Here is a 144,179-nt window from a genome sequence, read left to right as displayed (position 1 = left end):
GTTACGTTGCCTTTCATACCGCTCAGGCTCAACAAGTATTGCCGCGCGAATGCCGTAACCTATTCACGTGTTCACGTGCTGTGCTGTCTTGTGTCTCGTGTGTGCTGCTATAAAACAGTGAAAAATGGATAATGAAAAGAAACCGGTAAGTGCACGATTTTTTTCCCAAGGAAAAATTGATTGTGCTTTATCTTGTGATTTAATATCTTTGTGTACTTTAAAGTAAAATATTACGCTTTTAGGTTAGTTCGCATTTGCAAAAGTTTGCGTTGCATCGCATTGCATGGGCGCCGACTTTCCAAAATTTCAATGGGTGCACGAACGAAAATTTGATTATATAGATACTGTGGTAGAAATCCAAAATTATCATTTTTAGTTTTTTAAAATAAATTTTTATTAAAATTTGCATATAGGTAACCTTTAATAAAAATAAAATTTGAAACAGGTATGTTATTAAAATTCGCATATAGGTAACCTTTAATAAAAATAAAACTTTAAACTTAAAAATAAAAAAAAACTATTGACTTAACTAAAATAAACATAGATATAGGTACGAGTTTTTAGTTTATTAGCGGTTAGCGACGCGATGGAACGTATTCCGTCTCACAGCCGAACAGTCTATAAACTCATTTGCTATATTTTCTACATTTATAGCGCATGTTTCTTCTTGGTGGACATGTAGCATTGCTAAATCATTCAATCTCTGTTGCCTCATAGTTTGACGAATATAGGTTTTAAGTCTTCGTAGGCAGGAGAATGATCGCTCTGCTGTACATGTTGACGTAGGGACTGTCACCAAACAAGTTATGAATCGTTTGAATTCACTTAGCATTTCACCGGTTATATGGCCATTTTTGTGATTTCGGAAAAAAATCAGTACATCATTTAAATTTTCAACTTTAGAACCTTCCTGCTTAGCAATGTCAAGGAACATACCACAATGTAATTTCAGGCGTTCTTCATCAAAATCGGATCCATAAAAGTTGGTGACAGTCTTCACATCTTCTGAACCCGTCGCAAACCGCTCCATTTTTGTTAAATGGTCCACTGTGTCAGACTGAAATCTGGCATTAAGACTACTCAATGTTTGATCAACTACTTCGAAAAATGTCTGTCGGTATTTATTTATCTTTGGGAGTCTTAAAATAGTGAGTAGTTGATGATGAGTCATCCAGACGACGGGGAAGTTTTCTTTTGCGAAGCAGGACTGGCTGCTCGATTTCTAATTCTGCGCACTTCTTCAAAATGCCGTCCCACAGACATTCAAAATTATTTTCTCGTTGTTGTTGTAATGTTTTTTTCAAAATGTCGACGCTATTAATAACATCCTGTAAATGAAGGGACTTTTTTTGAAGTTGAGAATTTAATGTTTCTATCCTAGCAAAAACGCTGATCATTAATTGAAGGAGAAAAACGTTCTCAAACTTTAACATTTGTTTTAAAAAACCACTTGCTTTGGCACCAGGTTCCCCTCGTTCTTTGCTTAATTTGTTAAAAAACGTCAATAAAACCTTATAATTGGATTCAATTATTTGCAAGGAAATAATCCGTAGGCACCATCTCGTTGGACAAAATAGACGCAGTAGATTTATATCTGTCGTTATTAAGTGATTCCGCTTCACCATCTTTTTGCAGCTTGTTGAAACATGCAACTCGTTTAGGCGAATTTCTGACGAACGCTATTAACTCTTTCATTAATGTTAGAAAATCTCTAATGATGGGAATACCCTGCATTGAATCCTGTACAACTAAGTTGAGTGTATGAGCTGAACAATGGACAAATAGTGCTCGTGGTTCGTCGCTTTTAATTCTAGTTTGTAGCCCAGATATGTTTCCGCTTACAGCACTTGCGCCATCGTAACATTGTCCTCTGCATTTGTGAATGTTCAATGAGAATCTTGATAAAATATCTTTGACAATTATATGTAATGTTTCGGCATTGGTTTCCGCGGTTTCGTAAAATCCCATAAAATATTCATTTACAGACAAATTTTCATCGACTGTTCTGAAACAAATGGATATCTGTTCTTTCACAGATATGTCAGCGGTTTCATCTATCATGATGGAATAAAATTCAGACGATTTGATGTTGTTTAGAAGGGATCTTTGAACACTTTTTGACATGATGGATATAACTTCATTTAAAATATCGTGCGATAGCCACTTATACTTGGTTCTACTGAACCAAGACTTCAGAGCAGAATTGTCTTCTGTTCTCAAAAGAAGCAATTGTCGGATATTTGACCTTTCATCAGTGTGCCCTCTAATCGCGAGCCCTTGTTGTACCAAGAAACGCAGTGAAGTTATAATCGCAAGCAATGCATTTCTGGCCGTTTTCATTTCTATTAATTTGGCGTCACTTAAGCATTGTGCGACATTTGCACCTGTTTCTACGGATTGAACAGTTAAAGAGCAAGCCCGATGTACCGAACTTCTCTCATGTACGCGAAATCGTTCAAGAGCCTTTGACCAACTATTGAATCCATTATTCACAAATGCGTCAAGTGATTTTTGTTCTGAACCAGATAACTTAGGCAACGGTGATTTTATTTCCTTGGCAGCTTTGACGCATATCTTACAGAAGATTTTTTCATTCTCGTATGTAATCCAAGGAAATTCTTTCATCCACTGACTTCGAAAACGTCTGCCAGAAAAATTCACTATTTCGGGTGTTGCCGTTGTTGCGGCATGACTTAATGTTGATGAAACAGCCTCACTAGGTTTTTTAATTATTTTAATTATATACTTATCCATGACTCTCTTGATATTACATAGCTGTAGCATTCATCTGAAACATTAATGTAGATAGGTTTCTAGGTATTCTTAATGTAATCTAATAACGGGTCATGAATCGTCGTGAGAAGAGTGAGGTAAGAAAAGGCCACGAAACTCGGGCCGACAGAGAGCTGCGGAAACACGGTGCGTGAGAGACGGTCTCTTGCGCACCGCGTCGGCCCGAGTTTCGTGGCCCTTTCTCACACCTTTAACCACAACGATTCATGACGGCTACCGATGATCCGAAAATAACACACTTTTTCCAGCATTCAACTCTTTGAAGAAATTTTACATTGAAGATATAGGGCATCCACTATTTAGTTCTAATAGAGATCAGATAACATCCGGTTCAATCGAGCCGGTTGGGTACTTAGGCGTACGTTTATTTAAAACTTTAATAGAAACCTAACCTAGTAATAGTGATGCAAATTCGAGCCGGTCAGCACCCGAGCATCACGGTAGAGGAGACACACACACAAGCGAGAATCGTGACGTAACACGTACGTGTGCACCTCGCCGTTCGGTCTATAGAAGTGAGGAGACATTACTATTAAGGCCATCACACACAAAATGACATAACTGAACATCTAGCATAAAGGCACCATATTGATTTACATAGCATGCTCATTGGTCGAGACGGTCTTATGCTATGCATATGCAGTTATGTCATTTTGTGTGTTATGGCCTTTATAGCGAGGCGTCCCGATTCTCACTTGTATGCGTGCCTTCCTTACCGTGATGCTCGGGTGCTGGCCGGCTTGAGTTTGCATCACTGCCTAGTAATATTATGCATAATTTCAATGGGTGCTCCGCACCAATTGAAAAGTTTCAAGGGGTGCACGCGCTCCGATGCACCCACGTAGTCGGCGCCCGTGTCGCATTGTACACTCTTTAGTTCTTTTTTCTCTCCAACGCCTGAATATAACGTTCTTCTCATTTTTTAAGTGCGAATTGTATACAAGTGTACAAAAAATAGCAACGCAACAATAACAAACCTTTTGTTTGTTTTACTTCTAATAATGTATAAACTCAATTTTTAGATTATACTTCTTTGAAGATTTTGTCAACTTTGTCTTATTAAAATTTTAGATCTAGAAAATATTAGATTATTTTTTATCTTAGAGTATTAGTAAAATTGAACTTAACAAATTTTATAATAAATATAATTAAATATTGTGTATGTATTCGCAAAGAAATTTGAATAATGTAGAAATGTATCGTATAATATATTCTACTGTAGTAATATAAGTACCTACTTTAGAAATCTTATAAATATTATTATATTATATATATTACAATTATATATATTACAATTGTACTGTGTTAAATGTATATTATGCAGTATTGTTTTAAGGCTCAGTGAAACATATACTAAGAAAAAATACAGCATTGTAGTGTATGCGTCAAATGATATTAAAGATATAAATGCGCAAGCATCCTACAATGCTGTATTTTTTCTCAGTATATGTTTCAGTGATCCTTAAAACAATATTGCATATTATAATAAAACAATGTACTTATGTACTACATATAAATAAATCTGACATTACATTACACGAGGCTATAATTTTGACAGTTCATTAATATATATTAACAATCCGTTGGGTTAAGCCCATATCAGACTACGTATTAAAGATTGAAGATTGGAATTTAATTAATCAGGACAGAAGACTAAAATTTCTTTGTTCTTTGTTTAGTCAAATTTCTTTGTTTAGTCAAATTTCAATTTTAATTGTTAATGCATGGTTTGATACGAGCTTTATATAAGCTTTATATAAGGCGTCTAATCAACATTTATAAGACATCTACAAGACGTCTAATAGATGTGTCTAATAGAAACCATTTCGACGTCTACCGAGATGCAAAAATCAACTTATTTTAGATCTATCGAATAGACGTCAACTAGACATCTATTCGACTTTACGTTTCTCCCTGGGTGTGTGCAATAACGAACATTTTTCTAAACCAACGCGCACTGATTTTCAAAGACACATAAGAGAAGCTCTTCGAACAGCAAAAGAGAGACAACGACACAGAGAACGTGGTCGGAAGCAAACTGTCAATAGACCTCGGGAGCAGAATTTTTGGAATGATGAACTTGAGGAAACAGAGGAACGGCTAAACGAAATGTGTTAAGGTATATTAGGATACAAAGATTTTCATGTTTTGCAAGGGACATTTGCTCTTCAATGTTTCGTCAAAAATAATTTAATTAACACTAATTGCAATTTCAGCAGAACCAACTGCAACTCCGACGTCACATCTTCACCAACAAGGATTACTATAAATACGGCAATCATTACGGAAGGTTTTTCCTCTCATATTTGTTTGTAATTTCTAATATTTTTTTTCTCCGTTGTTTTTATGTAATAGAGAGTTAGCTTTCTAAAAGTTAGCTAAAATTATTACATTTCTACATATTGCAACTAATATTTGCAATAAATACAATACATCGTAGTATTGTTTTAAAATTAAGATTAAAAATTCTCAGCGTCAAAAAAGAAGTTTTTCTTCCTATTTAGAGTTATTTGATTTAATTTGCGTTCAATTTTGACAAATCTGCAGCTTCTGAAGTATCGTTTCGCGTATTTTCTTCAATGTTTGAATCTAAATAAAGATATTTAGTGCTCTATTCCTGGTATCTCGTTTTATGTCTAATAAAATAAAAAAAAAGTACATGAGTGACACATGGAGATATTTACACTTGTACACGGGATGGTCATCGCGATACCGATAGTAAGAACTGAGAGGTCGCATAGCAAGGTCTCGCAATCGATAGGCGGTATCAAACTATACCATAAATGTGCGTACATCCATTATGCCGCCCACAGCTTCTTGTAATAATTCTAGCTAGCTTTTTATAGCATATAAAAACTTGTAAAACATGTAAAACTTCTTTATTTATAATAAAATTATAAATAAATAACATTTTATACAAATAAAAAGTAATTTTTATTTTAATATTATTTGAAAACCGCAAATCAACGACCTGACCATTTTAATAATTAAGAAACGACAGATTTTGCACGGTTTTTGGCTTCAATTTGCGGTCAAATTGCATACGCAGACCTTGTTCAGTTTTTGGTATTAATTTGCTGTTAGATAATGTTACGCAGACTTTGTTCAATTTTTGGCTTCAATTTGCAGTCAGGTTATGTCCCCAAGTTTTGGTGACAAAACACCAGCTTAATGCGGACACAGATGTTATGAAATTTGGCAACAAGGTTTGAATAAATTTGATACCAATTTGGCGACAATTTGCTGACAAATTGTTTACTGGGTAAATATCAGATAATGTCAGAGAACTTTATGAGGGAATTTAAAAAATATATCAGTTGGGATTTAGTATCTAGATACCAAACGTTGTCAAACGACTTCATTTTTGAATTTAGAAATGAACTAAATTGGGATAATCTATGTCAATATCAGACAAAAAACATATCAGAAGATTTTATATGTAAAGTTCATGATAAAATATCATGGAAACAACTAATTAGAAATATAAACTTATCCGATAGAATAATTTTAGAATTTTACGATAAAATGGATTGGGAATACATGTGTAGATATGTGAAATTATCTCCAAATATAATTGAAAGCTTTTCTGATAAATTCTCGTGGAATATAATATCTAGATACCGCATATTATCCGAAAATTTCATAAGAAGATTTAAAGATTACGTTGAGTGGAAATATATATCTAAGTATCAAAGGTTATCAGAGACTTTCATGAAAGAATTTAAAGATAAAATTGATTGGTATATTGTATCTAAAAATCAAATACTATCAGAAAAGTTTATTAACGAATATAGGTTTAAAATAAATTGGACATTAATATCTGAACACCAAAATCTTTCGGAAAATTTCATTATACCTAATCGTACCTATATAAAGGTCATACCTAATGTACCAATATATAAAGTAGATAATAGGACAGTCTTATATTTATCAAAAATAATCTATAATATGATATTAAATTTTCGTCTGTTTTTAATTTTCTCACGAGTATATGTATAAAGTCATTTATAATAGTTTCTATATTAATCTCTTTATATTCAAATTCTACGTTATCTATAATTATTGTAAAATTACTAAAACTAATATTATCATATATAAATATATTAAACTTTAATTCTTTATCAAATGGTACAATATAATTTAACTTTAAAAACTTGCTTGATAGTGATGTTCCAACTATTCTACTTAAGTTACCAAAGTTCACTAACGTATTTGTATTAATAAAATATTCCTTATTCTTGTTAAACAATCTGATAATTTCTGAGTACGATACATATTTTATGACAAACGGATCATCTGACTTAAATAATTTGCTTAATTCTATATCCTTTTCCCTTTCGATATTCCATAAAAAAACCATCTTTTTCGGCTTTACAATTATCCTACCATATTTCAATATTAAGTTGAAAAAGTTCAATTCCGAAAAATCTACATAATTGCTTTCATCCGTGCTTGATAAAATTTCTTTTTCAACTTTAATTCTAGAATTATTAAAATAATCTATTGTTAATTCTCTGTTGATATTCTTTGAAACTAAACTATACAAGAATCTGACATCTTCTTCGTTTACAAAGAAATCTTCACTGAAATTAATGCTGAATATTCCTCTATTTTTACTTATAAAATCATCAAAATTATGTTTATCATCTTCTAATGTAGTTTTCATGTATTCTTCTATACTAGCTATAAGTCCACCAATGTTATTTTCCATAGTAGTATTTATCTAATTTATTTTTTGAAAAATTATAAGAAATTAATAAAAGTATTTATAAAAATTATATTCAAATAAAACTCAAAAATGAGCAAAGCTAGAAAGAATCAGAAATCTGATAATTCTTCTTTGTCATCTGATGATGATGAAATTATCGAATCGTTAGAGACTAAAACTAAAATTAAAACTAAAACTAAGAAAAATAGTGATGTTTCAACTGAAAGATACGATAAATCATCAAGCCTTGAATCTAGTGATGAAGAAATTAAAAGTGACGAAGAAACTAAAAGTGTGGAAGAGAATCAAAGCGACGAAGACATTAAAATATCTGATAAAGGAGCAAAAAAGAAGACTAAAATAAATAAGCAAGATATAAATAATAAAGAAAAAGTTAATAAAAAAGAAGTTAATTTATATAATAAAATAGAGTATGACGCTAACGTATTTGATGAAATAAGCGATGAATTCATTACAAAACGAGTGGCAATTAAATTTAGAACTTTTCTAGAAAAAGATACATATAAAGAAACAGAGTTGAAAAAAATGTACAATATTATATGGAATCATAGCATAGGTCTTATTTATTTTGGATTTATCCATAATACTAAAGATCTTTCATCTATATTAGATAAGATAGATAATATGATAACTCTCAATAAAAGATTATTTGATAATAATATTAAACTTAAATCATCTGACAAAAGTGGAAATTCTAAATCATATACAAAAAATAAAGACCTTAATATTTACACATTACAATCGTTCAAAGAAGAAAAAAGAGTTCAAAAGGAAATTATACACGCGTGGAATTTACTCTTTATAGCACTTAGTATATTAGAAATGATTGATATTAACGTTTATAATGGAATAGTAAAAACATTCAAAGTATCTGAAATATTTACATATACATACAACAACTTCCTCGAATGGTATTACGACACAGAAGGAGGATGCAATTTTACATCTATATTACGAATACTTAAAAAACAAAGAGTTCAGAAACAAGATATTGGACAGAAACTAATTAGAGAAAAAAAGAGAAGTAATAAATGAATTTAATTTTTATTTTATTGTTAATCTATTAAATTATTTTTATTTTGTATTGAAATGAAATACAAAATTTTTTATTTATACAAAGATGGAAAATTATACGATAATGATAAACTTGTTGGAGAGAAAGACGATTGCTATAAAATAATAAAAAAATATAAAATACCCAAACATATTACTGACGTAAAAGTAGTAAAACAAAAATTCAAATGTGCAGACTACAACTTATTATTTATCGGTAAAGACAAAATTGGAAAAACACAATATTTTTATGGAGATATATATGTAAACTACAGAAGAAATAATAAACTTAAATCATTTTTAAGAATAGATAGTAAAAAAGATATAATAAATAAGTACATTAATGATAATAAAGTGTCAGATTTTAATAAATTAACTAAAGAATCTTTAATGTCGTTATTAATAATATTAGAATTTAAATTTTATATAAGAACTGGTAGAAAAAAATACAGTGATGAAAATAATACTGTTGGCATTCTAACGTTAAAAAAAAAAAATATAACAGTAGACAAGAATAATATATTTATATAATCTTTACAGGAAAAAAAAAAATAATCCATAAATTTGTAATTAGTAAAATTCTTGATGAATATGTATATAAATTTATAACTGTTCTGTACGATAACTGTAAAGACGATAATGATTATTTATTTTCAATCAACGGAGTTTTTATAGGAGAATCGAAATTTTACAATGTATTAAAAAGTTTAGGCATTACATTAAAAGATATAAGAACATATGGATCAAATCTTATATTATTACGAGAGATGTGGAAATTCATAAATTCTATTGGTGACAATAATATAAATAAGGTAGATATTAAAAAAATGTTACAAGTTGTACTTTGTAACACAGCCGATACGATAGGACATTCAAAATCTATTTCAAAAAGATCATATGTAATTGATATATTAATTGATAAAGAAAACATTAGTGACATTGTAAAAAACTTCGATCCAGACTTTACGAAATTTTATAATTACGTTATAAATAAATTAAAGAATGGATAAATTAAATAATGTTAATACATCCATAATTACTGGATTAAATTTAATTTCAAACGACATAAAAGATGTTATTGTAGTAAGAATAATAAACAATATACTGCATCTTAACATAGGATATAATATGTTCATAGATGATAATAATAATATTATTAAATTATATTATTATAAAGATTTAAATAACGAAGAGAAATATCCATATTTGATAAAATTAAGCAAAAATTTTAAGAAATTACCTAAACAAGATTTCAAAATTAACGAAATATACAATATAAATTATGACATTTTTTACACAAATATACTGGATAAATACTATTTAAATAATAAATATATAGACAAATCGTATGTAAAATTCGAAGAATTATTAAAAAAGAAAAATAAAGTAGAAACAATCGACTATGATTATATTCCTCAGTGTAACTTGAAATATTTTAAATAATATATTAATCCTTGACTTTATTAAGTCCCCTAGCTAAAGCTAGTAGATTTATATATGTAGAGTTTTTTTTTGCTAACTCTATTTCTATCTTATCCTTCGATTTAACTATGAACATACCTTTATATAAATACAACACATACGCTATTATAAGAGGTATTCCTATTCCAAGACATATCCAAATTATGGTATTGACATTGAACGATTTCTGAGACGAAGCGATTTCCGTAGACGCAGTTGCTACTATGTCCATTACAGTTTTTATTTCACAAGATGCTTTAGCCTGTCCAGAGTTCAAAAATTCGAACACCAAAACTTGTCCATCGGGGGCAACACATTTGTCGACAATAAAATCCTGAACTGTTATACCGTTCTCTACTCTGGTACTTGCACTACAAGTATTTTCTATATATGTTTTAAAATCGTTTCTTATTTTATTTACCGTAGTTTGTATGTTAGTCTTAATTGTAAATAATTTAGCTCCTTCTTCTTTTTGTTCGTTCGTTAAATTGTTGTAAATTTTAAACGATGCATCTACAACTGAATCAATAGACGCTTTTGCTTCAGCACTACAGAAATTTTGTAATCTTAACGTACATCCCTTTGATTTTGAAAATTTTACATGTCCAAACTGAATAGAACATTTTGCGCTTGCATCTGCCTTAGCTGTATTCTTTAATTCAATTTTCATCTCATTTACTATATCATTGACGATAGTCTGAATAGAAGCACTAGCACCCATTTCTATTTATTGCAAGTTATTTTCAATATCAATTAAACTAATAAAGATTTTTTCTTATAAATGGATTTAGGTATATTAAATGGTTTCTACGGTGGAGTTAAGAAACAAAATCATGATGAATCTATCAAACAACAATATAGAAAAGAGATTAAAAGCGACGATGATCATCAAACTCAATTTAACATGTTGACATTTATAATTATAATTGCAATTGTTATAATTTTAATAGGAATAATCATATATTTTTCAATGAAAAGAGGAAAATTATCAAATAAACAACAAAATATAAGAGATAGTTATGAAGACGATTAGACTATAATATTTTAAACAAGCTTCTCTGACTAGGTTCTATATAATTTATTTTTAAATGCTTGAAGATATCTTTCTCATTTTTTAATTTAATTTTTTTATTGTCGAAACATAGTTCATACTCACTAAGTTTAAATCCATTCAATTTTGCTATTTTTCTAATCCACACGTTAAATTCTTTTGGTCCTGTAAAATATAATATACTCTCAAACTTTGAGGTGAAAGGCTTTATAATTATATCAATTTGCAAATACTTATTTTTGAAAACTTTTATAAATACAGTACTTTTTACAGCTCCGTCAATAACATATATTAAGTCGTATAATCTACTAAGACTCTTCAAAAATAAGGTTTTATCATCATTATTGTCAGAGATTATTAATATATCAATATCCGATATAAATTCATCATTTCTAGCATATGATCCTAAGAAATAATATTCGATATCTTTAATATTGTTATCTATTCTTTCTATAATATTTTTTACTTCTTTTCTACCAATATTTTTAACTATTTTATCGCTTATTTCTATTACTTTTTTCTGAGAATTATTTAAGACCTTATTATTTCCTTTAATATACACTTTTAGATCATCAAAATTTTTAATTCCTAGACTTAGCAACTTTTTAGCAGTTACTGATCCTATCATGGGTATTGATTTTAAACTCAAAATACTTTTATATCCAGCAGATGATTCTAGTTTACTTATAGAACCAAGAGTTTTGTTTTCAATTATTTCTATAATCTTCTTAATTGTCTTATCACCAAATCCTTTAATTTTTATCAAATCGTCATATATAACATTCGAAGCTTTTACTATTAGTTTTCCGTCACAATATTTTACATGACACCAATTATAATCTTTAAAACTATATAATAAATTTATTATATTTTGACAATTGTTTTCTCTCTTGTCTCCTAAAGTATCATATATATCTTTAAGACGTTTAAACTCACTCAATATAATCTTGTAATATATATAATTGATTATTTTATCGAAATTGTAATACTTATAATTTAAACTATTATATACGTACAATTGTGAAAACACATAATTTTCCTTTTCTGAATTTTTAACAACAACACCATCTTCTATTATTATAGGAATATTCATATAGTTTGAAATCGCTTTTATAATATTAAGATTTGTTTTTTTCTGTAATTTTAACTTCGATAATATCTCGTTTTCTGTAAGACTTTTATCATACAAGAACTGAAAATCTTTAAAAATATTATACCCTATACCGGCGTGAGAAATATTCTTTGAAAAAATTTCATATTTAGAATCATTAACATGGAAGAGAACTATTTTATCCAATCCTATGAGTTTTTCGAACTTATAAAAATAATTAATAATTCCTTCTACACTGCTGATTGAATATCCTGTAATAAACATGTTTCGTCATCTTTTATATACTTATAATAATCTAATCCATCTGACACTGTTATTTCTAGATATTTACATAAAACTGGAAGTATTTTGATTCCTAAACCATGAATACCTATAGTTTTTGAGTTTATTTTAAATTTAGTAGACGAAAAGGTTTTCTCTATAATATATTTTGGTCTACAACAATTTTCTATTATTTTCCCTTTACACTTTACATCTCCAAATACTTTTAATACAGAAAAATTTGCAACAGTTATTAAATCGTCACTTATATTTACATATATTTTTTTAGAATCTATATTTGATGATAATACGTGATCTAGTGAATTATCAACAATTTCAGAGTATATCTTTACTAACGCTCCGTTGAAATTAAAACTTTTAAAATTTTCTCCTTCAAAGTCGTAATATATTTCTGTTTTATTACTTATATCTCCTGCATACATAGATATATTTCTCTCTATATGTTCTTTAGATGACAATACTTCAATAGATGCGTTCATGTTGATTTTTAATGTAATATTCGTATTTTTTCAATATATATTTTCTTATAATTTACTACTTTTCGTTGTTTTTTTCATATCTTTTGGAAGATCTGATAATTTAATAAATTTACTCTTACATTTTCCGCATTCTACGCACATTGCATTAATTGAATACTTAGAAGCTCCTGTATCTGTAAAACTTTGATAATACTTGACAGGTTGTTTGTTCATTGTTTCTTTCTTACATGATAAACACATAATTTTTTCACTATAATTCTTTGAACCTATTTCCTTTGTTTTTGCCTTTGTAGTTTTCAATTTTTTACCTGCCTTTTCATTTTCTTTTGCCAATTGTTTATCAAATTCAACACAAAATTGTATCAAACTTTTCATACATTTACCTGGAGTCTCAATATAAATTTTCTTAGGATCTATTGATTGTATAGATTCCATTTATTATTGTATAAAATTCAATATAAACATTTTCATATTTTATTAATATACTATACTTCTAAATTTGATAAATTTTTTTCGTTTATCTTATCAGAATGATGATCATTATATATGTCTATATAAAATTTTCTTAAACTATTAGCTCCTGAAAATGATTTGAATCCAATATCATTTTTCTTTTTCGATAAGTTTTCCCTACATACTCTATAAGGAATATAGAAATGTTCCAAATAATACATTAACTGATCAAAATCTTTATAATAATGATAAATTGTCGTGAATATAATAGCCCAAGCTCCTCTTCCCCAATATACTGGTGATATATCCATTTATATTATTAAATTATTGATAAAAAATAATTTATTAAATAATGGATACAGATTTCTTTAGCTTATTTAACGTAGATAAAAATGAATATTCTATGTACAGAGAAATTATAGAAAACTTGAAATGTATACAATTTTTTTTATTTCCAAATTTAGAAACTATTCATCAAGTAGGTTATATTGATGAAGATTTTATATTTAGAAATAAAGAGTATTTCAAATTATGTATAGTACCTGTATATAAACATTTTTGGAAATATTCTTACTTAAAAAAAGTGATAGTGTCTCAAAGAAATTATATTTATCTAAATTATGAAATAACAGAAGGAACGTTCTTTAGTATTCCTCAGAATGATATCAATATAATATACCATAACATTCCAGATAATCAACTTTCGATTAGAATAGGAGATGATAGATATATATTTTCATACGAAGCATATTCTTACTTATCAATAAAAAGAAAAGTAGTATTCGATGATCTTACTTTTTATCAAGTTTTTGGAACAGTTAAAGCTGCAATAAGATTTAGTTTTCTATCAACTGGAATAGAGAAAAAAGGTGATATAACATTTAGACAAAAGTTAGTAAATCCTCTTGATTCCGATATTAAGTATTTCCAAAAAATAAGTCTTAAATCTTTGGAACCTATAAACCAGATTAGATTTTTTGATATATGGGTTAATAGAAAAGATTGTGTAATTACCGGAAGTACAGGAGTTGGAAAAACGTCTCAAGTTCCAAAAGTATTTTTTTGGTACAATTTTTTATTCGGAGGTTACGATTTTAATCTATCAAGTGTCGATCTTGATAATTTTAACAAAAAAGACAAAACTATGATAATATTTCCCAGAAAGGCTTTAATTGTGTCAAATGGAGAAAATTTCTTAAGAAGTTTAGGTTATAGAACCGAGAGTAACATAATAATAGAAAATAGTCCTGTCACTATGAACTTTAAGAATGTTTCAAACACTATATATTATAATAAAAACCCTCAAAGCGTCGAATTAAATTTCTGTATCAATAGAATAGCTGCGTCAATTAAATTGAATGACGATAGATTGGCATCAGTGTTCGTTGACGAGATACACGAACACGAAACTTTTTCTGATATATGTATAACAATCCTCAGGAATCAAAGAAAAAGATATAATAATATAATACTTATGAGTGCTACTATAGACGAAGATAAAGACAGAATATATAAATATTTTAATAAAAATATTGAATTTATTCATATAGAGGGAGATAAATTACATCCTGTAAAAGAGATAATAATAGGAGATAGATATGTGATCGAGGATGTAATAACTAAACATAGACCCGATAAAGGAAAAGCTGGAATATTTTTCTTTTCTAGGATATCTGATATTTCAAGTGCGTTTAAACATTTATCATCTGTATTTGAAAATGATAAAAATTTGATATTTATACCTATTCATAGTAAAGTGTACCCATCTGCATCTGATATAATTAAGAAAATAGAATCAAGTCATAATAAAAGCGTTATAGCATTATCAACTAATATATTGGAATCGTCGCTTACTTTGTGCAATGCTCAATATGTTTACGATACAGGAACATTTTTTTCTAAAAGATTTTTTGGAGGAAAAGTTGATAATATCACTTATGGAATGGCTGAACAGAGAAAAGGTAGAGTTGGTAGAAAACTTCCGGGTAATTACATAGTATTATATGATAAAAATAAATTAAAAAAAGATTTTAAGAAAATTAACTATGAATTTTTATATCCGTATGTAATATTTCTTAAAATGTATAAAATAAAATTTGATGATATATTTATAATTCCAGACGATGCTACAAGATTCGAAAGGACTATTGAGTATTTAAGGCAAAATGATATATTTGTAGACAACAGAAAATTTATGAAGCATATATATAGAATATATAACACATATCCTTGTGATATGATAGAGTATATATCTATTTATCTAAAAAATAGTATTAACAAAATGCTAGAAAATTTTGAAAATATAGATAGTAATGAAAAAAAATAGAATATGTTATGAGTAATAATGTATTATATAAAAATCTTACAAGTATTAATTTTGTATGTAAATTAAAAAAAATTAAACAACCAAATAAAAATGATAAATTGATTAGCATATCAGTTGAAGTTTTAAATCAATTAGTAGATGGATGTGATATTATTTATGGGCAAACCATGACTTCTAAAACGTTTAAAAATTATTATATGATATCTCCGAATATTTTTCTTCCACTAATATCTCTCAAATAAAAAAAATACTACTAAAATCTAAATTTTTAGATTTGTAAGAAACTATATAAAGCACGTCTATATCTTCGTACGACGGTATATATCTGTCTAATTCATATACGCATCTATCTGGATCAGTAGTTAAATTAAAGAACATTGCATAATCATCTGATTCGTATATGTTCATTGAATATATCAATCCTTTATCTTTTAAGTAGTTTAACATATATCCATATAATATTTTGTTTTCTGTCCATGTCAATGTTATAAGAAAATTATATTCTGTTTTTATATTATATATCTTACTGTTCAAGATAAGCTCACGTTTTCTCTCTTCGTTTTGAATTTTCTTTATAATATATCTTAATTCATTTTCTCTTTTGAATAACTTTACTATACTATTGATATCTGGACATTCCCTGTCGAACAAATAAAATTGAAACAGAGCTTCGTAAAAATAAGGACAAAAATCTCTATAGAAGTATTCGTTATTAATATTTTCTCCTTTGATTCTTTTTAGTATATATTTTATTTCGTACTTATCTCCTATTATCTTTACTTATTATCTTTACTTTATTATTACTTATTTTTATATTATAAACCGAATTGTGAACATAAAACAATATTAAGTAGCAATAGTTGTTTAAAGTCTTGTTGAAATCCAATTCGTAATTTTCAACATTTTTAATTATTTGTGGAAATTCTACGTAATTTTTTGTTTTTCTTTCTTCCTTATTATTAAATTTTTTTCTTTTTATATTAATCTTTTCTTCTTTTTTGTAATCTATATCTAATAAAACTTCTGTGACGAAAACCTTGTCGTTATTCAAGTCAATCATATTTACTAATATATTGTCAGGAGGAGTATTAATTATTAAATTCCCGTATGTTAAAACATTCTCTTTAATATTTTCAATGACCGGATAAATATATTCAGAATATTTATCTACATAATCGTCACTGTACAAGTAGTCTTCTAGTAGAGAAGTTATATCAAAATATTTGTAAAAATGAAAAACGTCCTCTATATATATTCTTCTATCGTTGTTACTTAATATATTATTAACAATTGACTCTATATTTTCATTTAGAATATAATTAACTATATTCAATGGATTTCTATCAAAACTAATTGATATATAAAAATAATTATTTATGCAATTTACTTTTATACCAAATGTAGTTAACAGGAATAGTCCTTTGAACAATTTTTTATCGTTGTCCACCCTAATGTTTATATTAAAATCATTTTAACACTTAGTTAGTATACACGAATATTCCTTTAACGTTTTTTGAATTTCGTTTGTAGAATTTTTGTACGTAGATTTTTTTTTTATTCTTTTTTTTTTAACCAAATGTATGATTAATAATATCTATTATTTCATCATTATTATACTTTAATATTATCAAGATATCAGACGGATCTATATTTTCCCATAATTTTATTAATTTTTTTTTTATAACTTCTTCGTTTGACAGATCTATAGACGTGCCTCCTAAATATTTCTTTCCATAGTTTATAAAAAATAGAGAAATTCCGTCAATATCGTAACTTTTTCTAAAATAATATTCATTTTCTAATTCATCTACTATTTTACTTAATTTATCATCGAAATCAAAATTGTATATAAAAGGGATATTACTAAATTTGTCATAGAATTTATAAATTAGATTCTTACATACATCATTATATGTAATACTATTGTTTCTTCTCTTACTAAAGAAGGTCATAAAGTTGAAACATGTTGAACCGTTATATATTATATTATCGTTCTCTCCTCTGTGTCTGAAAATGGAATGTTCGAATAAATGTGATAGTCTTGTTTTTGTATTGTTTTTATAATCATAATCGAATCCTTTATCTGTTATTCCTATAAAAATATCATATGGACTAAAATTATCTACAATAATTTTTGTATCGTTATTCAAACAAATTTTTTTAAAATTCATTTATTAAAAATATTAATAGTACAATATAAAAATACTACAACTACAACAACTTGATATACTATAGTAAAATATAAAAAATACTACATCTATAATAACTGATATACCTTTCTACTTTTTGTCATTTCTAATAGTTTATTAATAGTTTCTATATTTGATTTATTTGGTCGCGGATATCCATTTAGAACATATCTTCTGAGTACAACACAAAGATGTTTAACGTCTTGGGATTTCAGTTCGAAATCTTCTCCTATATATTTTAACATGTATAAAAGTGTATTCATATTTTCATATAACACGTCTTGATCTACATTTTCTCCAAAGCTTCCGTTGTTATTAATAAAATGATAAATCTCGTCGTGTAAAAGTTTTATATTGTGTTGTATATTATAATCATGCAGTAGATATATAGTTTTGTGTAAATATGTAATATTTTCTAAAGTAATATATTTGTTAAAATTTTCAGTATAATTTTGTTGTAATTCTATAGTATTATTATTTTCTTCAGATTTGTTCATATTCGCAATACACACATCATTATGTTTATATTTATCTATAATTAACACGCAAATAAACGAAATATCAATAATGTATAGTATAATTATATTAAATAATAAACTTGATAAAATATCAAAGATTTTCATTTTTACGATTTATAATGTAAGTAAATATTGTTACATTAGAATACTTAGACTGTATTAAATTTCAGTTTTATTATATATTATATATATACTTACAATTTTCCTTGTTAATCAATGAAATATTTAAATAATCGTGACATTCGTTATTCCAGTCATTCAACTCTCCATTATGTGTTTTACAAGTCCTTAGATGACATTCTTTATGATTACAAGTTTTTAATATCACAATGCTGGCATTATCAGGATACTGTATGTTAAAATAATTGTCAGTATAATATGGTGTATAATTACAGTAAGGTATAAATTGATTACTGTTTAACACTGTATTTATTAATTTGTTACTATTTTTTATAAAAATAATTCGTTTTGATTATTTTTAGAAACGTAATCTCTAATTAGATAAAATTTAGATCTATATCTTTCATTATACATTATCATTTTATTAAAATCTATGTAATATACAGACCCGAAAGTTTTTTCATCGTAATTTCTATACAAAAGAGAGCATGTTTCGTGATTCACACAAAAATCTAAAAAATTAGATGCTTCTTTATTCAATAATACAATAGTTCCAAAATTGTCATATGACCATTGCATTTAAAATAAAAATATTAATGAAGTTAAATCTTTTTGAATATAAGTGATACATACATTGAACACAAAACTTCCAAATCAGAACACTTTTTTATACTTGAATTAGATAAATTCTTAAAAAAGTAATGTCTTCTCTTTCGTTTCTTACTACTGTTAGCGTATCGAATATATCCTGATAAGAAGTTATTAAATCAAAATGATAGCAGTCTAGAAGAACAAACTTGTTCGATTCGAATACATCTATCATTTCATTTATATCTATTGCGTATTCGTCTTGTGATTCCGATGTCATTGTTGGTATGTATACTTTAAATATACTATTTCCTTCATAATCCTGAGATAGTACAATTTTTATATTTACATCGTCTATCATAAAATTTAATTCTTCCGTTGATCTTTTCTTCATCTCGTCTTTAACTTTTTCTCCGTCTATTGTTGTGATTACAATTTTCCCGTTGTCGTGCAATAATTCTCTAATTTTTTTTACTATTTCATTTTTTTTGTTTTTCTTCCAACTGTAATGTATTGCCATGTTCCAATCTATACCTATATATTTTCCAATCCCCGAAGAGTTAACTGTAAATATATAATCTTTGTCATTGAAGTATGTTTTAAACAAATATAATCTAAATAATGATGATTTTGACTTCTTGACGTGTTTATTGTATCTCGATCTACATTCGTCAAGCGATAATTCACTTGGATCTGTTCCAGTCACAGAGTTAGCGTTTATGTAAAAATACCTTTGCATATCTCCTCCTCTTCCTATATCTATGGATAAATAATTATTATTTTTCCTATCATACTTGACACTTTTAACTTGAGGGGAAAACGAATTTAAAATAGCTTGTGTTTTAATAAAATTTGTTATAAAATTTAATGATATTTTTTTGCTATTATTTTCTATAAAATATTTAGTTTTATCTATATTTAAATATTCATTTGAGGTAACAGCCAAGTTATAAATTTTATTTAAATCGAAATTCTTTCCGAGTTCTTTAAATGTTTCTATTGGAGGTACTTTATTTAAAGTATGGATGTCTTCAGATTTAGTTATAACTTCATAACTATTTCCATAATAACTGTGATAAAAGAAGTTATTGGTTTTTATGCATCTAGGTATTACAAGTTTGTTGTACGCAAGTGAATATTCATAAATTAAACAGTAAGGAGTTACATAAAATTTAGGATTTAACGATTTTGTATTTTGTATTACAACGAATGATAATATTTCATCAAAATAGAAACTTTCGTTGTTTTTTATATTTATCCTCTTAAATACTTCATCTCCTGTAGACGAAAACTTTATCAAGTCTATTTCTATATATATATACCATCTGACATAAGTATTAAGTTTGGTTTTATGCATGCTAATACATCTATTGTATTGTCGAGTTTGAATTTCTCATCTACAGGTTCGTTGTTGTTGTCCTTGTCTATAATTATAATTCCGTCTGTAACAAATTATACTAGAATTCCTAATAATACTTCATGGTACATAGAATTAGAGTATATTGGAAATGTAAAACATTTTGATAAAGACTTATTTAGGAAAAATCTAATAGATTGTTTTTCTCTAATTTATGGGGTTTCTAATATTTTTAACATTTCAATTTTAAAAAATAGAATGCCTAATATTTTGAAGACTAATTTCATTACGTTTAAAGATCTGCTTCAGAAAAATGAAACTAATATTTTGATAACAACAAAAGTAGACGGAGAGAAAGTAGAATTTAAAGTTAAAAACGGTATATGTTACATGATACTAAATAATATAATATATACATTGAAGACTAACATTAACAAAGACATAAAATTAGTTGGTGTCGGAGAATATGTAAAAGTAGAAAACAAAAAGGTGATATACCCGTTTTACATACACTCTATTAATAATAAAATTATGAGGAATAGACGGAAATCGTTACTATTATTTAAAGAGTTGATAAAAGATAATAGCTATAAAATTTCAAGTACAAAAGATAATAACGAATTAAAAGTAAGCAGAGATTCTTACGAATATAAACAATCTGATTTGCTTGATATCGATATAATACACAAGGACGTGTATGGACCTTAATGTACCAATTATACAATGTACCTAAGGACAAAGTTAATTGGGAATCAATATCTATGTTTAAATTATCAGAAGATTTTATCAGAGAGTTCGAGGACAGAGTGGATTGGAACCTTATATCTAAACGTCATACCTAATGTACCAATGATGATACGTAAAGTATATATGTACCTAATCGTATTTTCATTTATCACTACACTCTTACTTTCTAAATTACATACAAAGTTATAATAATTCTCTTTTTCATCAGTATTTGACTTAACATTAATGTGAAATGTCTTGTGTAATGTGTTTCCTCCAATATTATTTGCAGATACTTCAGTATAAGATGTCTTTATAATTTTAAGATTGTTAGAGAATAATTCTTCTATTCTTTCTATTAAAAAAGACTTGCCAGTACCAGCCATTCCGTGTATAAATAAAAGCAAAGTTTCATCTTTATCTAGTTTATATTTAATATAATCAACAACTTTTTGTTGATCTTTGTTATACTCCATTATAGATTTTTATTTTTGTTATATATTTTCATTTATTCAATCACTTCGATACAATCTTTAGTATATCTTAGTTTTTTCACTTTCTTAATAAAAACATTAAGAGATTTTTTAACCAATTTCAATGGATGATTTTCGTCGAAATCTTTCCATTTTACCTCAACAGAACAATTGAGTATATTTTTTTCCTTATTAAAGTCTAACGACGAAGGTTGATTCAGAAGAATATTTGCTATATTAAAGTTAGCGTTTCCAATACACGGATACTTATATTTTTCTAAAAAGTAATAGTTTCTGAAATGATTATAACCAAAATAAGGTAAATAGAAATTATATTTATTGTTTTCTATTATTCTTTCTGAAGGTCCAGCCTTTACTGTTGTATCTTTTTCAAAACCTATGTTCTTCGATACAAAATCTAATCCAAATATATATGGCTCGTATATTAAAACATCGTATTTTTTTGATTTGTAACTTCTTAGATCTTTATCTGCTGTATTATACGTGTGATCCCATAAATCTACTGGAATACTAACATCTTCTATATTTAATTCATCGATTATCTCTAGAGGAATTATTCTATTTTCTTCCTTAATATAATCACCTAATATATATTTAAATTTCTTTGAAATGTTATAATTGTCCGATCTTCCTCCTTTATTAAATTCAAGTACATTAGTATGAAACCATATTTTATTATTTTTTGGGACATTTCTTATAATTATTTTACAGTAATTTAGGTTATCAAATTTATAACTAGTGTTGTTTTTAATATTAACAAAAACGGAATATTCATCTCCCGGATATTCATCTTTGAAATTTTCAAAACTCTCAGATATTCTAATTAAGTCCGGAAAAATTCTATTCCTAAAAGAAATTATATAATCTTTTTCTGTAGCATTATAGCCTGGATGAGATATAAAATACATATTATTGAATTGTGATGTCTTACAAAACCATCCTATTTCAGTAATTTTTTTGAATGTATTTGTAAAGAATTCTTCTTTAGGATTCACAGAATAATATTCGTCTCTTATATGGGAAAAGTTGTTTTCCTCTATATACTTATCTTCAATTTGATATGAAGATTGAATATTGTAGACTCTGACTAACAGTTTAACTTCTGGAATAATTTTTTCAATCAGAGAAAGTGACTCGCTAGCAAATTCTCTATCATAACTTATTATATCTGTCAATTGACCATATTCAACTACAAACTCTACTCTGTTGTTCTTTGGAATTCTTAGTATCGAATGAGGAGGAGATTTATCGAATTGCGTGAATATAGGTATAAATAAGTCTAATTGGTTAAATATTGTATAATCTAAATGTTTACCTTTTTTGTAATTGCAGTAATCCTCTCTGTGTCCTACTATAGTATCGTCCTTATATACATTTGGAGAAAAATAAGAACTAAATATATCGAATCCACTCAATTTTAATATAGATTTTCCATTGATATTGATTTCAAAAGACTTTATAAGTTTTAACCCAGGATAATCCGTATATCTTATTGATCCCTTGCCTTTTATCTCTGGTATCTTTATACCTACACAAGGAAAGTCTATACCATTCAATCTCGAATCTATTATATTGAAATGGTATCTACATCCTCTTATATAAGATTGTGATAGATTTACTATTTGAGGACAATTAATTGGTAAATCTTTTATAGGAATTCTGTATATATCATTATTCTTATTATCAACTACAATGTTTTTAATAAGTATATCTTTCATTTTATCTTTTTTATTAAGAGATAAAATTTTGAAATAATATAATTAACTATCAAATAAGAATAATGGAGCTTAGTCATATATGTTTGAGTGCAATTATAAATTCATACATAAAATATTATGATTGCAATGATAATAATAAAGTGTTCTTACAAAAACTATTTTCACATTCCAAAAATATAAAAAATGCTCATGTGTCGCTCTATGTATACGCATATAAATATGAGTATTTAAGAGACTTAGTAGATGTTAATAATATACACACGACTCTAACGAGAATTATGATTAAAACAAACTATAAATATTTATGTGATTTCATAGAGTTTTATATCGATTATATTGATTTTAACTTATTGTCAATTTTCGATATAAGCGAATGTATTTTAAGAAAGTATTCAAGTAAATTTGATATGACTTTACTATCTAGAATAAAAAAACTACCTGAAAGTATTATAATTGACGAAATAGATAGAGTAAGTATTAAAGATGTGTGTAAATTTCAAAATCTGTCAGAAAATTTTATACGACGGTTTTACGATATAGTTGAATGGAATTATATATCTAAATATCAAGTTTTATCAGAAGATTTTATAGAAAGTTTTAAAGATAAAGTTAATTGGAAATATATATCAAAATATCAAAATTTATCAGAAAACTTTATAAGAAAATTTAAAAGAAAAGTTAATTGGAATTATATATCTTCGTCTGATAATAGTTTAAGTCACGATTTTATATACGAATTTAGACATAAAATAAACTGGAAAAACCTGTCAAAATGTTATAAAAATATTGATAAATCGTTCCTATTAAGATTTAATAAATATATATATTTTGACTACTTATATTTTAATTTAGATTGTCATATATATAATAATTTTACTAGTCAATTAGATTATACAGTGCCATATGAGAATATTATAAAAAGTATTGACTATCTAGATATAGATATGCTTATCAAAAGAAATAACATAACTAAAGAAATTTTAAACGACAATTCTGTGCGTAAGTATCATCACACTATATTTAAGTTATTGTTCCTAAATAAGAAATTAGAATTATGTGATATAGAAAACAGTGATTATGCTATAGATTATATGTTCCTCAGTAGAGAATACTCTTTAAGCGAAGACTTTATAGAAAATAATATTGATAAGTTGTATATTTACGAAATTATACGTAATCAAAAACTTTCTGTTAATTTTTTAAGGAAACATTCCAATGTATTTATACTTAATGATATTTTACAATATCATAAAATGCCTGAAGACTTTATTGTAGATAATATAGATTATGTAGACTGGAGAATAGTATTAAAATACCAAAACATATCAAACTCGTTCATATATAATTTTAAGGACATAATTCCTTGGAAGTATGTTTCGTTATACTATAGAATAGATAAAGATTTTATATATAGGTACACCCAGAGAAAAATTATGTTAAATTTGACAAAATCGTTTCTTTAACTTGCGTTTTTTAAGTTAAAGTAAAAAAATCTTTGAGGAAAATAAAAATTTATTTGATTTCAAGAAATGACATTATTAGTCTTTTTCAAAGTAAATAAAATATTTGTTTAAATTATTTTTTTAATTTTAATAAATAATTTTTTAATTAAAAGAAATAAATTACAGAAATGTAAGAAATAATTTAATTCAACTAGATATTTTGAATCAAAAAGTTATTTCTGTAAATCAAATAAAAGGTTTCTTAAACCATGTATGCAAAAGACACGCGACTGCGTAAAAGTGTATATACACCCGAAAAAAAAGCGGTACACTGAAAATGTGGGAAAAATTCATCAAATTTCAACTGACGATAACTTCGTAAATAATAAAGATAGAAAGTTCTATAAAATATGGAAATGAAGCTAAAAATCTCTACTTTAAGAATCAATTTATTTCAATGTTGCAAAATAAATTTATTGAAAATGGCGGATGACAAAGCGCGAGCATGCAAAATTGAAAAATAATGGTTCGAGTTTGCGACGGTGCACGGTATAAACAAAAAATTGTAGCTTATTGGGATCAAAAGCGTACGAAAGTACAGAGTCTCCTCTTTAAAATGCTTTTTTATGCATCTCGATACGATGATTTTTCGCCGAGAGATTCGCATTTGAAGAAAAAGGCAGATTCTTACTTCAAATGCGAATCTCTCGGCGAAAAATCATCGTATCAAGATGCATAAAAAAGCATTTTAAAGAGGAGACTCTGTACTTTCGTACGCTTTTGATCCCAATAAGCTACAATTTTTTGTTTATACCGTGCACCGTCGCAAACTCGAACCATTATTTTTCAATTTTGCATGCTCGCGCTTTGTCATCCGCCATTTTCAATAAATTTATTTTGCAACATTGAAATAAATTGATTCTTAAAGCAGAGATTTTTAGCTTCATTTCCATATTTTATAGAACTTTCTATCTTTATTATTTACGAAGTTATCGTCAGTTGAAATTTGATGAATTTTTCCCACATTTTCAGTGTACCGCTTTTTTTTCGGGTGAGTGTATATGTTTTTGTGCGATCACACACTTTTGTCTAAACAGAAGAACAATGCTGCCTTGACCGTGACAGAGGAAGCGAGAAACGGTTAGCATTCCTGTGTATTCGGTAACGCGGCGTACATCGTACATTGGGCTTGTTCGTTTTAGCTTTACTGGAGCAGCTCTGGGTCTGTTCTAAACAGGATAATACCGGACAAACTAGTTATCTGTCTTGTATTATTCTGTTCTGTTTCTTGTGCAACGTGAATATTAGCCGTGTGTTTTTACGTACAAAAAAATTTTGAAATCCCATAAAAGTGAGTAGTTCGCAAGGTTCGATAAAAAAGTGTGCGATCTACTTGCATCGTGGGGATTTGCAGATACAATACCTCATTTTTATCGTAAGTATTAATTTTATAATATATACATATATTGTGGCTGTCGACTTTAGTCAACGATCGTTCTAAAGAGGTTAAATCAGGAAAACACATGGCGTCAGTTATTCGTGAAGCAGGTCGTTATGCTACATCGATGATACACAATGTTTTTATTACATCATATTTTTATTAAAGTGCTAAATTTAATATAAAAAATATGAAGCGCAAAGAAATGTTTTCGTGCATAACACGCGATCCGCTGGGTGGGAAAAGATGTCGAACACGTTCGTGTAAACGTATGAACGTTGCGTTTAATATTTTTGCTACTAAAAGTATCTTTTTGTTAAAAAAAGTATATTATAATAAAAGTATCTTATAAAAATGCTACATGTAATAGCATTTTTATAAGATACTTTTGTAATCCTCCTTTATTATTATTCCTGTTTTTTGTCCTTAAATTATAAATGACTTACTTTTATTTAAAAAGAAATATTCCAAAAAATTTTTTTTTTTTCTTTTAGGTTTGTGTATCGATCACGATGTTCTTTTGCAACTACCTTTAGATCCTCCAGATCCATTGATAGAAGAACTATTTTCGCTACAAGAGAGACGTGAAGATTTTGTAAATAAATTACATCTTTATCAAGGGATAACTCTAGACAAAATTCCAATCGTGATTCAAAAAGAACAGGAATCAACGGTAATATCCATTTTTTTAAATTACATATTTTTGAAATGTTAAATTATACACTATCAATTTTCAAATTAAAATATATATTCATATTATTGGTTAAAGAAAAAAACAATTTTATTTTAATTTGATAAAAATAATTTGAAGAAGGCTGAGGCAATAACTATGAAAAGGCACACCACATCGCAAGAGGCAAGCGAAGTTTCTAAAAAACTACGATCGAAGAATGCTGATTGTGATTTATTAATTACTGAAAACACTCAGCTTGAAATATTTTACGAAAACGTTTTTTCTAATTTCCATTCACTCGTAAGATATTTTTTTTTTATTACATGAATTTCCTATTGTAATCTTATTCTTATTATAGCAAAAGTAATCGCACATTTTTATAGAATTTGATTCACCTCTTGAATCAAACATTCACTGGCCAGAAGATTTTGGCGAAATATCGAGATAAAATTCTACCACGAAATATTCGGAAAATTTTAGTCGATTTAATTATTAGATCGTTGCTGGAAATTCCATCATTGTTGACTCACGATGAACTACAGGTGTAAGTACCTAAAAATACTTACATGCCTCATTTTACTTTCAAATATAGGATTTGTTCGTAATCTTTATTTTTATTATCTTAATAAATTTATTAATATTTTACCAGATTATTGATTTAACTTTAACTTTTAAAAGATTAACTGTGTTCGAAGTAAAAAGTAGGTTTTTGCTTTGGTCAAAGACTATTTGCTTTTGGTTTTATTTATCGAAATTAAGATCAATATACTAGTAAAAAAGTAATAAAGTTTTTATTAAATTGATTCTTTTTTTATTTGAATAATAATATAATCACTTAACTGACACTAATTTGACACTTTCATTGATACTGCTAAATTTCCACTCATTCAGATTTAAACAGATAGTTCCTATTATTTTTAAATAATTTAAAATAAATGTAATGAAATTTATTCACATGTTTATTTAGTATTTACATATTTATATTTTAAAATGACTTAAACTTTTTGAAATTTTACGAAAATACATAAATTATTTTTTTTAGGCCAGAATTAATAAATTATCACTTTGAAATTTTAACTAATAAATTGTGTGACGTCTTCACGAAAGAAACTCCAGAAACATATTTCATTCCTCCGAAAACAGAAAATAAAAATCAGACTATTTCACGTGGGAAGCTTGTTGACAAATATAGAAACTGGCGAACTGCTCAAAAAGAATTAGGTTTAATCGAATCGAAAAATTCTGAGGTTGAAAGTGAAGAGAAAAATTGTACTTGTAAGAAAATTTTTATTTCTCTAAAATTAAAAGTCTACATAAATTTAAAAAAAAATTTTTTGTCTATGTCTATTTTTTTTCAATGTCTTTTGACTTTCGTTTTTATAGATTTCTTTAAAATGCGATTAAATTTTTTTGTTAAAAATATTTAATTTCTTAAAATTTTATTAGCTGCTGACAATTCTCCCAATGAACACATTGTTTGGTTGTTAAATAATAATGCCCCGTGGAGAAACGTTATCAATCACTGGCAATTGAGTGTTGAAGTTAGATTGCGAGAATTTCAATATAACGTAGGAAGTGTTAAAGAGATATTTGATAAATATTCAGTTTTAAAACAACCTTGTGGATATGAGTTGGTAAGAACAAATGCACTCTTTTATCTGCATGAAATACTGAAAATAAAATTTTGTTGTGATTAAGTAATACAAGAAATGTTTTTTTATAGATTGAAAGCGATTTTATGTACGAAAAAGGAAGAGAAGGTATGTTATATGCTACGTGGCCAGAATTGTCAAATAAACTTCATGATTTAATGAAAATTGAAATAAAAGATAATGCTGCTAAGGAGTTACTTGAGACTCTCTCTTTTCCTACAGTGTCTGAGGGTAAATTATAGGATTAATATTTTAATTGAATAAATATTTTGGAATAAAATAATTGGTATTTGTGTTAAATAACAAAATCATGCTTTACAGAAGAAAGAAACTTGAAGTTGTTACTTCTTTTACCAGCTCTGTGTCCACCAGTATGTAAAATCAAAAAATCAAAGACCATTTGGAAACCAACTATTGAAGAAGCACAGGCGTCTTTTATTTTGCATGTGAAGGTAAATAAATAATTTAAAAACATATATGTATATTCTAAATTAATGTCGAAGATTATTGATCTTTAATTAAATATTTTTATAAATCGTAATTAAAAAATTTGGAATAGCATATCTTACTTTCAAATACTTTATTATTGTATCATTATTTTTTGAAAAATTATAAAGTTAATGTGTCTTTTTATTGTCAATAAAGTAATTATCTTCAAAAATAAATCATGGAAATGTAGCAATATTGAAATTTCAGACTCCAGGCGACATCGATAAAGCACTAACCGGAATGCGAGATAAGTATGCCAATTTTGGTGTTCAACTTCAACCTCTCATCATCGCAGTAGGACCAACATTGTCAGAAGTCACTGGATATTACGTAAACATAGATGACACAAGGTATCGCTTTCCAAGTATTCTAGCTGCTGTAGACCTATGCTTCAAAAGCTTTCATGTTTTGCACGCGAAGTATCCAAAACCAAGTGAACCAATTTGGCTTTTTATTCAAAAAATTGTATATTCTTTTACGACCCCGTGGGACAAAAAGCTGCCTTGCGTTGCAACTCTCGTTAGTACTGTACAAAACATGTAACATATTTAGATTATCTTCTTACGTAACTATAATATATAATTTTAGGGTCTTATTACAGTTAGACGAACTTGAATGCTCAGATATTGCCTCATACACCACCTCACAGTAGAGTCTCCTACTCATTAACAATTATCTTTCTAAATTATAATATGAAAATGTTTATTTGCTATATTTGTCATTTTTCAGCACCTACTTCATCTCTTTTATTGCGTCATTTAAAATTTTTTCATTTTATCATTTCTCGCAATAAATATATATGTAAACAACAAAATTGCATTAGTGAGTTTCAAGACGCATGGGCTTTTAAAAAACATTTAGATAGAAAGCATAGCCATGAAAAAGAAAAATATATACATAAGACAAGTAATTCTTCAAATATTAAACTAGAATCTGTTTCTTTTCCAATATTGTTAACAGAACCTATCTTATCTTCCCCATCTAAGAAATCTTTCACAAATTTTTAGAATGGTACACTCAGAGATTTAAACAATGTAATAAAAGATTCAGCAGGACTTTTTGTAGCTAAATTACATAATCAAACAACAGTTCCTCGAAATGTTGTACAAAATTGTATTAATTTTACTGAAGAATTTTGGCAATGTGGTATGTTCGATATTTTAAAAGAAAAAGTTTTTAATATCCTTGAAAAAGAAAGTTTTACTGCAATGGACAAGAACGAATTGGAAATTATGTTTAGCACTGCAAGCAATCCCCTACAAGGTCTCAACACAGAATATAAAAGACTACAATATTTTAAGAGTACAGGATTTTTTATTGAACCAAAATCATATATAATTGGTGAAGCTAAAACCTATAAATTAATTAACGGTATAAAGACGGAGGAAACTGAAAATATCAAAGGGCAATTTATTTCAGTAAAAAAAGTTCTCAGCATTTTTCTTAGCTTACCCGATTTTTTACAGATTATTTTAGATTACATGGACTATTTATACAATAAAATAGAGCCACAATACATGTGCAATATTGTACATGGAAAATTATGGACTCAAATAAGAAATAAATTTGATGATAATATTGTAATTCCACTCATAGTTTATTTCGACGAATACGAAACAAATAATGTTTTAGGTTCTCATACTGGGGTTGATAAGATAGGAGCAACGTACTTTATGTTACCCACTTTACCTCCACAGTTTCAATCTGCATTAAAGCATATTTTTTTAACTTTATTATTTCGTGATACGGACAGAAAGACATTTGGGAATAAAGCAACTTTCAAGCCTCTCTTAGAAGAATTACATGATTTAGAAAGAAATGGATTGCTGATTAATAACGTTACAGTTTACTTTTCTTGCATTCTCGTTACTGGCGATAATTTGGGAATACATCAAATTTGTGGATTTGTTACAAGTTTTTCAGCTAATCGAATCTGTCGTTTGTGTAAGATTGAGAAAAAACAATATCAAAGTCAAACTATGGAGGATCCTAATTTATTGCGTCAAAGCAGAGATTATGAAGAAGATCTTAAATCTGATGTTTTCGAAACAGGTTTAACTGAATATTGCGTATGGAATGATTTACCTTCTTTTCATGTAATTGAAAACGTGTTTTTCGACTCAATGCATGATTTTTGGGAGGGTGTCTGTGTGTATGACTTAAGCGCATTATTATTGCATTATATACAAATAAAACGTTTTACATTACAAAATATTAATGATAGAATCATGGCATTTAATTATGGCCCTGCAGACAAAGGAAATGCTGTACCGTGTTTAAAAAAAGAGAAACTAATGCAGAAGAAATTAAATTTTTCGGCTTCTGAAACTTTAACTTTTGTCAAATATCTTGGAATTATAATTGGCGATTGTATTCCAGTGAACGATGAATACTGGAATTTGTATTTATATCTTAGAAATATTGGTGACATTATCAATTTGAGATATTTTAATAAAGATTGCATTACTCTTTTGAAGACATTAATTACTGAACACCATGAACTTTATATACAATTGTTTGGAGAAACGTTAAAGCCGAAACATCATTTTCTTTTGCATTATCCGAGAACAATAGAACTTATTGGTCCACTTAGGAATGTCTGGTGTATGAGGCCGGAAGCTAAACATAAACCTTCAAAAGTAACGGCTCACGTATCAAATTCACGAGTAAACTTACCATATACACTTGCCATAAAGAATCAGTTACAGCAATGCTACAGTTTTATGTGCAAAGATTCCCTTATTGATAGGATAGAATATGGCAATGCTGAAGTAATTACAGATGAAACATTACGAGATATAAATCATATATTGCCCGAAAATTTCTATGTAAATTCTACAGTACATTCAGTGCCATGGATTACTATTGAAAATGTTACTTATAAACCATCTATGGTAATAACCACAGGATACAAAGATCATGTACCACTTTTTGCTGAAATCGTTAATATTTTAGTCAATGTCGAAAAAAAGTGTCTTTTTTTAATAAAAAAAATATTTACTTATGGTTGGTCATCGCATGTCTGTGCATTCCAAGTTAAAATAACTAATAACTTATCTTCCGTCACTTACGACAAATTGTTCAACAAATTTCCAACCTGTGTTCAAAGTTCAGGAGACGGAAAATACTTTATAGTATATAATGAATCGTAATTTTAAACAAAGTATTTGCAATAAAATAGGGAAAAAAAGTACAAAAATAACTCGTGATATTAACATTTTAAAGAAGCTTTTACAGTTACGTTTCATTATTTAGATTATAAAAAAGCGTACAAAAATGTTCCTTTCATTCTTTAAATATTAAGTAAACCGTTAAAAAAACTTTTTGTATTTTTTTTCTTAACAAGGAAAATTTATTTGATATACGTTTCATTTAAAATACAAAATCTGCAAAATGGATTTCAGCAGATATGAAATTCGTTTTGCAGATTTTGTGTTTTAAATATAGATTTAAGTACTTAACACATTTAGGATGTATAAAAGAAAGGTGCAAACAAAACCTTTGTGATAATATGATATAATAAAATAAGATATATTTATAATAAATAAGTTACTTAAAATTTACATAGCAAAGTATTGCAGTAAAAGTTTAATGTAAGGACCTTCGTTTCTTCAATGTATTTTTAATGTAATTATATTTTATGTAACTTTTATGAATTAGTTTAAAAAAGAGGCTTTTTGTTGAGTTAAATTTTTTATTGTTTTTTAATTTGGAAAAATTTTTTTATTTATAACAATGGCATGAAATTAAAAAAATGTTCATCTTTAGTATCTTTTCCTTCATTGTATCTTAGATAATAATTATTACGTGTGATGTTCAAATAAAAAGAATAATAGAAAAAAATGCATTTGTGTTTTTATGTTATTTAACATAATATTTATAAGCTAACAATAAGATGTATGTGTAATTAAAAACAATATAAATAATAAATTAATTTCTTGCATTTAAAAAAAGCCAGCAAAAATATTTGTATGTATACAATGATTTATTTTTCTACGTCAAATGTGTATTACTTTAAAACTTATTTACAATCGTTTCCATCATAAGAAAATAAATTAATATTTTTAGTTTCTTGTTTTCACAAGTGATTGTAAATTATATCTCAGCATAGGAAAAAGACGCTAAAAATATTAATTTTATTTTTCATAAAGAAAATAACTGCAATCAAACATTTAACATTAGATATTTAATTTAGAGAAATAAATCATTTTGACATTTGAAGAAACTGATTCATTTATTTAAATAAAGAAATTATATCATTTAAATAAATTCTGTTATTAAAATGAAGAAAAATATATTTATTTTGAAAATTAATCCTTTTACAATGAAAATATATCTTTTATTGAAATTACAAAAATTTTTGGTAAAATGAAAAAAGAATATTTCTTCAATATAGAACTTTTTTAAGTAAATACAAGAAGAACATTTCTTGAACGTAAAGATTTATTTTATTAAATATAAACAAAATATTTCTTGTTTGCAAGGAAATGTTTTATTACGTACAAAAAAAAATTATTATGTGCAAAGAAATTTTTTCTTACATATACAAAATATACTTCTTTCATTTAAAAAAAATTTACGTCGCATAACCAAAATTATTTCTTTATTTCTAATAAAAAGAATTAACCAAAAAATTTCTTCAAATTAAAAAAACTTTTCTTTGACCGTATAGCAATGCATAAATTTCTTTGATTGAAAGAAATTTTCTTTGAATCGAAGAAACTTTTTTCTGGGTGTATAGATACTATATAAATATGTATGAGGTTAATTTTAACGAATATTTTAGAGACAAATCAAAATATTTGGAATATATTACAGATATAACTTCTCAATAAGTTCATTAAATTGTCCTGAAAGTTCTATGTAATAATTTTTGCTATTATATTCTTAATTTATGTATTTTAAAAATATATATCTATCTTTTTTATTCTTTTCGTCCTTTAATTGATAAAATTTATTATTTATTAAATTCCTTTTTTTTGAAAGTTCAATACACTTATTCTTTAATGAAATAAAGTCACTTATATTGCTCGTTTTAGTATCTAGTAGTATTTTATAAATTTTATTATGTAATTCTATCATTTCCTTTTTTATATTGTACATACTATTTTTATATAAATAATATTCATTTTTGTACAAAAAGTAATTTTTTAAAAGTTTGAAATCCTTTCTATAAGGAAAGTAGAAGTTAATATCTGTAATTTTTTCTATATAATCAGAATATTCAGAAATATCTAAAGTTGTCATATTTACAAAATCTATCTCATTTTCGTTTGATGGAAGTTCTTCGTTAAAAACATAAATGGAGTATGATCCTCCTATTATATTAGAAATATTATTTGTTATTGTTTTCTCTTTACTCTTTAGGAATATAAAGTTAAAATACTTATTCTTGTCAGTGATTACACAGTCATTGTCTACTTTAATAAATTTTAGGCAATAGTTGTATACATTGAAAAAAAAAAAAACTCTTGTCCTTAAGATTACTTGAAGATATTATTTTACTGGATAAGTTAATGATTTCTTTATACATCTTATATAATGTACGATTTTTTTTTTTTTCTATCATTTGAACAAACTATTATTTCATCGATATCATCAGATTTATATAAAATAAGTAATTTACACTTCAATTGTTTAATATATTCAATATGTTCATTCAATCTTATCAAAAATTCATTATATATTTTGACCAGCAAAGTTTCTCTGATGAAAGTTCTCTTCCTAGTTATTGTATCAATATATTTGTAAGATAATTCTATATCTAAAGGTTTTATATTTTCTGAGTGTACTATATTCACGATATCAAACTCTTCATCATCGAATGGTAATTCTAAACAATATTTATAAAAACTATAATTTCCATATTTTATAGTATTTATTTTTATTCCGTAAATTGACATTTTCTTTATACCATCATTATCTACTATTTCATCATAATGGTCGAGAATTTCACAATCTGATATTTTGTCAAAAAATCTTTTCCTCTTTTCCTCTTCTATTTCGTTATTTATATTTTTAATATATGAATACTTCTTTACGTTCAGATCATTTTCAAAGTTACAGTTATTAAAATACTTGGTGTTAAATAAATTCTTTCTATTGTTGTATTCATTGATAAAATAATATTTATCTATTACATCAGTTATTAGTTTATCTTTACCATAAAACTTTTCATACTTCTTCTTATAATCAATATGTTTCGTTCCTCCTTTACAATCACTTTCATCACTGCACTCTCCAAATCTGACTCTGATAAAATTTTCTATTAGTTTCAGTCTTTCATCTATTCTTTTATGATGATCTGAAGTCTCTTCTATAAATTTTTCTAGAGATTTGTTAGTTTTACAACATTCTTCCAATATTTTTTTCCAATATTTTTATTTTTTTACTATTATCTTTGTTTTTATCAATTATCCGTTGTATTTCCTTCGCAGCTGTATTTATATCCTTTAATAAATTAAAATTTTTTTCACTAACGTTTGAAATGTTATTTTTCATAATAGATAACTCGTTTTCAGATTTATTTACTCTGTCTTTTAACTCTTCTATAATTTTGTATATTTTATCAAAATAAGAATTATTTCTTGTATTTATTTCACTTACAATATCAATGATGTATTGTTCCAATCTTGGTTTCTCACTATCATATTTACTTTCTAATTCATTTAACTTTTTCTCTATGTTTATAAATTGAATATCAACTTTATCTGATAATTTTTTTTCATCTTCATTAATCTTTTTAATATGATCAGATATATGTTTTATATCTTCTATCGAACTAATTGATGATAAGAAACTATTGTATTTTGACTTTTCTGATTCGAAATATATTTCGATGTCATTCTTGAGTTTCTTTATTTCTTCTGAATATAAATCATATTTGGTAATCATTTCCTTTAGTTTTTCATTTGTTTCATATAAATCTACAAGCATATTATCTTTATATATCGAAGAGTACTCGTAATTTTTATCCTTCAAGTTCGATATTATACTGTTATCAATTAATTTCTCATATTCTTTTATATCTTTTTCAATATTATCTATATGGTTGGAATTTTCATTCAAACTAAAATAGATTTTTAAAATATAATAATATCGTAAATTAAAGTTATCAAAATTATCTAATATAAAACTGTTATATACTGACTTAAATGAATTGTTTATTGTCATATTATTCTTTCTGCAATAATCACCGAGTACAAAGAAATAACTAATAGTACTTATCGTTTCAAAATAATAGATTTTTTTCTCGTATTTTAACAATTTATTCATAATATTGGTATTGTCTATATTCCTTATACTATTTAATATTACATTACTTGAAATAATAGGCTTTTGCAATTCTTTCGTAAAATCATCCAGTGTTATTTCGTTATTAATATATTTTTTAATATACTTAAAATGTTTTTTAAAATAATCTTCTAAAAAATTAGATATGTCTTCTAATTTTTTATTAATACCTTTTTTCCTTATTTCTGTTATGAAATTATAATATTCATTTTCCAGTTTTGATATATCTTGCATTTCTTTTTTTGTAAATATATCTTGTATAATATTATTTATTTTTTTATAAAACTCTAAGTATTGTATATATATTTCTTTATATATACTATTATCTTCTTCATCTAAAGCATTTAAAATTAAATGTTTTACATTATTAATAGAAATAATATTTTTAAGGTTATAAGTATCTAATTCACTCTTTTTTTTTATAATATTATTTAAATTAGGAAAACTGACATTAAAAATTCCCGGAAAATAAAACAAACTCATTTAAGATGAATAAAAATATATTCAGAACAGACTTTACTACAAACGAAATAAAAGAAGCTGTGTTTAGTTATATTAATATTAAAAAAAAAAGTGAATTTGATGAAGTATATAATTCTCAGTTAAATTTTAACTACAATAAAGATATATGCTGGTACTGTAACAGGAAAATAGAGAAATATATTTGGGATAGAAAAAGGTATGGATTTTTTTGCTCTATAAAGTGCAGTGAAGTGTTTTTTGGAAATATATGGACTATGTTTAATTATGTAGATAAAGTAGATATAAATTTGGTTCCCATAAATATTATAGAAAATAAAGATGATATCTTCAGACTTATAGATGACACAAAAGATTTTTCTAAATTCAAAGGATATTTCTATGAAAATAATAATAATTATTATTTTCACTTAAAAGCATTTAAAGATTTTAATATTTTATATGATAAATTAATTAAAATAGTATTGATATATAATAATAAAAGGTGTTTATCATGCAATAGTGAAATAGAAAACAATCATAATATTCTAAAATGTGATAATCTATTTATAAGTTTTTGTTCGGTGATTTGTAAAGGCTCGTATTTAAAATTGTCAGAACGATATATATATATAGATGAACAAATTAATATTTACATACCACTAATAACATTTTTTGAAGACAGCAGTGAAATTATCAACATAATAAAAAATGTTTCTGACACGTATATATATGGAGGGTTGGATTGTATAACGTCAGATAATAAAATAAAAATAACAATATTGACAAAAAGGTAAAAATTACTGATAGTCTATGCTATTTTCAATTTTATATAAAGAGTTGGTTATCATTTTTGGTTTATAATTGGTATATTTTATTTTGTCTACCTCAATTACGTTATTAAAATAATTATTAGTTATAGTATAAATAAACATTGTGGCGGCTCACCGCCACACCGCTGCACTGACGCGATATAATACGCCGCGGCGCCGCTACGTGCCGCAGGCCGTCTACGATTATGAGCTTGCGGAGACACCGCCAGGTTGCGCAGGCGGTGAAGAGCTTTCTTGCGATCAAGCTTCGATCGAAGGGATATAAAAGAGCTGCTCCGCAGATCTTTCCTCACTCACTCGCTTCAAGGCGAGCTCTCTCCAGGGCCCTTGAACTGAGTCGTACTCTGCCTCGGCAGAATCTAACCAGAGACACATAGTCTCGCAGTTTTCCTCACGCTGCCTCGCAAGGCGCGTAAAAAGAAAACAGAGTCCCAGCATCGGCCGCACATTTCAACCAAGCGGCCCGCGGATACTCCACTTTCGCCGTCACCTCCTCAGTCTCTAGTTTGGAAATTAATTCCACTAGAGTTCTGCGTCCGGTTGACTCGACCACCAAGGGACACTCTTACACAAGGCGACATCCGAATTCGGAGACCTCTCTCTCCTCGGTACACGGAGCAATCCGCAATTCCGAGAGCCGAGACGGTTGCTACCACCAGCACATCAGAGACTCGTTCCGTAGCAGTACAGACTTCACCGCTCAGAGCCTGCTCAGAGAGCAGTTGTCAGACGGAAGACCATTTCCCGAACGGAGTTCCACCGACACCGGGAAAGGGGCTGCAACGAGCTAACTCAATTGAACCGTCCTTTTTAGGACCCGTTCAACACACTAAAACGCGGCCGGTAATTTCTTACCGCGCCCGTCAATTTTTCTTTTGACTCTCGGCCTTACACTTTTGCCGAGAAAGCGCCTCTGGCGCAATCAATTAAATCAAACAAAACTTGTACATTTACTCTACTTCTCTGACGAGGAAAAATAAATTATATTTTTCTAAGAAATTGGTTTCATAATTTCAACCAAGTCGAACACAATCCATTAGGCAATACGCCTATAAACATATTCCACAAATCTTCTTTTTCGTCTTTTACAGTTGGCTTTAAAGTATTATTTAACCCATAAAGCTTAAATATATTACTTAATATTAGGTTATAGCTTATCGAATCAAGCTTATTTTTTGAATATAGGAAATTAATAAAAGACAAAAATAATATCTCTATATTGTTTTTCATATCAGTTGGTATGTATATTTTCTTCTCGTTATTTTCTAACTTATTTAAAATATTATATACCATCTTGTAATCTTTTAACTTGTTGGAATTTTTCTTTAATATACTACATATCAATGATTGATTTATAAATTTTTTTTCTATATTGTTTTCTTCTATAGAATCATATATTATCTCCATAATATCTTCAATATTATATTGTTTTGAAATATCTTTCATAACATTGTTAAAATGGATTTTTTTATTGTTGAAAGTTTTACTTTTGCTAGATTTTTTAGTTGTACTTGAAAACAGAACATTACATTCTTTACAGAGATAACCATTATTGACATTAATACACGAGTATGATAAACATTTATGGCACTGATATGTTTCCATTTATTAATCAATTCTAATTTTAAACAAATATTATAAATAAATGGAGGGTATTTTTTTAAATAATATAAACAAGGAAATATTAGAAATATATAGTAATATTATTAATAACAAAAAAGATATAAAAAATAGCTCGTTAAAAAGTATACTTGGAAGCTTTTCAAAAAAATATCATAAAAAATCAGATGACAACAAGAAATTAAGTAACTTTATAGTTAATGAAATAAATTATAATGGAAAGTTTAATCTTATCGAAATATCTAAAAGAATAAAAATACTATTGTATCATAATATTATTCCACAAGAAATAAAAAATAAAAACATAAGAGATGTATTATTATCTGAGAAAATTTTAAGTTTTAGTGATATATCAGATATTAAATTGGATTGTGTTAAGGTTTTACTATCTAATATTATTCAAAATATATTAAGATTTTTCATAATAAAAACTATAGAAGGAGAAATTGAAATTAATAAATTATTTGTAAAATTTGATTCAAGAAAGATAAATGACTCTTTAGGATGTTACATAGATATGTATTACGGGATAGAATATCTTATAATTACAGAAGTATTAACAAAATTATTAAGTTTGTATTTTATGTCTAAAACACTTGAAAAAGGAGGAAGTAGAATGATAGTTGAGAGAACGACTGTAGATAATTTAAATAAGTTATACGAGCTTATATCAAGAAATGATGTAAGATACAGAAACGATTTCAAAAATATCTTCATACGCATATCAAATAGTATAACTGACGAATTTCAAGGAGGAAGTAAAAGTATTCACGATATTATTAATAAGATAAAGAATAAAACAATTTCAAAAGAAGAATTACTTCAAGACCCAGAATTATGCGGTGCTATCAATGTTTCTTTAGGAGAGATAAAAATTTCTAAATTAGAACCTTATAATGTTGATAAAGAAAAATTTGTAACTAAAAGTGGAAACGATATTCTAAACGTGGTATTTGGAAACAAAGCGTCTGAAAATATACAGAAGATATTTAATGATAAATATAATATGTCTGCTAACGATATTGTTAACAATCTTGAAAATTATAAAGATAATATAAATAATTTATCGCCTGTAAAAAACAACTCAAATAATAATCAAAATTTCGAGAATTCATTTAATTTTACTGAGAAAGACATAGATATATTATATACATTGAATTTAATAGATGCTTTAAAAAGTATAGGTACTGGAATCACTCCTTTATCAGAATTGTATGAGTTAGATAAAAATCAATCAGATAAAAATATAACAGTAAACTTTTATACTCCAGTTTCGAAAGCAACAATAGATGGAACTCCTATAGAAAAAGAATAATTATGGTTGTCTTAACTCGTCGTTAGATTCGTCTTTTGTCTTATTATCATCTTTATTTTTTTTTCATCTTCATTTTTAGAATCTTGATTAGCTTTACATGTTTCGTCTTGAGTGAGAAAGTAGAATGCAGACATATATATACACCATATACACAACGGAAGGAATAAAATCATTATAATCCAATGTATTTTAATCATATATATTGAAAATAATAGGAATAGAATTGTTGATATTATAGAAAGAGATCCTGGTATTGTTAATGAATTAAATTGTAACATTAGAGGTTGGGATATCCATATCAATAAAAATCCTACTGGAAGTAAGCTTAATATTATACTGTCCCAAAATTTACTAATATTGAAAAGAGGATCGTTAATTCTTGTAAAATGTTTTCCTTGAGGAAGTTTTAAGTTATCGTTTTCTAGGTAATGATTGGCTATATATATGATTCCCATTCCAGCGAATAAATATATGAATAATGTAAAAAATAATCCATAACTACTATTGGATAAATCCAAAAGAACAAACTTATTACTTTTGTACCATTTTCTCCCAGACTCTGGGCTGTATATGATAGAAGATATGTATCCTAAAAATGGAAGTATAAAAATAGTGAATAAATATAAAGTATCGTATATACTAGTTTGTCCATTTAGTAGTGTATCAAAATCTGCCATTTATAAGTAATAAAAATAAACCGATATTTTTTAATATAAAACTAATTTATGTAGAAAATTCTGTAATAAATTCCTCTATTGTAAGAATACGTTTATTTTTTTTTCAGCTTCTATTATTTTTGATGATTTCTTAGGAGTTCTTACTTTACTAATTAAGACATCAGATTTATTGACTGTCGTTATTATAATATTATAGTTTTTTATTTTATCTTGTATATATGTCATATCTCTAAAACCAGATAGAGACACATACAATACTATATTATCATTATCACTGATTTTATAATAGATGTTAAAGTTCTTATTATATTTGTCTCTATCGTTGATGAACTTTCCTATTCCGACAATAAACTCATTTGTTATTTTCTCCTTAAATCCTTTTAAAGATATTAGTTTATCGTATATAGTATGTTTGTTATATGTATGTATATCAGGAAAATTTTTATAAATCTCAAATAACCTTCTGCGCGATATATTATCAAATATACTGATAGCCGATAGTAAGTCGACTATAAACAACTTCTTGTCTTTCAAGTCATCAATAATATTATATATATTCAATGACGTTTTCTTTCCTAAGAAAGATAAATCTTTTTCTTTCAATCTTAAAAAACTAAAAACATCTGTCAATTTATGCTCAGAATTTATTTTTTCCAAAGTTTTTATTTCTATATCTTCGTACTTAAAATATTTTAAGAAATATAGTATTTTTTTGACATTTATAGTATCGTCAGAATCCTTTATGTATATGTGAACTCCTTTCGAGTAATAATCATATTCAGGTAATTTCAAATCTCCTTCTTTGATTATACTTTTTATATTTGGAATTATATCTCCAGATTTTGTTATTTTTATAATAGATCCATTACCAATTTTGTTGTCAATCACATATTTAGCGTTGTTACATGTTACTCTTTTCACAATAGTATTATCTATTTCAACGTGATATAATATGGCAACAGGTATCAATCTACCACTTTTAAATATTTGCCACGATATATGATCTACATTAGCTTTGTACGTATTAAAATTATGTTTAAATGAGATAGACCACAAATATTTGTTTGACGATGAAATATTATGTACTTTATTGTCTCTTATAACTATACCATCAATATAATAGTCAAGATTATATTTCCAATCACTTAATATTTTTTTTAAATAATCGTAATTAAGATGTTTAGCCTTCACAACCACATATTTTACGGTACCAATTTTATATACATTTTTTAATATACCGAACTTTTCTAGTTGTGTAATATTATCATCTATTACATCATAACCCAAGAAAAATAGATTTTTTCCTATATCTTCGTCTATAGTCTTCCGATTTATTTGTCCACAAACCAAATTTCTAACATTTTTAAAGTTGTATTTTTTATTAATTTCATCAAGATCTGATTTTTTGATAATAAGTTCTCCTCTAACTTTTATTTCCTTCGTAACTTCAAAATTCAAAAAATCTTTTATTTCGTTCTTTAATCTGCCATAATTGCCATCTCCTCTTGTATATATATTAGAATTGTATATTAATATACATATCCCATCTGCTTTTGCAGACAGTACATCATCTTCTTCTGAAATGTTATTGTTTTTTAGCCATTTACTTAGTTTATTGTCGTGTTCATATGTTTTATCTTCACTCCCAAGATATATTGGAAGTTTTTTGAATTCCTTTCCTCTTTTTTCTCCAATATTTTTCAATACAGAACTATGACTTTTACAATTATTTAAGTATTCAACTATCATATCGTATAACTCATCATCTATTGGACTTTTTCCCTTTTTATGATATAACTCGTTCAACTTATCAACATATTTCTCTATTTCATGTATGCTTATTTCCTTAATTTTATCAAAATTTTTTTTCGTAATCTTGTTCATGTCTAATTGTAGTGTTTATATAATTTTCTTTATATTTTTTCAAAAAAAAATTTATATATTATAAAAATATAGTTAAATATAGTTATATGTTATAAAAATAGTATATATATATAATGGTTATATATTATAAAAAATAGTCATATATTATAAAAATATAGTTATATATTATAAAAATAGTCATATATTATAAAAATATAGTTATATATTATAAAAATGTAAATTAGAACATTTGCAAGAATAAGTATATCTATCTATACCAATACACGTAAGTTTGAACATAATAATATCACATAATGTATTTATTTGTTTTTTATTAATTTTTTCATTACACACTATATATATATATAAGTATATCTTAATCCTTTTAGTCTTATAAATATCAGCCAAATAAAATAATCTATTATTAACAATTTCCTTGTATTTAAAACACTCTCTGTAATTATTAAAAGATAATAGTGTATTGTAGCGATTTATACTATATTCGTAATCATCTAAATTTCTTTTTATATATTCCAAATTATATAATGATATATATTGAATTATATATATATTATTACAATTAATGATATTTGATAATTTTGATTTATTGTTTGTAAATATGTATTTCTGTAATTTTTTTTTCTTTGATGTATCTAGATTATCATAATTTAATTTAATTTTAAGTATTAAATCCTTATCAAAATTTATTCTATCATATATATATCTGTGATAATTCATTGTGTTAATAGTTGCACTTACAATAGTATTTATATTTTGAGAGATGTATACAAAATATATTACATATAACATTTACCTTTATTTTTTCACATATACTATTACATGAAATACAAAATAAATGGTAATATGATTCTTCCAGTTTTAATGTATAGAACAATCTATTATTTTTAAATTTCATATATAGTATAATACATTTAACATATTCTTTATCATTGTAGTATTTATTATATAAATCTATAATAGTTTTAAAACTGTTTATGTTTTTTATTATACTTTCATATTTTATATTAGATATATAGTTTACAACATAAAGATTTTTACAATTTAATAATTCATTTACTTTATATTTCAATTTTTTTTTCAAACATTTTTGTATAATTTCTTTGTCATTTTTACTTAACTTATCATATTTTTCCTTCAAATTATACAGTATGTTTCGTCGAAATAAAGTTCGCAGTATAAGATTTTTAATTTATTATTTGACGAATCCATCTTTCAATTTAAATGTATTATTTCTGTTTTTAAAATAATTTTTGGAAAACAAAAGTTACAAAGAAGATAATGAATGAAATTAAACAAAAATTAAATATGTAACCTAATATACGTCACAAATAATATTCTCAAATCCAGCATTGTTGTATACCAATAATGTTGCGTATCTAGAAAAATATCGTCTTTAACATGACCACCATTATATAGAAAATCTTTTATTGAAAATTTGTCATTAGAAATATTTTTAATTTTCTCTTTTATAGCATAAGGAGTATCATTATCTATTACGAAATTTTCTATTTCTACATTTTGTTCTCTAAACAATTTTCTCAAAGAATCTTCTATGATCTTATTTTTCATATACGGAAGTGACATTGCAAACGGGTCATACTTTATCCACGTATCGTTATCAATTTTGTTATATGAATATCGTCCGATATATTCTTTCGATGAACACATTTCGTATATTCCTGAATTTTCTAGTGTTTTACAACATACAGCTCCTATTAGAGAGAATACTTCGCCTCCGATTGTTGGATCATCAGGTATATCTATAGGATCGTCTAGTACAATGTTTTTTGCACCAGAATTATAAAATCTTGATAAAGATTTCTTGTGAATTCTAGGAATACTAATAAAGAAGACACCATTTGCAAATAGAACAGAATTATTATTTATATTTCTAAACATATCAAATGACAGTTTATTACCTAAAAATGGACCTAAATTACCAATTTCTCCAAGATACGCACAATTTTTTTCCTCCTTTACAATAAATTTTCTAACTATACACAATCTTTTAGTAAGAGAGTCGTAACTTATATTATTAAATACAGAACTATCTAACTTCAAAGATTCTTTAATACTACCTAATCTATTTCTCATGATATCAAACTCTACAAATTCAACGGATTCAGGTACAGACGATATAGGGTCTGTTGTTTTTGTTACAAGTATAGGCTTAAATGGAACACACGATAGGACTGTTGATAATATTTTTTCTTCTTCGGTTTTGTAAGATCTGAATCCTATTTTGTTTGTTATCTTTGATAACTCTCCTGACAGTTGACTGTACCACTTACCTTGTCTCAAGTTTAAAACAATCATCTTTAACATATTGTGATATATTAATCTATATAATTCGTGTTTTAATCTTACTTCTCCGTTAATTATCTTAGTATCTCCTGTTATAAAATCTGTAGGATCAGACGCTTTCAAAAACATTCTAAATTTATTCTCTTCAGTTATTTTCTTATTAACTATCATGTCTGTCAGTACAGTAAGAGGATCAACGTTGTTTATTAAATCGTCCAAAAATGTTAATTTATTTGCAAATAAACAAAATATAACAGGCTCTATAAAATCGTTATTATTTCCGAACGAAACTACATCTCTTATAAATCCACTATCTAAACTAGATAGATTTTTATACTGTTTTGAGACTATTCTGCTGTTAAAATTACATGTTTGATACGAATGTGATTTATATATCACTTCCAAGAGTTCCATTTGTTTATCCAAAACAATTTTGTTAAGATTCGAAAGAGAAAAATATGGATGTGTTTTTAATATCTGTTGTTTCAAGACATAAGGAGTGTTGTCCTCTATATATTTTACCAACGCGTCATATTCAAAATTATTTATATCAGTACTGTAATTTCTTAAAATAGTTTCTATGATATCTTTAGATAAGGTGTTTGCGGATAATAAAATATTCTGATTGATTAAATCATATATAGCCTTCTTCCCCAATCGTTCTATCTTGGAAGTGTCTATATTTTGAATGTTAAAATAACTTGGTTTTTCTAAGAAGTCAATTTCTTTTTCAGGCTTTCTTTTTTGTTTTTTCTTACCTCCCTTTTCATAATCTTCATTAGAAACCTCCATATTATTGACGAGCATATAGATCTTTCTGCATACATCACATCTGTTTTGACATTGATCGTACATGTGGTAATGATTCAATGAATTATCTATATATATATTATTTTCTTCATTCTCTTTTATTTTTGATATAAAATTATCCAATGTATTTTCATCTTTACAGTTACAAATGTCATCTCAAGAAATTCTAAATATATATTTTTCATTATTCATTTATTTATAATAAAAGAGCGATTTAAAATCCTCCATTATTTCCATATGTAGCTATAAAGACTGATTTATCTAAATAATTTGATGTTATTTGATTTTTATCTGTGGTAAAGTCGTTAAAAGTATTGTTTTCTATGTTCAATTTTATATGCTTTTGATTGCCATCTGTTCTGTATCTTGATAATTCTTGATAGTCGCTGAAGTTGTCTTCAATTTTAAATTTAAGCAATGATATAAGATAATTGAATATTCTCCATCCGTATTCATTTTTATCTTTTAGAAAAGAGTATAATTGTATGGCTAGTGTAGCCAACATAGATTGTATGTTTTTTATTGATATTTTATTCTTGTCTATATCTATATAAAATGTATTTGTTAGGTTAGACATTATCAGATATTGTTTGTTGTTATCTATTATATTCGAGAAACTATACTTACCAAAGTTTCTCCTGTTGATTTTTGATTTCTTAATATTTTCTGATTTTTTTCCACCTTTCTCAGTCCTACTTTCGAAAAAGATTTCATTTAGAAACGCGTTATATTTTATTGAATATATTCCATTGACGCTATTTAATTCATCTATTATAACTTCGGGTTCAGATAATATTACAATTAATTTATCGAATCTATCATTTATATCTTCAATATCTATAAAATTGTCAATATTAAGCATGCATATATTATTTCCATATAGTTTATAACTAATATTATTTAAGTCAATAGAATTTCTATATTCTTTAACTTTTTTAAGATCAAACTTCTTATATTTATCTTTGATATAAAGTAAAAAAGAGTATAAAACAGATTCATATTTCTCACTATTTTCATATATTTTATGACATCTAAATAATTCGTTATTCATTCTTATTTGATTTAACAGTTGAAATAACGGATCTATAAATTTAATTCCGTTTATATCTGTTGTTCTTATTTTCTCGAGTGTGTAATTACTAAGATATATGCAATCTATCAATTTTCTATTATTATAAAACAAAGACAAGTGTCCTTTAATAAATGGATAACCAAGAATATGAAGATTGTAACCAGTTATCATCTTAACAGCAAACATCAGTAAAATCATATAGAAGAATGATTCTGGAAAATATACATCTATATCTTCATACTTTACGTTATGTATTATGTGATTTGTATACGATCCATAACATATTAAATACGAATGTATATATAATGATTTTCTCATAATGTTGATGATAATAGATTCCAACGATTTGACTTCTTCGTCGTCCGTATTACCATTTTTTACATTACCATTAGTATTTCCTTTTATTTTTACATTATTTATGTATTCAGTAGATATTTTCTTTATGTATTCTTTCGATTTACTGGTTTTATAAATACTTGATACATCTATGTGAGTCCTTGATATATCTTGATTATCTTCTTTAGTTAAAACTCCCAGTAGTCATGTATGTTTTGTAACAACTATAAAAATTGATATTTTGTAATATTTATAATTCCCCTATAATCATACTTGCAATTCTTTTGTCTATTAAAATATTCATTAACTCTATCATTGATTCTGTTATAAGTAATAATATTTTTGTCTATAGACATTTCATTCTGAAAAAACGTTTCCGAAAATTTATTAAGTAGACTTTTTAATTTTTGCTTATCAAACTTGCATATGGTTGAAATCTTATTTGAATATCCCTGGAGTATTGTACACTCGTTATCTGACAATTTTCTGTCTCCAAGATAGTGATTTAAAGTTTGATTGTCACTCATAATTTACTTATTTATATTAATTTTTCAAGTATGAATAATAATTTATTGTTCCCCTTAGGGTTACAAGCTTTTCTTCTCGCCATACATTTCCTTACATCTATACTTAGTCTATACTTAGTCTATCCTTAATCCTATCTTAACCTAACCGCCTTTTGGAGCAGGAGCGTGAGCCATATGTGCCCACCCTCCTCCTCCCCTACCTATACACACACACATCTCGCCTCTGGGACTTCCGTTTCCATTGCTTTGTACATCTTTTATGTCCAACTACTTCGCCCCTTTTCCCTCCCTCTCTCTCTCTCTCTTTCTCTCTCTCACTCTCTCACTCTCTCTCTCTCTCTTTCTCTCTCTCTCTCTCTCTCTCTCTCTCTCTCCCTTTTTCTCTCTCTCTTTCCTTTTTCCTCTCTCTCTCTTTCCTTTTTTCTTTCATGCATCTCTCTCTCCTTCACACATTCTCTCTTCCTCCTCCATATTTCCTTCCCTTTCCTCCTTCCCCTTTCTTTCTCTCTCTATCTCTTTCATCCACCGTTCCCCTTCTCCCTCCTCTCCTAATACCCAGCCTACCGCCTCCTGCCAGCTTCCTCCTCCTTCCTTCCACTCTCTACACTCCTCCCATACGTGTTCCCATGTTTCCCTCTCTCCTCCACATAATCTGCATCTCCTTTTTTCCTCCTCCTCCCAGTACCTTCCCTCCCTTACTTCATTCCCCAACCTGAATCTTGCCACTCTCTTCCATCTGCTTTCACCCCATCCTTTTTTTAGATAATCCGGTATCCCTTCCCCTTTTACTTCCTTGTACCATCTACTAAACCTCGATTCACTTATCTTTTCCCTTCTTTCCTTTCTCTGTTTCTCCTTGTCCCTTCCTCTCTAATTCCTCATACCTCGCCTCTCCCTTCTCTTTCTTCTTCTCCACCTCCTCAATTGATATCTCCCTTTCCTCTAAGAACTTCCTCCTTTCTTCCTCCCATTCCGATCTCACTCTTCCCTCTTTGAATCTCTCTTTCATCTCCTCCCTACATTCCCTCGCTATCTCACTTCCCCTCCCCTCATCTAATCTTTTTTCAAATCCCCACGCCCTCCTTCCCGCTCTTCCCCTTAGTTTCTCCCTTTGTAGTTCCTCTCTCACCAAGTATCCTGGCGTCCTTGCCTCTACTCCCAGTACCCATCTTAAATATCTCTCCTCTGCCCTTTCCATTTCCTCTCTCTCCTTCCACCCCCATATCTCTACCCCATACCCCATCACTGTCCATACCAATTTATCAAATAACCATAACCTTCTCCCCCAATCCTTCCCGAATCTTCTTTTCCCTATCCCCCATACCTGCCCCATCACCGTTGTCGCTTTTCTCACCCTCTCCCTGATCTGTGCCCCCTGCCCTCCGTTTCTCTGTATTATGTATCCCAGATATCTAAACTCCTTCACCTCCTCAATTATCTTCCCTTTCCATCTCCATACCTTTTTCCTCCATCTCCCTCCCCCCTTTCTAAACCTCATGATCTTCGTCTTTTCGGTGTTCAGCTCTAAATTCTTTCTGTCCAAATATCTTTCTAACCTTTCCATCATGCCCTTCATCTCCTCCTCCTCCTCTGCTATCAAAACCATGTCGTCTGCATATGCTAAGGAGTATATCTTGCGCCCTCTTAACTTTACTCCTCCCCATTTCACTTTCCCCATTTCCTCCTCTATATCTGCTAACATTACATTAAAGATTAGTGGGCTCAATGGGCACCCCTGCCTCACTCCTCTCGCCGTCCAAAAGTTCCCCCCCTCCTCCCCTCCTACCCTTACTTTACTTTTCGTCTCCTTCAACACCTCCTCCACTCTTTCCACCAACCCTTCCCTTACCCCTCTCTCTCTCATTGCCCCCACTAATATTCCCCTATCCACCGAGTCGAATGCTGCCTTTAAATCTACACTCACCCGAAAAAAAAGCGGTACACTGAAAATGTGGGAAAAATTCATCAAATTTCAACTGACGATAACTTCGTAAATAATAAAGATAGAAAGTTCTATAAAATATGGAAATGAAGCTAAAAATCTCTACTTTAAGAATCAATTTATTTCAATGTTGCAAAATAAATTTATTGAAAATGGCGGATGACAAAGCGCGAGCATGCAAAATTGAAAAATAATGGTTCGAGTTTGCGACGGTGCACGGTATAAACAAAAAATTGTAGCTTATTGGGATCAAAAGCGTACGAAAGTACAGAGTCTCCTCTTTAAAATGCTTTTTTATGCATCTCGATACGATGATTTTTCGCTGAGAGATTCGCATTTGAAGTAAGAATCTGCCTTTTTCTTCAAATGCGAATCTCTCGGCGAAAAATCATCGTATCGAGATGCATAAAAAAGCATTTTAAAGAGGAGACTCTGTACTTTCGTACGCTTTTGATCCCAATAAGCTACAATTTTTTGTTTATACCGTGCACCGTCGCAAACTCGAACCATTATTTTTCAATTTTGCATGCTCGCGCTTTGTCATCCGCCATTTTCAATAAATTTATTTTGCAACATTGAAATAAATTGATTCTTAAAGTAGAGATTTTTAGCTTCATTTCCATATTTTATAGAACTTTCTATCTTTATTATTTACGAAGTTATCGTCAGTTGAAATTTGATGAATTTTTCCCACATTTTCAGTGTACCGCTTTTTTTTCGGGTGAGTGTATAAACAGCGCCGTCATTTTTCCTTTCTTTTTTCCCAGCTGTCTGTTCACTAAATAATTTAAAACATATATATTGTCTAATGTCCCCATCCCTTCTCTGAAACCTGTCTGACTCTGTGGTACTATTCCCTTTTCTTCCACTTCCCTCCTTAGCCTCTCTGCCAACGTTATTGTATATATCTTGTAACATGAACTCATTAATGTCACCCCTCTGTAATCTTCCACTTTCTCTCCCTCTCCTTTCTTTCTGATCGGCACCACTACTCCCTCCTTCCATTTCTCCGGCCATCCCTCCCCCCTCCATACCCTGTTACACCAGCTCCAGACCCACTCTTCCACTTCTTCCCCTCCATATTTCCATGCTTCTCCTGGTATCCCGTCCACTCCCATTGCCTTCCCATTTCTTAGTTTTTTTATCGCCTCCTTTATTTCCTTTCTGCTGATCTCTTCTTCCTCCTCTCCCTCCCCTCCTTTCTTCCTTTCTCCCCCCTTTACTACTTTTCCTTCTGTCCCCCCCAGTAGCCTCATGAAGTACTCTTTCCACTCCTCCATTCCTATCCCATCATTTATCCTAGTTCTTCTTTTCCTTTCTCTATTTACTATTTCCCATACCTCATTCTCCCTTTTTACTTCCCTTGCTCTTTTTTCCCATCTTTCATTTTCCTCTTTCTTTTTCCTTTCACACGTTTCCTTATATTCCTTCTTCTTCTCTTTATACTCTTTCCCTTCTCCTCCTTTTCTTCTCCATCCTCTTAACTCCCTTCTTGCCTCCTTCTTCTTTTCCTCACATTCTCTGTCCCACCATCCCCTCCTCTTCCCCTCCTCTTTCCCCACGTCCCGCTCCACTTCCTTTATCGCCTCTTTCATCTTCCTCTCCATCCCTTCCCATTCTACCCTCATTTCTTCTTCCCCCGATTTTAACCCTTCCATCCTTTGTTTGAACTTTTTACACCCCTCCTCATTCCATACTCCTCTCCATATTTTTCCTTTTTCCCTACTCTCGTTCCTCTTCCTTTTTTGTCTTTGTCCCTCTCCCTTAACCCATACCTCCACTGGCTGGTGGTCTGACTCTATGTTGTCTCCTATCCTTAGCCTTTTTATCTTCCCCCTCGTATCCTCATCTGCTATTACGTAGTCTATTACCGTATTCCCTTTTCCTCCTGTGAACGTGTACTCCCCCTCCTCCTCACCCTCTATGCATCCATTCAGTATTCCCCATCCTCTTTCCTCCAAGAACTCCACCATCACCTTCCCCTCCCTATTCATCTTCCTATCCTTCGATTTCCTTCTCCTTCCCTCCCCCTCCCCTCCTCCTTCCTCTCCCTCTTTCCCTATCTCTATACCTCCTCCCTCCTCCCCTGTTCTCGCATTAAAGTCCCCCCCAATTATTGTACTCACTTCTACCTCCTTCTCCCCTACCCACTGTTCCATGCTCTGTAACATCTCCTCCATATTCCCATTAACGTATACCCCCACCACCCTCCATTTATGTTTTCCTTTTTTTATCCTTCCCACTATTATCCCTTCTCTCTCCGTTACTATTTTCCTCCCTTTGTCCAACATCTCTTTTCTTATCCCCATTACCATCCCTCCCATCGCCCTTCCTTTTTTATTTTTTCTTTCCGCCATTTGTACTCCCCACTCGTATCCTCTTGGTAACTTTTCTTTCACCCTTTCCCACCCTTTTTTATCCATCCATGTTTCTATCAGTACTATTACATCCCATTTCTTTAGTCTCTCCCAGAATTCTTTATCCTTATTTCCCACCCCTGCCACATTCCAGAAGGCTATTCTCCACTCCCTTTCCCTCCCGTCCTCTCGCCTCACCTTTCCGTCCCTTTCCCTTCTCTCTTCTATCCCATGCTTCCCTCCCTCCCCAATCTCCCTTCCCCCTGCCCCCCTACTTTTGTGCACCCTTTCCCGTCTCTTAGCACCTCCTCCTCCTCATCCCACTTCCACCATTGCCCATTTATTCTTACTCTCCCATATCCTATCCATACACTTTTCCCTTTCCTTTCCTCTTCCCTGGCTATCTCCTCCAATTTCCATCTCATCCTCCTTTCTTTCCATGTCCAGTCCTCTACTATTCTTTCCTTTCTACCCTTAAGCATTTTCTTTCTCTCCCATATCTCCTTCCTTTTCTCATCATTCTCCAGCCTTATCCCCACTATCTCTCTTCCTTTTTCTCTATCCTCCGCTATCCTCCATATCTCTTCTATCTTTACCTTCGCTTCTATAACCTTCATTAATTCTTCTACCGCTTCTTTCCTTTTCCCTTCCCTTACCTCTATTCCTTTTATTACCAAATTCCTTCTCCTCTCTTCCCTCTCTTTCCTTTCCATCCTCCTTTCTATCTCTTTTATTCTTATTTCTATTTTTCCTCCTTCTCCCTTCCCTTCTTTCCTTCCTCCTTCCCTCTCATTCTCTCCGTCTCTCTCTATCTCTTTTATTCTCCTTTCCAATCCCTTTATATGCCTTTTCATTTCCTCTCTCTCCTCCCTCCACCCCTCCTCCTTATCTCTAATCTCTTTCATTTCCTTCCTTATGTCTATTATTCCCTCCTTCACTTCTTCCTTCATCTGTCTCATTTCTTCCTTCCACTCCTCCAACCCCATCCTCATCACCTCCTTCATTACCCCCTCCATCTCCCTTTTCCATTTCCTCATCTCCTCCTCTCCCTTCTCTATCCCCTTCTGCTCTCCTTCTTTCTTTCCCTCTTCTTTCCCCGGTGACCTCGTTATCTTCTTACTTTTACTAAATATGCCTTTCTCCTCCTCTTCCCCCTTTTCCCATGCCTCTTCCCTCTTCCTCTTCCACATCTCCTCTATACACCCATAACTTCCGCGTCTAACTCTCCCCCCTCTCGCTTCTCTTAATCTCTCTTCCATTTCCAATTCCAATTTCCTTTCCATCCCGCTATGTCGCCACCTATCACCCTCACCTATTACCTTCTATCTTCTATGTGCTCCTCGCTCTTTCTCTTAATCCCGATCGTGTCCGTCTCTATATCCTATGTTCTATGCCTATCTATATAACTTCTTTTCCCTTGCCCTTTCCCTTTCTCTCTTTCACACCCTGCGCTCCCCCCACTCACACCCACTCTCTCTCACCTCCACTCTCTCCTCCACTCGCTCTCACTCCTCCTTTCGCTCTCCTCTCGCTTCCCACGTCACTCCAAAAATTTCTCTCCACGCCACGTGTCGCACTCTATCGCACCGGAAACAGAAGTCCTAATTTTTTTTTTTTTTTTTTTTTTTTCAAGTAATTACCAAAATTAATATTTTTATTTAATTACAAAGCCGAGAATTTAATGTTTAATAACTTTTGTAATTTTTCAATAAATTAGTACTTCAAAATTTCAAGGCTATAAATGAATGATAAAGATAAACTTTCAAATTTAATGAAAAAGTATCATGATAATAAGTATTTATCACAAAACGATGAAAGTAAATTACAATATTTTTATTGTTGTAGGATATGCAAAAAATGCGGAAAATTAAAAAAGAAAAATATCATTTATACATATAATGATTATATATATAAATACAATTTATAAGAAATTAATATTATTAAAGTCTTTGTACTTCTTTCAAAAAACAAGTACTTTACAATCCTTGAGATTATTAGATGCCACTGTAATTACGTTATATATATATTGTCGTGTACTTCACATGTCATATTATAATTGTAGAAGTAATAGTATAATTCACTTTCCAACTTTATGAAATATTTCATTAATTTTTCATCTTCTTTAATATTGAACTGTAGAATATCACACACGTTATTAATGTTTAAATGATATATTACTTTATTTATAAACGTGAAATGATCTATGTAAAAAATTGATGCAAAACACCTCCTGATATCCTTAATAGTATTAAAAGATAAATAAATAAAGTTATATTGATTATCAAATAATAATATACAATCTTTAAATTCAAAGTCTAGATCTTCAAAACTTTCAAATTTTAAATATAAATTTTTGTTCTTACATTTTTTTTTATAATTTTTTATGATATTTTCTTTATGAATATCATCTAAACAATTCCTATCATATAAATTTATACTATATTTTTTTGAAATTATCTTATTTAATAATTTATAATTAAATTTTTTATCTTTTTGTGATAAACAAATTGTTTTACTATTTAATTTAATCTTGTTTATTACGAATATATAATTCGATTTTATAGAAAAAAACTTTAAATTAAATATTTGATTTTCACACGAAAATATTGAATGATAAATTTTTTTTTCAAATATAATTCGTGATATTTTGCTTATTAATATAGTACAGAGATCCATGTTCCTGTATTCTTTCTTAATACATAAATGATTAATTATATATGATTTACCGATATTAAGATTACACAATTTACCAGTTATAATTCCAATTATATTATTATTATGTTTTAATTTTAGTACTAAGTTATGTTCTGACTTAAGAAAATTTATAAAATATATCTCGTCATACAATATAGGATAGTTGTATTTCATAAATAAATAAATACATACATAATCATTAATAGATGCTAATTCAACTATAAAAATTTTATTATCTGTTTTAATTAAAGGATCATTTGTATCTATAATACCATCAACATTTTCGAACTTATATTTATTCCAAAAATGTGATTTCTTCATTATTTATAAGTTATCAACATTATAAATCAATTCTCCATTTCTAACAAACAAATCCAAAATACCATTAGTTTCTTTAGCCTTACAAACTAAATTCATATCTTTGTCATATATATACTTTGATTCAGAATCAAAATATCCGTCTTCAATAATATCTGAAATAACGTACTTTATTTTGATAACTTTTTTGATCTTATATGTTTTAGATTCATTTACATATTCTATTTTATTATTTTTTATAGTATCGAAAATATATTCTTCGTTTATAGGTTCTAATGTATTGTACTTGTTATAAATAAATTCAATTGACGACTCTTTGAGAAGAGAGTACAATTGAGTTATTCTATTTAATTTTCTTTTTATAAGTTGAAACATTTCGTTATCAGAAGATTTTCCATTTTTTGTAAATGCTAATATTATATGAACATTTACATACTTTCTATCTATATTATAATGAGATCCATATCTCAATGATCTTCCTATAATTTGTCTTAATTGAGATTCTGACCACGGTATATCCAAAACAACAAGATCATTAACACATGTAAAAGACACTCCTTCACTACCAGCATTAGTAAAAAAACAACATTTTACGTATTTTCCACTGTCGTTATTAATGTGATTAAACTCTGATAAGTTTCTTTCCCTAATATTTGATAATTTGGAATATTCTATAAAACTAATTTTAAATAATTTTAAATATTCCTTAAGTGTGGATATTCCTTCGTAACTTACGAATGGTTCATATATTAAACATTTACCTTTTGACTTTAATATAAGTCTACATGCTTCTATGTATTTACATGAATATTGTTTTAGTTTATGAAAATTTTCATCGTTTATATTGTCATCATCATTATTTATAAATTTCTGGATAATTTTATCATCAAAACTCATATTTTCTATACTGCGTCTAAAAGATGAAAGTTTTGATTTTATAAAGTTATTAAATTCCTCTTCTGTCATTTTCTCTCTGATCTTCAAACCGTCGTATACAAATGTTGAAACCATTCTCCTTATAGGTTTCAATTTACACAAATCTTTGTTCAAGGACTCATATTTTTCTGCCTCGTTGTAAAATGATTCTTGATAATCTGTCTTAGTATTTTGTATATGTGAATGCGTTTAGATGCAAAATTATCATTTTCAATTGTATTTGTTAACGAATCGTTTTCAACATTTTGGTACGAAACTATTGAAAGTAGTCCGTTCTTCAACCTATTTCTGTTAACTAACTTTTCGTCATCAAAATATCTTTCGTCAAAATTTACACACACACAATATTTTTTCTAAGCAAATTTACAAGAATATTAAACTCTTTTATATCGTTTACAACCGGAGTTGCAGACATTAGAAGTAGTTTATTGTATTTTTCATTACAAACATTACTTATAAGTCTGTATAATCTGTTTATTTTTCTCTCTTTGTTGTCGTAATCCTTTTCTTTATTTCGTAGTATGAAATTGTGCGCTTCGTCAATTATAATTAATACTCTGTCTCTTTTGTTCTTACAATTTTCTAATTTTTCTTTAAATTTTAAAAAAACGTTATTATCATCATAATGTAGTATCTCAACTTTCTTATTACAATAATCAGATACTCCTTCCTCTTAAATTTTGTGTAAATTAGCTTTTACAAATATAAATATTCTCCACGAAGGATATATGTATGTGATATTCTTAATTATATATAATCCTAATAAAGTTTTTCCAAATCCAGTGTCCCAAAATACAAGTAAACTAGATAGTGTCTTCAATCCTATGAAAACTCTAGACGTAAAAGATTGATATTCTGTCAGTATTTTATCTTTCATATTAATGTCTAGACTTTTTGTGTTTTCTATTGCATAATTAATGTGTTGAGCAACTATCTTTTCCAATTCACCCATTTAATGATATTAATATTTGATATAAATGCTATTTCTAAATATTTTCAATATTATTTTTACATGTATATCTATAATATTCATTATACTTAGTGTATATCCACTAAGTATTTATGAACTTGTAGTAAGATCTGTTGTTATGAATATGGATAATAAGATAAAAAAAAAATATAATCTACCCATTGTCAAAAAATTTACAGTTTTTAGTAGTAATGATAATATACATAGTTCTGATGGTATAATGGATATTGTAGGTGATAATGTTATATTTACAATAAACGGGACTAGAATAGAGTTAGATATTGTTAAAGAATATGATAAAATTGTACCTATGATATACAGTAAATGAATGACATCAATCTAATTTGTTATCATATAAATGGATAAGTACTCTAGTGCTATATCTGATAATGTAAAAAAATCATCAAATTTTTTACGCGAAAACACAAGATGGATTACATTAGGAATTATTATTTTAGCTATATTTATAACACTCATAATGGCAATATGCGATAAATATGTTGAAAATGGAGATAATTATCTCTTAGGAGCCACATACTTTGATATATTATCAGTAATATTATGTATGTTCTTGTTCGTTAATTTATGCATAGGATACGGATCTGTAAAAATGTAGAAGTTTATTATTTATATAAATAATATGAATAAAAATTTTTTTATTCCAATAACTTCTGTAGTAATCATAGTCATAATTATTATAATATTTCTTTTTAATTATAATGAACATCTTATTATAAAAGAAACTAGAAAGGAAATAGATAAATTTAACGACGAATATTTTAAGGATTTAAGACAAAAAGAGACACAAATATTTGACTTTAAAGTTGAAAATATAGAAGAATTGGAAGATTTGGTTAAAGATTTAAATGAATTATCTCTAGATTTAACATCTCAAATAACACAAGTGTCAATAAAATAAATGATGTAGAAAAAAAAGTTAATGATATAGAAATTAAAATAAATGAAAAGAATGACGATATTAATGTGCTTAAAAGAAAAATTTTAGAGGAAAAATAAGCTTTTGTAATTATTCATTTATATAAATGAGCATTTTACTAATTGTATCTATTGTTGTGCTAATAACAGTGATTTTATTCTTGTATATCAAGATTACATCAAGGAATATTATAAATGTTCAAGATAATTTTGTTCATACAAAAGAATTTTTCAAAGAAAATCCCAAACTTTACGAAAAGTACATTAGTGACTGCAGCAAGGAGTCAGATATGGATGATAAACTAGACCCTGCTTAAAATAATAGATAGGAGATGAATGGATTTCATTACTATAACATAGAATCTTTATGTTGATTGATACGACGAGTTTTTAACCAATGTCACAATACATACACTTCCAATATAGTTTAATGATATTTTATAATATTATTTCTTTTAATACTATTGAATATGAAAATTTGTATATCAGTTAATATTCTTTTATATGTAAAGAAGTTTTGTCATTTATTTATGATTATTCTATAATAAACTGCTTATGATATTTTTTCATAAAAAACTTGAGCTAAAGCTATTTCATAATAATCTATAGAAAGTTTAATCATAATCTATATTTTAAAATCTTTAGAAAATTTTAATTCTCAATAAATCAAATTTAATGTAAAGTTACTTTTCCATTTTGATGCCTCTGTTTCATGTAATATTGTTAATAATATTTAGTCATAAAAATATACTGTGCGATATACACTTTGTATCATAATGTATATTTTTAAAATTGTATTCTGATTATAAGTTACATGATGCATTATTTATTTTAATACTTCCGATTTTAATATTTTCTTATAATAAACAATTTATAATATTCTATAATAAAAAAAACTTGTTTAAATCTCATCATATTGAATTAATATATTTAATTATATAGAAATCATCTATATGTAACATTCTGATATCATGTAAGTATTAAAAAAGCATATTTAACATGTAAATAATTTTATGTTACTTTACATACTAATATGGGACTCTATGTTACTTTATATACATGTGTATATGTGATTCTATGTTACTTTATATATGTGCGTGTATGTGATTCTATGTGACTTTACTTATGTTTATATGTAATTCTATGTTATTTTACATACGTGTGTATATGTGATTTTGTGTTACTTTATATATGTGCGTGTATGTGATTCTATATTACTTTATATATGTGTGTGTATGTGAGTCTATATTACTTTATAAACGTGTTTGTATGTGATTCTATATATGTGTGTATGTGATTCTATATTACTTTATAAACGCGTTTATATGTAATTCTATATATGTGTGTATGTGATATTATGTTACTTTACATATCTGTGTATGTAACTCTATGTTACTTTATATATGTATATATGTAATTTTATATTACTTTATACATGTGTGTGTATGTGATTCTATATTACTTTATATATATGTGTATATATATATATATATATATATATATATATATATTTAAAACTGTCTTAATATATAAACCAATCATAAAGTCGAATTAGCATCTAAAGACATTACTTATAAGATAATAGTAGTCATCAAATAAGAACGGCCTATATCTAGAAACTATGTATATATAGAAGGCACAATAATACATGATATAAAGCAAGAACAACTAATATGATATGGTCTGATATGGAGAATAGAGAATGATAAACTACTTGAGCAAGTAATGGAGTGGACCAATAGAATAAGACAAGAGAAAAAAACCTAAGTAAACAGATAAAGAAAATAAAAAAAAATTAATATATAAAAGGAAGAGACAATTGGAATAAATAAAGATTAGGTATTGTATAACATTGTAAGACAAATTATTGCATAAACCAAAAAATATATATTTATAATTATAAAGTTTTTAAACAAAATGAGATTTATGACATATTAAATTATATATATATATATATATATATATGTACAAAGAATTTATCGAAGACATTTTTTCGAGCGTGCGTATACTTTGAAGACATTTTGATACTTTGGGGACTGGTCTCAAAAAATTAATTGGACCATCGCATACTTTGGGGATATTTTTATACATTTGTGCAACATATATTTTGAGGGCTCTAATTTATATGATTTTCACTGGATAGTGGCGCCACCCAGTGTTATCTTTTAGCACATTTGTCCTCAAACTATACATTGACTGTCATACAATCATTTAACGAATATATTAAATGATTTCTGCTCAACATGAGAATGCAAAATATGAATATTTTGAAATACATCCATAAAATAACTGTCCTCAATAAAAAAATGTATTAATAATAAACAAATATCTTAATTTATATATCTATACTTTAAATGCATTATAACGTCAGTTAATTAAATTTATTTTATTTTTTAATATAAATTACGTGTGATTAAAATGTAGGATTAATGGTAAAATAAAATTGTGCAATAAAAATTATATAAATTTGAGATTTCAAAATATGCGTAAAAGAATAAAAATATCCTCATTGTATCGAAATGTCCTCAAAGTATACAGTGCCTCGAAAAATGTCCCCAATAAATGCTTTAAGTATATTATAAATATTTATATAATAAGAAATATATATGTATTGTATGTAATTTGATATAAATTAATATAATATTAGTAGTATAATATTTAAATTAGAAAAATATCAATTAAGAAATTTGTTTTAGGGAGGGCCCCAACTGCTTACAATTCGATAGCCTACAGTGTCGATAGCCAATGTACGTTTATCCACAATTTTTTCATACACAAGAATTTTTGCCTACAGTTCGATAGCCTACAAGCTCTATTGCGCACGAATATTAAATTGAGAAACGAATGTACGTTAGCACACATAACATTATTGCGCACAAGTCACATAGCACACAAAAATTTTTGCCTGCAGTTCGATAGCCTACAAGCTCTATTGCGCACGAATATTAAATTGGGAAACGAATGTACGTTAGCACACATGACATTATTACGCACAAGTCACATATGTGACTTGTGCTGTTGCTAATAATAATGACTTGGGACTGTTGCTAATCCCAAAGCTTTCCACCGTCTTAATGCGGCCTACACAAAAAATAATATTGAATATAATCTAGTAAGCGAGTTGAAAAAAGCCTCCAAGATTACTAAATACTTCGTTTTCGCTATTATAAAAATTCTATATGCACCTGGTTGAAATGAAACCAGCAGCCAGTTAGTCGCGATTCCGGGAAAATCTGTCTTGCAATTGTGATCGCCGCGCGTTTATAGTCACCCATTACTAACTGCTCTTGTTGCAACGCATTAGGTCGCAGCTCTTTTATTTTTCGATAAAATTGCGCTATACATCTCCGTTGTGCGTTTCTCGCACAACACAAAGAGAACAGCTATACCCTGAAATAAATCGATGTCATTTTATTGATAAGTAAGGAAATTGACAGCTAGTAAGTTAGATTTCCACGATGGAATATTTTCATAAAAATTTTATTTTATAAGAGCCGGTTATTCCAACTTCTTGATGGGTTAACCCGTCAGTTATTTATTAATAAATATCAGTAATTCTTACTTAATGGTTGGCGTATCGAGTAAAATTACCGCTATTATTATTATCAAGAGGTAATTTTATTTCGGTATTCATATCACCGAGTAAGGATTACTGATATTTATTAAAATGTAACTGACTGATAACCTACCAAGAAATTGGAAAAATCAGCTTTAACTCAGAAATAAGAAATATCAGAAACAGTAACTTATGTGAAATCATTGGTAAAATACATAATGATGTATATATATATATATTTTTTAGTGTGTGCGCGTGTGCGCGTGTGCGTGTGTAAGCGCGCGCACGCGCAGGTACGTGCTTGCACGTATACGCGGGCGCGCGCACACACGCGCGCACACACGCACACGCACGCACAAACGCGCACACACACACTAAAAAATATATATATACATCATTATGTATTTTACGAATAATTTCACATAAATTACTGTTTCTGATATTTCTTATTTCTGTGTTAGAGCTGATTTTTCCAATTTCTTGGTAGGTTATCAGTCAGTTACATTTTAAGTAATATCAGTAATCCTTACTCGGTGATATGAATACCGAATAAAATTACCTCTTGGTAATAATAATAGCGGTAATTTTACTCGATACTCCAACCATCAAGTAAGAATTACTAATATTTATTAATAAATAACTGACGGGTTAACCTACCAAGAAGTTGGAATAACCGGCTCTTATTAAATAAAATTTTTATGAAAATATTCCATCGTGGAAATCTAACTTAACAGCTGTCAATTTCCTTACTTATTAATAAAATGACATATCGATTTATTTCAGGGTATAGCTGTTCTCTTTGTGTTGTGCGAGAAACGCACAACGGGGGTGTATAGCGCAATTTGGCGAAAAATAAAGGAGCTGCGACCTAATGCGTTGCAACAAGTGCAGTTAGTAATGGGTGACTATGAACGCGCGGCGATCACAATTGCAAGACAGATTTTCCCGGAATCGCGACTAACTGGCTGCCGATTTCATTTCAACCAAATGCATATAAAACTTTTATAATAGCGAAAACGAAGTATTTAGTAACCTTGGAGGCTTTTTCCAACTCGCTTACTAGATTATATTCAATATTATTTTTTGTGTAGGCCGCATTAAGACGGTGGAAAGCTTTGGGATTAGCAACAGTCCCAAGTCATTATTATTAGCAACAGCACAAGTCACATATGTGACTTGTGCGTAATAATGTCATGTGTGCTAACGAACATTCGTTTCCCAATTTAATATTCGTGCGCAATAGAGCTTGTAGGCTATCAAACTGCAGGCAAAAATTTTTGTGTGCTATGTGACTTGTGCGCAATAATGTCATGTGTGCTAACGTACATTCGTTTCTCAATTTAATATTCGTGCGCAATAGAGCTTGTAGGCTATCGAACTGTAGGCAAAAATTCTTGTGTATGAAAAAATTGTGGATAAACGTACATTGTCTATCGACACTGTAGGCTATCGATTTGTAGGCAGTTGGGGCCCTCCCTTTTTTTATTATCAATATTTTTATTATGAATATTTTTATTGAGGACAGTGATTTTAAGGATATATTTTAAAAAGTTTATATTACTGACTATATTATTGTTTTTATTTTCGCAGACAATTAAAATTTTTTTGCAGAAAATATGACTTTGTTTACTGTGGCAAGTAAACATTCAATAAATAAATAATAGAAAAATATCAAATAATAAATATTTTTTAAATATATATATATATATATATATATATATATATATATATATATATATATATATATATTAGTAATTATACATCAAATGTACTACATTATACATATTTCAAAAAGTCTTAAAATACAGTATAAATAAAATTTTATATTGTACTATAAGGTGATATTAATATACACAAAATATTTATTAAAAACATTTTTTTCTTTGTGCATATATTTTGAGAATATTTTGATACTTTTGTCCAACATGTATTTTGAAGAGTGCAATTTATAATATTGACTAAATATAGGCGCAAACTAGTATTATTTTATAGTATTTGTATGTCCTCAAACTATACATTAATTATCATATAATTATTTAATGAATTTATTAAATGATTTCTGCTTAACATAAAAGTTAAAAATTATTATGTAATTAATAATAAATGGTTTTATTATTATTATAAATTTAATAATCAGCATGAACAAAAAACTTTTGATATATATATATGTATTTTTTAACTACTTAAAATATATATAATTTAATATATTTAATATATAAATAATAAAAATTTTTAAGTTTTTATTATTTATTCACTAAATCTAAATTTAGCTACAGGAATAAACAAAATAATTTTCTCTGCGATTAAATTCTAATTGTATGTATATGAAAATAATAAGAATGTTAAAATTGATCATATGAATCTTTTGAAATAGTCCATAAAATAATTGTCATCAATAAAAAGTGTATTAATAATAAATAAATATCTTAATTTACATCTAGTACTTTAATTGCGTTATAAAGATATCTCAAAATATGCATAAAGGAATAAAAATATTCTCAATGTATCGAATTGTTCTCAAAATATACAGCCTCGAAGAATGTCTCCAATAAGTGCTTTAAGTATTTTATAAATATGTATATTATAAAAAATATATATGTATTATATATAATTTGAAATAAATTTAACTAACTTGCATATAATATATTTAAATTAATAGATATAAATTAAGATAAGTTTTATTATCAATAAATATTTTTATTGAAGATAGTAATTTTAAAGACATATTTCAAATAGTTTAAATATGTCAAAAATCTTAAAGTATAAATAAAATTTTATATTGTACTATAAGGTGATATAGTCTCTATAAAATCAATAAAAAAAGGCACAAAACATGCGTTGTACATATAGTATATGTATATATAAATATACAAAGTACTATTTGGAGACATTTCTTCGAGCATGCGTATACTTTGAGGATATTTTGATACTATTGCCCAACATATGTGTACTTTAAGGACTGCAATTTATGATACTGACTGGACATAGACGCCAACCAGTATTATTTTATAGCATTTGTCTTCAAACTATACATTGACTATCATTCAATTATTTAATGAATTCATTAAATGATTTCTGTTTAACATAAAAATGAAAAAAATTATATGTTTAATAATAAATAATTTTAATATTATTACATATTTAGTAATCGGTATAAAAAGAAAACTGTGGATATATTTGTCTTTAAAATCTATTAATTAGATAATTTAAGAAATGTCTTATATTAAGTTAGAGAGAGGTAAATTTTAAAATATTCTAATTTGGTGAAAAAATGTGTTTTTTATATTATTCAATTAAAAATCGTACTTATGCCCAACTTCAATAATGCATTTTAAGATGTTCTAAAATAATAAATTTTAGCTTTTGAAAACATTTTATGTTCACACTCATACATTTGATACATAAATATTTATATTTAAAAAAATTTTTTATTATTTCATATTTTTTATTATTTATTTACTGAATGTAGGTTTAGCTACAACAATAAACAAAATCATTTTTTCTATGATTAAATTTAAATTATATATGAAAATAATAAAAATATTAAGGTTCCTGAGTAGTCGCTGCGGCCATACTAGATTTGTGACGTCATAAGCATTCTTGCTTATGACGTCACAATCATTTCTATGATACGTAAAGGTTCTTGCATGCTATTTGTAAATAAAGACAATTTGGATAAGACAAAATAATAAGAACTATTCTTCCTGTCGCTTATCATCAGTAAATAGTCGTGAAAAAGTGAAGCCTAGGAGGAAAGGATAGTTTTGGCCCATTTTTATAAGTATTTTAAAGTAATCACATTATTTTGTTTTATTCAAATTGTCTTTATTTACAAATGTCATTTCTTGCTTCTGACGTCACGATTTCAACATGGTTGCGGCGAGTACTAAAGAGCCTTAAAGTCAGTAATATGAATTTGGAATATATCCATAAAATCACTGTCCTCAATAAAAATATTCATTGATAATAAATAAATATCTTAATTTATCTCTACTAATTTAAATGTTATATATATACAGGGTGTTTCATAATGTCCGTGCCAACGCTCGTGTGCGAATAGAGTGCGGTAAACTGAATAGAAAAGTCCTTTACCGTTTTGCAATTTTCGCAATAGTAATTGAGATATTAATTAAAAGGGATTGACGAATAATCGCGCGTTGCGCGTAGCTAGATTGTGGACTGTACACTCTAAACGTGACAACAACGAGGATCGCATGGCAACGAAAAATAACACGTAGCGAGAGCAGGAGTGATATGCGTTGTTATTTTCGTTGCCATGCAATTCTCATTGCTGTCACGCCTAGAGCGTACAGCCTACGATCTAGCCGCGATCAACGCGCGATTATTCGTCAATCCCTTTTAATTAATATCTCAATTACTATTGCAAAAATTGCAAAACGGTAAAGGACTTTTCTATTCAGTTTACCGCACTCTATCCGTACACGAGCGTTGGCACGGACATTATAAAACACCCTGTATATGTATATGTATATATGTATAAAAGAAAATTAATTAATAATATATACATATACAAAATAATCATTTTGATATTTAAAAATGCGTAAACATACGCATAATACGGGAGCGCGCTCGGGGCACGCGCCTCAGTCACGCGATTCAACCGCCCGGCTGTCCAGCCGACCGTATTGCTCTCTCACTCACTCTACCCTACTCGAGTGTCGAGTGAGTTAGACAGCTATTTGACGGCATTAACGCATAGCACGTCGCATATCGCTTTCTCTCTCCATCGTCCGTCTTGCGCGAGGGATGCAAGATAGAAGCGCGCCCCACTACTATTCCCCCACTACCCTACTACTGTCCCCCTGCCCCACTACTCGGCCCCTCGTGTCTCGCGTGATTGCGTCAAGCGTTGGTCCGTCCTAGGTAGTCCTAGGGATCCCCCGAAATTTAATTACGGACGGCATTAACGCGATATTGGCGGTATTAACCGATTCGTGTACACAATTGCAATAGTGTGCCGCGACCCCAAAGAAACGATTCTAAAAAGTGAATCAGTTTAATTGTTAAACTTTTTTTCAGAAAGTGTCTGTACAAGATAACCACAATCTTAATCAAAGAAAGTCGATAATATATACTTGCCAAACATTTCTTGCAGTCATGTATTCATTAATAAAATTTGATAACCAAGAATGCCTTGTAACTCTTTCAAAAAAAGTAAAAATTATTGAAGGAAAAGATTGTCTTGTTAAAGTAAAGGGATCGTCATATGAATGCTGTTTATTAAACACTGATGGTACGTTAATTCTAATAATCTATAAATATAACCTATTAGATAAGTTTTATAGTAAGTATAGTTTAGGGACGGATGACTGTTTATTTTGTATTTGGATTATATTTATTATTATTATTACTATTAGCAAATATTTTACATACATTTTGATATCAAATTTTAATTATTAATTTTTAGATTCATATACAGTTTTACAAAGAAAGCTAGACGATATTAACAACGGTATGAGTAATAGAAAAGATGAATCGAGATCACTGCTATCACCTAATCAAACACGATATTCTAACTTTATAAAAGACACTAATTGTTCGACACCTATTAAAATACCACCAACGACAGAGAATCAATTTGATATGCATTTATCTGCAATTCATCAAAATTCAACCGACATATTTATTGAAAGTAGTTCGCCTAGCGGTGTGTCAGAAATTATGAAAGTTGTCGGAGATGATTGGCTAAAAAATTTGAGTATGGAATCAAATGTCACGGAAAAAAATATTTCCTCCATTACTGAAGAACAAGTTATCGAAAATTCTGATAATATAATCAAAAACGGGGAAAAATCTTGCGATCACATTGTGAATTTTTCATATCAAAATAACATGGAATCTAACATTATTGGAAAGTCTAATTCAAAAGAAGACAATGATACAACGGCAGATAACAAATGTGAAGATAGTTCGAATTATGTACCAAGCAGTAGTATCACTACAATAAATGAAACAAATTCTAACGTAAATGATAAATTAAATTTTTCCATTAATAATAATGCACCTTCAGTTGATATTCGTGACATTTATGTACCTGTTTCTCAAAGCAAAGATCATTTACTTAAACAATATTTTTGCCCTTATTGCAAAAAGCTCCAAACAAAATTTGCTCGGCATTTGGAATTAAAACACAAAAAAGAACTAGATGTTAAAAAATTTATGCATTTTCCAAAAGGCAATCCAGAACGACGCAAAATTATTGAAAAAATTCGGAAATATGGAAATTATCTTCATAACACCGATGCCAATTTAAATACAGGAGTTCTCATAACTTATCGACGTACTCAAACAAAATTTAAAAATACGGTTGAAAGCTACGTATGTTGCAGTCATTGCAAAGGATTTTTTTCTAAGAAAACTTTAAGAATACATTTCAAGAAATGTAACCCAGCTTATGAGAAAGGTCAAAAAAATCAACTTGTGAAAGGGAAACAGTTAATGGGATATATACATTGTGATGCTAACGATGTAATGCGTCGAAAAATTTTTCCATCATTTCAAGATGATGATGTTTCAAAATCGATTAAATACGATAAGCTTCTGATTTTGTTCGGAAATAAATTATGCAATACATACACACTTTCTCATCAGTACGATATGATCAGAAATTATCTACGTCTTCTTGGTCGTTTTAAATTGGCAATCAAAAGAATTAACAAGGAAATAACTGATTTTGCATCCATTTTTCATCCTCGATACTATGATGACGTTATAAAGGCGGTTAAAGTATGTGCAAATTATGATTCAGAATTACAGATTTTTCAAACACCTTATAATGCCACTACTTTGGGAACAATGTTAAAAAAATGTGCTCGCATACAAGCTGCTGAATATATTAAATAAGAAGATTTTGATGGAAAAAAAGCTGTTGATCATTTCATGGTATTGTTTGATGATGATTATTCAGTAACAATTAATAAAAAAGTTATAGAGGATCGGACAAATAAACGTCGAGAAAAACAAATTGTCCTTCCATCAAAATCAGATATTCAAAAATTGTATAATTATACGAAAAATATGTGTGAGGAGGCTATGAAAATTCTTGAAAAAGAGTTTAATCTTAGTGCATGGAAAATGTTAACAGAAGGCAGTCTTATTCTCGTCCAAATGTTTAATCGACGAAGAGCCGGTGAAATTGAAAGACTCTCCATTGAAAGCTATAAAAATCAAGAGACGATTGACAAAATTTTCAATCTTGACGTATTTGACAACATATCAGAAGAGTCTCAAAGACAAGCCAAACAATTTGTTCGATTAACTATACGAGGCAAGTTAGGAAGAACTGTTCCCGTATTATTGCATACATTTTTAATTTCGTACATCGATGTTTTACTCAAATATCGTTTCGAAGCTGGAGTAAATTCAAAAAATAAATATGTCTTTGCTGTACCTCGAGCAGATTCTCCAAAAAAAGGTTATGTCAGAGCTTGTGCTGTAATGCGAAAGTTTGCTGATGATTGTGGTGCATCAATACCTACCAGTTTGCGAGGAACTATGCTTCGAAAGCATATTGCTACTTACACTGCTATGTTGCGAGTAGAGGAAAATCAAGTTTCCGATTTAGCAAATTTTATGGGACATGACAAACAAATCCACAAGGATGTGTATCGTATCCCTAATGGACTGATTGATATGACTGAAATATCTCGCTTACTGCAAGCTGCAATAGGTGATAATGATGAAAAAGAAGATAGCAATGAAGAAAATGATAAAACTGATTCCAAAGACGATAATGTACAAACAAAAGGTTCGTTGATTATCGATGATCTTTGTAGGAATAATAATGTTAGTATTAATAAAATACAATCAGGATCTTCAAGAAAACGTATTTGCACACGTCAATTAAATTATGATGACGACAGTGACGATGAAATCTTAAATTCCAGTACTCATCTCTCAAGCTGTAAGTTTGTAAAAAAATTTTTTAATATTATTGATTTATTACTTTTTAAATTTATACCTTTACTTTTTATCTAATATAATATTAATTTTTAAAAATTAATAATTTATAATAAAAATTTATAATTTATAATTTAAAATCTTTTATTAATATATAATAAATTATATTTTAATTACAGCTTTAAAGCAAAGATCAGTAACACGTATTAGATGGATGGAAAAAGAAAAAGAAGTAATTAAAAAAAAATTTGGTGATATTCATAAGCTGCTTAAATTACCATCATTAAAGGAATGTAGAGCTTTAATTTATCAAAATAATTGCTTGAAAAAGAGGACTCCTGAACAATTAAAATCCTGGATTGACAATCAGCGCAAAGAAAAAGCTAGAAAAAAGAAATACTTAAATAAGAAAAACGCTGAATTTACTACAAAAATATAAAATATTATAAGTTTATTATCATTTCAAAAAGTTTTCTCAATGTTTTCAATTTCATTTTTGTGTCTACAATTAAAATTTTATTTTCTTATTCTTAATAAGTTTAACTATTTAAGAAAAAATAAAACTATCGTTAAAAATTTGTAGGTTATAGTGTTTAAATTATAATATTAGATCTGTGTGTGTTTAAATTATAATATTAGATTAGATCTGGATTTGATTACAATGTTTTTGTTTAATTTTTGCTTAACTACAATGTTTTTGTTTAATTAGATATTGATTGTGTTGAGATCTAAAGCATTTAATCACATGTTTCAGATTTTTAAAAAGTTTATATTTGAGTTTAAAAGTTTACATATATATATTATGTAATACATAATAAAAAATAAGAAAAAACACATTTAAAACCCTTGCGACTAATTTTTTTCTTCTTATTATTTAGTCACCACATGCTACTAAAACAATCTTTCTCATTCCAATTCCTTGCTGCTTCATCAGCTATTATACTCGTTAATGTTCCTTTCATTAGATTTACTTTGTCCGCTCGAACATGGGCCTACTAATCTTTTTAATACTATACGGGATGGAACCTTACACAGAATTTTATCGCGGAAAAAGTAATTTGGTTTATTATTGCAGCTAAACTTACATTCAGTAAATAAACAATAAAAAATTTGTTTAAATATATATTATATATTATAGTAATATTTATATATCAAATGTATTAAATTATACATATTTCAAATTGTTTAAGTATGTCGAAAGCCTTAAAGTAAAAATAAAATTTCACATTGCACCATAAAGTGATATAATCTCTACAAAATCAATAAAAAAGGAACAAAACATGCGTTGTGACACAAAATACTTATACTGAAACATTTTTTCGAGCGTGCGTATACTTTGGAACATTTTAATATTTTTGTTTAACATGTACTTTGAGGACTGCAATTTATGATATTGACTAAATGTAGGCGCCAATTAGTATTATTTTATAGCATTTGTACTTAAACTATACACTGACTATCATACAATTATTTAATGAATTTATTAAGTGATTTCTGCTTAACATGAAAGTTAAAAATCATTAGGTAATTATAGTTTTAATGTTATTATAAATTCAGTAATCCGTATAAACGAAAATTTCTTGATAATATAAACAAATATCTTAATTTCTAGTACTTTAAATGGGTAATAATATAAATTAATTAAATTTATTTTGTTTTTTATATAAATTACGTGTAATTGAAAAGCAGAGTTAATGGTAAAATAACGTGCAATGAAAATCATATAAAGAGATCTCAAAATATGCATAAAAAAATAAAAATGTCTCCAAGGTATCGAAAAGTCCTCAAAGTATACGCACGCTCGAAAAAATGTCTCCAATAAATACTCTATATATTGTATATATATATACAATATACAAATATATATGTACAACGCATATTTTGGGATATTTCCGTGGGATATTTATTGGTTTTATGAGGACTACATCACCTTATAATGCAATATAAAATTTTATTTATACTTTAAGATTTTTTAAACAAAGGTTTTGATTGGATACTATCCTCACATTATGCGATCAACGTACCTCAAATTATGTACGATCGACTGTCCTCAAATTATATGATCGGCATATGACGGAAATGTCCTTAAATTAAACGTTCTATCTCAACATATTTTATACAATTAAAGTACGAATTTCTTTTGTTGAATATTTTTTTTGTGTCTGTATTTCTTAAAAAAAAAAAATGTGTGAATATAAGAGGGTAATAGAAAATGAGCAAAATCAATAAATATGTGACAAAATTAAATTTTTGAATACATCACGCTGTCGCTCTGACATTTGCTAAATTATTTTCATTAATTTCTATTCTTTTATATTAATAATTTTGTGTGAAAATTTTAAATTTAAAAAATTTGAACACATATATGTGCCTATTAGTGTCCCTTATTTATAATAATAAAAAAAATTTTATATTTTTTTCGGTCTCACCCTTTAAAAAGTTTGCAATTGGTTTGCAATCTAGAATCTAGAGAGTTGAAATTTTATGTAATACCAATTGCAAACTTTTTAAAGGGTGAGACCGAAAAAAATATAAAATTTTTTTTATTATTATAAATAAGGGACACTAATAGGCACATATATGTGTTCAAATTTTTTAAATTTAAAATTTTCACACAAAATTATTAATATAAAAGAATAGAAATTAATAAAAATAATTTAGCAAATGTCAGAGCAACAGCGTGATGTATTCAAAAATTTAATTTTGTCACATATTTATTGATTTTGCTCATTTTCTATTACCCTCTTATATTCATACATTTTTTTTTTAAGAAATGCAGACACAAAAAAAATATTCAACAAAAGAAATTCGTATTTTAATTGTATAAAATATGCTTGAAACCCATTGGAATAAAACATTTATTTTAACAATAAAATATACCCTAAAAGTTGAGATAGAACGTTTAATTTAAGGACATTTCCGTCATATGCCGATTATATAATTTGAGGACAGTCGATCGTACATAATTTGAGGTACGTTGATCGCATAATGTGAGGATAGTATCCAATCAAAGCCTTTGTTCAAAAAATCTTAAAGTATAAATAAAATTTTATATTGCATTATCAAGTGATGTAGTCTTCATAAAACCAATAAAACGGAAATATCCCAAATTATGCGTTGTACATATAGATATGTATATTGTATATATAGGTATATAGAGTATTTATTGGAGACATTTTTCGAGCGTACGTATACTTTGAGGACATTTTGATACTTTTGTCCAACATGTACTTTAAAGACTGCAATTTTCACGGACTTGAAATTCTTGTGATTATTTTTTTTTTTTATTATTATTTGTCACTGGTACTAAAGCATATAAAGCAGTCTTTCACAACTTATTTCTCGCCAGATTTGTCTATCTCGTTTCTCAATGCTCTTTTCGCTAGATTCGCTTTATTTGCTGGAATATGGATCTACCAATGTTTTAAGTACTATAGGTACATATAGATATTTGGTGAAAATTATAAGCATAGACTATATGGGCACATATATATCCAACAATTTTTTTTAATTTATATTTTTACACAAATTATCAGTATCAAAAAATAAAAGTTAAAAAAATTAAAATTAATAAAAATTATTTCTAGCAATAATTAGAACGACATCAGATTGCATGTTGTATTCAAAGGATTATTTTTATTATATATTTATTAATTCAGTCCCATTCCTTTTACTTTCTTATTCTTTTAAGAAACATAGACTAAAAACAGATTTAAAAAATACGTTCAACAAAAGAAATTAGTACTTAATATATTATATTTATAAAATATGCTTAAAAAACATTGGAAAACAATTATTTTGAGGAAAAAATATAATATTCTAAAAAGCAAAACGGTTGAGGCAAAACGTTTAATTTGAGGACATTTCCGTCAGGTATGTCGACCGTATAATTTGAGGACAGTCTCCAAATAATACCTTTGTTAAAAAAATCTCAAAGTATACGATGATTATAAAATTGCCAATATTTTTTTTGTTATTGCTCTATAAACAAAATTTCAAATTGCCTGTTGTTTGTAAAAATATGTAGTCCCCATAAAACTAATAAAAAGAAGATGTCTCAAAACATGCGTTGTACATATATATATATATATATATATATATATATATATATATATATATATATTGCATATATATGACACACATTAATAACATTTATACATAGATGTTAATTTGTAGTTTATCTTTCAGAACATAAAAATTATATTTTTGATGTGTAACAAAAATAAAAAAATACAAATTAGAAAATTGGAAGTAATAAAATACAAAAAAAAATATGTTTTATCGGAAAATACTTGGCAGCAAACACTATAAAAAATGAGAATTACTAAATTGGTAATTCATCGAAGAAAAGTTTTATAATATTTAATCTGAATCAGTATCATGTATATATATATTTTTAAACTACTTTTCTTGGAAGAAAATAGTTTGGAAATATTGTTAATGTAAGATGATAGAGGACATAAAGCATTTAATAAAGCGGTTTACAATATTTATGGAATTATTGAGTTTCGTAAGTGTTCGGCATTCGGCAAAAATATCCATTTTCAACGTTTATATATACAATTTGTTTTTTAATATTTTGAAAAGTAAACAAATTTAAACTAGAAGATTTAGATGTTACTTCGAATATTGAATTAATTATCACGTTGCCAATACTTAGACACTTTACATTATATTTATATCCTAAAATATAAGGTTTAGTATTATATAAAACAATTTTAAATATTTCAATTATGTCACCAGTTTCATCTTCAAAAAATCTGTCATCGGTTTTTTTTCTCGTTTATAACAAGTAGTAGTGTATAAAACATTTTTGTAAATCGCTTTATTAAACGCTTTTACGTCCTCTAATCTTATATCAACAATAGCATTCTTTAAAACTTGTGTGATATTTTGATTTATATTATTATCGTTCGCTAAGAGAGTCACACTTGAATTGACTTCCAAACTATTTCCTTCCAAGAAAAAATGATTACGCAAAATACTTTTACAAAAGCGTGAAGAATTATTGTCGGACGTATTTAACAATTCGGTTTCTAACATTGTTTTTTGCACTAAACGTTTAGAAAGCTGTATTAAAGCTCCTTTCGGACCTGACAATTTCTGCTTTAGTACAAAAATTCCATTTTCGTAAGGAAAAGCTGAAGTCAATGGAAGTGGACCACTTTTATATACGTGATTAACAACATGAAGTAATGCATGAGTATTGAAATTCATACTACTTTTTCCATATAATTCTTCACATTGTGCAGTGAAATATATAAAATCAATTTCGCACTTTTTTAAATCTTCCTTTGTTATAATTTTTTATAAAAGCTTATGAGTACAACGAACTAAAAGTCCAAAAGAGCTTAAATATTTTGTGTTTAGTATTCCCAAAAGACATGGAATACTTAGATATAATACCCAAGATCTCCACTCACTAGCTTTCCATTTTCCACTATTAAAGGATCTCGGTGATCTATGAATTTTACTTGGCATTTGAATATTTAATAATCGCTTTTCAATATTTATTTTATCAATTTTGGATAGATTATACTCTTTTGTACCGATACTTGCCCAAAACTTCGTCCACAAAGTACAAACAACACCACACACACACACACACACACACACACACACACACACACACACACACACACACACACACACACACACACACACACACACACACACACACACCACACACACACACACAAGTAAGAGGCCATGCATATAATCATACGAAAATCCCCAAACACAATCAAAATTTTCTAAATTCGTAATTTCTGCAAAATTTTTAACACCTTTAGATGGTCTATGTATTTTTTCAGCGTACTTCATGTCTTTAATGTATGATTCATGGTCTCTTAAAGGCGGATCGTCATCCATAAATGGATATCGCATGGCACCGTTAACATATTCTCCATAATGATAGCACCAACTACAGCCAAAATAACCGTTAAATTGGAAGCGATTCTGTATTATAGGTCGAGCAACAGAGTCTACTGATGAACAAAGTGGTTGCAATATAAAATTACATTTTTTACCATTTTCTAGACTTATAACTATACCATTTTTCATCAAATCACGAATCTGCTCAATAAACACATTCATATATAGATTCATAAATTGTAAGTTAGGTTCAGATTTTGTGATACATATTCCTGCGAGCAATATATATCTAAAGCGTATATTTTTTGGTAATTCGTTAATTATTAACTGGATAGGCCACATTGAACTCTTGCTACTTTTAGAAATAGGTGCACCATCTACATTAAAATTAAAAGTTAATAATATTGTGTTTTTGCGTTTACTATTATACAGTGTCTTGTATATTTCTCCATCATAAACATCAACAATGGTATTCAAATTTCTATTTGTTAGTTTGCTCTCAATATTCTTAATGTTTCGAAGCAATAATTTGCATACATTTGAATTTCGTAAAACAGTCTGTAATTGAAATTTTATATCCGTACTTACAAAATATTTAGATGAATTAGTACTTATTTTATATTTTTGCTGACATCCATTACAATGGCGGTAACTACGCGATAACAAATCTTTTCTATAAAATTTTTCTAATACACTATTACACTCGGTACAATAAAATACATATTGTTTTAATTCTTCTGGAGGATCCAAACGCTTGCTTATCATATATTTAGAATTCATGAATGTTGAAAAATTTGAACCTGCCCAAATAGTTGCCATATTAAATAAAGCTAATCTTGCTTCATCGGAACAATTAAAGCGAACACAATAAGTGTGTATCATTTGTACAACTTCATCAACTGTTGTTTTTGAGCTTTGAAACATTATAATATTATTGCGTTTTATATTCGCATCATTAGTAATCCTTACATCATCAGTATCAAATATTTCGCAAGTAGAATTATCAGTATTAATTTCTTCTTCCTCGCTTTTGTTCTGATATAAATCTTCTTTCACAGAATCAATTTTGACGTCTTTGTTGTTATTGTGTCCATAACAATTCAAACTACTATCACCAGTTTCTTGAGGTACAAGGATTTGTTTGTTAATTTTGTGAATAGTATGTAAAGTAGTTTTGTTTATATTTGATGTATCAATATAATTTGTTTTAAAAGGTGAAAATACATATTTTGATATATTTTTGCTTTAATTGTCTGTAAAAAAATTATTAAACATATAAAAAATTAAAATATTTATAACGATACAAAAATCAATATAGATATTTATTATAATAATGTTTACTATAGTAAACATAAAATTATTAACTTAAATAAATAACATATATTACATTTGTATTTATCACAATTTTTAAGTTCTTTTTCAATCAGTTTAAATGTATAATATGTAATATATATATATATAATATAATTAAAATTTTATTTTGGAAATATAAAAAAATTAAAGCATAAACATTAATGTAGTATTCTAATATTACTTTTAGTTTAATTTTTCAATATAAAAAGGGTAGACCGAGACAAATTGATCAATATAAGTTTTGAGATAGTTGATATTAGTTTTTTATTTCAAACGGCAATTGTCTCCCTTACAGAAATTTATTAGTTATATTTATTTGTTTAAATATATATTTTGTATTTAAAGTATTAAAATTGAGTATTTAAAATATTCAATTTTAGTATTTTAAATACATAAAATAAGTATTTAACTAAATAAATACAAATACTTTTCTGTAAGGGCTCAAAATTTATATTGATTCAATTCACCTCGGTCTATAACCTAATATGTCTATAGGCGGAAATTATTTAATACTACGTCACTTTTATGTATAATAGATATCTCAATTACACTTTAATTATTTTTTTATTTATTTTTATATATAATAGATATCTCTCAATTACATTTTTCTACCACAGATTTTATATATGTTTATAAAATTACGTACAATTTTAAATTACTCACTTTTGTCTTTACTGTAAATCTGCCATCGTTTCCAAGTTTGTTTGGATACCAAAGAAATTCCATTTTTTTCATTCAAAAAAAGTTTGTTATATCTTTTTCTTTTTAAAATTGGAATATTATCTTCGTTTGTTTTGTTTAATTTTGTACAAGTTATCTATAAATTAAAAAGAACCATTTTTATAAACATACTTTGATATTGTTCACTGAGAATGTCTTAAATGTGTTGATATTTATTATGGACAAAAATTAAAAAAAAAACAATCGTGTTAAAAAAGAATTATAACACATAATAATATTTGACATCACATATCCGTATGTGTCCGATATGTTGATCAGACTGGGATGCTGGAACATCCTTATCAAAAGAATCAGAGTCAAGGAGGAGGTGTTATAAAACTGAAGTTTTTGATTCAAAAACAAGTGGTCGCGTCTATAGTTGTAAAACAGAACTATAGACCTGGAGACCTGGACTGCATCATCCGTATTAAAATGTGCATTAAAAGTAGTTGGAAAAAAAGAGAAAAAATGCAAAGACGGCCATCCCTATCACTTTCTATTCAACGCTGTATGACAAGATAGAAAGAGAAAGAGATTGACTGTCTTTGCGTTCCCTCTCTCCCTTTCTTTCTATTTTTCCAACCACTTTTACATATATGGATAGCGCAATCCAGAGGTCTCTAGGTCTATGAGTTGAACGCGTTTATTGTTGCTGCTCGGATTCTAAGACCGAACAATGCAAATTAATTTTGGTCGCAATCGAGATCGTATCGTGGCGGTATCGCTATTTGCTTGAATCCCAAGAGGGCAGTCATCATCAGAAAAAAGAGTAACTTGATATTAAATTGCTCTTAGACAAATATTCTCTTAATTGAAGATTAATTTTCACGAAAAATTGAAAACAAATAGACAAGAAACAATAGCCTTCCCCTGGAAGAAATCAATATTAATCCACACTTTAAGACACGTATTAATAATTGTTGCCAGAAATTCATATGTTAAGTGAAATTTGAATTTAAAATTAAATGTTTTGATTTTTTTATTCAGTTGTGTAAATCGTGATTGACATTATATTGATAATCGTAATTCAACTGCAAATTTACATCTAACTTTCAATTTTAATCTGAGCGTCTCGTTTGCAATGAGTTTCAACCAACAACTATTAAAACGAATTAAAAAAATTAAGTTCAACGGTTACTGATAAAAAAGACTTACGTCATCTCTACGGTCAAGGTCAGATTCAGTATTAACTTCGGTTGCTGAAATACATAAACTAAGAGGCAAAAACTCTACTCTTCTGGATTGTATTTTTTCATCCACTGCTTCTTTACTTTCTGTCGTACGATAAGAAAATATATTATTAATACAATATAATTTTTTGCTTTTTGTTAAGACATAAAGATTACTTTTATAAAAAAAATGCAAACTTCTAAAGAACATCGTAGGAACATTCTTAACATTTTCTGGGCAGCAATCATATATGCTTTTTCCCCCTTACTATTAATTTGTAAAATGTTTCATCGATAAATAATGTTGAATTTGTCAATGAAACTTAATTTTTCACGAGTTTATGTTAGAAAAAAAGATACATGATGATAGCTGCTTTGAACGTCTTTACATTATTACACTGAGAAAAATGGTTTTATTATATTAACAAAATTCTTCTGGTTGACCGTATTTTAGTCGAACAAAACAGAATTTCTGGTTATTGTCACAAAATTTTACACCTTATATCAACACCGTTTGGTTAACTTTACTATAAAGATTTGAATAAGTGTTTTCTTGTTGGATATACAAAACTTCTTGTTATATTTACATAAATCGCAGCGCTCTGCAACAGTTTTGTCATCACTCACTAAACGGTTGATCAACTGTTCGCCGCATTCATTTGTTACACTGCTACTGCGCCCTCGCTACTCGCGGCGTGTATCGCGCGCATTAGATCTTTCTCGAAGCAATGGCGTTAAGCAGTCGGAACAGTCTCAACTGAGCTCGCTAAAGTTTTACGTCGCGTCGTGGAATCCATTACGGAATATTAGTTAGGCCGATGGCAGAGAACGAGAAGTAAGCACTTATGTCTGTCGTAGACGTCTGTCGTGGACGTATGGTAAGGCAGAGAAAAACGTAAGTCGTGAAAGGTTATTGGATACGTGTGGAAACGACTACGACATATATAAGTTTTTACGTCTCGGTCTCTGCCATCAGCCTTACATCCGAAAAGTTTTATGATCACGTGGTGTTTTTTTTTTTTAATGAAATATATGTATACCAGTGATGTGATGTTTCCTACCGGGCTCCCGGCTCCCGAGTCAAGTAAAAAGCGTTGTACGTATTATACCCTAAGGATATTGCAATATGGCAATGTAACCGATCACCGAGAGCTAGTGCACATACAAACATGTTTACTTACATCAAATTTGAAGATGGTGTAAAAGCTATTGTTAATACGGACGATATAGTGGATTTTGACATTCAAAACATACTATTTGATAAAAAATATCAAGTGAAGTGGGACGACGGACACTTTTATTATGGCATATTAGGAAAAATGCAACAAAAAGTAATTTTAGAAGGTAAGAGATTAAAAAGTAATATTAATGAGCCATTTATTTATATTGCTATCAGATAACATAAATCTCAAAGACATGTCCAACCCTAATAATGTAAAGACGTTCAAAGCAGCTATCATCATGTATCTTTTTTTCTAACATAAACTCGTGAAAAATTAAGTTTCATTGACAAATTCAACATTATTTATCGATGAAACATTTTACAAATTAATAGTAAGGGGGAAAAAACATATATAATTGCTGCCCAGAAAATGTTAAGAATGTTCCTACGATGTTCTTTAGAAGTTTGCATTTTTTTCATAAAAGTAAGCTTTATGTCTTAACAAAAAGCAAAAAATTATATTGTATTAATAATATATTTTCTTATCGTACGACAGAAAGTAAAGAAGCAGTGGATGAAAAAATACAATCCAGAAGAGTAGAGTTTTTGCCTTTTAGTTTATGTATTTCAGCAACCGAAGTTGATACTGAATCTGACCTTGACCGTGGAGATGACGTAAGTCTTTTTTATCAGTAACCGTTGAACTTAATTTTTTTAATTTGTTTTAATAGTTGTTGATTGAAATAACTCATTGCAAACGAGACGCTCAGATTAAAATTGAAAGTTAGATGTAAATTTGCAGTTAAATTACGATTATCAATATAATGTCAATCACGATTCACACAACTGAATAAAAAAATCAAAACATTTAATTTTAAATTCAAATTTCACTTAACATATGAATTTCTGGCAACAATTATTAATACATGTCTTAAAGTGTGGATTAATATTGATTTCTTCCAGGGGAAAGCTATTGTTTCTTGTCAATTTGTTTCTAATTTTTTATGAAAATTGTTCTTTATTTATAACGGAATATCTATCTAAAAGCAATTTAGTATTAGGTTGATTTTCTTTTTTTGATGAAGTTATCTAATGTATGTGGAATATTGGAAACAAATCAACAAGAAATACTGCTCCAACCTTGATAAGTCGGAAATGACACATAGGATTGACTTAACAATGACAACTTTCCATCGGCATATTTTGAGCTATCTTTTGCCAGAGTTTCAGCCAATTTGTATGAAACTCATTTTTCCCTAAGAAAAGTGCGTGGTCCTTTACTTTTCAAAGCAACAAAAATTAAATACGAACTTTTATTAAAATTTAAAGGGAGAGGATATGAAGAATAAAGTTACTGCAAAAATTAGGAAGCTAAATGTACAATTAGTAAAAAAAGATAATACCAATAATTTTACATCAAGTATTGAAAATGGAAACAATAATATGAAAACAGCCAAGTTAAAGAACCAAAAATTGAACACTTTTGTGAATGTTTTGGAAAAAAAAGGAATGCCATCTAAAGAAGATATTAAGAATCAAAAACAGAATGAGATAAATGTAAGCATATATCTTTTAGTTTATATTAAAAGAAACAAAAATATTTTAATCCATTATTGATATTATTTACAGGAACCGTTATTTATAGAAAAAAATTTAACTAGTAACTCTTTGAAGCAATCAGTATCAAAATTAATAAAAACGACAAGCGATATAAATTGAAGTCAAGCAAAACGGGAAATTGTGTGCAAAATGATAAAAGCGACACCGATTTGGTTTCCTCATGTATAGAAGAATTAGTTGATTCTAATAATAAAGTAAATTATGTTTAATATAAAAATTGAATTCTCTTCTTAGATACACGATTTAAAAATAGTAACAAACTACAACATATATGGTTTTTAATGATATATTATTTTTATTTATTTTTCAGGAAATAATATCACCAGCTACGATTACCAAGAGTGTTTCTAAATTGTGTTCTAAACAAAACTTAACAGATTACTCAATTGCTCATGATAATACAAAAGCATTACATTCATCTATAACTAAGGGTCAAAGCTGTACAAATAAAAATACAGCTAGAAGTAAATCTTCGCATAAAACTCTACATGAAAATAATAATTTTATTGCTACTGGATTTAAACAGAAAACTAAAAAAACATTGTCGACAAAGGTAAGAAGCATTAAAAATCTGTTTTAAAAAATACTCATTTTTACATATTTTACGTCTAAAAATTTTGTTTTATATCTATAAATTATGAATAGTATAAAAGTTAAATTCAAAGTAATTAATGAAAAATAGCATGAATGTGATATGTGTAGCTTTGCAATGAAATAACGTATAAACTAATAAACAACATAATTGAAAAGTAAAATTATTTATTTGATATTGCAGAACAATCATGCTCACTTACAACCTAAAACTAATCAAGACGATATCTTGAAGAAAAAGGTAAATTTTAATATTGAGATAATATATAAAAACACAAAGCAATTAATTATACTACACATTATTCTTTAGATGGAGAAACTGCAGAAAACAAACGAAGATTTAGAAACAAAATATTTGAAATTAAAGAATCAAATGAAAGATAAAGAAAGGATCATTAATGATTTAATGAATTTTAATATGGAGCTTCAAAGTAAAGTGATAGATGAATATCCCAAACTTTATCAGATTAATGAGGAAATTCAGATCAAGGTCTTAAGTAATTTCAATGAACTCATGCGTAAGTACATCCAAATAGAAGGATGTTACAAGTAATATGTCCATGTTCTCAACTTATTTTTATTAATAAAAATGCCTCTGAAACTGGCTTAGAAACTATCTGATTGGCTGAGAAACCACATTTAAGACATTTTTATTGATAAAAGTGAGTTGAAAATATAAGCCTTTATGTACACTTTGTGATTTTATTATAATACAATGTGTTTAAAATATGTTGGTTTTCAAAAATGCTTATTAATTGCACTAAATTTTAATTATAATGTTTACTTTATTACTATTAGAATTCCGGGTTAATTTCGTTTTCTATCCAGCAAAATAAGTAGCAAATTTCCTAACATTATATGACTTTTTTATATACTAATAAAATTCTAAATGTTGTATTAAAACATATAGCTTAATATTTATATATCTTTACATATTTTTGCTAGTCATAAATAGCGCACTGTATTTATTATGTGTTTTGTGACTAGTACACAAATGTAAAGGTGTCCTTTACACAACACTTAGAATTTTATCAATATACAGGGTGTCTGGCAATAATCGCCCCACCGGTCATATACAGGTAGAGGAGGTCAAATCGAGTAGAAAAGTCCTTTACCATTTTTTAATTTTCATAATAAGTACTGAGTAATTAACGAAAAAAGATCGGCGAATCCGCGCAATACCAGTAAAGCGCGCGCGGTGAGAAGGACGTCCCACTGCTACGCGATCACTAGGACACAAGGATCTAGCGTTACGCGCCGCTCGTATGTTGCCATTGTCATTTGTAGAGCGCTCCTCCCAACGCTTCATCGCGCGCCTAGTGATTGCATAGCAGTGGGATGTCCTTCTCGCTGCGCGCGCTTTACTTGCACGGATTCACCAATCTTTTTTCGTTAATTACTTAGTACTTATTACAAAAATAAAAAAATGGTAAAGGACTTTTCTACTCGATTTGATCTTCTCTACCTGTACATGACCGGTGGGGCGATTATTGCCAGACACCCTGTATATTTAGTATCGGAATTAGTTTTGTCCTCGTAGTACGAAAAATATTTGTCTGTACCTTTAACATGTCCCCATTTTATTTCTTTTCCAAATCCTTTGTTTCCTCCTTTTGTGAAGTTCATTTTTTCACGAAAAGCAGGCATCTCTGCTATAACGTTCAATTTCTTAATGGCCAATGATTGTTTGTCTATTTTTTCTTCCATTTATATATATTAAATAAGTTAATATTTAACTAGTCTCTCTTAAAATAATTTCTTCTTTCACAATCTTATTTACAGATGATAGAATTTCTTCTTTCATACTATTGATTTTTTCATTAATATCTTTTATCTCTTTTACAATATTTATATTAATCTCTTTCTTTAAACTATTCGGTAAATATATGTAACACATTCATCGTCGTCTTAATTTAATATTATTATTTCAAAATAATATTATTAATCATATATAAAAATTAAACACACTTTATTGTACACAATTTTTATTAGGAATTCCAAGTGACATTTTGTTTTTTAGTGCAGTAGAACTATAAGGGATGTGCTTATGAAGCATTGTGTTTTAGCATTTTGACATTACTATTCTATGCAGCAATTAAATTTTTTTATTTTTTTAGATGTTAATTCATTGCTTGTCTGGTTCAGCTGTTGTTGTTGTTGTTGTTGTTGTTGTTATCCTATTCAAGTTTCCTACCAAATATATGTATACCATGTTCCTTTGCACAGGATAATATATCGTTATTATCGAAGAATTTACGAATAAGCAATCAAATTTAAGTTAAAACTTACAGACTCCTGAACCAAGGCGGCAACCACGATTAGCACAATCAGACACAACAATGTTAACTTCATGTTGCAATCTTGCACGTACAATGATTGCTTTACAGTGCAGCAGTAGTATTTATACCGCATTAAATGACGATTTATCTATTTGATAAGTATTGACATTGAGTGACATTGACATATCGCATATATTTTTGGCATTTAAGTAGCACACGTCATACGTATACTGCTTAATGAGAGTCATTGTTGATTTCGCAAAGTGTGCAGATATCGAACAAGTGTATCAAATAATTGGTCTTACAAGAAAAACAACTTTGCGAAAAAATGTATGGCCTTCATATAATATAAAATTGTACATATAATTGCTGTACAGTGCAGCAGTAGCAATAGCAGTTATATCGTATAGTTAAATGACGATCTATTTGATAAGTATTGATGATGAGTGGTATCGCGTCTATTTTGCCATTTTAGTAGCGTCATACGCATACTGCTTGTAATGAGAGTCATTATTGATTTCGCAGAGTGTGCAGATATCAAACAAGTGTATCAAATAATTGGTCTTACAAGAAAAACAACTCCGGAAAAACCGTATAGTCTTTGTATAATATAAAATTGTACATAAATTACGTTACTTTTTCTATTCTAAATGTTTTAACAATTAATTAATAATTTTGGTAGCAATTTTGGTCTTAATATTACATTGTGGACACAAATATTTATTTATTGCTATTATTGGCTGCGCCGAATAAATCAGATAATAAGAAATTTTTCTCGCGCGCTCTATTCTGCAATAAATCTCGCGACTTGTCAGAAAAATCGCTTTATCTTCCTCTGCGCGGGCTCTCGCGTCGAATTAAGTGAATGCAGTTTGTTTGCTCGTGTCGTCAGTATTTTAGGGACGGTGCAAGGTACAGGGGGGTTGAAAGGCCAGCCGACGGCGTCGGGTGGGGGTGCGCTGTGCATGGGCTCGCGAGATACGAGAAATAATGGCAGCACGTATACGCACGCCGCTTGTACACACGAGGCCACATTCGCCGAGAGAAACTAACCGCTGAACAGTTCCAATGGGGCCTGGTCACCACTCTGGCGGTAATAGCCCCGACAATAATCATTTATTGTTCCTCAATGGCACCGACGCGGTGGGTCGACGCTTGGCTCGCCGGATAGGAAGGAATAAAGAGAATAACAATTCTCCGACATCTTTTTCAGTCTTACGACTGTAACAATGTGTTCTATATACGAGGGTAAATTTGAAATTATCCGCAATTTTTTTAAGTAAAACATAATTTGGATATTGCGTATAACGAAATATTATTATGTGTAACAAATATTATATTACACAAAAATAATTACTTCTATAAAAACGATAGAAATTAGCGAGCTGAAAGACCAAACGCTGCACTGAGAAAAATGGTTTTATTATATTAACAAAATTCTTCTGGTTGACCGTATTTTAGTCGAACGAAACAGAATTTCTGGTTATCGTCACAAAATTTTACACCTTATATCAACACCGTTTGTTTAACTTTACTATAAGGATTTGAATAAGTGTTTTCTTGTTGGATCTACAAAACTTCTTGTTATATTTACATAAATCGCAGCGCTCTGCAACAGTTTTGTCATCACTCACTAAACGGTTGATCAACTGTTCGCCGCATTCATTTGTTACACTGCTACTGCGCCCTCGCTACTCGCGGCGTGTATCGCGCGCATTAGATCTTTCGCGAAGCAATGGCGTTAAGCAGTCGGAACAGTCTCAACTGAGCTCGCTAAAGTTTTACGTCGCGTCGTGGAATCCATTACGGAATATTAGTGAGGCCGATGGCAGAGAACGAGAAGTAAGCACTTATGTCTGTCGTAGACGTCTGTCGTGGACGTATGGTAAGGCAGAGAAAAACGTAAGTCGTGAAAGGTTATTGGATACGTGTGGAAACGACTACGACATACATAAGTTTTTACGTCTCGGTCTCTTCCATCAGCCTTACATCCGAAAAGTTTTATGATCACGTGGTGTTTTTTTTTTTTAATGAAATATATGTATACCAGTGATGTAATGTTTCCTACCGGACTCGGGAGCCGGGAGCCCGGTAGGAAACATCACATCACTGAGTATACTTTAAACCAAAATATATTGTTAGTATTTTACAAAAACCACACCTATTCGAACTTGTTTTTTAACTACAAAGTTGTGTTAACCTAACAAAACGATATAGTAAAGTTAACAAGAAATTCTGGTAGAGTTTTGTAAATCTAACAACACAATGTGGTAAGGTTTACAAGAAATTCTGGTAGAGTTTTGTAAATCTAACAACACGATGTAGTAAGGTTTACAAGAAATTCTGATAGATTTAAACAGGATGAAATTTAACAGAATCTTCTGGTAATTCCAACAACAAATTTGTTTCGTCCATTTTTGAACAAACGTACTAGTAGAATCAACCAGAATTTCTTATAATACAACAAAACTTTTTTTCCAGTGTGGTTATTCGCGATGGTATATTCTCTAACAATGTTTACTTACTCGACTGTATACAGATGTTTCGGTCATTCTGCTGTTTGACTCTATTTTCGTCGTTTTATATCTCATGAATATTTAAAAGTGATTTCTGCTTTAAAATATTTGCATTTTTTAATCTTAACGTATTACATATTGCATAGATTTTAATCTCCCATAAACCGGTTTTGTGTATGCTCGCCAAAGAGTATTTCTTGACCATATTTCATAGAACAAAACTGTATAATTTGATTTATGATGTGGTCTTTATCGAACCAAGTTGTAGAGCAGAAAGGTGTCAAGTTCAGATCAAAGAAACTAATGTCATAGTTTTATCTGTCGCATAAGAGCGGCCGGCATTACGTCGTAGATCGAATTCCTTCCCCCTTCCACAAGCGCTTGTGGAATCAGTCTGAAGATAAGCTTAACCCCTTCACTTAACATTCTTTTCGTCTGGAAAACGACCCGTCATATTGAGTTTCTCGAGATAGTGTCTTACCGTCTCGACCTGTGTTTCCCAGTGATAAATAGTCCCTTTCCTGAACGACTATTGCACCAAGCGTATTCTCAAATGTAAGGTGTATGAAGAGTTAAATACGATTCAATATTTCACGTTAATATATTATACACGAAAGAAACATTGTTATAAATATATTAAATCAAACTTTAAAACATTCTTTTACAAGCTACTACGTTGAATATTACATTATTATTTTGTGCATTGCGATTAATTCTGATTAACTGGCATAAACCTGTTGATCGCGTTTATTTATTTGCAGTTTATTTAAGTATTTGATACGTTATCATTACTGGATTTACAAAATAATTTTGAAATTTTACTTTAATATTAAATAAATTGTCATTTTTCAGTTTTAAAAACCAGCATTCTAAGTTGCGTAGAATATTTTACGTAAACAATTTATATTCAGAAAGTCAAAATTTAAAAATTAATGAATCAGTTGAAAATTTAATATAATTACATTTCTCTTTTACCAGTCTGGCGGTACATCTTTTGTTTATGCAGAGGAAACGTGTGGCGTCCGATACATCTTAAGTAATGCTAATTCGTGTTTTTGGTCTGCATTGCTCTCTACGTAGTGACGGATTATTAATGCAACCAAGCATGTGTACGTTTCCGTAGAATCAAATCTATGTGTGTATATACATAGGGCATGGGCAATAAACACTCGATGAGCAAACGGTGTGCGCTCGACATTTGATTGGGCGAACCGCGTAATGACGGGGTACTGTCATGCAAATCTTGTCAGCACCCCGGCGCTTATGGCTGCGGGCCTATTACGCCCGTAGGCATTCACCCATCATCCTGTTTGGTGACTGTAAATCGATGATTTGTGAATCCTAGAAACTTAGCGCGCCTCCGAACCGACGGTTTATCGACGTCGCATTTGCACAAAGTTACATATAACACGATTATTATATTTCAGATATGAAATAAAGAAATTCAAATACGAAATAAATCGTTCAGCGCGAAAGCAGAGAAAGGGACGATTTTACTTGATTCGTCTTATCCAAATTAAGTTTTTTGCTATTAATATGTGTAACGTTATTGTATTAGTATTTCTGATATCGCATTGCAGGGTGAAACAAATTACTACGATTAAATGAATAACAATGGCTATTTCAATTCACGGTCGAACGGCCGTCAACGATTCAATGCTTTTGCACCGCGCCGTGCATCGATTCGCTCTTTTTCATCTATTCCTCGCGCGCGCGGATCGACAAAACCCACCGGCCGCCTAAAATACCGAACCATGTGGTGACCATGGCCGATGTCCAAAGTAGAGGAATGGCAACGCGTTTATAATTTTTTTTTCCTATTATACACATAGGCACGAATACAAATCCGCACACACGACTGGTGCCACCCCCGCCACCGCGGTCGGAGGGAATTTATATTTGGCTCGGCGCGTTATCGTTGATTTATCGCGAGACCCAGTTTTCCACATTCCTCCGCACCTCGCATAACTATTTTTCCACCTGCACGTTTTGGGAAAGAGGAAAAAATGGCGACAAGTTATCGCCGCGTGAAAGCACATGCACGGTGATCGGTGGTTTTCGATATGTTATGTGTAATAATGCGACTCGTATACCGTAAAGCCGTGACAGGAATGACAATGCTGCGCGATATTTTAAAAATCTAACGATCGCATCGCGTTTTATTATAAAATGCGCACAGAGACGAATCAAACTGAACGATGATTCGTTCGTATGGAATTGCATGGTTAATTCGAATCGATAAATATTTATTGCTATATTATTTGAAGGGATACATTCTGGAATAGTCATATTTGATTATTATAATGAAAATAGTAAGAAATTGTTACCAATTTATATAATTAATACTTTGAAAGAATGCTGCATTAGTTTACGGAATTTTTTCATGGACATTAAATTAGATTCAATCAAATAATTTGCAAAGATCTAATCTATCTAATTTATTAATATGCTTAGTGTTACAAATCGAATCATTTATTTTGTCAAAGGCATCCAAAAGATGAATTAAGCTGGCATAATATTCTTCAAAATTACTGTTCCAAAAAGCCTGTGAAAAAGTAGGCGAGTAAGCGGCATAAACGCTGCTAGGTTTCAAAGGTCTTTAGGAAATGAAAAAAATTGCACGTATAATCAAATACAACCTTGACCGTTCTTACGAAATAACGAATTTTATCGTGATAATTATGATAGTTTAGCTTTCAAAGGCCTTTTAATTGTAAAATACGTACTAAATTTCCAGGCAATTACAACGAATTTTATCGCAGTAGCAACGATAACTCGGCTTTTGAAAGCCTTCTGAGACACGTGCTAAATTTTTCTAAAATTAAAAATATGTCTTTTTATATAATAATAATTATATAAGATATACTATTGCTACTGTATCATACACAATGAACTTAATAATTCTATTTCAAGCGATATTACACATGATGTGAGTTTTTCGATATGCAGTACAATTTTTTCTCGGTTTGTTCTTTGCGGTTCAGTGCAAATCTTGATTAGAATATACGTATTTCGGAATGTAGGTGAGTTTATTGGTACCAGCGCCCATGCGTATCTGCAATAACAGGATCATGAGCTTATAGCCGGAGCTTAAGGGGTTCGATCAATTATTGTTCGCCTCCTATCTACGTCACGCTGAGCTAGAGCATCGGCTGACCGATAACAGGCACACTCTAAACTGCATTCACGCATACACTTTATTTTTTTCGTTATCAGCAAGTCGTCTTCAAATTCAAGGAATAATTATTATTCAATTCCCTAACAAAAATTTCTAAGGAAGGAAATTAATTTTAAAAAACCTTGTGAAATTAGTAACATGAATTGAAAATAAATTTCTATATTTATTTGAAAAGTAATATACAGTATAAATTTGTAGCATAATTTATATAATTAAAATTTCAACGAATATATCACATAATTTTAATTTGAAATACATAAGACACACGTTTTTGTCTGTACATTATTATTTATCGAGAATTTATATTTTTTCTTTTAAAATATAAATTTGCATCAAAAACTATTGAAAATTCTAATTTTTTTAATACACTTTTGAATATTTTATAGAGGCTTTCTTAATATTGCTATAACAATCATTGTATTGATCCGTTAATGTGAAATAAATAGAAATATCTGCTTTTCGTAGATTTCATATATTATTTTATAATTTCCGTTTAGCTGCGTCATCCTTCTTTTGAGAATAGTTAGAGTGCAATGTCAGGCGCGTATTATGCAAGACAGTAACGGTCACGACAAAGCGCGGATTATCGCGTGTGAAACGTTCTATAGGAGAACCAGGATCGGTTAGTTGACTATATCGTCACGGCTAGGCCGCTTATCTCGGTGCTGTGGCATGCTAATCAACGAGCTACTACGCCTACGCTTGCATATAGGACAAGCGCGTTCCGGCAGTTATCTCGATTTGTCCAAATAACAATAAAACAACAATAAAAAACCCGGAACAAATCGCCGTGGCAGCGATTAACTTCCGCTTCGTTTCTATTTCATGCAGTGCACGCCTGTCGGCAGCGCCCATTCGTTTCTGCTTCCTCCAGTTAGCGCAACAGCGGTATTGATAGCGAAGCTGACGCGTATAAATTCACTGTTTTAAAACGGCCCCACCGAAATAATCCCATCCGGTAATTAATGCACTTGCCCTCTCTGTGCGCCGCGTAATTGATTTCACATTTACGAGCCGCGGAAATCAGTTTTATCCATCCGATTGCGAAACTTTTTTCTTGTAACTTTTGTTTTATTGCTACAGATTCAGCAAAATCGAAACTCGACGGTCCGCAGTTTTCTCGCACAGTTTACGACTATAAAATGAAGCGGACTCGCAAATCGCGACAATTTAGACGCGTTTTTCCATCAGCCGAAATCTTCGCGAGTTATCTGTTTGCGCCAGCGCTGATTACACGTCAGTCATTTAAGAGAATGCAAGAAAGGAGGAGCAAGAGAGGCGCGGCGGAAAGAAATAAAGTTGCACGAGAGCGGAGCCTAAAGACAAGTGTCGCAAAAGTCCTTTACAAGAGGTCTGCGCTCCACGAGCGAGTCCGCGGACGAGAGAGTGCGGAGGAGAGGAATAATATCGTCCCACGACGAGATTCTTCCGGTGAACTCCCTGGTGGCGCACCTCCCGCTGCTTTTCTCGAAACGAAGAGAAAATTGGAAGGGACTGGAGGCGACTGGTTCCAACCGGCGTGCGGCAGCGGCCGGGACGAGAGGCGAGCCGAAGAGATCCGCTCCGCTCCTTGAAATGCGCGCGCGCGCGCGCGGCTCCTCGGGGATTCACGAATGAAATTTCATTTCGGGAGCGCAGTAATCCCGGAATTGTTACTTGACTTCGTTCGCGGAACGAGAGCATGAAAGGGATCCCGTAGATTCGTCCTGTAATCGGCGGAATACCCTCTTCCTCCTCGCTCTCGTCCTTGCGCCGCTACGCACCGCGCGCTACTTACTCTTCTTCTTTAATCGATGTAGGAGCCTTATTGTTTCGTGCGCACCTGTGTTTGCACTTGGCTCGGCTCGAACTCCAAGGGGATCAGCCGCACAGTTCTTGATTACGCCTTTGAAGGTGTTATAACGAGTGAGAGTGAATCGATGTAATTTGCGTTTACGATTCACAATGGAGTGCGTACAAAATCGCAATTTGCCAATCATTAAAGAAAGAGACGAGGCGAAAGACGGGAAATTATTCCAGTGTCTTAGAATGCGAACTGATCAATGTTTCAAACGATGCAATCGTCAGCTGGATACAACGAAATATTACTTATTTATTTATTAGCTTGCATCAAAATTTTATAAAAGAAATTCTGTAAACGAATAAGTTTTCTAAAGATTTATGATGATTTAGTGAATAATGTATGCGATTAACGAGATTAGTGGAAAAATATTTTTCGGAAATCTAGCGATAAATTTTCGCTCAGAGCCTCAGTCGGTTGCAAAAACTCAATCGCGAATTTAGATTCTCTGCATGACCTTAATTCTTCGCTTATCTCACGCGCGACAGTTCTATTTTTATAATCTGCTGTTTAGTGCAAGTTTGGAATTTTCTTGTCGAAAATGGACTCTCTTGTGGTTTTTGCTAACGATCAGTGCAATCTTTTCCGAATTGTCGATTAGTAAAATAGCGAAGACTTTCTTGTTTTTCAGATATGATAAATTTCGTATCTCTCATTTCGAGTCTGTAGTTCCTTCGTACAAATATACAGTATGACTATTAATTGAGAGAAAATTATCGTCAGAACATTCAGAAACTCTGGCTTCTCCGCCTAATCCAATTCGCTCCCGTTAAACGGCGCTTCCTTTCTTCCTCACTACGGAACTAACATACGCTGTGATCTCACTCTGCTAACCTAATTTTCAGTAAGAGATTAATCGCATAATTCAACGTCGAGTGACGTGCAGACGCCGTCGATAGCGCGAATGCGGGCCAAATGGCATTATAGCCGGATTCGAGGGAATCGATTCCCATCGATGTGATCGTTCCGATCCCCGGAGCGCGCAGAAGGAACAGATAGTAAGAAGCATAGAACTTGGATCGTGAATGCCTCGAGGAACGTCAATTAATCATTCATATCGGCAATATGTGAGATTGACTCGAATTACAGACAACGATTTAATCCATTTATACGAATTACGTCTTGACTCGAGCGTTATCAACGCGCAAGGATAATATAACAGTGTAGCGTAAATGTCATATAACCATTTTTCCATATCTCTGTATGTGAAGAATATTTATAAATTGCTAATGTTAAAAAAAAATTGTTGATACTTTTAAAAAGAGGAACTTTATAAAAACTTAGCGCTTGCTAAATTATCCGTCGTGCAGCCGTGATTGTCGGCGTGAAGGAGAGCAGCGGAAAGGAAGAATTGTTAGTATATGAGAAAAGTGACACGCGCCGGATGAAGAGGGAGAGAAAAATGAAGACTACGATTGTGGGCAGAATGAAGGAGGAGAGAAAGGGAGAAGGGAGACAGTACTCCAACGCGCGATTAAATGACTTGTCAACCTACGAGAAAATTGCGTTTTACAAACTTGTTTCGAGAAAAGAATTGGAGGGAATTGCGGACGCGAGGATGGGCTGACTGGTCGTAGGCAGGCAAGGCAAAGGAGGGAAGAAAGGACGAGTGAGCCGCACGTTAGAAGAGAGGGCCGAGAAGGAAAAAGGAAGAAGGTCCCTCCTCTTTCTCGGCGTTAGGGCAAAGTAGTCTGAACTGAGCTTCGAGCAATGCAAAGTCGCTACTTCTGTCGTATCTGTACCGCTCCCCTCTCCTCACGTCCCGATTTCCCCTCGCCCTCGTCTCGTCTCCACCTACTCCTTACAAAGAGAGACACAAATTGCCTTGGAACTTAGTTTCGTCGGATATAAAGGACTTTCCGATTACATTACCCGTATTCCGTGATTGATCCGAGATGACGATTGCAAGAGCAACTCGACGTGACCTCTTTCCCGACACTATGCTCATCCTTCGTATTGCCGTCTAAGGTTGCACGGATTTATGCGAGGCGCATTATTTGCAGCTTTCAGCCCACGATACATTTCCTTCTACGTGCTGTACCGTTGCTTTCTCACTGACTTTCCGGAAGTCCGTGTCACGAGCAAAAAATTTATAAAGATTACATTATTATATTTTATATTATCAGCAATATTGTATTGCACTCTGCAGCAAAGTGTGTAGATAAGATTTTACTATCGCTTTGTGTACACGTCAATAATGCAATAAGATATTGACAAATTCATAGCCGGATTTGCGTCTGACTGGCAATGCGTTTGTTCATTAGCCTGTTTTCGAAGAACGGTATTACGTAGCAGACTTAGCCGAATGCGAGAGACCAACTGGACGCACATAACGGGAAAAGTCTACATATGTACAGATGTTTATTTAAATAAACAAGACAAACATCGGACCGCGGCACGGCCGAAATCGTTGAGGCGGAAGCGGGCTCGGTCGGACGTAGCAAGTGTTCGAATTACTAGGTTCAACAGTTTCACCGAGAAGTTTCTGCGGCAAACGACCGATCGACAGCGATTGGTCGGTCTTTCGGGACACCCTTCGAGCGCGGTTTATGCAGTTTACATACGCTGGATGAAGCGAGGCTTTACGAACGGCGAAGATAAGCTGCGTCCGAGCTCCGCTCGGACCCGTCCATCCTTACATCCCCCTTTTTTTCGCCTAATACGACGATAAAGCAGGAAAGTCTCGGAAAAAAGATGAATCTTACCCTGTGATTCTTTCGGATTTCACGCTTCACGGGAAGATCGGCGTTGTCCGCGACAGAATTTCCACCCCAATTGGTTTCCACTCAGCTCTCGCACTGTAATAAATACGAAGAATCGGCCTGTTCTTGCTGCGTGAATATATAGAGAGAGGAATAAAGACGATATTTATGAACGGTTGTTATTTGGCAAATAATTACAGTTTGTCCGAACGAATATAACTGATTCATTGTCATTTTAATCTAATTATTTAATTTTACTATGTGTAATTTTCCACATACTGCACATACAAAAAATATATTTGTTTTCTATTTAGAGATTTTATATATATTATAGTAATGCTTATTTTAAAAAGAATAGATTAATCACACATTGTAGTATTACGTTTATTTTTTTATAAGAGATGATAGTTTTTGCAAATAATTTCTGTTACAAAAATGTTTTATAATTTACTGACAATTTTGTTGATTAAAATCAATCATTTTAAATTTAATTGTTCCAATAAAAAATGTAAAAACAGGTATCACGCTGTACACGTTGGTTAAAGACATGGAAAATGGTCGAGAATTAATGATTCTGATGCCAATTGCCTTTTTCTCGGACTCGTCTGGTTGATTTTACCGTCGCATTTGCCGAGTGAAGGAAATTTAGGCAAAACCGACAGAGGCGTTTGATTTCTGTGTTTATCGGTGCAAAATGTACATACAGAAACGGTCACATGGACGCGATAACGAGGCGCAAGGGCAAAGGACTGGACGTACGTGTCGTTCGAATTTTCCAGCCGACCGCGTCGATCCAAAGGGCGCGCAGGCTAATGATTCTCGCTCCCGGTCTCCCCCTTCCCCCCTATTATCCTCTCTTATGTATAGCATACGACTCTTCTCTCCCTCCTTTGCCATCCCCGTCGTCGTCGTCGTCGTCGTCGTTGTCTATTCCAATTTGCGCACGGAAGCCGATCTATAGTTTCAGGTCGCGGTCGCAGGGCTCGGCGCGAGTACAGAGAAAGCATCAGGGGAAATTCGAGGGAAAAACTCCTACTGAATGAAATATTTCACGGGGCCGATTGTGAGTTTGGACGTTTTCCGGTTGATCGGACGATGCACCACGTGAGCACCGACGTGGAAACCTCCATCCTCTTTCCGACAGACCGTGCTGCAGCCGTCACCCCGTAATCTCTCACGCTTTCTTTTATTTTCGTACAGGGGGATAAAAAATTGGTTGATATCGAGCCTTCATCGTATTCCTCGTATTAGCCTCGTTGACGGACGAGATACTGGTCACTTATTTCGTATTGTTTTGGTCTCCGCGACAGAGTTAAATTAAATCCATTAAGTGATTGCAATTTAATACAGAACTTTCAGCCACTGAATAAAGCGGCCAAAGATTTTTACGTTTTTTGTTATAAACTTTTTTTGGTTTTTTATGCAGCTTTCTTATGTTAAATGCTGGAAATTAAAACTTAAATTTTGTTAAAATAGCATCTACTTCGATCAATATATAAATTTTTTTTGTATTATATAAAGATCTCTAATAAATGTCTGACATATATTTTTTATTTTTCCATTAATTTTTTCTGATAATACTATTGCACACAATCGCCATGTTTCACAACGCATAGAAATCGAAGGATCTTCGGTAGTTTCTTCATAACGAAAAAAGCAGGACTGAAGAAAGAAAGAGAGAAAAAGTCGATTGATCGCGAAAAGGATAAAAATCAAGATTTTACTTGCGGAACTTACCAACACCTTTGTTTGATTTTCTAGCTGCTCTCCGACGTTCTTCCATTCGCGAGAGAGCGTTCTTGCTCGTTTTTCAATCGACGGATTCACTCTAATCTCACGTGTAATCGCTCGGAAGGATCGCGAGTCGCTTTGCGGTCGCACATTCCAATAGGTTGATTGCGATGCCGCAAGGAACGACGTCAGGCAGGTATTGACCAAGATGTACCTCGCTTATAAAAGGGTCATGGATGCTATTGTGTGCAAGTAGAAAGCAACTGTTACAAAGCAACGCTTTTAGCCGGACGTTTTTTAATCATAAAATATTATTTGACATAAAAACGAAAACCGTCGACGTACCAGATTTTTGTACAACATTTTATCAATAGTTCCATTGACGATTATAGATTACATTTGATGATCATTCATGTTTTATAAAAGCTAAAATATTCGAAAAATTATGACATTATTACAGTAGAATGATAGATTGCAGGGAGAAGAAACTCTTTCTATTTGATGAAGGATCTATCACAATGAGGCCAGAAGGATTCCGACTTGTCTGAGCAATCAGTCGCCCGCATGTTTGGATTACTAACCCTCTACTTCATTCTTTTCTTCTTTCTGCTTCTACAGTTTTTCTCTTTCCTTGTTTGAAAGACTTGTCTTCATCTTTCAAAGAACTTTACGTAATTAAGGAGATGGGATAATATTACTGCAAATAATCCGCTATTAATTAAATTACTAGTAAAAAAGATCTATTCGCAATGTTTGAATATCTAACTTTCTTAATATCTAAATTCTTGATTTGTGGTGAAATCTAGCCTTGTTGTTGGCAAATTTTTAACGATAAGAAATATTTATAATAGAAATAACAGCTGCGTGAGAGTATACACATATTTAGCAATAATACAAGTTTGTATCAATAAATAGAACACCGGATATAGGAAATAGCTTGAAAAGGCCTGTAGAAGGGCGAAGTCGGAGTAACAACGCCGTGTCTCTCGGCAGCCAAACGTTCGGAATAACGCGAAAACGTGATAACTGCTACTTCGACGGTAGAACTCGCTCGTCCGAACAAAAGTCTAATTCGCGCGGTGGCATTAGCGACGAGAGGCGGCGTATCTACGTACATATATAGCGCTTGTACGTACTCTGAAACGGTCGGACTGGCTGGTCGAGGCAAAATTTCCCGTGTGTCGAAGGCAGGAAGTTTCACGGTCCTCCCACACGCGAATGACAAAGGACAACGGCCGGGCGATGCGCATTCGTACGGATTCTACGGGCAAAGTTTGTTGAAGCCAGAACCGCTCGCTCGCGCGGGTGTACCCGTATGCATCTGGCGCGGTGTCCATGCGTGTAGACTCGAGCGCGCATGAAGCCACTCCCGTCTGAGAATACGCGGATATTCTATTAGAGACTTAGGTGCCGTGAGAGAACGAGGAGGTCGAGAGATAGCTGGAGAGAGATGTGAGAAGGAGAGAGAAAGAGAGAGAGAGAGAGGGGGCAGGGGAGGGAGGAGAGCAGGAGAGACGCGGAGAGACTAGACATAAGTGCGTCCTGTGCGGCAGGACGAGAAAGGGATTAGTTGAACTATTCGCACGGAATTGTGGCTCGAGAGCGCGCATGCTGCTGTCCTATCGGGCTGCTTTACGTTGCCTTCCTTCAGGAAACGTCGCATTCTGTAGGACGACGATGATGCCTCTCTCTCTCTGTCTGACTATCTGTCTGCTACGCCTTTAGTTCCTGATGGAGAGACTCGCGAGAGACTCTTCTCTCGCGTTTCTCTAAACGCGCCGGGCAAAGTCAGTATATACCGCGTTTGATTACGCTTCTCGATCCGATTGTACCGAGCGTCAACGAGAGTATAGGTACTTTGTACGAGTTCTATCTCGTCGTCCGACGAATTCTCGATGAGAGTCATCGGGATTGCGCCCGCGCCCCTGCTTTGGAATACACCGCGTTTGAAAACTGCGTCAAATAAAGCGTAAATATATCCCTTTTCATTTGCACGTCTAAAGGTTCCGAAAGCGATTTGCGTGAAAATTTTCTTTCATTACTGTTGCAAAACCTAATTTTATACCTTGTTCAGCATTCGCAGCCTCAGCGTGATAAAATCGCTGACAGCTTGTAAAAAGGATTATTTAATGCACACCAATTTTTATACAATTCTGCAATTATATAATAAATATTTTATTTTGCAAATAAGATTAAGATTTTTAAAAAATATGCGTATGATAAATTTCTAAAGATATAGCAGAGTGATCAAACGCCGTGCCGGCGCTGTAAATACATTTGAGGACTAAGCCGGTTAGGAAGTAAACTCAAGCGATATCAGTTGTTAGTAATCTGATCTTTGATACGCTTGTCGAATCATAACGCAATGCCAGGATCTTGCTTATGTACGCGGATAACTCGCAAATGCGACTAAAAAGTATATCGCCCATTGCCGTGTCTTTCTTCTGGCGGTGCATGTCGATGATATAATCGGATTCTGCCAATAACAGCCACGGCAATTGCGCTGATAGCCGCGGACGTTATTAGAATATTCTGGACGTAGCCCAGAAGCCGGTCCTGCGGCAAATGGATTTTCATTCAAAGGTATCGCGGGCAGTCGAAGCCGCGGGAAATCGCCGATACTTTGAAAGCATTTTCATAACTTTGGCCGACCCGGAATCTTGGAATCAACGATACCAGGCCGATCCAATTAACTGTCAAACTCACCAGAAAACGTAAAGAAACGTCGAATTAAATATTCGCCAATGCTGATACATGCTCTGCGAGGTTGAATCCAAGAATCTTTTTAGAAAGTTCTTATTAAAAGATACACTGTAAAAAAATTTTGTGTAAAATTACACCTATTATTGTGGGTAATTTTAAGACCCATTATAATAGGTGTAAATTTCCACTCATTTGTAAATTTGCAGTATGCAAGTAAAATAAATTCTTTAATTTGTAATTAAGCAAATTACAGAAATAAATTTACAATAGCATGCAAAATTACAGAATAAGAAATGTAATAAAACTTCTTAAAATTGGAATATTAAACATTCAAATATTGAATTTACACAACAGAATGTAATAATACTTCACGCATTTCAGTTATTACAAATAAAAATATGAAATTTATGTTTTACGATTACAAGTTTACATTATTTTTGTAATAATATTATACAGGTTTGCGATATTACACTTTAAAATGTGATTTTTACAAAAATTATTAAAGAAAATTACTTGTAAGTAAAATTTTCAATACACTCTGTTGTGTACATTTACTATTAAAATATTAAATATTTTAACTTTAAAAAGTTTTATTACATTATTATTTTAATTTTACTTTTATGTAAATTCACTTCTGCAATCTGCTTAATTATTATTTAACTGGTATCACTAAGCTTGACGCTGAAAAAATAGATATATTTTCAATTTTTTTTTTTTTTTGACGCTGATATTGGCATGACAAAGGCTTTTGCATACTTAAAACATATAAATTTTACTTGTAAGTTTCATTTATTGAAAAACTTATAAGTTTCATTTTTTTAAATAATATACTAATATATAAAAGCCTGATTTTGTCAATACCAACGTGAAAAAAAAAATTGAAAATCGACCTATTTTTAAACGTCAAGCTTAATTGACACCCCTTATAACAAATAAATTTATTTATATACACTAGATGACTGAAGAAATAAATATTTATGCTTTAAAATAATTCAATCATTTTCTACAATATTAATAATTGTTTTATTATAAAATGTTAAGTTTTACATTTACAATGTCAAGTTTTTTATAACGTTTCGATATTACGAATGTTGCATTATAAAAAAGAAAAAAAAACAATGCAATCTCTTTTTAGTAAATATATCATCGTAAATCTATGTCTAAAGTATCTAACGATTTTTTTGTGGTGGATTATAATTGTCGCAAATAATATTGATTCTTTAATATTTATCGCAAGAAAAAAATAGTAATCGTGTTATTGACATGTCAGAATATAAATGGAAAATTAAAAAAAAAAAAAACGTGGCAAGTACGCAGTTTTCAAAATTTGCTCGAAATAAAAATCCAATATGTATCTAAAATGGACTTAACAAATCTCTCTACTTTTATCGCACGTTATATCTAAACTCAAATACATACTTGTATCAAAAATCTTTGGAATATAATCTCATTATAGATCACTTAATAAAGCATAAAAGTACAATACGTATCTTAAATTATAAGCTCCTTTTATAATCATCTGAAAAGCAATGAGCTTTTTGTAAGTAAGATATTAAATATCTTATGTCTAAATTATTGTCTGTTGATAATAGCATATTGTTTAATCGAGTTGCCTCAACCTTTTAAGATTTCTCTCGTTTAAACGTATTATCTTTGGAAATTGCATTTAATCCTAAAATCACGAAGTTGTAATACTGATGTACCCGCTAAATTGACTTAAATCACGCAATTTCCGAAATGCGCGTAAACTTTTTTTTCGCTTTAAATCGAAATTGTTTTTTATCAGCATGGTTCTGCCGCATGACATGAATTATAATATAGTGCTCTATGCAGAATGTATTTTATTACGAAAAATTACATAGATAGGTTAAATTATAATATAAATAGAAAGAATGCGATAAACCAACTGATAAAGTCAAATTTCGATCTCAACTTAAAATCAGATATAAAAAAAATCTTCTTTTTTCATGAAAAAATGTCTTCATTTTAACCATGTATCCGAAATGTAACTCCTTTGCAATCAATTGACAGTATTTATAATAAATTAAAAATTTATTTTTCTTAGAAACTAAACTAAAAAGTATATCATAGGATGCTATAATATAAACTGCTATAATATATAATATAAACTTTATCTTTTTCTGAAAGAAATAAAAATATTAATAAAGATTATAAAATGATATAAAAATGCACCATAAAGATACAATGTGTGTATATGCCATTATTACAAATTTGATATAAATAACATAATAATGCTTACTGTTGTTGTACATACATATGTACATACACACTACACTATTTGTGTGTAGCAGTATTTTCTTTGTTCGACGTATCTCTTAATTTATTAAAGAGTGATAATACTTTGTATTTTGTTGATATCCTACGAGATTTTGAACCAGCAAGTGGATGAATATTTAAAAAGTACTTTTGTAAAAATTCTAAAGTACATGTACAATTTATGGGATATTCCATGTTGAAAATGTAATATACGGACATCAACATTTTCAAAGCTTCATAAAAGCAAAATGTCCTTTCAATCAATACATTTTCTATATATAAATAAAACATCCGACATGCTGCGTCATCTGTAATAATATAATATACGATAATGAAAGCAATTACAAACATATAACAATAAAAATTTACTAAAGTTAAATTTAGTATAACTACATATAGTGAAATTACTTATGATTATGATGCATGGTGCCACAGTTGGTGGTTTTATATCCTGCAACAATGTTCCTTCCTGTTAAATAAGTTATATTCAGTATTAATTAAGTCTATGACATTCATATAAGCAAAATAAATATATTTAAAGAAAATATTTACAGGATATGTTTTAAATAATCCTTCAAAATCTTCTTTAAAATGTCTCATTATAATTTGTATCAATTTTATCTCTGTTGGATTATTAGAATCATTGATATCTTTATATTTTTTATGTTGTCCATAATTGAGAATTTTTTCTTGTTTTTTTATAATTTCTTCCTTTAGAAGATCTATAGAATGTCCCATTAGTTTTTCATAATGCCAAAACATAAATGTTTTTTGTAAAAGTATCGGCCACGTGGTTTTAATATTTTTGATACTAGGTATTTCATGAACATTGTTTAAAAATAATCTTTGCGCAGGATATGTCGCTTCAAGATAGGAATAAATTTTGTGTTGAATTTTAAGATCGTTTTTTGATGAATCATCGTCAACTATTTGACATAGAAATTTAGTCTTTTCTTCAATTGTTTCCTCAGTTTCTGTATCATTATATTTTTCTGGTTGCCAATTACTACATCCTGCTTTAGCGGATAATACTTTCTTTTGTTTTTTTATAGGTATATTTAAACTTTGGCTTAGACTTCTTTTCATATGTGGCCTATTTAAGTAACAATTTCGGTCTCGAAGTTTTAAATATGTGGTATGAAATCCATCGCCAAAACATGTACCATCTTCATTTATATCTTTAAAAGTTTGTGGGTATTTATTAACAATTTTTTCAGCTATTATTTTAAACGCTTTGGATGGTATAAATTCTTGAATGTTTCTCATTTCAGAAACGGTACGGTTCACAACTGCATTTATTACATATTTGCTGCGACTTCCATTTTGCAGTTCTTTAAGCACTGTTGATTCTAAATTATTCCATGGTATTTGAAAATTTATCCAAAATTCAAGTTCTACTTGTTTATTATTTGATATTTGATTTATTGGAGATAAAATAGATAGCGAACTTGATGATGGCGAAAAAGTTTCCTCATTTAAACTAGATGTGAGTGAAGCAGTATTAGAAGACATAACTGCAGTTTCATTTTGTACAGACCAGGATTCTTCTGGTCGTAGTAACATTAAAATTTCACCGGAACAAAATTTTAGAACCTCATTGTCATCAATTATTGTGCCATCTTTCTCTATGACAAGAACAGAACCAACAATTCCAAGTTTAATATTACTTTTTGTAATAAGATCTGTTAGCATATCATCTGATTCACGAAGTATAAGTGATATTTTATTTTTTCTATCGGCAGACCAGACTTTATAGAGATACGACATCTAAAATAAAAGAACATATATATACATGCATAATGTAACAATTTACGTTGAAGTATAAATTGCTTACATCATTTTAAGATCCAAATTTATGAATCAAGAGGTGCATATTTGAAGACATATACAGGAATAGAATTTAAATTAGTTTCCAGGATAGGATGTGGTGCAAGTAAGGAAGTGTATGGGAACAACAAAATTTTCTCTACATTGCAATCTATACCTTTCAATTCGAACTGTTCATATATGCCAAAATCAGGATTATATGTAATTTTTGTTATGGTACCTAAAAAATAAATGTTTGTATAACAGTTATTTATCAAAATGTATTTAATTTTACATAGAGTGAAATAATCAAAACAATCTTTACCTACACAGATACACATATTTTTTTTATACGTTATACCTTTAAAAGTAACTTGTGAGGATATGTACTTTATATTTTCATTTTCTCTTATGAAAATAATCTGTTATAATGAAAGAAACTTGATCATTAAAGTTTTCAGAAATATATTCTTGTGCATCATCTGCTATTACTAAAGTACGATAATTATTATTGAAATATTAATTTTGCAAAAATTGATGTTTGTGTGATAATAATTTAATTACGTTCTTAAAATTTTGGGAATGTTTAACAATGTTTTTAAAATACCTATGTTTGCTTTCAAACCTCAAGGTCCATAAGTGTTTCAATGGACCAAAACATGTAGTTAAAATGGGATAATGAGAAATATAATGATGCTTCGGCCTTAATTTGATACTTGGAAAACATTTTACTCTCAATAATAAGTAATCATTTATCTTTTCTTGTAATAACGCAATCTGACCAAAGGACAAAGCAGGAGCACAAATTAAAGAACATATTTCTCGAAGATATAACATTAATATCCAAACATCATCCGTAATATTCTTAACTACATCAAAGATTGCTAAGGGAAATATTAATAATATTTTTCTGATTTGACTTGCAGTGCCTGCAATTTTAGTTGAATCTCTTATAAGAGGAATACTATTACGTACATTTTCGTACAAAAACTTCATTTTTTGCAATCTATGATTTAGAAATTGATAAGGAAACCAACCTTCTTTCACAAAATATTTTATACAATATATAAGATCATATGAAACGATTCCTTCAAAAAGATCATGTGCTATGCAGGGTGGTAATCCTGGATTACAAATGTGAAAATAATTAAGTTTATTCAGAGGCGAATCATTTTTTATTCCCTTTACAGCTTTCATGATATTTTTTGCTTGTGTGACACACAAATTGTAATTATCTGAATTTCTGTTTATATTAGTACATGCATACTTTGATTGGAATTCATTTTGAGTTATATCACAAAAACGACAAAAATATTCAGAATTAAAACTTTCGGTAAAACCACCAATTTGATGGCTTCCTAAATTATCCCCCAACATAGCAACAACAGTGCCAACAAAATTTATTGTTTTATTACCAACATTAATATCTATTCCTTCATTTTCTAAACATTTTAAATCATTTATAAGATATTCCATTATTTTTTCCCAACCAAAAAATGTTACATGTTTTTCATAGCATAACATAACAAGCTGTATATTATCAACTTTTGATCTGAGGTAAGGGGGTAAATTTCCTAGCACCATATATACGCCAACAAGTTTAAATTTTTTTTTAGCTGAACCCAAAGGATTACATATTTCAAATGCATCTTGATACAATAAAATTTGTAATGTATATTTATTATTACGAAAGAAATTGTTGTTTTTTAATACACTACCATCTTTAATATCAAAGAGCGCATTACTATTAGAAATCTGAAATAAATTTAAACAAAAGGTTTGAATATCAGAATTTTCTAATAAAACCTTAATAGTTTTCAAAATTGGAATATAATAATAAAAACATTGTTTGTGATTGTTATCAATTCCTAAATTAATTTGTACAGGCATCACAATGTGAAAATTTTGTTGAAAATATATATTTCTTGAATACGTATTTCGAAGACTACCATTAATGGAATTATGAATATTTTCAAAAAAAGAATGACTGTGTTGAAACATATCTTTAATTTTATCTTTTATATCATCTTGAATATCACTTTCATTTAAAGACTTAATAAAGTGTTCATGAATAAGTTTCAGTATAGATGACATACCATCTATTACAGCTTGTAGAGCAAATTCTGTTAGAAAATATTTTGCAGTCAAATTTAAATATAATTGTGAAATAGCTTTTTTAGTATTTTCTATATCACCAAAAACTTGATTTGAAGTTATCTCTTGAGAAACAAGATTGAAATTGTTACTCACATCAAAATTAAATTCTTCGTTATTAACAATAAACTGCTTATCAAAATTGTTTTCATTATTATTATATGAATGATGTCTACATATGTGCACTGCATAAGTATTGACTGTCTTGAAAATTGTGTTATTTAGAAGACAAGATCGATATCCACAACAAATCCCAATTTTACTTTGCCTAATATGATTATATAAATGTTTATGAAAATCTACTCTATTTGTAAAATAATTGTTACAGTTTTTTTCTTTGCAACAATAAGTAACACATGTTCTTTCTTTATAATTTTTTGTGTGGCATCTAAGAATATGTTTTTTAAAATTAACATATTTATTAAAATGTTGCCCACAGTTTTTGAATAGACAAATAATTTTTAAATAAGGCATGTTTTTATGAAAAATTTGATGCTTGTTATACAAAAGAATGGATGAAAATGTACTGTTGCACATTACACATTTGAACATTGTTCAATATTTAATCTTCAAATAAGTAAATAAAGAAATTTATAATTGTGTAGGAAGGAGTTTGTGTGAAAGGAGAAATAAAACTGGACTGAGATAGGATTCATATAAAGATATTTCCTTTCAAAGTAGTAACTGCAACATATTTTATATGAAGAATTATTGAAAAAAAAGAAAATAAAATTGAATGTCACACAAGTGAATCAATTAATAAAACATATATTATGATCATACCTTGTCCTTGGCAAATTTCTTTTGTAGACTCACTCAACTGTTTGAAATGTTGCTTTAGAAAACGTTATATGAGGAAATAAACAGAACGAAGTTAATAGTTAGAGATGATCTGCTCAAGGTTATTATAGAAGAATCCTCTTTCTTTTATTATATATCACTGCAAATTTTAAGTTAAAAATATGTCAGATTACATAGCACAAACTTGGATTTTAATAAATTTAAAAATTAAAATTTATAAAATTAAAAATACAAAATTATATGTATGTAAAACTGTGATTTTTCAAATAATTTTTACGATTGTAAGTTGAATTTATGTAAAAACAAAAAAATTCTATTTAAAAAGCATGAAAGATTCTATTAATTTACAAATATATATGCAAAAAATTTTTTGTTTGAACATTACAATATAAAAAATAATGATATTATAAAGATTTAACAAAATTACAATAAACAGCTATTCTTTATAATGTATATGTTTCGAAACTAATTATTAAAATATTTTACTTACCTATCTTGTGAGACCAAAAGATTGCGTGATTGAACAAACAATAACGATTTAGGCAAATTGAACAAAGACGATAATCTCGATGAATGTTATACGGATGTTCTCTCTCTCTCACAGAGAAATATATAAAAATTCATGCACTTCGGGATCCGGACAATCGGACAATGCTTAGGGCAGAAAGTACAATGGCTAATGGCTGGATGCAATCACGCACGAACACGAACTGGCAGCTTTTCGATAATCGTCATTTCGACGGTTTAGCCAATTCGTTACTAGTACGTCAGACTTATAACACGCATGCGACAACGCTGCTTACGCGATCGCTAACCAATCAACTACGAGTAGCTGCTGCGCGCCTATCTCGAGATATTAATGCCATCACATCGCGCATATTCTGCAGCGAGATATTACCATTATATTTTGGTAATATTACAAAAATTAGGATAATTACATAAAATATTTGAAATATTATATTATTTATGTAATTTTTCATATAAAATAAGATATATTTACACAATAATAGACAAATCTACATAATTTTTGTAAAATTACAAAATTTCTGTAAAATAATATAACTTTTTTAAAATTACATGATTTTGTGTATTTACTGCATTATTTATGTAATTTTTACGTCTATTATTTGTGTAAATTTACCGACTTTTTTTACAGTGTATGTATTTATTAAAGATTAAACCGGTGACTCGTTTTTCTACAAAATTATCATGTTTTTTAATGAGCTTCTTTCAGTAATCTGGCAGTTTTCTGATTTTTCAAAAAAATTTTTCGCTGGGAAATTACCTAGTTATGCACCGCAGCTGTAAGCTCGTTATTATTAGAAAAATGCGTTTATATGCTCTACACAGATTCTTTCAGATTTTTTTTTAATGTTATGAATATGTAGTAATCTGATGGCATCCACTCTGGATTAAGGGGGAACACCAGGGTGACGGCCGAAAAAAAAGGCTATTTTCGTGAATTTTTTTTTCATTATCTAATAGTTTGTTTAATTTATAAACTATATATGTTAAAAGTACATACTTATATTATGTTACAAAAAAAATTTCATAAAATAATATTCATATTTATAATAACTATGGTGATTGATGTGCACCTCGTCTGAAAAAACATGGGTGCACGGGCGCTCGTGCTGCATCTGAACGGGAGCTCTGAAATAAATTTTTTAAATTGTGATTTAAAGTATATGAATGTAGTTTTAGTTGCACGTACGGATTTTTTGATAAAATAATTTTTGACAAAATGGCACTGTTTAAAAAAAAAGTTTTCGATTTTTCAACAAAAATTCGTTACTTCTTTAATTGTTTTTCAAAAACTAATAATCCGATTGAAAAATCCGTACGTGCAACTGAAGACAATTTTGTTGTAAACATTCTGTCCAAATTTCAAGTTATTCGGATAAAAATTGGCCGAGATATGAGAGCGCCCAGTTACGAAAACGTGGTTTCGAGAAAAACGCGTTTAAAGTTTTACAACTAATTGGTTCATATAAAACGATAAAATTTTGTAACGAACCAAAGTGCGTCCAATCCGGGTGCATATGAAGTGCCTTCTGAAGCAATAGCTAGTTCTTCGGCTTCGTTTCTGCTTTGCTTTCTTCACAATCAAGGGGACTGCCGAATCTTTTCAGGTAGCGCGCGGCCGGTTCTACTAGCGGCATCTGACCAAGTTCTACTCTATGACATATTTACTATAGTTCCGTTACGAATTTCACCATAATATTATAGGGACATATTTTTAAGACTCCAAACATCACAAAAATGCAAAAAAAAAAAAATCGATTTTTTGAAACCGTCACCGTGGTGTTCCCCCTTAAGTAGACGATGTGGTAAAACGCTTTTTTAATGATTACTTTTAGTCAAGATACATAACTTTTCCAACGAAAAGATATTTTTTTCAAAGAATCTGGAAAAACTGCCGAGTCATTAAAACGAGTCTTTAAAACGTATCAATAAACATGATAATTATGTAAAAAATTTTATTTATAAATAAATATCATATATTACTTATTTTTTTTTTTGTAACAACTTGTTGAAAACTTATGTTTTAAGATTGCGTAGAAAGACTTTTATTGATTAGCATCTAATTATAAAAATAATCAAGAAAACTTTTTTCAAAATAATATTAAAAAATCCAATATTTTTGGTGTTTTATCTCGCGAAATAAGTACTCTATTAGTCGTTATAGCTTTATACAAGATTTCATTTACCTTGCTTCATGTCGAATCTCTCTCTCGAAAGAAATATCCGTATCTGCTAAAACTTCGCTGAAATCACGCGATTTCCTTTCATCGAGTAGATTGCCCGCGCGCGTAATTCCGCGGGATTTTGCAAAAATTCGCGGAAATTTCTCGCAAAGAGATCAAAGCTCTTTTTTTTTTATTCGACAGAGCGGCTTCGAACTGTTTTAATAATAACGCTCGTTAACGCGCGACATGTCGATTTGCGGGCTCAATTAAATCTGTGTCTCTCGAATTGACACAGGTCGTCCGCCAGTACGTAAAACGTGTCACTCTGGCGCCAGATGAGGCAGAATAACGCGCGCCAGTTCGACGATAATTTATGTTATCGTAGGGACGCCCGCACTCCCGAATCCTGATCCTGGCGCAAGAGTTATAGACTAATTAAATCGGTGACGGAGCGCGTGTTAGTGCTTTCACCGAATGCACGCGGCTAATTACCAGTTTACGACGAACCAATGGCACGGCGGGCGATTTGTCGGTTCCCTTCTAATTGCACGCATCAACGTTCGTTGTCAGCTTGTAATTCCGCCGGGCGCAGGCGCAACTGCGATTGATTAAGCGCTAACACTTCAAAACAATACAACTTCTTGCTGCGGTGGTGAACAGCGATGCCCGAAAACCGGTACTAGATCCCGTGATTAAACTGTACCCATAAGAGCGACTTAACATATCTCTTTAGATATTTCTCTATGTTTCCAAACCAAATACATATTAATTTATTTACAAAATTAAAGCAGTATTAAGACCTACTTTTGTCCCTGTATAATATTGTTAAATTAACTACTCTCTTTTTCTTTCTCGGATGCTACTACACGTAGCAAATTTTAAACTATTTTTCGGATCATAAATTTTATTCATAAAAAATGGAAATAAAGATTACGGATTTGATACATAGACAAAATTAATTCAATGGATCAAAACGTTTTCGGCTAAACTAAAAAATCAATTGTAATCGGTCTTTTGGCGATAGCCGAGCTATCGCAATGCGACAACCGACCCCGAATCGATGCGTAAACGTGAGCTTCAAAGTCGAATCAGTTTAGCCGCCGATCCCATTGAATGAATCTAAATCGATATTGCGGGGCTAGATCTCCGTCGAGTATTGCCGATTGGTTAGTTGAAAAGAGTCACAGACGTGGAAAAACAGTTGCAATTTATTCAATGCCAAATCGCGGCGGGATTGGGACCGATCTCTTTCCCGCCATCCCCGCTCGCCGTTAGAATTGGACTCTATCGGGCCATAACAATTATTAGCATTGCGACGCGCGGCGTGGTAGTGGCACAATAATATGCATAGAACATAGAGGGTTTACAGCATTTCCATTACATTAGCCCTCGCACAAATGCGCGAGCGCGCCAAACGATCCGGAAATAAAGCGGAATTGCATATCGGAAACTTGGTTGCCTGGCCCGCTGCCAGTCGAGTGCCTCCTAATTCTGTTCTTTGGAAAAACCGACACTTTATTCGCGCCGTGCAACTTACCTTCGCAACTTTGTCATCGCGACGGACCGACGACGAGGTTCAATCTGGAAGATGAGGCGAGAAATCTGCACCTGGAAAAAATAAATATAGCTGTAGCGAAGACTAAAAAATGAGCGCGCCTTTAAAGATAAGGTAACGTTCAATTATAACATTCGTTTTTTAAAATATTCTTCCTATTCTCAACTATTAGATTGGCCGGAAAATAATTGCGGTTTTCAACCGTTATCTTTAATTGAAAATATCTCAGCTTCTAATAAAATTTCTCAAATAAAAACCATTAGATTCTACACATTTTCTCCAATGAGAAATAAGTTTATTTATTCCAAATCGATAGAATTCTGGCGTTCTGGAATCGACGAATTCCTTAAAAGTGTCTTCAGCAGCCACTTCGTTGTTGAAAGTTTCTAAAGACCATTTCGAAAATGATTCTTTTGTTATAAGAAGATTCCTCGTTTAAGATTCGTAAATTCTCCCAAAATCTTCCTCAAAATCAGGATTCTATTCAAGAGATCATCAATGGAGAACTGCTCCTTTTAATGATATCCGCCCTATGTTCTTTCATTCTGGTGCTGAGTTATCTTTTAACTTATCCTACATATTGCAATTTCAACAAGAAATCATGTACATAATGTACCGCGATGAGATAAAATATTTCATTAATTTTTTCCAGTTTTAATGAACTGTTTTGAATTGTTAGGGATCAATTAACAATATTAAACATTACTCTAAAAAATACAAATTACGAACGAATCGACTACATTTTATAAGTGTGGTGTATATATAAGTATAGATTCAGATTCTTTTTTAAAAAGTCGTCAGCAAGAAAGAAAAACTGACTTCACTTTGAAATCGTTTACGCATTGATTCGAGATTACTGCATTTGACTGTTTTTCTCGTAGATATTTTAACTGCATCAAATACTATTACACCGTCTAATAACAGACTCCGTGCGCAGCGCGGATTTTTCATGAAATCGCGGTACAAAATGGGACGCCTTTCTTTATTAATCCTGTCGGAAGTAACGATAACGTTCCGTGCGAAGTGTTCTCAAGTTAGGTCGATAGCGTCGTTAGAATTTGAAACGCAAATGAGAAAGTCTCCTCGCCTCGATAACGTCGAAATCCCGGCAAAAATCACTTGGCGCGCTCGTGCTCTCGCGCGGCAAAGGCTACGATTTTATTTCCACGAGCCAGCTTGCGCTGCCTCATGGACGCCTCTGTAAGTCCTCGGCTCCATTTCGCGTCTCGCAGCACTGCCATGTAAACGAGGATATTCCTCGTCGTAACAAGCTGTAACTAAATGCGTAAGACGGAGGCGTACACATCGGGCGGCATGCTGCCGGCCCGGTTCAAGCTCGACCATTGGTTTAACGAGCGCGTAAAAGTTAAAACAGTAAGTGCCTCTTATAAGCGCTTTTCTCCACCGTGGTTTCAAATGGCAAACATCACCGTATTTTATATCTTGTTCCTACTCACGCTTTCTTCTTAACTTAAGTTTATCCCGATATTCTATGCGCGGCGATCTTTGCGAAGTTGCGGTCGTTCACAATTATAGTCGAACTTTCGTATTTCTTCTTCTGATTTCTTTTCCTTTTCTTTTTCCTTTCCTTCTTACGCTGTTCTGTCATTGTTCCGTATTTGTCCGATTACATAATCGTGTTAAAACACAAGAGAAAAACCGCTTAATTAATAAGTCTGACAATTTTGTTATGCAAAAAGTGAGTAGCAACAGCAACAGTAATAAAAAATTAAGTGGAAGGCTAAAAATTTATTTAATACTTAAAATTTGGAAGATTAAACTATTTGTAATGTTTTTTACGTCTATATGCATGCCATTCTTTTCATAATCAATGTAAATTATCCGTACATATTTTATATTTTTAATATTTTTATATTATCTATTATTTTTATACAAAGTATTCCATTGGATAATAAGGCATTAAAACAGGATGTGTCTTCGAAATTATTTAAGTCTTACATAAAAACAGGGCAAGTATATTATATTAAAAATACAAAAGTCTATATATATGTATATATATTTCAGTTATAAATAGGAAAATATAGACTATTTAAAGTACAGCTGCGTCCCGAAAAATACACGATATTAAGGCTTATAGTTTTCGTACGAAATCGCCAAAGTGTGTTTGTTTACTTTAGTTGAGCATCGAGTGAATAGGTACGAATGTTTTGAATACCAGAGCTCTCTCTCTTTCCCTCTCTCTCTTGTTTTCTCGCGGCGCGCGCCTGTGTCAGCTGTTCTGCTATAAGCCGTCTTATTCTCACAGAATTATATTATTGTACGAGTGAATTATTTTCTTATTATATCTATTTGTTTAAGAATTTTTCGTACGCGATTGAAAAAAATATAACCTTTATACGTATTACTCTAACCTTTATATGTATATTAATTAATTTAACATATTTATTTGTTTAAAAATATCAAAAGTTTAAATCAATCAAAAGTCCAAAGCTGTTTGCAATAATTGTCTTTATGTCTATATTAATTTAATATTATTTATTTATTTGCAAATTAAATAGCAATATTTGAAAATTGTTTATGTTACCAGCAATGAACATATTAAGCGGCTTATTCAAACAATTAATTCTAGCCGAAATTCATACGCCGCGCATTTTTCACGCAATAATTCGTGAAAATCATCAAGAATAATTATTTCATAGCCTAAATTGAATTATTTCAAGTTTTTTATGTAATATACATTCGTCTCAATGTGTTAATAAAACATAATTACATTAAAAATTATTTTGTTACAGGAATTATTTTTTCACCGCGTAGTGGCGTGAAATTGGTGCATGTGACGTCACGAGCTACCATAATCTACCGCAATCGTCATTACATCGCGTCGAGCATTCAGAGGTAAGTCGCGCGCAAGCACAATCTTTGTCTTCGCGATATTTATGTTATTACGGATGAATTAGTATACAAATTAGTATTGAGAGTATCAAGTATTAAAAATTATTTTGTTATAGGGGTTATTTTTTCTCCGCGTAGTAGCGTGAAATTGGTGCGTGTGACGTCACGAGCTACCATGATCTACCGCAATCGCCATTGAGCGCCATTACATCGCGTTGAGCATTCTCAGAGGTAAGTCGCGCGCAAGCACAATCTTCGTCTTCGCATATTACGGACGAATTAGTGTACAAATTAGTATTGAGAGTATCAAGTATAGTGAAAGGCGATTGTTTCGCGACTCATTAACATATCCACGCGATTGTATAGCATGTTTCTCGGCGTTCAAAATCGGAGTCGTTTTCGCGTCGGATTGCCGCAGAACGTTATTTTTTGCTCCGCTTTTCATGCGACTTTCGTGCTATTTGCTCGTTCGACGAGCGTTCCGCATGCTATATACGACCGAGATCATCATCAAAAGCATCAAGGAATCTTTGTCGATTCACATGTGGTGTGTATCATCGCGACGATAATGACCATCCACCGTCTGGTGACGAAAGCGACGGATCGCCATGATAGATTTATCGAGACGAATATCACACGATATGTCGCGGTATTCACGCAATGACGTCATACTATTAGTACAAGTAATTTCACGTCAGGTGTCTATGTCGTCAAGGTCAAATCGCGATCGTTTCGCATTCTCATGTATTTCTTTATTTATTTCGTGTGAATTTCATACGCGATTCAGTATGTCGAGTGAGAGTGTCGAATATATCAATGGGCAATTGTTTCTAGGCGTTAATATGCCTACGTGATTGCGTCTAGCATGTTTTCGGCGTTCGAAATCGGAATCATGTTTCGCGTCGGATTGCCGTGAAACTATTTTCTGATAGATTTTTTTGTTATACTTGCGTTATCTGTTTATTCGAAGAGCGCGTCGCGATGCACCGTCGGCAAAATCGAGAGATTATCGTAATCAATGTAACTTGTTATACTAAAATATTCATGTCCGTGAATCTTTGATGTTCGTAAGCGGCGTCAAGATAACCTAACCTAACCTAACCTAGCCGTCGGAATCCGTCTTGTACAACAGAATTTTACGGAGCGTGAGTAAATTAATGAACTATCGTTTAAGTTGCAGTTTTTTGCGCCCGGCTTTCCTCTGGAAACTCTTAGTGACTCGCTTACTGTGTAAATGTTCTACTGAGCCCCAGCTCACTGAATTTTTCGTTGCACTGGCTCAGTCGCACATCATATTAACGCTAGTCCGAATCCGAATTACGTTCGCTCCGTGTTTCTCGCGTCTTTTTATCCGCCGAAAGTAAAATTACGCGAACGAGTGTCGGGAGTGTCGGGAGTGTCAAATTAAATGACAAGATGACGAGAAGTGATGACAAGATGACATGACTGTCTCGGCGCATCGGTCCGCATGATCGCGATTAACAACCAGATGTAGAAAGGAGGAAGAGCGGCGTATGCAGTGGCGATACATCGACTGGTGAGTCATTTATCATTTATTCTAGTTCGTTTGTCATTGTCCCAATTGGCGTCTGTAAGCTACAATATCGCTATTTTTTCATTTAAGATAATAATTCGTGGCAACTATCGAAAAATTCGCTTTACGGCCGTCCAATAAATTTTCTCGCGATTTTTCCAAAATCTGCATTTAATAACTGCGCTATGTCCGTTCGACAGCAAATTATCTACATACATATATAGCGATTATTAAAATTTTATACTCTATATATACGCATGGATCTGCGCATTCCGTATTCTTTTAGCTTTTTGTGAATTGCGTCATTTCACGCTTGTTTGTTTTGTTTTAATCTATATATTGTTCTTTTTAGTTTATATATCGTTCTTTTTTTTTGCATTCGACGTTCGCCTGTTTGATCAACTCGCCTTTCCTGCGCGGACTCTTCAGCTTTCTCCGTATTTTCGTCTGCTTCGGAAGGAAAATATCATCTTGATTTCCGTTGTTGTCTTCGTTGTTTTTCTTGTCTGAAAAATCTGAGCCAAGATATTCATCTCGTTTACGCTTCTCTTACGGTTTTTTGGTTAATTGATAGATTGCGGCATCTTGCATCTTTTTATCCCTTTTAAAAGTATGTATATATTTTTCATTAACTGTATGTATATACGAAGCGTGAATTGCATTGTTCTTGGCGATAGGCGCATGCTCGATTCGCGTATAAGCTTTTACAAGGGGAATCGAGGGGTTATGCCGACAAGCGACCGGTACGGTGGATTATCCGATGAGCCGGATAGGATCATAAATTATGATGGGGAATTTGTTCGTTCGCTCTATAATTATTATTGCCTTGTATTGTGCTTACATTATCTTTTTGCAATGTTTCTGCCAGCGCATCTGATCGTTTTTCTGGAAATTCCATCGTTTTTGACTCTCGGTTAGTATCGTGAATTTCATCTTCTGAACTGCTCTCGTCATATCTCCAGTTTTGAATGCTCTCCTTGTAAATCCATTCATATCCGACCTTATCTTCTGCAAATTTTGCGTGCTTAGTCGTAATGACATCTTGTATTTCTGGACACCATAGTCTATAGCCTTTCGTGCGACTGCTATAACCGACGAAGATACATTTAGCTGCCCTTTTATCCAGTTTGTTTCTTCCTTGTCTGGGCAAACGCGCGTACGCCAAACAACCATAAGCTCTTAAATTCCGTACACTCGGTACGTGTCCCGTCCATATGGCTAATGGCACTTCGTTATCTATTCCACTGTGGCAGACTCTATTTTTGATGTACGCGGCTGTTGTGACCGCTTCTGCCCAAAACTTTTGCGGTAGGGAGGCTGATGCAAGCATTGATCTTGTCATGTCCAATATTGTTCTGTTGATTCTCTCCGCGATGCCGTTCATTTGTGGCGTTTCCACGTTTGACGTCTCATGTTTTATTCCTAATTCTCTGAAATAGTTTTCCAATTCTTTATTGCAAAATTCCAGACCGTTATCGGTTCTGAATCTTTTTATTTTTCTGCTTTGTTGTCTTTCAACTCTTGATATGTAATTTTTTATGTGCGTTTTTGCTTCGTCTTTTGTTTTTATACACCTGACAATTGTTTTTCGTGAGAAGTCGTCAGTGAATGTAATAAAATATCTACTGCCTCCAAATGAATTAACCGGCATTGGTCCACATACATCGGAGTGAATCAATTCACACACCTGTCTTGATTGTCGTTCCTTTAGTTTCTTGCATGGAAGTTTTGTTGCTTTTCCGACACGGCATGCGTCGCAAGAAAAATCGGCATTTTTGGCATTGTTTAGACCTCTCACTTTATTCGACTCCGCCATGCTTATGATAGTGCGATGACTTGTGTGACAAAAACGTTGGTGCCATAATTCATCCATACCTACATTTAGGGCGTGCGATTCTACTGAATTATAGCTTTTTGCATCTACTTCTGCCTTGATTACGTATAGATCATTTTTTCTGTATGCTTCGCAGATGGCTTTTCCGGTGATGACATTCTTGATTTTTGCTTTTCCCCTTTCGAACACGAGGATTTTGTTCTTCTTTTCAATTTGTGAGACGGACAATAGATTTTTGCGAATATCTGGAACATAGTACACATTATGTAATTTTACGTTATTTTCCTTACCTTGAACCAAAGTTTTCAAAAATATGTTTCCTATGCCCTTTGCTTTTAAATTTGCTCCGCTCTGTCTTTTGGGGTCGGCTGCCGTGTTCACCGTTTCTGAATTCAGCTCGCGAAAATCCGTGAACCACTCCTTTCTTCGGCAGACATGATGCGTACTCCCGCTGTCCAGTAGCCATACGTCGTCTATTTCCAAATTGTTTATTGACAGTAGAAATGCATCGTAATCTCTTTTTGATTTTTGCTCTTGTTTTCTTCGCCCTCTATCGAATTTCGAACGGCAATCCTTAGCAAAGTGTCCACTCTTTTTACATTTAAAGCATGTAACAGTTTTATTCTTGTTATCAGTACGCGACTTATTTTTCTTATCTTCTGATCCTCCGTCAACGTGAAGGGCTTCTTTGGATAATTCGCCTTCGGCAACTTCTCTTGCTGCTCTTCTATTGTATTCAGCTAAGAGTACTCTTTTTATTTCAGCAGAGGTAAACTTATCATCCGGCAGGTTTGCCAATGTCATATTTAGATTTTTGTAGCTATCTGGAAGACCTGACAATAGAGTGTATGCTAGATCTTCGTCACTTACCTCCGCCCCGGCTTCTCGTAGGTTGGTCGCAGCGATTTTGGCTCTCGCTAGGTAATTTGGCATGTTCTCATCATCTTTCATTTTTAGATGATAGAATTCCTTTTTTAATTGCATAATTCTTACCCTTGACTTTGGCTGGTGAACCTGTTCCAATACAATCCAAGCGTCATGTGCACTTACACATTCTTCTATGTGCACTTGTTGCTCATCATCTACATTTAGTCCTATCGCTGCTATTGCTTTATTTTTATTTGCGATATGCGCTGCTCTCTGCGTTTCCGTGGCGTTTAGGCTTAACTCGACTCTGTTCAGCACGTAATCCAGTAGTCCCTTGCCTCTTAAGTACCACTTCATCTCAATCTTCCATGAACGATAATTGTTGTTCGAGAGTTTAGTCACTCGATTGTCGCTTGATCCTTCTTTATTCATTTTTGCGTGGATACCTTTTTTTTTGTTCGACAGTGAATGTTCAACACTACTTGTTTCGCCTTATATTTTTGTAGGTTAAGTAACGCAATGCTACGTGCCTGGGCCCATAACCAATGTAAAGGCAGGCGTATTAACAGAAAGAATCTTGTATTCGTTCTAAACAATATATTTTACTTGAAAGTCGTTACAAGAAGAATGGTCTCAAGCCGAGACAATTAAAGAAGACAAAAACGGTAGTAGCGTGACTATATATTATTAACCGAAAGTGTGTGTGAAGCGAAAAACACGCCCCACTTCGTAGTAAAAAGTAACTTATTATAGAGAGCGCTGCTCGCGCTTTGACCGGCAATATAAACGAAGGAATAAACATCTTCATAAAGATTATTGTGATAGATGAAAGCAATAATTAAAGAATTATTTGATTTGAGGTATTCTTATTATCGGGAGCTAAAATATTCGTAAAATATTATGTTTATATATAAGAATTTTAAGGTACAAAGCATTTATTGAACTTTTTTCCTTGGCTGTTGCATCACGTCCGATGCTTTCCATTGTTTTCGGTCTCTCTATGCATCTTCATTTATTTGCCTTTCACTGATTGATTTTCGAATGTCTTTTATGCCTATGATTCTTTTTATCTTTCTCTTCTTCTATTTTCGTATCCATTGAAGAGCTTTCTTCGGTAGTCTTTCCTCAGACCTTCGCTTATGTCTGAACCAAATCAGCTGTTTTTCGTCTTGTATTGATTTTTTTATTCCCATTTGGTCTTTTATTATTTTATTGGGTATTCTTTCTAATCTGGAAATCCTCGCTGACCTATAACATTCATCTCGGTTGTCTCCAATTTTTTTCTGAGATGTTTTTTGAGTCTCCACGTTTTTGATCCGTATATAAAGGTATTTTTCACGATATTATATATTCTCAATTTGAGTGTTTTTCCAATGTAGCTGTTCCATATTTCATTTAGTGCTTTAATAATTTGTTTAGTTTATGGAATCTTATTTCTTCGTCATCTGTTCTTGTTGTATTAAAGATTACTCCGAGATATTTGTATTTGTTACATATTGTAATTTTTCTATTTTCTATTTCGATATCTGTGGTTTTTTTCTTCTTCTTCTACATTGATCTATTTATATTAATTTTTTTATTTCCGTTACAATATATTTATATATTACATGTAGTCAATGGCTCAAAGAAATTAAAATTGTTGGAACTCTTAAGTCATTTTTATTAACATTCAAAAAAATTTCTTTGATATCCAAAGTATTTTGAATTGAATAAATGTTAATTGATCGAATTATTTTTATAATAATTTTTATAATTCTTGAAAAAGTAATTAAGAATGACGCGGAAACGATTGTTACTCTTAAAAAAATAATTTTTGTCGAAATTCAAAGGAATTTCCAACACTTGATAATTGTAAATATTATTTATTATGAAAATAAGGAAATCAGTAATTAAAAAATTATTTAACTTTAAATAATTTTGGTACAAAATTTTTTTAAGCATTGATAAAAATTGTTTTTTAAGCCTTCCACCATTTCATTTATTTGTGTGAAAAATAGTCGCAAAATAAAGTTTGGCAAAGCGAGAAAGACAAAATGTTGGTTTTGAGAGGACTAATAAGGGCGTGCCGGTAATTAACATGTCGAACGCAAATGGTACTGCGTAAAATAGCACGGTGCCAGTCTACTGCGCGCTTGTTTTATTTTCATTGATCCATGTCGTGGGATTTCCGGACGTAATTCGTCGAGGGTAATTCTGCCGTTAATAACTTTTTAAAACGATCATTAATATTGCAGTCGATTCACCCGCACCCCTGCTGTTCCCGCTTCTCTCTCGTCGTCTCCACCTCTCTTGTAGTTTCCTTACATTCCAACCGTGAAATTGGCCAACGATAAAAAAAGAGGCCACCCAGACTTCACCAGGTTCGAGCGTTCCCGAAGCTCTTTTGTGAGGGGCCACAACCACGCACCTCGAATGCGCGCGGTTCCGTCGTTGCACCATGCATATGCATCGTCGGTGCATTCACCGTGTACACACGTCGCGGATAAATATGTATGAGAACGAGCGCATCGAGATTATCCACTACTACCTCGTTTTCTTCTACGGATACGAGGATGCACTCGCGCGATTTTCCCTCTTCGTTTGCCGTCTCTGCTAAATTCCACACATTTCAAATAGTCCGCACACCGTCGAAGCATCAATAATACGTATTACACACGTTGCAATGTGCATCAAATCCTTTTCTTATATTAACAAAAGTCTATATTTAGATGGAAAGCATCGGGAGAAATGTCAATGTGATGTTTGAAAAAACTCAATAATTGTTAAACTGTAGTAAATAATTGCATGTAAAATAACGAATGGGCAAATAATTTCTTTTTCGTTATAAACGTGATTTAAATTATTACATTTTTTGTATCTGAATACATTGTTATGTGCACTCGTAATTTTATTCATTTTTATGTCACCGTATATTTGCCTGTGTTATTTATTGTATTTATTATCGCGTATCAATCATCTGTTTTTAACACTTTCATCCGTTTTGAAAAACGATATGTCATTTATATTTCTATTTTTCCCGGCATTACTCGGAGATATTAAATTTGAAATCGATCCATTTACATTAATCTTTTTGTTTCCGCCACAATTTATTTATGTATTGCGTGCAGTCACTTAACTGAGTAAATTAGATCTACTGGAACTCTACCACAGAGCCGTGCAATTCGCATTTCATAGTTAATAAACAAATACGTGTATGTTCATATATTTAATAAAAAAATTTCATTCTTGCACACATTAATCGAGATTATTTTATATTAATTTTTCGAAATGTGTTGCCTGTCTACTTCAATTTCTTTCTTGTGCAAGCATTTTGGGCTTTTTTTCTGTCGGTGTTTTAGTTTAACGGCAACAGTAAAAGTTCTTTTGGAGAAAACTCTTTTAATGTTTTATAAATTATCAAATAATATTCTGTTACAAATATATTTTGATAAAACACAAATAATGATTCAAATCAAGCATTTGAATTTAAATTCTGAATATTTCTAAATAAATATTTAAAATTTTGACTGATATTTTTTCCTAACATGCAACTTTCGCATGAAAAATTTCAGGACCAAAATGCCCGAAGCAAATCATACTATAATGCGAAGCCACATAGTCTATGAAATATGTATAATATAAAATATATATTCGCATATTTCGCGTTTAAAAATATTCGGGGCTACACACGCCAAGTCGACAAATAAAGATAAAAAAATTGCGCAGCTCGTATTGCCCATTTTTAGAATTGTTAAGACGGTAAGAGCTCGATTGCAAAATTCGTTAGGAAACTTGAGGAAATGCTTGGGTACGAGCGTCTAAGCCTTTGATAACATTCCGCGAGGGAGCGAGTGCCGACTTTTCTTTTGACGATTACACATTTTACAACGTCGGCACACACGGCCGCGTGCTTACGTATTTATCTTAATGCGATATCCCGCCGGGCTGAACCTCCTTCCTTGTGGCGCCTCCGGGCGCGCCTCGTATACGGGCAAGAAATCGCGAATTCCTTGACGGTACGTCGCATGAATCGCTTTAGCCGCAGCCTCGACACCGAACTTTTCGCCGTGCCGTAACTCGCGTTAGCTTTTGCCCTCGGAACGAGCTTCCCGGCAATTCCTCACTGTATCTCTCTTTCCCTCATCTCTTCCCCTCTTTACTGTTCCTTTTCATCCTTTTCATTCCCTTTCGCGACCTCTTCCGCCTTTCTAGCTACCTGATTCCATCTCGCTCTCGCCGAACTGCTACATAGCGAATGAATTCGCGGCCGGTGAATCATTTACGCGAATATCGGCCCCCTCTGGTGGATATTATACACGTTTCGCCGCTTTCCTTTTTCTTTTTCGTTCCGCTGACTGTTGATGTTCGAATTCTCGCGAACGAGGATAGATCCGAAGCGAACGCGAATTCCATTCCGCATGAATATGTGTGCATGACGTTTAAAATAGTTTCAATAAAACAGCTGAATATGATTCCGATTCTGATTTGCATCACCTAAAAATGACATTTATCGGTTTTTAGATGATCCAGCAATCTTCTTTTAAACATGTTCTCAATCGAGACTGAAGGATAGCAGAAATATAAATACATTTGTTTCTAGGTGTATGTTTTATACAACATTTTTACATTTCATTATAATGTAGAAAGAATGCTTTCAACATTTTATCAGTTATCAGTAAACCACGTGTGCGCTTACTATGCACACTCATCGAGAAATTATTGATATCCTCGCGCGAATATTGTAAGCACATGTGTTCGACCTGCGCGACCAATAAATATCGATAATACCGCAGCATTATAGCAATAAACGCGAAATATAAATAGAAATTTAACGCGTGAGGCCACACAGTGGCGGTTTTGGGCACATCGCGCGGCGACCGGTGGAGAGTAAGAGGACACTGTAAAACCGGCTTATATTATAAATTGATCTAATCTATATGCATTAAAAGCATGTTTCGATGCGCGTACTCGCCTACGTGGCCGCGACCGATATCGCATTTTGATAATGCAGCCGGATATTCAAATTAGGCGAGTTTATCAGATTCACCGGAGTGTCGCCACGGGATCGCCGATGCGAGAATATGAATCCCGGATTCGTGCGACTATATCTTGTACATTTTTTGAAACTATTATATTCACACTAATTCCGTTTACATTATATATTTGGATTATTTCTTTTCTGTATCTATCTATTTACGGATTATTTTTCAGCGACAAATAATAATAATAAATCCTTTAATTCCTCGTGGAACATAGAGCATCTACGAACAGTTTCCACCGCACTCTGTTCTTTGCCATTACTTTTGCTTCTCGCCAGGTCTTATTTACGGCTTCTAGCTCTCTGTCCACCGATCTCTTCCATGTCATTCTAGGTCTGCCTCGTCTCCTTCGGCCTTGTGGATTACATTCTAAAGCCTGTCTTGCAATATTTCTTTCGTTTTGTCTCAGGATATGTTCTATCCAGTTCTATTTCCGTTTCTTGATTTGCTCCTCTATTGGTCTCTAGTTAACTATTTTCTCAGAGTTCGGTGTTGAGTAATACATTTGGCCATTATATTCCCAATATGTTCTTCAAGCATTTATTTAAGATGGTCTGTAGTTTGTTGGTCAACTCATTGGTAACTTTCTAGGTTTTGCATTCATATAAGAGCACTAATTTAATATTGGTGTTAAATATTAAGTACGGTGCTCTTGCTAAACTGTCTAGATCTCCATATTAGGTTAATTATGTAAAGGCGCCGTTTGCTTTGTTGATCTGGCTCTAACGTGACTGTACCGTCTTGCGTTATGCAGCTGCCGAGGTAGCAGAACAAATCCACCTGCTCAACGTCTTCCCCTTCTAACGAAAGCTTTTCTGTCATTCTTGCGTTGACTCGTATCTCTTTGGTTAAATAAAAACTCTAAATTTTAGAAAATTTAAATTTTCCGATTTTTTATGTTTTAATTTCACAGAAGTATTATTAATAATTTTGTTACAAGTGCGAAAGTTTCTTATTGCATTCTATGAAGTTCTTTCTTCCTCTTTCGCTTCTTTGTTATCTTTCTGTAACTGTACCGGGTCACGTGACAGTCTCATCTCCTTCGCGTGCAAGTTTATCTCATCGTATCTTTATCTCTCTTGCAGTATAGAATCAGCGCGATGTTCGTGGAGTTCGCGGTATTCCAATTTCCAGGGATAATGTATCTTCCTAGTTGGCTCCAGCCTCTCAAGAGCGAGAGCGGGAGCTTGCCAACTGGAAGTTCATTAATGAACTAAATTACCGTATCCGTTACTTTTATCGTGCCACTACGATCGTATAATACACCCTCCAATTCACGAAATCGTTCCTGACGATATTTGGCTTCTGTGCATACTTGTCGCGATGATAAGCAAAATTCGGTAATGTACTTCCGCGGACCGAGCGCAATGCTGGAGAAAAGCAAGTGCAAATGCGACTGTGACTTCTCCAAATGATACTTTGGAGAATTTCTTCTCTCTTTTTGTGGCTACTGTTTTACATATCCTTTCTAGTAATTTACTCTTTTTTTAAAAAGGCGATATTTTTATTTCTTAATATTTTATAGATTTTATATTAAATTAATTATTACAAAAATATAAAAGTTTAAGCAGTATATGATTCAGATAATATATAGTGAAACTGCATATACATATATTGAAGTAAAATGCTATCAATATTTTAGCAATGATTAGAATAATTCATATAACGCGAGAGTAATTTATATAATCTGAAAAATCAAAGTAAATTTATTCTTAATTATAAAAGAATGATAGTCATATTTGCACGCAGTTCACATGAAATTATATGGGGGTTGCCAATATTTTTGATCATCGTTGATAGGATGATTTGTCATTTGAGAATTTACGCCGATGCCTTCGCGCGTTTAAATCCGAATGTATAATGTGGTAATAAAGCCGTCGGCCATACGTTACGTCCACGCACGTCACATATGGTGCGTACAACTAAACTGTTATTTTTTAATTTATGCCTTCAATTTACTAGCTCAACGATGCTCGGCGCGGGTACCAGAATAATTAATGCTAACCTGGCCGGTTGCACGAAATTATCTACCCGATAATTTTTGTTAAAATCCGCCATTAAACTATGCGTACGTTGGTAATTGCCGTTGCTCACGCACTCTCTCATTTTCTCCCTCTCGCGCGTAATGATACCCATTTTCACACATCTTGTTTATTATCTTTGCTACCATTTCCCCCTTCATTGATATAAACTTCCTTGTAACATCGTTGGAATTATGGTATGTCACGGTTAATTTAACATATTTTTGTAATGATAGGCACGCATCGTCGATTATTAGGGACAATTAATTATATATTTTTAGGTTCAATAAGCAATAAGATACATAAGTAATAAATATATTGTGCTTTTATTTTAAAGTTTTATTGAATGTCAATATTTTTTTAATGTACAGACACTATTAACAATATACATTTGTATATTGTTTTTTATCATCCATTTATCAAAACATAAATCGGACATTCCCTTCTTTTTTCAGTTTTATTTTTATTCATATTTGTTCTAAAATAAAATGACAGAAAATCATACATATGTCAGAAGGAAAATCTCAATAAATCTATCGAACAAATAATATAGACGTTCAATCGCCTTTAAATTATGAATAAAGTAAGAATATGTGGTAACGAATTTGCTAGGATTTAGGGAATCCATTCCACGTCGTTGATCTTTAATCTTCCGCCGTTCATAACTTTCCACGTGACGCGGCTATTTTGTTCCATCGATGTTTGATTATCGTCTTTTTGTTATTTTACATTATTTCATGCGATACGGCAAACTTTTGTATCTTTTTGCTGACTTTTTTCTTCAGATTACACGAGGCACTTACAAGACTGTTCTAAATTAATGGTAACGCATAATTGAAGATATTATTTGTAACAAGCCATCAGATCGCGCGCGCGCGTGAAAAAGATCTCTCGGGATTTAAATATATTTTATGTACCGTGCACAAGTATTTCGGCTGACCGTGGGCGGACATCTATATAGCGGGCTATAAATTACGGTGAATCTTATTGTTCTCGTAAACCGCATCTCTCAGCGCAGCATTTCGAATCACGATCAGCAGCATTGAGAGATTCTTGATATTTATAAAAAAGATTAATGATTCGGAGATGTCATGTCCGATTATAAAAGTTCGCGAGGTATCGGCTTAGAATTTGACTACAATGTGGTCATTGTGTCGAAACTTTCAATTTTAACAACAATACAAGTTGCTTTACGGTATCACAAACGGCTTTGCATCTCTTCGTGGTTGTAACGCGTGCTTACGCGCTATTCCCTTTTTCGCGAGCAGATTGCATCCGGAGTCCAATTCCATTCCGTTACAATCTCTCGGGAGCTAGAACTGTATCTCCGCGTATTCACATGCTTGGATCTTACGCGACTACGGTCCCGTATTGACCCCGATACGGGCTCGGCCGGTCGTCTTACGTTATTTCGGAATTTCTCGGAATGACGTAAACTGTGTTTCGTGCCGTACGGAAAATCGCACGTAATATCGTATACTGCAATAAAGACTTTCAATCTGTTGGTACACGTTTCAAGTCGGAAAGCTGCTTTTCTACTTGCAAATTCTTATTTACTTCTCTGTAAACACGGAAAATGTCTTCTCTTATCGCTTCTGTAATAAAATAATTCTAACGTTTAAAATAAGTTTATATGGAAAAAATTAAAGAGCTTTCGCATCAATTTTGTACCGGGAAAAAATTTATTCCATCGTCGGTTTGTAAAAACACCAAATTTTGTTGTCCAGTTGCATAGCTAATTACATTCTTCAGGGGAAACTTTTATCTCGTGAAAACGATCGGAAGCTTATAATGGTAATCCTTTGATTGTGCGCGAACACGTTGGTATAAGCCAGTGATTTTTTTCCTCGTTCGCGCGTTTCACGTGCCATCGATGTCCGCCGAATTCTTTTTGTTCTCTCCTCTTAGTCGGACTAGTCGGATTAAAAACCGACGGCCGGACTATTTGTTAAAGTCTATTTGAATGATAGAGACGCACACGCCCCTCGACTTCAGTTTTTTTAATAAAAGCAAACTCGTAGGCATACGTGCATGTACCCGTGACGCGGGCCCCGTATATGACTGCAAAAAACTCGCTTCTCACCGCCTCCACTATAAAACGAAATTCACGCCCCGCAAGCAAAATATTTGCTCTCTATCCCACCGCTATTTTCAGCTTCGTACTGCATAGCCCGCAAGCTGGAAATTGCCAAATATGTATTCATTTTTTTTTTCTGGGTATCGTAGCATATGGGCGATATAGTGCGATGATGAAGCGCGAGAGAATTTACACTGCTTGTCCACGTTATACCTGTTACACGGTGTACAACACAGTATCGAACAACAATACCAAACTATTGCGATCTGTGTGCGTTTCGCTATTAAAAAAGATTGCGTGGAAGCGCAACATTGTTATGGTGCAAATGACCCAGTTCTTCATAAAATAAACTTTACAAAATCGCGCGGCATAAATCCGTGACATTGCGCGAAGTGTTTGTATCTCTCTCGTGGGTTTCTCTTCTTGCTTTTTCTCGTCGCTTTGTTTTCTTTTTCTAACGCGCATTGCTTTATTTACGTTCCTTCATTCCGATTGTCTCTTCTTGTTTCCACCAGCTTTTCTCTTTCTCGCTCTCCCCTCCTCTCTCTGTCTCTCTCTGTCTACTTTCGTCCTTTCGTAGTTCCACCAGGCTTGCGTTCGTGCCCGACTGGCTAATATATGGCTCCTTGTAATTGCTCCACGATAAATTAATACGATTTCGCACGCATGTGCCGCACGATATATAGGCCCATTGTTTCGGGTGACGGTACCCTCGAGGAACGAAAGGGTACGAACGCTTACATACGTATCCCAGAACACTTATCCGCGGTTCGGAAATAATGCATCTCTTCTTTTTGCTTACGTCAATCTTGGAAGGGAAACAATTTAAAGCTTACATTTTTCGTTGTAACAGAATTGACAATTTGCATTTTATATTTATATTTGTTATATTATGTACAATAATTGCAGTAGTTGTACTGCTACATGAAATACCAACTAATAATTATAACTAGATAGACTTTTTTACATATTTAAAATCTTGCCAATTAGTGGAATTTTACATTTTATTTTTTGTAGTAAATTTATTATGTTTAAGAGATTTGGTATATACTTTCTTAATTAGATAAATTGTTAAACAATTTTTTATTTTTCTTTGTTGTAGTTTAAATAACGTCAGAATATATGATATTTAACGTAAAATTGTTGCGTATGCGCGTTTTTATGTATTTATTTTGGCTTACGTTTCTGTCATCAACGTGATCCTTCGGTGTTTTAGTGAGATATATTCAAATTTAAAGCGAGAAATTTATGGACTCCAAAGAAAATAATTTTTATATTTGTAAAATCTCGATTTCGAATTAAAGAAATTATCAAAGTAAAATTTTTGTTTGTTCTGATTATTTAGTATATTTCCTAAATTGCTCTTTAATATTTCGATTTTAAATGACTTTTGATCAAATTAAAACGTTTAATCTCTCAAACTTGGGACTTTTTATATCATTAGGAATTATTGAGTGGAGCTAGTTTTAGTTTTCGATCAAGAACTTTATTGCTTATAATATTTTTTTATCAGATAGGAGCCAATTTATCGTGCGTTTCTTCTCGCGCGGTACTCGTAACGGCATCTCTTAGAATATGCCTACACCATTATCGTTGGTGCTTTATCTCTTATACTTTGTTTCTGCCTTTCATTATTACTATAGGCGACATATGTAGTCATGTAACGAAGTACAATATTATATTTGTTCATTACGTCGACGCGCTAAAAATCGTATTGTCCTCGACATTGATCTATCGACATTGATTTATCTCGAAGGTTTGTCATTGCGCGCAACACAGAGAGTGCCAAAGAATGAAAATCAGAAAGGGAAATCGTTAAATTTGTTTCGTGATTTGATTAATGCGAATGTTCAATCAGCGTTGCCGCGCGTTTCGCTAATTGCTTTGATCACTCAATGTAATTCAATGTAATGAAACATGTGTAACCTATAGACCTCGACAACAGGGCCCGAGAATGCAGTTGAAACTGTGACGCACAATAGCATATTATCGGAGAAAATCGTATAGAGCATTATACACATTGAATCAATATACTAATATATTACTTTTGCGCTAAACCATAAATTGAAAATTTGCGGTCAAAAAAAAAAAAAAAAAAAAGAGAGAAAGAAAAACACGAGTAAGATGAGAGAAGATCTCAGTAATGGTTGCCGACCGACGGTCAATTTAGACTTCAAAGGGTTGTCCGGTATAAAGGATGTATAAAAGAGGGTATGGCCTCTTACATCCCGAAGCGAATTCCGTTTCAGAGAGCGAGAAGGAAAGAAAGAGAAAGGGTGTAAGCGATGCCTACGACCTGTAGGAGAGCAAAACGCGCTCCATTATTTCCCAATAAATTCCCAACACCGAAAGAGACCGGTCTCTCGCCTTTCCGTCGCAAGCCGGGACCGCCCACTACCTTTTCTCCGTTTCACGTACACGTGCGAATCCGGTCCGAAGTTTTAAAGTGGTTTTAAAGTGTCATCGCACACTCTCGAGAGTGGACGACGGCCAGTCCACTCGGCTCATTTCATCCGTTGTATCGGTAAACTATAACGAGACAAATGGATGTAGGAGCGGGGCGTCTCGCTCACCCCCGCCTTCGTTCTCTCTCACACTCGCTCAGACTCACATCCGTTCCAGCTAGACCCCTCTTCTCCTCTTCTTTTTCTTAATATTCTTCCTTTTTTTTTCCTTCTCTCGCTCTTTCTCTAACGCGATCACTTTTGTCTCTCGCCCGTCCACGTAAGCGTCGTCCCTTCCTCGAGCACGAGAACGAAGAGAGAATCAAAGTTGTAACTGCATGTGGCCCCCCCACGACCATTCTCTTTTGCCGTCCCTTATTTCTCCCCCCCCCCCCCCCCCTACGTGAACACGTACTTTAGCCAAAGTTGCCTCGCCTCTCGTCGCAATAGATATAAATGAACTTGGTACTTCCGATCGTTTCCAGTTCTTTTCCTCGGGTCTGCTCCAAACTACAGCGCGTAAAGCAGCTTAGTTCATCTTTCGGTACGTTCGCAACACTCGGTGCTTTACCCAAATAAATAAGTAAATGCTTTGTTCCATGCATTACGACGGATGTAGGATTTCGATGTTTTTCGTCTGTCTTGTCGAACGTGCGACATACAAATCTTATTCCACTGAATTTATTTTCAATCAAATTTTGTGTTTTAGAATTTTTATAAAATAAGAAATGTTGATTAAAAAATACTTGCGTTTAGAAACGCTTTATCTACATTACACATTTAACGAACTAAATAATTTTCTTCTATCCTCTTTCCGGCCTGTTATGCTTCTCTCAATTGTCATGGAATCAAATTACCGATTGTTGCATTTTACAGTCTATGTTATGAAAAAAATTTTGTAAAATTATATTTCTTGAAATGCACAATAGTTTACATTTACGCTTTTGATCGTCGACATTACGCACCTAATAATTAAATTTAATAATTAAAAGATATAATACCTTTTTTGTCAAAACATTAACATTAAATAAATGTTTTGTCACAGATAAATATATATTAACGTATAAATTTAAATATATTAAAATAGAACGTCAAATTAGTAATATAACAAAACAACCAGTATTTCTCTACTGTCTTTAACATGGTCAAGCCCATTCACCGCAAGTGTGCTTCCTAGTAATGCGAAGCGTCGGACAAAACAGCGGTCATGATGCTATTAAAACGTTCATTGTGAGTAGATTAATGCCGCTTGTAATGACTTCAGAATTGTTATATGCTTTTACCACCGAAGATCGGTAATAAAGTTCGTTTATGTTCATCTAATTAACCACTTTCGTATTGTCGATTACTATTTTAAATACAATTATAGTGGTACGATTTTGCAATCGCTTGAAACTTTGCGTTATAATCGCATACGTAGCAGAAATATATGATAATTTGTTTTTGGTGCGGTCGAAAGAGTAACCGGATTACCAAAACTTTATTAAAAAATGTCTAATCTTTTTAGAAAAGAGAAAAATTGTTGTATTAAGAATATAATTATATTCTTTAATAATAACATCTATGTTTTATCTGCGATCTACGTTTAAAAAAAAACAAGAAATATAGTTGAAAAATTTTTATACGGACGTGTTTCGTGATCAGTTTCAATTTTATCCGAAAGTTGTAGCTATCAAAGAGAAAACATACGTAATTTCCCAGATGAGCATTAATATCGCCTGCGCTCCCTTGACAGAACCCGAGATTCGTGGACGATCCATTTCGAGGGTCGCCTGGAATGCGTTTGCGCGCAGATTCCAATTTGCCAAGGTGCTCGGAACACGTACGCTCGCTGAGGGGCCGTTATTTCTAATAGGAGATTTTCAAAAGTTGCATCTCCGCGACCCTTCTCGTTAGGGGGTCAGTAATTGCGCGGTAACAACGTGCTAAGATGCTGTCCGTTGGAATCGGCCAGACGCCCTCGAGATGATGTCGGCTTGGTGAGGAGCGTGCGAAGGGCGGCGGTAAGTTAGCGAATGGGTGGCAGACGGTGGGAGGGAGAAACGAGAGGAAGAGGAGATGGGGCAGAACGTTATCACTGGAGATCACGCTAATCTAACGCCTTCATCCCCTGCACGATCGTGCAACCCTCGGTCTGATCCGACTTGACTTTTTATAACGACTTCTTCTTCCACCTCCTACATCGACCGCCCGTTTCTCTTCCGCCGTCGCTCCGCGCCCTCTCATCCTCGTTCAAAGCCTCGTTCCGACAGTAACCCAGCTTTCATTCCAATCCACAGCCAGAAGAACCTATCCCCGTAATTATCCGATAAGCGAAAGGGAACGCCCGGTTATCCGGCGGCGGGTTGTTGATACATAGGACGATCTCCGGGCCTGCTTCCCCAAACCCCTGTTTTGTTGGCGTTTCCACTTTGCAGAAATAAAAAAAGACTTGGAAAAAAGCTATTTACTTCCTGCAAATTAAAAATGTTGAGCTTGTTACATTTGACAGTAATTTAATAAGATAAATGAGATTAATGACCTCTGTGAAATTAGCACCTCGAAATGCGAGTTTTTATAAAACTGATATAGAATTTAATGGACTACGATTTGACCATATTTGTCCATATATAGTATAATTTTTTGTCGACCAGTCTACCTTTTTGCAGAGAAAAGCCATACATAAACAAAAAATTGGATAAAATTTAGTCACGAGCATTTCTAAATGTATTTTTTTAAATTGCACGGCATTTGATTATTCACAATTTGATCATATTTCTTCATACATAATTTTTTTTGTTTATTTTATAAATCACTTTATAAACCACTTTATAAAGTTACACACAAATAGAAAAAATTGATCAAATTTTGTCACGAATATTCTAAATGCGTTTTTTAAAATCATATACGGGATTTTTAATTGTGTGTTCATAATTTTATCACGTTTGTCTCTAAATAATTTGTATCTATAAATAATACATGAAATTTTTACATCAGAAATCGATGGAATTTGGAAATAAATTTAGAAATTTTATTATATATTTAGATACGGCTTCAAATATTTTTCTATCTAGCAATTAATTCTACTTTTTTTATTTTTATTATTGCGTAGTGCATACTTTAATAAAAGAACTAATTTTTTCGAAAATGAGATGCTAAGTTCACAGAGGTGCTTGAAGTGTGTTTTATGGTAAAGACAGAAGAATATAGTTCAAAAATTAGGGTGCACATATTTAGTGAGCCTAACACATTCAGATAATACTGTGTATATTTAAAAAAAAGTCAAATTAGTTTTGTGAATTTTAATGTATAATATTTATTTTATACAGAATTATTTTCATGTTTCTTCTGTCTTATATGTATATGCAATATGATTAATGAAGTTTCCTTGTAATAATTATTTTTTAATTTTGAGTAATTTTTGAATTTGCAAAAAGAAATCGGCGACGGTAGGCACGAAACACGCGAGCTGTAAAAACTCCGGATGTTCATGAAACATTTACGCGATCATAAAGACAGTTCATAAAGTTTATACGCGCGGATGTAGTCGTTAAACTATCGCACGTAGAGTCTTCGAGTCGACATTGTGTGACCAGAATGTCCGCAAGGAGGCCGCATCGTATCGGTGCTTTTACTACTGGAAAAACTATTATCCAGTCGTCTTTTACCACCAACACTAGCGGATCGTGTAAGCTGGCGTTACATCTTTTATTAGGCGTCACATATATTATTCCTACGGCCGAAAGAAATGGTATCAGCTGACGCTTTGTATTTGCTATGATAGTTGCGTGTGATAGCAAGTGTGATAGCAAATGTGACCAGAACATTTTGCAATTAATTTTCTGCGACTTTTAAAATAAATAATTGTGCGCTATATATTTAGTCGAAATAGACATTATTGCAATAAACTCCGTGTCTCGCAAAAATGGAAAATGGGGAGACAATAGGAATTCACGATATTATCGTTTGCGTCCGTTTTTAGATGAACCACGTCAAAGCGGAACAAATTGGCCCCGTAGAGCTCGTCGTAACGAGTGTTCATAGTCCGATATTCCAATAATATAAATCCTCTTTCGTTATCGGAGCAAATTTAATGGAGGATATTATCGAACGTCGATTATCACGATAACATCATGACGGTACCGGCCGGATTTCGATGTGGATCGTGTTTATTTGGAGCAAAAGGTCCCAGGTGGCTGCGTGTTTATTACAAAAACGTTATTTATTGACTGGCTTCTTCGAGTAAATGATTTGCTGCGCTTCTATATTTGTGTAGTAGAAAGAGATGAGTTTGTGGAGACAATAATGTCTTATATGTATGTGGTATATATATGTTTAATTATAAAATTAAAAGTTATTGAAAATTGAATATGGTCAAAACATTATCCAAATATTGAAAAAAAATTTACTTGAAAGAAAACAAAATAAAAACTGTAAATACTTAATAGAAAAGCTTCGAAAGTAAATCGTCAAAAGAACTCATTTACTGGCACACTAACAAAGTGTACTAAAAGGAGAAGAAGAAAAAGAAATAATGTAGAAATACGTGTAAAGCACGCGGAAATAAAACCAGGGCGAGCGAATTCGGTCATTTTCTCTTGTCCTACGACATAATTGGAAACTACTCTGTTCAACTCTGCTCTCTTCTTCTATCTTATAAAAAAAGAAAAAAATGTTTCCGAGGCTATTTATGAACTTTTACAAACTGCAAATTAATAATTTTGGATTGGTTAAAAAATATATTTTTGGATTAAATTAATATATACTTTTAACTTTTCTACTGCTTAAAAATGACAATATGGGAACAATACTAGCGGTAGAAACACGAGCTATTTATAAGCTGTCAAAATTGATAACATTTTAAGTCATTGCCAGAATCAAAAATGTACTCGATATCCTTCAGTCCATTCATCTCAGCTGTGAAACGCGATGTGTAGGAACATACATATTATGAGTGTACATTGTAGAATCAATCGTTGAATTTATATCGTTTTATACTATAATTATATGTATGGATGTGTCGCGGCACAAAGTACGTTTAACTTGTATTCGTTTCGCGGACCGTAGCGTGTCAAATTCGTGATGTAAATTCGCATAAAGTATACGGGTTAATTTTCTTCCGATAGTCGGTTTCGAAACAGAGCAATTATCAAACATTTATTTATTCGAAACCGACTCGTAGCGTTGGGGTTGTTTTCGACGTTACGCTTAGTATGCGCGCACATCCTCTTTCTCTCTCTCTCGTGCGCACGTTCGTGTATCAGCGTAAACATTGTTGCCCCCCACTTCTCGCATTCCTTTAAGTCGGAATCGGCGCGACCTTGTGTTTCCTATTATACCGTTATTATTCGCACGGCGGCACTCATACGAATGGTAAATCGGCGTATCGGCGCGTTATTATTTTCAATAATACCTTTACTATTTCTCACAGTTTTCCATGTCATGCTTTTCCGTCTTAATCTGTCGCGCAGAGTGTCAAACACGTAATATTTGAGTTACATCTTTGTCTTAAAATGACAAAGTACACGTCGGGAATCTCGTTTAAAATATCGGGCGATTTTCATATACGCGACGCGAACGCGAGCGAGTGCCTTGGACTGCGAGAACTGAGAAGAGGAGGGGCTCAGGAAGAGCATCGAGCGCGGGGGGACAACGTTAGCGTAATTAATCATTTATTTCTTATTTCTTATTTGCATAAAATATTGCATATAAAATATTAATATAATGTAGCGCACATAAAATATTTAAAATACTTTAAATACATAGTAAAATATTTACAATAGTTGATATTCACTATTCTTAGAAATATTTTACATATTTACTATTATTCAACTAATTAAACTTTTTTCTTTATTCAAAAAATATATTTTTGAAAATTTTAATTCTTTGTTTAGACGTATGCATAAATAAACGAATATAAAGTTTAATGTGCGCAGTAATTATTTTATAAATATTAATTATTTCAAACACTAATCTGCATTTATTTTTTTATTTTACAGATCAACTTTGTGCGCGTAATCGGTGCTACAAAATATATTCGTTCCGTCGTATAGTGTAACAAAATGCGCGTCGGGAGTGCCGTTAATGCCGAGAGTTATAGCGAATCTATAGATGAACGCATTTTTGCTGTATGACAAATATTGGGACACGATTTTTTTTTACTTTAGGCTTGGCTCGGGGGAGGGAAAGGTCGATTTCAATCATAAAATCTCCACTACGGCAGGGCAATCTTCGGTTCTACGTGCAGCGCGCTAGTTGTACAGATAGCCGGACTGTCGAAGGTAGTCGAGGACGGCTACCGGAGTTAGTCAAACGCTACCGATTGCTTTTCAGATGTCTTGTATCTAGTCGGTTGATTGGATGACTAATCACCTCATCTCCTTCAAGCTTATCTTTGCCTTCTGTTTTGAGAGAATCGTGCCCCAATTGGTAAATGTGGTCGTCTGAAACGCGGACGGAATTCGCGCGTAACGTCACAGCTTGGACAATTCGATTCGATTCGCCTGTGATGTCGGGAGTGCCGTTTTAAGTATCGCGTAATTTTCGTATTCAGGTACGCATGCGAGCAATGCATGCGCCGCGAACGCGTGAGATTCAATGTGAGTGCTTCGAAGGACCACTGAGAGGAGGAGGAGGCTCAGGAGAAGCATCGGGCGCCGGCGGAGCAACTTTACGGTGAGCAATAATTCATTTATTTGTTATTCGCAAAATATTACATATAAAATATTATATAATGTAGCGGATATAAAATATTTAAAATACTTAAAATATTTAGTAAAATATTTATAATAGTAAATTAATATTTACCATTTTTAGAAATTTTTTACATATTATTATTTCAACTAATTAAACTTTTTTCTTTATTCAAAAAATATATTTTTGAAAATTTTAATTCTTTGTTTAGACGTGTGCATAAATAAACGAATATAAAGTTTAATGTGCGCAGTAATTATTCTATAAATATTTATTATTTCAAACACTAATCTGCATTTATTTTTTTATTTTACAGATCAACTTTGTGCGCGTAATCGGTGCTATAAAATATATTCGTTCCGTCGTATAGTATAACAAAATGCGCGTCGGGAGTGCCGTTAATGCCGAGAGTTATAGCGAATCTATAGATAAACGCATTTTTGCTGTATGACAAATATTGGGACACGATTTTTTTTGACTTTAGGCTTGGCTCGGGGGAGGGAAAGGTCGGTTTCAATCATAAAATCTCCACTACGGCAGGGCAATCTTCGGTTCTACGTGCAGCGCGCTAGTTGTACAGATAGCCGGACTGTCGAAGGTAGTCGAGGACGGCTACCGGAGTTAGTCAAACGCTACCGATTGCTTTTCAGATGTCTTGTATCTAGTCGGTTGATTGGATGACTAATCACCTCATCTTCTTCGAGCTTATCTTTGCCTTCTGTTTTGAGAGAATCGTGCCCCAATTGGTAAATGTGGTTGTCTGAAACGCGGACGGAATTCGCGCGTAACGTCACAGCTTGGACAATTCGGTTCGAATCGCCTGTGATGTCGGGAGTGTCGTTTTAAGTATCGCGCGATTTTCGTATTCAGGTACGCATGCGAGCAATGCATGCGCCGCGAACGCGTGAGATTCAATGTGAGTGCTTCGATGGACCACTGAGAGGAGGAGGAGGCTCAGGAAGAGCATCGGGCGCCGGCGGAGCAACTTTACGGTAAGCAATAATTCATTTATTTGTTGAAAATATTGTACACATTAAAATATTTGAAAAACAAAATATTTACATTAGTTAATTTTTATCATTATTAGAATTTATTCGCATATTTTTTTATTTTTTATTTAAATAATTAAACTTTTTTAATAATTTTTTTATTACATATTTGCTTAGAAAACGAATTAAAAGTTCAATGTACTCAATATTTTTTATGATTTTACAAATATTTTATATTGTGAACGCTGCTATAATTTTGATTTATTTCGTGTTTTACAGATCAACTATGCAGATCAACAGAACGACAACTCCGCTGCTGCGCATCGATCGGTGAGTTAATTTAATTTGTCTTCTATTATTAAGATAATGGATCGAATAATAGTGTGAAGATATATAGACGCGAGACACTTTGCAGGTCGTATAATTTTTATTGTCTTATAGTAATTATATCAAAATTTTATTCTCTCGTATTTTTTAAAAGTATTTGGAGTTGTGCGTGCATTTGTTTTTAAAAGAACGAAGTACTTATTTTTTTAGTTAATTTATATTAAATTTAATTATGTATTACCAATATTATTATATATATCTAGAAAAGATACATGTTATATTAGATTATAATTATAAAAATTATTAAAAAATATGTAACCTGCAAAATGCGTTGTACATTAAAAAGAAACAAAGTGTTTCTAATTTTGATTTTGATTATGCCCGAAGTTGAAACAACTTTCATCAGCCTAATAACCCTTTGAATCCATATATATTAAATATTAATCATATAATATTAAAAATATAATCATACACCAGAATACTTTGAATAAAATTATGAAAAGTACACTATTTCTTCGATTCATTATCTTAAAATGGATAAGCTAGGACTTAGATGCGTTAATGAATATTTAATCCTGGAATATTTCCTAAATGTATTTCATGATTGACAGATCAGAACATAATATATTGAATTATTCAGAGAGTTTGTAGAATTTTTTTATGACAGAATTGAAAACAATTTTTATATGTTTATATATCTTTATTTAATAATGTATGCACAAGTTGTTTAAGATGGCCAAAAGTTGTCGAATATAATGGTGCATATATTACAGACAAAGATGACTCTAAACATATAAAAATTGTTTTCAATTTTTTTATAAAAATTATATCAAATTTTCTAAATAACCCAATATATTTTTATTCTGAATAATGTACTTATGTTTGTTTATATATTTATTTATATTTTTTTTATATGAGAAAAAATAGAAAAAAAAATATTTAAAAAAAAGATTATACATAAAATTAAAGAAAAAAACTTGTTAAACATGGAAAAAAGTATTTGATGCCGCAGTAAATTTTATATAAGCTATCGTAGCAAAATTTCTTTCAGTTAATTATTATTTGAACAGCAAAGAGATTTGTTATAGATAATAATTTTATTTACCGAAATTAGTTTTGTTAAATCTGCAAATTATATTGCTAATATATGTATAATAAAAAATTTATTTTTATCTTATTGTCAAAATTTGTATTAGTGACGACAATTGCAACAGTAAAATAAATTTATTAAAAATAACTTATTTTGTTGTAACAGCAAATTTTAACTTGTTTCTCATTTTAAAATTTGTCGATTTTTTCGAACGAAACAGATTTGTTGCATATCGAATAATCTGTTAAAGTAGTTACAATAGCGAAATTTTATTGCTAACATATTTAACATGCAATAGCAACAATTATTTTATTGCAATAGGAAAATTCTTTTTTTCTGTGTAAATGTGTACTTTTTTTCTTCCTTCCTTACAGTAAGTGGTTTATCTTTTTATATATTTCCAGGGTTAAATATATAAATTGGCGTTGAAAAGCAAAAATGAGAAAATTTTTAAATACATACATATGTACGTATCACAAATATAAATTAAAAATGAAAAAAAGAATTCTTTTACACAAACGTAAATATACTGATAAATTATGGTATATTTGAAACAATTTATCAATTAAAAAAAAGGAGCACATTTTTTATTAAGAATTTTGAAATATATTTATTCTTGTATTCTTGCTATACGCCAATTTCTTCGTAATCTTTCCTAGCCTACCCATGCATCCGTGGTCCTATGGCTTAACAGAACTAGAACTATCAAAGCGGTTAAAATAACCGGTTTATTTTTTTAGAACAATTACTTAAATTTATAATGCTGTATTTCCTGAGATTTTTTCTGTGACTTGTTGCATTGTGTTAAATGATCAAATTGATTAATTTACTTTTTCTTTTTATCACTTTTTATTAAAAAAAGAAAAAAGAAATAGAAATTGGTATATGTTAATCGTCGGTAGTTCTAGTGTTGTTGATCCCATAGTTGAGCATGGACTTTCGAAATTCGTGGTCCCATCGATTATGGTCGAGCACAGATCTCGAAACAACGTTGATACGATCGATCATTGAACAATGGTCGACTATCAACATAAATTTCGAACGCAACTAGCGGAAACTGAGCTGAGCTCTGCGCTAGCGTCCTGCGAAAAACTCCCTCTCGAATTTTAGATGCAAATAGCGATAACTGAGCTGAGCTCTGCGCTAAGCATCTTGCGAAAAATTCCTAAATGATTCTGCGATAAACTCCCAAACGATTCCGCGAAGAATTCAATCTTATTAAACTTTGTCGCTTTGTCAGTTTCTTACGAACTCCTAGGTATAGAATTTTTTTATAGATAAGTTTTTGTGTTAGGTAGAATTTCTATTAGGTAGGATTTTCCATTAGAATTTTCAGATAGTTTGGATTTAAAAAATTTTTATCACTTCTTTTTTTTAATTCTTTGCTGTCGATAAAGTTTGGAACTTCTGCTTTGGCAGTTAGTTTGCAGTTTATTGATAACAAAGATAATGACATAACTTTGGGTGGGCAAACAGCAAGATTTTTTCCGCGAGAGCGGATGTTCCTTGCATATAAGAATTTAAAAACTTTTTATTATTTCTATATTTTTTTTTTATTTTTTGCTGTCGATAAACTTTGGAACTTCTGCTTTGGCAGTTAGATTGCTGTTTATTGACAAAGATAATGACTGTGGGTAGGTAAAGATTCTCAGCAAGATTCTTTTTTGTGAGAGTGGAAGAAGTTTCTTGCATATAAGAAACATCATCTTAAAAGATTTTTTTCAAATTTTATTTGTTAAATTGTTGTTAAAAGAAAATGTAATAAGATAAATGTCTCAATGGCTAGACATATTTCAATCTCCAACTATAAAAAAAATAATTTTTTAAATAGTTATAAATATAATGGCCAGAACTGGTACATATAAATATCTTATATTTCTTTGCTAATATTTAATTTTAATAATTGTCGTTCATTAATTACAATTTTAGTTTTATTTGTTAGATAAACTTCAATCTTTATTAACAATTTGCCATCTGTTTTTATATAAATTTGCATAACAAAGAAAGGATTGAGGAACATTAAACTGGAAAATCTAAAACACGTTGGTAAAAATTTTTCAAAATTTTTTTACTAAAAAAACATATTTTAGTAACGAACACACACGGACAAATCAGTGGTCGAACTAAACCATACAAGATTAGGTACTTTTCTATTTCTTCTTTGCCTCTAGAAGGTTACAATGCTTTGGTTTTGAATATATTATAGGATATTTATGTGAAGATATAATTAGTGTTTCTTTTTTTCGGCTTGTTAAGCACTGAATTATTTTATGTCAAGCGGCTCGAAGTTTCCGTTGTTCGCTTATGGTTATTGTCGGCCGCACAATCACGCAATCAATCGAAAGCGTGCGCCTGTTTGCATTTCATTTTTAATTGTTATATAATAATTCGCTATTAGTGTCCAATCCATCTGCCAGGATGCGTCTCGATTGCGATTGCGCGATTCTCGAACGGCCTATATTTGTTGCTTCGTCGCAGACGGTAACATATGTATTGCTATGCTTATGCGCGTTTCCATATTCCACACGTTCTTCATTTTTATAAATATATATTAAAGAATTTTTATTAACCAGTAAATTTTTAAATTAGCCCCATTTGTTTTTTAAGGGCTTTATTGCGTAATAACTTTCGCTGTTCTTTTAAAATATATACAGGGTGTCTGGCAATAATCGCCCCACCGGTCATATACAGGTAGAGGAGGTCAAATCGAGTAGAAAAGTCCTTTACCATTTTTTGATTTTTGTAATAAGTACTAAGTAATTAACGAAAAAAGATTGGTGAATCCGTGCAAGTAAAGCGCGCGCAGCGAGAAGGACATCCCACTGCTATGCGATCACTAGGCGCGCGATGAAGCGTTGGGAGGAGCGCTCTACAAATGACAATGGCAACATACGAGCGGCGCGTAACGCTAGATCCTTGTGTCCTAGTGATCGCGTAGCAGTGGGACGTCCTTCTCACCGCGCGCGCTTTACTGGTATCGCGCGGATTCGCCGATCTATTTTCGTTAATTACTCAGTACTTATGAAAATTAAAAAATGGTAAAGGATTTTTCTACTCGATTTGACCTCCTCTACCTGTATATGACCGGTGGGGCGATTTTTGCCAGACACCCTGTATATCTGAATACCAAGAATTATCAGAGGATTTTATCAGAGAATTTAAGGATAAAATTAATTGGATATGTATATTTAAATCCAGGAGAATGAATACGTCTACAGATTTTTCCGCAAATCTAAAAACATTTATATCTTATACTAACAATAAATTTTCTAAAGAATTCCTTAATGAATTTAATGATAAAATATTTCAATTTCCTTAATAATATGGTTATCTTTTTAGAAAAAATACATTACAATAATAAATAAATGTTAAATTTGAATATTTATGCGCAAATGTAACAATATCATAACAACAAACAATATTAAAATAGAACAGGTAATGAGCAATCATATCATATATTCTAACATATATAATAAGTTAAAATACACAGATTTATTAAGTCTTTATAGTATAGATTATTTCAGATTAAGCGTTACAGACTATATAAGATTAAAACGAAACAGTTTCAATTGGAACCGTATTACGCAAACGGGAATGTTACAGGATGAATTTATTATAGAATTCATCGATGAACTTAATATACAACTAGTTATTATTTATAACAAAATAAATGATAAAACTCTAAAATTAATTTTAGACGAAAATATTATATGTTTAGCAGTAAAGTATCAAGACGTTAGCAATATCATAAACGAAATTTCTCATTATTTTACAGATCACATATGGACTGTTGTGTCTCAATTCCAAAGGTTAAATGACGATACTATAAGAAAATACGAAAATAAATTAGATTGGTATAGTCTATGCAAATGTCAGAGTTTATCTGAAAACATAATAAGAGAATTTGTACATAAGATTGAATGGAAGTATATATCGGAATCTCAGACATTGTCAGAAGATTTCATGGAAGAATTTAAAAACGAAATATGTTGGAAAGATATATCTAAATTCCAAAAACTATCAGAAAATTTTATAAAAAAATTTAAAAGTAATATAGATTGGAAGAATATTTCTAAATATCAAAAATTATCAGAAGATTTCATACGCGAATTTAAAGGATGTGTATTGTGGAAATGTATATCTAAATATCAGATAATGTCAGAGAACTTTATGAGGGAATTTAAAAAATATATCAGTTGGGATTTAGTATCTAGATACCAAACGTTGTCAAACGACTTCATTTTTGAATTTAGAAATGAACTAAATTGGGATAATCTATGTCAATATCAGACAAAAAACATATCAGAAGATTTTATATGTAAAGTTCATGATAAAATATCATGGAAACAACTAATTAGAAATATAAACTTATCCGATAGAATAATTTTAGAATTTTACGATAAAATGGATTGGGAATACATGTGTAGATATGTGAAATTATCTCCAAATATAATTGAAAGCTTTTCTGATAAATTCTCGTGGAATATAATATCTAGATACCGCATATTATCCGAAAATTTCATAAGAAGATTTAAAGATTACGTTGAGTGGAAATATATATCTAAGTATCAAAGGTTATCAGAGACTTTCATGAAAGAATTTAAAGATAAAATTGATTGGTATATTGTATCTAAAAATCAAATACTATCAGAAAAGTTTATTAACGAATATAGGTTTAAAATAAATTGGACATTAATATCTGAACACCAAAATCTTTCGGAAAATTTCATTATACCTAATCGTACCTATATAAAGGTCATACCTAATGTACCAATATATAAAGTAGATAATAGGACAGTCTTATATTTATCAAAAATAATCTATAATATGATATTAAATTTTCGTCTGTTTTTAATTTTCTCACGAGTATATGTATAAAGTCATTTATAATAGTTTCTATATTAATCTCTTTATATTCAAATTCTACGTTATCTATAATTATTGTAAAATTACTAAAACTAATATTATCATACATAAATATATTAAACTTTAATTCTTTATCAAATGGTACAATATAATTTAACTTTAAAAACTTGCTTGATAGTGATGTTCCAACTATTCTACTTAAGTTACCAAAGTTCACTAACGTATTTGTATTAATAAAATATTCCTTATTCTTGTTAAACAATCTGATAATTTCTGAGTACGATACATATTTTATGACAAACGGATCATCTGACTTAAATAATTTGCTTAATTCTATATCCTTTTCCCTTTCGATATTCCATAAAAAAACCATCTTTTTCGGCTTTACAATTATCCTACCATATTTCAATATTAAGTTGAAAAAGTTCAATTCCGAAAAATCTACATAATTGCTTTCATCCGTGCTTGATAAAATTTCTTTTTCAACTTTAATTCTAGAATTATTAAAATAATCTATTGTTAATTCTCTGTTGATATTCTTTGAAACTAAACTATACAAGAATCTGACATCTTCCTCGTTTACAAAGAAATCTTCACTGAAATTAATGCTGAATATTCCTCTATTTTTACTTATAAAATCATCAAAATTATGTTTATCATCTTCTAATGTAGTTTTCATGTATTCTTCTATACTAGCTATAAGTCCACCAATGTTATTTTCCATAGTAGTATTTATCTAATTTATTTTTTGAAAAATTATAAGAAATTAATAAAAGTATTTATAAAAATTATATTCAAATAAAACTCAAAAATGAGCAAAGCTAGAAAGAATCAGAAATCTGATAATTCTTCTTTGTCATCTGATGATGATGAAATTATCGAATCGTTAGAGACTAAAACTAAAATTAAAACTAAAACTAAGAAAAATAGTGATGTTTCAACTGAAAGATACGATAAATCATCAA

General features: G+C 30.8%; 5 protein-coding genes and 3 long non-coding RNA genes across 10 annotated transcripts; 3 read left to right on the top strand and 5 right to left on the bottom strand.

Annotated features, from left to right (window-relative positions):
• The first annotated feature begins 26,769 nt into the window (after positions 1–26,769).
• On the top strand, positions 26,770–29,685 carry LOC137001230 (uncharacterized). The gene is made up of 8 exons (XM_067359626.1): positions 26,770–27,001; positions 27,140–27,301; positions 27,385–27,545; positions 28,044–28,276; positions 28,448–28,635; positions 28,725–28,884; positions 28,975–29,105; positions 29,350–29,685. Exons 2-8 carry the CDS (start codon positions 27,158–27,160, stop codon positions 29,683–29,685), a joined length of 1,353 nt encoding a protein of 450 aa, XP_067215727.1. The 5' UTR covers positions 26,770–27,001; positions 27,140–27,157.
• A 21,227-nt stretch (positions 29,686–50,912) lies between these two features.
• On the bottom strand, positions 50,913–52,394 carry LOC137001214 (trichohyalin-like). Its single transcript, XM_067359598.1, has one exon. The coding sequence runs from the start codon at positions 52,392–52,394 to the stop codon at positions 50,913–50,915; it is 1,482 nt and encodes a 493-aa protein (XP_067215699.1).
• Positions 52,395–52,795: 401 nt separating this feature from the next.
• Positions 52,796–53,854, bottom strand: LOC137001213 (uncharacterized). Its single transcript, XM_067359597.1, has one exon. It carries the CDS (start codon positions 53,852–53,854, stop codon positions 52,796–52,798), a length of 1,059 nt encoding a protein of 352 aa, XP_067215698.1.
• Positions 53,855–76,179: 22,325 nt separating this feature from the next.
• On the bottom strand, positions 76,180–84,988 carry LOC137000954 (uncharacterized). Of its 2 annotated transcripts, XR_010891096.1 has the most exons (4): positions 84,680–84,988; positions 83,953–84,606; positions 77,792–77,945; positions 76,180–77,028 (listed from the first exon to the last, which is right to left on the bottom strand). It is a non-coding gene; the product is annotated as an uncharacterized lncRNA (long non-coding RNA). The 2 variants fall into 2 exon arrangements; XR_010891095.1 differs by lacking the exon at positions 76,180–77,028 and having other exon boundaries at positions 77,680–77,945; positions 84,680–84,957.
• Positions 79,745–83,119, top strand: LOC137000953 (putative leucine-rich repeat-containing protein DDB_G0290503). Its single transcript, XM_067358540.1, has 8 exons — positions 79,745–79,852; positions 80,061–80,113; positions 80,212–80,361; positions 80,736–80,854; positions 81,509–81,736; positions 82,110–82,352; positions 82,575–82,631; positions 82,701–83,119. Exons 1-8 carry the CDS (start codon positions 79,836–79,838, stop codon positions 82,941–82,943), a joined length of 1,110 nt encoding a protein of 369 aa, XP_067214641.1. The 5' UTR covers positions 79,745–79,835; the 3' UTR covers positions 82,944–83,119.
• Positions 84,989–101,599: 16,611 nt separating the features above from the next.
• Positions 101,600–103,920, bottom strand: LOC137001237 (uncharacterized). Of its 2 annotated transcripts, none has more exons than XM_067359740.1 (2): positions 102,025–103,920; positions 101,600–101,924 (listed from the first exon to the last, which is right to left on the bottom strand). In XM_067359740.1, the coding sequence occupies exon 1, from the start codon at positions 103,381–103,383 to the stop codon at positions 102,061–102,063; it is 1,323 nt and encodes a 440-aa protein (XP_067215841.1). In that variant the 5' UTR covers positions 103,384–103,920; the 3' UTR covers positions 101,600–101,924; positions 102,025–102,060. The 2 variants fall into 2 exon arrangements, with proteins under 2 accessions (XP_067215841.1, XP_067215842.1); XM_067359741.1 differs by having other exon boundaries at positions 101,600–103,383; positions 103,451–103,920.
• A 3,910-nt stretch (positions 103,921–107,830) lies between these two features.
• Positions 107,831–108,683, bottom strand: LOC137001240 (uncharacterized). Its single transcript, XR_010891325.1, has 2 exons — positions 108,395–108,683; positions 107,831–108,030 (listed from the first exon to the last, which is right to left on the bottom strand). It is a non-coding gene; the product is annotated as an uncharacterized lncRNA (long non-coding RNA).
• Positions 108,684–112,769: 4,086 nt separating this feature from the next.
• On the top strand, positions 112,770–135,508 carry LOC137001241 (uncharacterized). Its single transcript, XR_010891326.1, has 2 exons — positions 112,770–115,012; positions 135,249–135,508. It is a non-coding gene; the product is annotated as an uncharacterized lncRNA (long non-coding RNA).
• Positions 135,509–144,179: the final 8,671 nt, after the last annotated feature.

The sequence above is a fragment of the Linepithema humile genome, chromosome 7 (genome assembly GCF_040581485.1).
Source record: "Linepithema humile isolate Giens D197 chromosome 7, Lhum_UNIL_v1.0, whole genome shotgun sequence".
NCBI lineage: Eukaryota > Metazoa > Arthropoda > Insecta > Hymenoptera > Formicidae > Linepithema > Linepithema humile.
The sequence above is the reverse complement of the archived record's forward strand: the minus strand, read 5'-3'. Positions and strand labels throughout refer to the sequence as shown.

Coding starts and splice junctions, on each gene's coding strand:
- LOC137001230 (XM_067359626.1), top strand. CDS start 27,158: ATGAAAAGGCACACCACATCGCAAGAGGCAAGCGAAGTTTCTAAAAAA. Junction 28,636..28,724: donor AACCTTGTGGATATGAGTTG/GTAAGAACAAAT, acceptor GTTTTTTTATAG/ATTGAAAGCGATTTTATGTA. Junction 29,106..29,349: donor CTTTTATTTTGCATGTGAAG/GTAAATAAATAA, acceptor TTGAAATTTCAG/ACTCCAGGCGACATCGATAA.
- LOC137001214 (XM_067359598.1), bottom strand. CDS start 52,394: ATGGAGGAGATGTTACAGAGCATGGAACAGTGGGTAGGGGAGAAGGAG.
- LOC137001213 (XM_067359597.1), bottom strand. CDS start 53,854: ATGGAAAGGAAATTGGAATTGGAAATGGAAGAGAGATTAAGAGAAGCG.
- LOC137000953 (XM_067358540.1), top strand. Junction 80,114..80,211: donor CGAGTCAAGTAAAAAGCGTT/GTACGTATTATA, acceptor TCAAATTTGAAG/ATGGTGTAAAAGCTATTGTT. Junction 82,632..82,700: donor ACGATATCTTGAAGAAAAAG/GTAAATTTTAAT, acceptor ATTATTCTTTAG/ATGGAGAAACTGCAGAAAAC.
- LOC137001237 (XM_067359740.1), bottom strand. CDS start 103,383: ATGTCGTATCTCTATAAAGTCTGGTCTGCCGATAGAAAAAATAAAATA.